The sequence below is a fragment of the Xiphophorus hellerii genome, chromosome 1 (assembly GCF_003331165.1).
Source record: "Xiphophorus hellerii strain 12219 chromosome 1, Xiphophorus_hellerii-4.1, whole genome shotgun sequence".
NCBI classification, from domain to species: Eukaryota; Metazoa; Chordata; class Actinopteri; order Cyprinodontiformes; family Poeciliidae; genus Xiphophorus; species Xiphophorus hellerii.
Window position 1 is genome coordinate 30,443,992 of NC_045672.1, and position 144,179 is coordinate 30,588,170.

Sequence of the window (144,179 nt, forward strand, 5' to 3'; positions counted from 1 at the left end):
AATCCTTAAATATCTGACATCACCACAACAACAGAGAGGATAAATATACACCTCTGTTTTTATATTTATTCACTGCATTTAGTTTTTTCTCTCACCATATTTGCTTCCTAATTATATTTGAGTTTCTCTCTGCAGTTGTCTCACTGTGTTTTGCCTCTTCACTCCCATCTATCGTTGTTTTTCTTCCATCTCTCTTCACAATCTTTCTCCTCCTGCCTGCAGACATGAAGCTCATTCATTCCTCTCACTTGTCTCCAAGTCTCCTTTATGAACAACAATCCATCAAACATGTCTTCCCTCTTAGGGCCTCTCCTTTCCCCCGTCTTAGTTATTGTCTTCTTGTTATCATCCTCAGCATTTTCTTTGTAATATTGGGTATTTTCATCTGCTAATCTTTTCCTCTCCTTCCTGAGAAATTTGCATCTAAATTAAAGATTCAAATGGGGTCTAGCAGATGAGATAGGATGTCAATTATGGTCTTTTTAATTAATGGGGAAAGAGAATCGCCAAACATGAGGAGCTTGGAGGAAATTCACACTGTTCTGATTACAAGCTGCAGTTGTAAAACGAGCAAAGTAGAGCACATCACCCCAAACTGACTATGACCGACAGTCAGTGGTTTTCTTTTGTTTTGTTTTTGATCATTTTTTTCCAATTACCTTTGGTTGAAGAGTCTCACACATGCAGAGACTGCTCGACCAATTAATGGCACTTCAGTGAGGATTATATCAAGTAAAAAGTATTTTTTAAGTCCAACATATGAACTGTAAATTGTCTTTTACAGAACAGTGTTTTATTTTTTATCCACAAAAAACTGTTTGCATGCAAGTGTAAAAATGATCTCCTGTAACCTTGAAAGTGCCATTCACAAAATTGATTTATTTAACTTTTTAATCAATCAAGTCAAGTTTATTTGTAGCACATTTCACTAACATGATAGTTCAACCAAAATACATCAGCTAGCATAGCCTGCTCTGCATGCTAAGGTTAGTTAGCATGGCAACTGGATGATGGATAAACTGTTTTCCTGCAACGGTACATTGTTTCTCTGCCTTTTTGCAGCAAGTCCATGAGGATGATTAACAGCGCTAAGACCCGCCTCCTGGCTCTGATTGGCTGAATTCTTTCAGACAGCTGTAGGAGCTAGATTATCTGTCTCATATCACTTTGTCACAACAGGTGATACTTTAAACAAATATGTAAAAATCATTTTTTCTAACATGTCACAAGTCGACTAAAGTTAACTAAATCTTGTTGTTCTGACAGTAAAATGAACAGATAATGACTTTGAGCTACCACAGAAAAACATGTATTTATACTTTAATGGTACAAGATTAATTTGTTGTCAGTAAACAAATTTAAAATGTATTTATAACATTTTAAGCAAATGTTATAAATACATTTTGCTTAAAACCTCCACTGGGGAATTAAACCTTCCACAGGGAGTTTTTCCCACCTGAAGCCAAACTGGGAAATGACAGTGACACCAGTTTGTTTGTTTCAGGTACGTCTTTCCACAAGCCGGGCTGTAAATGGAGAACAAGTGGAATTATTTTCCTCCTGTTCTGGTGGAGCTGAAGAGCAGCAGGCTGGTAATGATGCTGCGGAAAGCTTTAAATGCTCCGTCTATATTCCTGAGGCAAAACGAGGGGAAGAGGCAAGTCTGTCCTCATTCATCTCCCTGCAGACGGCACGACTCCTGTATCGCTGGCATGGACTCACTAATGAGTTGATTAATGATCCTGGAGTGAGATCCAAAGTCTTCCCCTCCCTTCCTGGTTGATGTAAAGGGATGATGTAAAGGAATATTACCTGACTAAAGACTGCAATTCGCCTCAGTGTGGACGGGAATCAGTTCTTTCCTTTGCCCAACAGTATGTGGCAGAAAACACCAATATCCTTTTCTTGGAGGAAACTAGTAACTGCCATCAGCAGATTGTCGTTTCCCTCCCTCCCTCTCTCTACACGTCAGGCAGCGACTGAAGCCTGCCTCACAAACACAGTTAGATACCCAAACTGCTGCACCTGATCGGTTCATTCAGAGGAAAACCTGCGATTGAATCTAAAAGATATCCAAGACAAACATCTCCAGCCCTTAATTATAATGTTTCTTACAAATATCAATTGAGATTATGTCACAAAAAGGAAAAAAGTCAATATGAGAACAGGTAATGAGCTCTTTGGTTTGATCTTGTGTTTTCATTACAAATGAGCACAAAACTTTGTCTATTCTTTACTAATGTCAATAAAACATAGTTTCGCCTCTACAATGTTTCCATTAGATAAGAAACAGAATTCAAATTTCACGTGATTAAGTTTGTTCACTAGTTAAGTCATTGAAAAAAACACGCTGCACCATCATCCGCCAACTACTTCCTGTCGTCTTCTTCTTGTTTTGCGCCACTGGCAGCATCTGGTTGTAGATCATCTGGTTGTAGATCATCTGGTTGTAGATCATCTGGTTGTAGATCATCTGGTTGTAGATCATGTGGTTGTAGATCATCTGGTTGTAGATCATCTGGTTGTAGATCATGTGGTTGTAGATCATCTGGTTGTAGATCATCTGGTTGTAGATCATGTGAATCGTGTGACGCATAGAAGGTTTCTGTTGCAGTTTTGCAAAATAAACTGATTAATATGGCCAAAAACCAAAACTTAACAAAAAACAAGCAGATTTTTGTTGCCATGTTTCCACTAAGAAAATGTATTTTCAAAATGTCAAATTGTGAAGTCATATGGTCAGTGGAAATGCAGCTTTTGCCTCTTTCTCATTGTCTTTGCTTGACTTCACCCTCAACCGGACATTCTGCTCCTCTTCGCAGCTGTTAATCATTTGCCTCTTCCTGCTCCTTTCTCCAGCTGCGACCTCTCACCTGTAATTAGCTCTTCTGCCTCATTTATGTCATTTCCTTTTCTCTCAGCATTTTAGCTGTTCTCTCTTCATAAACACATCTGACTGACTGCTTTGAGTGCAGAAGGAAGCATAGTTGGGTCTAACAGAAGAGCATGCATACAGTCAATACATTAAAATATTGATAATCTTTAAAAAAGTTATTAAAATGCTTCTCATTGAACCCATATTTCTGTATTAAAATGTTATTTTACTTGGTTTTATGTAATATTCTAATGTTAAATGAAATACTTTTAACAGAGATAAAACTATAAAACATCAATGTACCTGCAGTAATCTATATAATATATAAACAATCTGAGTTACGGGAATGAAGGAACTTCTAACTAACATTTTTAATTTATTACATAGGTCTGCATACCTCCCTGTAAACCTGGGGTTTCATATAAACTCAAAATTTCTTCATGCAGATCGGTTCTGCTTGCTGTGCATTGTGTAATGCTGGAGTCATCAAGAACAAGATCAGAAGCAGAAGAAAGATTCCTCCTCAGGGACGACCGTAATGAAGCTCCTGGGAAGGAAAGGAGGAAGATAAAGATGGAAAATGCAGATATTCACAGGTAGAAGCAGCTCCTGTAGCCTGTGGTCACATTTTATCTGAACCAGACTCCTCAGGAAACCAGCCCAGTGTGACGCAAAAACCTGCCATGAATATTCCAGAGCCTCACAGGGAAACTTCTGGGATATTTAACTACATCTTAAGTTTGCTCCATCTTCTTGGATTTTTTTTTAGCTCTAATGCTTCCATGCTTCTTGCCATCTGTCTGTCTTACTGAAAGAATTTTTTTTTCTCAAACGTAACATGATGTCCCCAAGGAGGAGCTGAATCTGAGCTGAATCCATTTAAACTGAACAAGGTTCATCTGTCTCACTTGTGTCAAGAGAAAAACTTCTTCCAATGTAGAAGAGAAATGAATGTGGAACATTTCTCTCCAGCCCAGTCAGAGGTCTGACCTGAGGTGTTTCATAAAACTGACTCTGATATTTCTGCACCCTCAACAGATTGGCAACATTAAGTAGCTAGCTAGCTAACACTAGCCACTTTATTATTTAGATCTGTTGTTGCTTGTTTATGCAAATAGTGAATCAGCCAATCACATGTCAGCACATCAAAGCATTTGGGTGCTTAGACTCTTTGAAGACGAGTTTCTGAAGTTCAGTCATAACATCAGAATCGGTTACTTTAAATATGATTTTTTTTGGTATCTCAGGAACTTTAATTTTCACACACAATCATCTCACAGCTTTACAGGAAAGAGTCTCAGAAAAAGGAATCTATCCGTCCGTCTGTCTATGTTTAGATAGATTGTGCAGTAATTTGCCCTTATTGTACTTATTGTCTCTTTCTTTACTTCCTGCTTTTCTATTTTTACCTTTCTGTAAAATCTATACTTCCTGTCACTTTGCTGCTGGTACACCTGAATTGCCCCCCCAAGGGGCAATAAAAGCCTTTCCTATTCCGTTCCTCTATTCACTCCAAATATTAATCCAACAGAGCATCTTATTTGGGAAAACAAGATTAGATGCAGAGCAAACAAATCTGCAGCAACCGTGTGAGGAAGTACATGGCTGAAGAAAAAGAAATGACTCCAGTGTGGTGTACCTATTAAAGTGGCCAGCGAGTGAGTTTTGCAGTGCCAAGTGGTCCATATTGAGAGTGAGAACTAAAAAAGCAGCTCCTCTTCAGAGCTCTTTGATGGAAGCGGCTGAACTGCCAGCGGCTCTCAGGCCGACAGTGGAGGGCAGTGTGTGTTCCCAGGCCGGACACACACTCCTCTCAAATGAAACGAGTGTGTGTCCTTCAGGAACACGCCGTTGGAGGAGCAAGGTCGCAAACAAAATGAAAGCTACACTTAGCGTCCCGGCCACGGATTGATTTTCGGTTTTCTCTGTGGCCATTTGTCGATCTGACAGCACTTTCTGAGAAAACCTGACTGATTCAAATGTTTGACCTCAGAATCGGAGGCTTGACTTTATTGAATCGTGAAGTTTGAGGTGAAAAATAAGAGCCACAGACGAGGCGGCTCCATACGTAACACACGGTGGTCAAATGAAAGGTTTTCTGAGGACGTTTCAGCAAACACTCTCATGAATTAAAAATACAGAAAGCAGCGAGCCAGAGGGGAGAAAACTTCAAACGGGCTTTTCAAATCACTGCAAGAAAGTTTGGATATTAATAGATGAACTTACTTTATACTTGCTTCACAGCAGGGTGGTTGCAAGATGAATCCTGCATAGTTGTATTTTCTAAATGATAAAAAATAATAAAGGAAGTGACTTAGAATGATGTAAAATTAGAAAAGAGTCACAATTTCAGTCAATTTTTGATTCTAAAAATATTTTATTTGAAGATTGATCTTTGTAAATGTTAGAAAATGCAAACTTCTTCAAACTGAATATTTAACCAGGATAATTTCCCAGCTCAGTTCTTCTGCATTGTATTCTCTGTTAAAAAAAAAAAAATCAGGTTTCCTGAATTTGAAAAAGATAATAAGGTTTATTCTTTGATGCTGGAATGACATTTAACTTAATTGGGAAACATGAGCAGCAGAGATCAAGAAATAAAGTGCAATAGGTGGAAGGTCGTACGTACAATTTAATTAAATTAAAATTACCACAGTGGACTAAATGTCATTTGAACAGAAACTGTGGAAGTTGAGCTATTTAGTTCATCTGAAAGGGAAAATCAGCCCAGGCTGGCTGTGGGTCGAACCGGACAATCAGATGAATAATGTATCAGGAACAGCCTGGGTCTCATGATTAGGTGCTGAAGGGAAGGAACGGCTCAAAGGGAGAAGCAAAAAGAAACAGGAATGTTTTTTTCTGCTGCAGCTGAGCTGAAAAAAAAGGAGCTTTTGGAAGCAAATCCACCTTCAGCTGCTGTCAGTGAGAAACTGAAACTGTTGACCTCAAGAGGTGATTTAGGTTGCATTTTGTATGGTGAAAAAAAAAGATGTTTGTTTTGTTTTTGTTTATGTTTCCATGTGGGCTGTACATCACTAGTGTACCAGGATTGTCTTCTGGGTCATTTCTGACATCCTTCAACATTGAAATGTTGTTCTATGAGAGAAGTATTTTCATAATTGACGTCTTAAACAGTATAAAAGCATAAACTGTTGAAAAAAAAGTTACCGATTGTTGACTTTTTTCCCTTTCAGTATAGTTAATTCAGAAGAAATTACTTCACATTTATATAATTACAATGATAAACCTTTACTGTGTAAATGAAAACTTACGACAGTTGGTTTGTCATAAAAAGAAAAGTGCAATACTGTCGATCGTCTTTTTGTGTTGCATAACAAAAAAACACATGATAAAAATGAATTAAATGGAGCTGAGTTGATAAATAACAGATTGTTTCATCATGCAAAATATATTTTGGATTTCAAATTCAAGTAAGCTGCTTTATTTTGGGGCTTTTGTTAGGGCGGCTCATTTTTGACCCGTTGACAAGGGGAGTAAACAAAATGTTAAGAGGGTTAAAATAACTCCTCTGAGTAAACGCTGCCTTTCTGCACAGAAATGAAACTGCTCACATGTTAATAAATTGTTATGCATGCATTTAGTGGAAACTTCACCCACATATGTGTTTATGTTTATGCAGTTTACAGCCTGAGCAAATAAAACGTTGCATTCTCCAAGATCAGAGCAGTTTGCATCACTTTGACTGGGTGAGAAAAAAATCTCCTGCTTAAAGCTGGGGGTTAAATGATGGATCAGGAGCAGCTCAGCTTTTTCCATCTGATCCAGTCTGTTTCTGCTTTGAGTTCCACGTTCTGCAAACTTCCTGTGGAGGCAATGGAGAAACGTTTCCACCGCACAGACTGCAGGTGTCCGAAAGTCCAAATCCTCTTCCTGGATCAGGACGCTCTGAAGGAAACAACATATTATCATGATTATTACAGATGATATTCAAATCACAATCACTTCAAACTTTTACGTTTTGAGTTAGTGAAATTACATGCGAACAACAGTGAAGCATAACATTTTCTCTGTTGTGTAATATAATCATATCATATTAGAACTGATATTATTTATTCAAATGTTAAACATTTAAAAACACAAATTAAATACATCAAGATTCTTTGGGAGACAAAATACTAACTTTCTAACTAACTACTAACAAAATTTCAAAAGTGAAAAACTACACAATAGATATATCATAAGTAATAAATACACAATAAAAATGAATATTTCCCCAATTAATGAAAAAATAAAACCATGTATTCTGCATTGTTTGTTGTTCTGTTGATGTTTCCATAAACAAGTCAATCCAAACGAAAGATGGAAGGAAAATAAACATGAAAGCCTTGGATAATACAAATAGAAATTAAGATATGGATAAAAAAAGGCACAACAGAAGCATTTAAATTGTTCATTATTTTGTTTACAGATCAAAAGTTTCTGTAAACAAAATGTTTTCAGGAAATATAGTTTCTGCACATCTCAGGTTTCAGGTGAGGAGCACAGAAACATTTTTCTTGTTATGTATTTTTCACCTAACCAGTACAAAACTGCAAAAGAAAACTTTTAAAAAACAAAACAAAGCAAAAAAAAACCCAACGTGTTTGAGGGTCGGCCATCATCTCATCCTTCCTGTTTAAGCATGCGAAGCAAGTAAGAGCGATTTGTGGCCGAGTGTTTAATTAGTCAAAACCAAAAGATCTCTCTGCGGCTGAGTGCTGAGCTTAATGGAGCGAGAATCAACGACTGAAACCGAACATGTTAGATTACCGCTGGCTGCTAAAAATAATTTCCTCTGCTGACGAGACGATGATGAAAATGGAGGCTAAATGATTCATTAGGAGATTCCAACTATTTAAAGGACCTTTGTGTAGGATGATGATGATGATGATGATGATGATGACAGGGATATGAATACCATTGAGTCGGTGTTATTTAAAATCCAGCATCAGAACTGATGGGATTGTTTGGTCTGGGTCCAGGAAGGACAGATGTATGGACAGACAGCTGGACGTTTGCTGCAGGTTTGTAAAGCTCAGAATTAAGATGGATGAACTGATAAAACTCCAGCAAAAGCAGAGCAGCAGAGCTGATGGTATTTGTGTAAATGCCTTTTCTGTATTCCAGTAAATCAGCCCTGCAGCAGAATCCTGAGCTCGTTGGGCCTTTTGTTTGTTTGGTTTCTGCTGCTAAAGTGCCACAGAAACGACCCATTAAAAGAAAATGTCAAAAATTAGAGCGACCTCTTTGCTCTTGTGAAGTGAAGTGATCATTTCATCAGAGCCAACAAGAGGAATAATTATGGGACAAACAGAAGCCAGCAAATTACTGCAATCAATTATCTAGAAATCAATCCGCAAACATGAGAAACTGAGATCACCTGAACGTCAGAGATACATGGAGCAGGAACTGTTCTTTAATAACTTAATTAGTGAATGTTTATTTATATAGAGAGATCTCAGAGACACAAAGTGCTTCAGAAGAACGGTAAAACTTAAGAAAATATATGCAACAATGTACAATTTAGAAATGCATAGCAAAAAAGCTCAGCAGAAACATGCAAAGCAGTTAGTCCGTATGAATCTCTGAAGGTCAAGATTCAAACTTTAAACTTTGACCTGATTGTGTATCCACTTTTCAAAGTGTGTTTTATGAGTTCCTCTGTTTCAGAGAGGCTTGCAGCAGAGTTTCAGACAACCTATTAATTTAGAACATTTTAGCAAAAAGAAGGTTCAATGTGCTTTACTCCTTCAAAACATAATACAGCAACCAATTAAAAAACAAGCACTGCAGATTATATTTTGTCAAAAGCCATTATCAAAATCATCAAATATATTGATCAATGTTCCAGTTATTCTTAATCAAAGGCAGCTCTGAACATGTGGGTTTTAACCTTGATTTAACTCAGTGTTTCGACTGTTTTGCAGTTTTCTGGATGCTTTTTCCAGATTTGTGGTGCATAGAAGCTTAATGCTGCCTCTCCATGTTTGGTTCTGACCCATATATCTGGAAGGCTGATATGAGAACAGCAGCAGTTCAGCTAAACCAATCAGTGATTTATAAACCAACAGAAGTATTTTAAAGTCTGCTCTCTGATTTGGCTGATGGAGTTTATTCACAGACTCTGACGTTGCTCCTTTTTCTTCAGGAGTTTTAGATTGAAGAGGCCTGTATACAAACCTGAACCGCACTCTTAGGCTTTTTCTGTGAATAAAATTAATCCGTTTACTTCCATTTCCACACCAGCTAGTGTTGATCTATCCCAAAAACTCTCAACAAAATGCAGCAGTGTTTGTGGTTCTGTTACGATGAAATGTGAAAACGTTGAACGTCTTCATGAATCCTCCTGGAAGCGGCTGTTCCTGGTGCTCCGCCTGCCCCTCTGGGACTCCTCAAACAGCTTGGCATCACACAGCATGTTGTCGCTTTCTCAGCCATCTGTCACATCCATGTCGCTTCATTTGGATCCCAGAGGATGCAGGAGCAACAGAAGAAAGTTCTGTTACTATTCACCCTGCTCCTGTTCCTTCTCAGACACGGTTAAAGCAGCTCTGACATGCCTGGTGGTGCCGGGATGCTGCTGCGGCATGAAACATTCGCTGCTGTTCGCTCTAGGAGATTCTTTTCCCCCCACTTGCAGAGGTTTGTGTCAGTCATAATAGCTGGTGCTGTACGGAGGATTTCAAAATGAGCCAGCGGAAGGAGTGCGTCAAGCACGGCACTACATCCAGCCACATTCATTTTAAGGAAATTTTTAAGAAATATAAATTATTCAAAGAGCAAAATCTTCAGCTGTGGGAACAGCTGACTAATGCATTTTTGATTACAAAAGGCATATCTCTCCAATACATTCACCCTTATTAATGAGGCCAACTAGGATGAAGTGCAAATGTTCTCTGCTGCTCATAAACAGCATGAAGACTGAATGTTTGTCAGCAGCAGGAGGAACGGTCCAACGGATCTTTGTGTTTAATTTTGTAGGAATTGTGAGACTGTGTTGCCTTTGTAGAAAAAGACGTGAATAAAATACGATGAATAACTATTAATTTAAAAAAAATTAATTTCATTGCAAGATGATTACATCAGAATTCAAAAACCACTGGAACTCACACACAGTAAAGTTTTCAGGAAGTTTTTAATTTGTCTTATGAATCTTCAACAGAAGGAGACACACATTGATTTTAAAGCAGATTTATGTTTTTTTTTTCTATTAATTTAACTTAAATTGTAAATAACCAAAAATAAGCTACTTAGAGCTACAGTACGTAACTTTTACAAAAATATGTTTTGTGCATATTTGTTAAAACTGTCTCTTTGTCATGAGGTGTAAAAAAAAGACAGAATATCTGTGAATATATTGAACTCCTTCTCCTCCCTGAGCTGCTGCTGCCGTCTGAAGAGATGAACTGCTCCCGACCAAAAACTGCCAGTCAGAGGCAGGAGGTGGGTCTTAGCGCTGACAATCATCCTCATGTAATTACTGCCATGGGGAAGATGGATGGAGCTTAATGCAGGGTGATCCTAGAGGAAAACCTGATGGACTGGAGTGGAGGTTTATCTTCCAACAACCAAATCTGAATGGAAAATATAATATTTTTGCAAACCTGAATGAGCAAAAAGTTCTAGCTCTTTCCCACCCAAGCCACACGTATTCTTCAACATCAAAGCTCACCTTCGTTCTCCTTTCTGCCTCTAAAAAAAGATCAGATTCGCCACCATGTTCGTTATAAATATCTGAAAGAAACAGAGCAGTGTTGTCTCTCCAAAAACGTCCAGATTACCTGCAACTGTAGATTTATTTCATCATCACACATATAGAAATCATATTGTTTCTGATGAATGTCTGTACGTAGATCTCGTTACACCACAATAAAGCTTTTGTTCGAGCTAATTATTCAGAACAGGGCTAAACTGGTTTTTGCTTTCAGCAGCTGTAACTGCCTCACTCAGATTTAAGAAAGGAAAGCCTGTCCTCACCCGCCAACACAGAACATGTAAAATTTCTGACCTTTCCACCAAGTAGTGCTGTCAACACCATTGCCCAAGGTGGGACTTGTTACCCTGGTAACACAGACAGTGTAGAAGACGAGTGTTTTATAAAGTACTAACTTCAAAATAATTCAAGCATTGAAATTTGAACACATCATGGATCAGCTGTCAGTGTTGTGCCAGACTGGGACATATTTTGCAGTGAAAGTGGACAATATTGTCTTAAAAGTGAACCTGTTTCTCAAACTGTATCTGGTCCAAAAGGAGTCTGACAGGTTCCGCGAACACAAGTTCACATAGAAACACAGCAGCTGAGCAGAAAGCACCAATGTAACAACAGCCTGATGTTTAAGTAGATTTAAATTGACTAAAACCTACTAGAATTCAAATTGCTTTAAATTTTAAGTAGCTAAAGTCAGCTGAAATAGACGACACACTGCACATCTGACAAACTGTTTGCCATCCACCAGTTTGAGGACTTATTCATTCTTACATTCAGGTTTATACGGCATCTTTCTAAAACAGGTATAAGGTTAAAAAACGTCAAAATAAAACCCTTTATTGCAGCAAAGGTGATGTTTGTGTCCACTAATTTTGCTTAATGCATATTCCAGAAGCAGGTTACTGATGTCTACCAATCTGAGTCATGAATAATAATACTTTATCTTAATAATTTGAATCATTATTGCATATATTAATGGTGTTATATTCAAATGTAACACCTTTGCTTTAATTAGCATCTGTATAACAGCAAATACAATTTTTTTAATCAGCTGTAAATACAATCTGTGTATAAGGGATTAAAGTATACATAATATGCTGTACATTACAGACACATAGTGCATAAATATTGTTTCCATCAACAGCTAGTCTCTAGCTTCCAGTTTGTGGTAAAATTGGAAGGCCTCCAGGAAGTGTCTAATTCAGATGACCAGACACTTCCTGTTCCTGTCTGGTTTGATTAGTGACAAGCATTTGGTTACAGATCAGACTGAGAGTAAAAGCAATTCCAAGATGGCTGCAAGCCTTCTGCAGGTAAACAGAACAAGTGGACTGGACAGTCAAAATGACTGCTGTCACTTGAAATTAATATTTGAATCCTTATAATCAGTTTAACAATGCTAAACTGGTACAAAGCATATTTGGTAGTAATTGATTGCTGGGCTTTTGCACGACATATTTGGAATTAAATTCTCTGGTCATGCGTTTTGTCATTCTGACTGAAATGAGGCATTTTTGTATGTAGCTAATGCAGCTAGCTTTTACACATACATACACACATCTGGACACACACAGTAGCACGGAAATCATTTTTCAGTTTGCCTTTTGCAGTATCTGACAGCTTGCATCATGCAGTAGGAGTCTTGTTTGTCTCAGCGGGAAGCTGAGTTACTCATTGTTCACTCATTTTGCTGGAGGCCTGCTGACGCACAGACCTGTGTAATACTGCAGCAACAAGTGCTTGCAGTAGGACTGGTGGGATTGCACTTGATGAATTAACTGTTTTAACTTGTGTTGAATTCTCGCCACCAAACCCTGAAGTGTGGAATGAGAGTTATGCTTGGTTCCTCAATTGCAGAGTGGAATATTTAAGCTGGTGAAAAGCAAAGAGTTCCAGTTTTCTATCAAGTTTGGTTTCTATGATGGTAGTGAGGGAAGCGTGGTGCAGCTGCTGCATGTGTGTTCAGAAAGAGAAAGATAAAATCTGACTGCAAATAAATCTACTGCTAGCTAAAAAATTAGTTGTGCTAACATTAATCAGAAATAATATCTCCGCTAACACTGAAGCACCACACCAATAAGATACCAACCTAACACTAAAACGCTATCAGCAGTTGAAATTGTTTCTTTACTTTAAAAACTACAACCCAAAATTTTGACATTCATATGTTCTATAATGCCCTTAATTTCATTGACCATATTGTCATTGAGAAAATGGGGAGGAAATGGAAGTGGTGCGTAAACAGTCTTCATCCGCAAGACTTCATCACAAATGTCAAACTTTATCCAACTGAAAGTTTACCAAGTAAATTAGTGCTTTATAGTTTAATTATTAAAAAAAAAACTTAGGAAAAGCTAATTGTGCTAAGCATGTTTAAAATTAGCAAAATCGCTAAAGTGCTTATTGTCAGGATTTGTGTTTTTCTGTGTATTTATTTTGAGTTTTCTGTGTCTGAGTCTCCGTGTTGTCTTGACTCCTTTTGATTGTTCCCAGGTGTGTCTCGTTCCCTGATTACCTCTTGTGTATTTAGTGTCACCTGCGTCTCTGTCGGGTCATTGTCGTATGTAGTCTGTCGGTGCTGTCCATTCGTGTACCAGTGCTACCAGTGTTGAGCCTTAGCCTTCTGCTCAGCTGTGCTGCCTGGCTTTTTTGGACTCATCATTCCACTTCAACCTTGGGTCTGCTGCGTTTCCCTCACCGCCTACCTCACCACTTCATGACACTTAAAGTATTATGTCTGTGATTAGTGCGTCAACAAAAGCTTGCTAATCACTTCATTTCCTTCATATAGACTTTTTGAGTTTATTGTTAGCTATTTCGCTTGATTTTAAATGCGGGGTTGAAGGTTGTTTTTTTGTTTTGAAAGAAGTTTGAATGAATAAAATCTTCGAACTCTGTGATAGGATTCCAGGTTTGTTTTGTTTCCATAGAAATGAGTGATCAAGATTGTGTCAGAAAAAAAAAAAAAACTAACAAAAATTATGAAATTTCATTGCAATCTAAATTGAACACATTTGTTAGAAAAAAATAGAAAATACAGAATATTTTGAAGGGAAAGTATTTTTCAAAGTCAGCCTTGTATCAGAGTTAAATCATATGTTTTGATTCAAATATGTTTGTTGGCAGCCCAAAATTTGAATTGGTGATTCATTCTGTAACTCAACTGGAAAGTCTGCTGAGTTATTTTCAAAAAAACAAAGTTTTGATGCTATTTTCGATGATTTTGAGATGTTTGGTTGTCGTCCTTATGTACTCGGTGGTATGGAGCTTTGAGGCTCCTGAGGAGAAAAAGGATGTTTTTTCCAGCACAGCCTGTCCTGCTTTCCTGACCTTCACAAATGCTGCTTACATAGCCGGGGTGACCGTGGAGCTGCCATGTCACTGCAAACCAGAGGAGGTAACCCAAACACACCCTATGTCACATTTACTGGTCCAGCGAGAAGTTTACATTAAGTTATCAAGGATTTTATTCATAACAATAAATATAATTTTTATCTGGTGTTCAGTTTGTTAGGTCATACAACAGAGAAATATCTTTTTATTAAAAATATTTGTTTTCACCATCATATGTTAGCTTTGACTGCAGGTTGAGTTAAGACTGTTTTGTGTATTAAAATCTATCCGATGTTCAAAATTATGTAATGACAACAAGTAGGCAATAAGTAATTTGCAGTTTTTGTGGCGTCCTTTAATGGATGAACATGGTTGCTTGGTTACTAACTAAAAGGGTTTTTGTAATAATTCAATTTTCCATTTATTCTTTCTGGAAACAGAATAAAACCTTAATCAACTTGCATGGAAATGGTTTTGGAGGCTGAACCAATGTGAGAGTAAAAGGTTCAGGTTCAGTAGGTTTAGCAGAACCACATCTTTTATCAAGAGGTATAGTCTCTCATTATTCTTCTCATTGTTTTTGTTTCAGGTCCAATCAGTTGTCTGGTTCTTCAGAAAACACTGGAGCAGCTTTGATGAAACCAGAGCCCTGACCGATAACCATGGCAACAAGCTGCTGGACACAAGTCAGGTCCCTCACAGCAGTGACCTGCGGAGTCGATTCTCCATCCGGATGTTTAGTTTGCTGATATTCAAAGCGGGACCCGAAGACTCTGGCCTCTACATCTGCGGCTCCGCGCATAAAGACTTCTTCTATGGTTACGACCTGGACATTCAGGAAGCTCCAATGCTCAGTTTCCCCCCCAGGTTAGGAGACAGGCTTAAAAACTTTGTTATGACGTTGTAATAATCAATGACAACTCTCTGATTTAATGCCTTCAGGGTCTCTGCAGAAAGTAGAAAGAAGAGACATAGAAGCAGTTTCGTTGTCTATTCCCACCCGATGTACAAAGTTTTCATTAGCTTCCGGTCCTGGTCAGTGTGCGACCGCTGTGGCGCTCCAGGTGAGCAGGTCCGTATCGGACTCTGCTACGTTCACTCCCGTTTCCTGCATGTGCGCTACAGACTGGCCAATCAGACAGTGGCGTCCTGTGGCTCAGAAGGAGTCCCCATGTCATTCAGCCGCATAAATCAGGGGCCGAAGGTAGAAATCAGAAGCTGCCAAGTTACATGCCCACCTGAACCTCCCCCACCCTCAAAGGTGACCGCTTTGATGGCGTTTCTTGGGTACAGGTAAGGATGTGATTCTGAAAATCAGAAATAGATTTAGGCTAACTAAGCTGCCTGAGGAATAATTCAAATAAACAAACAATGTTGGGTTTAGTTATTGGTACAGTATATAAAGAAAGTGGATGATATATTTTTGTGCAGCATTAAACATTGTAGTTTCACATTGAGACCTAAAAAAGTGAAAAATTTATTTTTTGGCATTTGGTAAATTCTGTTGGTGGATGGTGTTCCTCCACCTGCACAACCAAGCCTGAAGGACGATGCAGACTTTGATTTTTATCACAATATTCTACGGCATTTATTTCAATAACAATTAAAGTCATGATTAAACATCCCATTATAGGCTACTCTGATATGCCAGCGACTCAATTTTACTACTAAACAGTACACTATAGTATCTTTTAATCATATTTATATATGTTGATTTTAATTGAGGCCATTGCAGAACTAACAGAGGAAAACTATAAATGCAAACCCAACTGCATTGTTATTTTTGTTTTTTTCAAGCACCGTCAATTATAATCAATCTTCATCACAATAACTGCAATTATTTTTCCCCATTATGACAATGAATGCATTGATATAAATTTTATATTTATATTCTGTTTCTGTCTCAAAGTTCTGCGTCTGTCCCGGTACCAGTACCCTTGTTCTACCTGAGCCACCCAGCAGACGGTGTTGTTACCCTGCGCTGCCCTGGAGCCCGTCCCAACATGGTGGTGGGCTGGGATCAAGGGTCTACACCAATCTACAGATCTGAGAATACATCGTCGGGGAACTTTTATCCAAGGATAACAATAGATACTGGCCATCATTTGGTATTCAATCCAGCAAAAAGCAAGGACTCAGGTACTCCTGTTAATACCCAGGTCTCTCCTGGTGCAACCTCAGCTAGTCATATAGGAAATCTTTTCATTTTATAATTAAAATGAAACCGATAGTCTGGTAGACAAATTTCGGTTCAGGAACAAAATTGGAACATTTGTTACATTTTCAGCTGCCAAGGTTCTCTTTCACACTGCACTGTGTCAAACAACCCAAACCCTTTGGGCTACCTGTTCCCCCCTCGCCTTTGGGGGGCGCCGCAGCAAGAAACACTGAAGAAAACAAGAGGAAACCCCCAAAAAAGACACTGATATGTAAAATCTAAAATGTAAACAACAATGGAGTGGCATCAGACTAGCAGTGTGATTCTCTTTTGTCTCTGGTAAAATACCATCACCCATTTCTCCTGCTAGCGCTAGACTTGCTCATTGTTTGATTTATTTATCCGGAATGCCCTGCGCTATAGTCCACTTCCTGCTTTTGGAGCGGTCTCCGGTCCGCTTGATGTTCACATATTAATTCGAACCGCACCAGAGTTAATTTTAACCAAACCGAAATCAAGATTTGTACAAGAGTTTGGTTTTTGTTCCTGATCAGAGTTCGATTACACATAAAACTGAACTTTCTAGGCAAACAAACTAGCGTTTAATTAAAGTGAACTAAGCAGGACTGATGTGAATGCAACCTTAAAGAGCTGCAGAGTAGGTTAACTTTAAATCAGCTGAGTAGAGAGGTCTATTTATTTTGCTTTCTTATAGTTGGATGGTTGAGTCCAGTATGTGCATAGAGCATTTAAAGAGAACGAGGAACAGATTAAACTATGTTATTTATAGCAGAAGAAAATAAGGAAGAATTTCTCTTTGTGGTCATAACTAGTACACTGGTAATTTGACTTGATTTCAAAGTTGAAATCATTTTTAAATTCTAATCATTTTAATACTCAAAAATATTAAGCATTTCTGCCACATATGAGTGTCATAATTTATAACTTTTCATTTAGACTTTTTGTAGATTGAGATTATATTATAAAGCATTCATTGTTGAACTGTTTCCCTCCTTCAGGAGTCTACTACTGCTGGCTTCAGGGCCGTCGGGCAGCTCACATCCGTCTGCTGGTCTATGTGCATCTGGGAAAAGACCTGACAGTTTGGGCCGATCCGAACTTCTCAGCATCCATGAAAACTTTGTTCACATATTATGCTGTGATGACGGCTGTGTTTTGTCTGATGCTGATTGGCAGAATTGGGTATGAGCTCATCAGAGACAGGTTTGAAACACATAATGATTAAACGTAGTCAATTCTGAACTTTCAAAATATTTTCAACAACCCACTTTTGTCAGACCAGAAACAAAATGGTTTAAAATGATCCACCAATCATTTAATAACTACAACTATCATGAGCTGCAGAATTAAAAGGGGTGTACTTTCAAACAAACTCATTGTGGGATGATGTATGTTTGTCTTTCTATTTCTTTAGTCAGCTAGGTGTGTGATAACAGACTCTTATTTTCTATTTAAGTCCGGTAGACTTGATCCAGTTCAGGACCAAAATTTCAACATTTGTTGCATTTTCAGCTGGTGCTGTTTGCTCTCACACTGTCAAATAAGCCAAACCCTTTGACAAAGCTGTTTACCCAGTCGCCTGTGGTGGCGCTGCACAAAGAACCAATGAAGGAAATGACACAAAAACCTCCAAAGAAGACATGAAAACAAATCCCTTCTTCACTAAATATAAACAAAAATGGAGTAGAGTCAGAGTTTAGTGGTTGTATGATTTCTCTTTAGTCTTTGGTAAAACCATGAGTCATTTCTCCCGCTGACACTAGACTTAGACCTCTTACCCAGAATGCCCTGTGTTTTAGTCCACTTCCTGCTTTGAAGCATTAACATATCCATCTACTGCAGCAGAGCTCACTTGAACTGAAATACAACCTAGCTTTGTATGCGGACCAGTGTTCGGTTTTTGATCTGCATCCGAGTTCCCAAAACGAACAAGAGTTCAATTAAATCAGACTAAATAAGGCTAACTTTAGTTGGTCTATAAAACTTAGGTCTCAGTTTAGTTGAGGTGAATGCCGGTTTGAATGCATAAGTGGATGCAAGTGAACTATAGAACATTATGGGCAAATACAATGTAAACATGGGAGTCTAGTGTGAGTCTAATGCTAGTGGGAGAAATGGCTCGTAACTTTTATAATAATCAAAAAACAAAAGAGAGATCCAACAACCGCTAAAATCTGATGCCACTCCATTTTTATTTACTGAGGTTTTCATGTTGTTTCCTTCAGTGGTTCTTGGTGCAGCGCCCCCGCAGGCGAGGAGGTGAACAGGTGACACAGTGCAGTGGGAAAGCGAACCGCAGCAGCTGAAAATGGAACAGATGTTGCAATTTTGGTCCTCAATTGAACCGAGTCTCCCGCACTATCAGGTGTGAATATATCGTTAATGTAATAAAGGAAGTAGTTTTTGGGCTGTGTGTTGTACAAGGCAGTCAGATTTTTTGTTGGACCTGCTGAACAAATGCATATTAAAGTATATTTGGTTCTTTAACTCTTGAAATAGTAACATAAGCATTTTTAGACGGTATTCCAGGTTTCAACTATCTTTATTTATAACTGGAGAATATATCTATCTATATATATACATATATATAGATATATACATGAAGACAAGAACATGAACATATACCGGTATATATAAAGCCAATATAAAAAAAACAGTTTCTAGCTCTTTCTAAAGAATGCTGGATGAATTGTTACACACAACGATTTGACACATGGGTTATTACTGCACCTTAAGGTTTTAAAGTCTCATTTAAAAATATCTTGTTGGTAGCCCTGGGAGAGCTGTAAGCTAGATACAGTTACTGTCTGGACAGTAGCTGACAGACAGAAGCGAGGGTATGTGGGGGGCTCAGATCCTAATTAAGGCATTTCTTCACCCTGAGAGGAGGCTGGGTGAGCAGACCCACAGCTACAGCTGTGGTCTCCTCTTCTGTCCCTCTCATTACTCTTCTTATCTCTGTTTACTGCTCAGCCAGTGCTCAGTTATCAGCACTCTGTTATCACAAATGAGGTTTGTTGCTGGGATCTCACTGTACCCTGACAATCAATAAGAAGTCGATGTGTAATGTGGGTGTATAAGAGCCCCGGTTTAATTGATCAAAGGAAAGAAGCCAAACAATCTGAACCTCAAGGGAAATATCTAAACTGAACCAACTAAATGAATAAATGTCTCTGCCATGGCTACTGATCCAGGCTGTAGAACTGAATACAAAATAAAATCCACTTTTTAGTTTTGGCTTCACATTCACATCATAAATTTGCTATTCAAACATAAATTAAATATATTATGCATCCAGCAGTAGAAAGCATGTATAAATGTTTCATATGAAAAAAATGAAACCTTTCATTTTGTTTGACCAATTCTAATTCTGTGGCTCAAATCAAATGTCTTTTTTCTCTTCCTTCTGTATTTTGTCTCACAAAGTGCTCACAGCTTAAATGGGAATGGGTGTTTAATAAATGTATGAGCAAGCTGAGTACTGTGGACATGTCTGGATTATGAAAACGATATTTTTTAACATATTTTATTCATTTTCCATGTCAGTTTTCAGCACTCTGGAGATAAAAACATGGATTTAGTTGGAAAAACCATCCAACAATCATGACGTTTCTAAATGAATCAATCCAAACGTCTGCTCCTTAAATATTATCTTCACCTTGTCTGTTAAATTTCCTTACACCTAATCTCAGCAGACATTCTGCGTATCGATGTTCTGAGTCTTCTGTGAGACATTGTGTGTGTTCGTCTTACTTTTCTACATCAATCATTTGGGGTGTAAATAAACAGACGTTTATGATTAAACCATAAAGCTGTGAGGTTCCCAAGGACACAAAGGAGTGGGAGAGTCACTCTGGTCTTCAGCCCAGTTAAACAACGCTGAGTGGTTCGCTTTAATAAGCAACACTGACAGCCAGACAGCCAGAAACACATGGCGTTTATCGCATCACATTCATGCCTCTACTGCTGATAACAATAGTTACCTCAACGTGATCTTTGAAACATATTTCTTTATTTCTTTGTTGATGTTTATGTGGTATGCCAATTTTCAAAAGCTTTTATTAGCAAATAAAATCACATTTATAAGGCCAATGTGATTGCTAATTGGTCTTCTTATCTCAGACAAGACTCATTAGAAAAAAGTCAGCCTCCTATCAGCAGAATATGAGTCTGTTCTTCAGGTTTTTCTCCATCAGAAGTGACTTTTTAATAAAAAACATATAAAGAAATCAATGTGGAAATGTGGGCATAAGTATATTTTTTGTTGCATTGGCCACTAAGGCGACCAAAACTGCAAAACTGTTTTTTAAGAAAATAATTTAACACAATGGACAATTAGCAGTCATAATAGTAGTAGAAGAGTACAAACCTTTTAAATGGGGATGAAAAGTTCAACATTTAATTTATTGATTTATGTGGCGTGGACCAGTGGACCCCAACCCCCGGGCCGGTACCGGGCCGCGCAAGAAATAATTAAATATTTCTTGCTCCAGGAAATAAAAGATCCTGGAGGATCTTTTATTTTGAAAATCCTTTAACCGGTTTCTGTCGGTCACAAACAGCAGCATTGCCCCCGCCCCCTCCCCAGTCCTCCCGGCCACACTGCTCTTCCTGAATCCGAGGTTCGACTATCCGACGGACCCTCCTCTCCAGGACCCCTGAATAGACCTTGCCAGGGAGGCTTAAGAGTGTGACCCCTCTATAATTGGAGCACACCCTCCGGTCCCCCTTTTTGAACAGGGGGACCACCATCCCAGCCTGCCAATCCAGGGGAACTGCCCCCGATGTCCATGCAATATTGCAGAGTCGCGTCAGCCTACACAACCCTACAACATCCAGAGCCTTAAGGAACTCCGGGCGGATCTCATCCACCCCCGGGGCCCTGCCACCGAGGAGCTTTTTAACCACCTCGGCGACTTCGTCCCCAGAGATCAGAGCCCAAACCAGAGTCCCCAGGCTCAGCTTCTTCAATGGAAGGCATGTTGGTGGGATTGAGGAGGTCTTCGAAGTATTCTGCCCACCGGCCCACAATGTCCCGGTACCAAATATTTTAAATATATTTTTAATTTTTTGCTTGAAAGAGTTCTGCTGTTTTTGTGATTTTATAGTTTGTGTCACATATCAATAATGCGGATAACAATTTTTTGGTTTCATGACTCAGGCAGGTTTTTCAAATGAAAGGTTTCTCGCTTTCATAGAAGAAGAACAGGAGTGTATTTGTAGAGATTTGGGGGATTCCTCAGAGATCTACTCTGGGACTACAGCTGTTAATTTTGCTTTTAGGCAGTTTTACATTGTGATTTGATTCAAAGGATCAGAACAGGGTCCATTTCTACAAAAAGTCCATCTGAAAATTATTCGCAGTGCTTTTTCAACATTTTATGTTACAATTTTATTCCAAGTTCTATTAAATGAATGTCTTTCTTCAGAATGACAGTGAAAAAATTTGGGGGGGTTTGTTGTACATTGAAATCCAAACTAAACTGTCTCACCAAGACTACAGAAAAACATCTACAGTGATGCAACAGCGTAAAGATGCAAGCAGAAGTGAAACACGACGTATTTGGAATGTGGAGCATTTTTCCAGCATCATCAGTGCTGGTGAAGATGGTTTGACTTGTTGCAAAATTGTTGTGAATTTGTCCGATAAGAAGCAGCACTCACAAACACGACTTCCGCAAAGGTCAGTGAACACGCCATGGGTTGTAGCGGCAGAAAGAGCAGGAAGTGCAGCCAGAGAGGTCAGGAGTGAAATGTTTTCTCAACGACTTGTTATCTGAGCTCAGTCTGCATCCACAGGGAGCAGATTCGTGTCAGAAACAAAGTGATGACAATGATCACACAATGTGTTGTATATTCTCAATGTATGGACTGTTTAACATTTTATCATTTTATAACAAGAACTTCAGTATATTTTATATTTAATATGTGATAAAACAAAACAAATTGGAACTTTTTTTTTTTTTTTTCAAGATTTTATTGGCTCTAGTGACCTATATTTGACAGGAAAGAGGGTAATGAGAGAAGGGGGAAGACATGCGGCAAAGGTCGCCAGGCCGGGAATCGAACCTGCGACAGCCACATGGAGGACTAAGGCCTCTATATGTGGGTTGTGCTTAACCCCTGCGCCACCACAGCACACCCAAATTGGAACTTTTGAAAATGGTGACACATGGTGGTTCTCTGAAGAACTGATTGCAGCTTGGATTTCTGCAAAACTTGTAAGATTTTTATTTTCAATCTTTAAAACAGCATTTTATCTTGAAATGTGCTATTGAAGGCCACTGAAGTCTGAAAATACAAAATATTGAAAAAGCCTCATAACTTCAGCTGGTGTTTGTATTAAAGAAAATCTCATGCTGTGACTCTTTCAGGGCTATTACTGACAGTGAAAACAACCTTTGTCTAAATCCATACTCCATACACACACTGGCACACAAAACACAATACATAATCACCAGGAAACAGAAATGTCATCTTGAAAAAGGTCAGCAGGCATTCTCCTTCACCACAGCTCTCACCGAGGAGACAAAATAATCTGCTCTCTCTTCCAGTCCCGATAATCTGTAGAACTATTCAGCAAATCTTTACATTTTAACTGCTTCAAGATGTTCAACACATGCACTTATTTCCCTCAGTGGAGAGCAGGACATGTTTAAGCTTTGATTGCTCAGATTTCAGGTTTTATACCAAAAGACTCTAAAATCACACATTTGTAATTTGGTTTCTACACATTAAAAAGTGACTGAAGTTGACGAAGTTAACAAACTTGACGTCAAACACGTGACAAGTTTGCCACACACTGATTGGAGTGGGAGTCTTGAGTTGACAAACTGCAATTCAGAGAAAAAAAGTTGAGATGTGGAGGCTGACAGAATTTTTTTTTTTTTGAATTTTTCTTCCCAAGCCAACCACAATCATTATAATTGACATGAGGAGAATTAATAATATCTATATGGTTATGCTCACTGTACATGAACCTGGTTTGGTTCTGTTGTCTCTTTGCTTCCAGTGATTTTGTATGAAAGGGTTGATTATTTGCGCTGATGAAAACGTTTGCTGCTGCATGTGCAGGGCTGGATGAGGAACCGGGCTGCGGCTCTTACACCAGGCTGTATTGAAGGGATCTACAGTGATCGTGTTGTTGTAATGGGTTCAGCTTGGTTCTCCGTTATTGTTCTCAAACAGAGGCAGGGTTGTGTTTCATGCACTGCCTCTGTCTGTTTCTCTGTACACCAGCGGGCACAAAATAGTGGAGGCTTCTTTTCACAAAATCAAATCAAAACTCTTTATGTTTAAATTAACAATAACTTCAATCCAGTATTTGTAATTATTAACCATTTTACAATATTTTTATGACGCAGGTCACCTTTAAGTTTGAGAAATATTTTTGTTGTGGTTGCCTACAAACCCTGATATACAGTTGAAACCAGAAGTTTACACAAACCAAATGTAAAGACACATCCATCGTTTTCTGTCTCTCTATCTGAAGTTAAATCAAATTAAACTTATCTTGTCTTAGTTGGGGCAAATTACCAGAATTTCAAATTCAGACATTTAGATGAAAAATGTTTACTCTCTTTAAACAACGTAGGAAAGCCAAGATGATGATGTCATCATATTGGATGATGATGGCTTTGGAAACTTCTGACAGGTTAGCTGTCACATTGATTTTATTACAAATGTTTGCAAACTTTTGTCTATATTCTGCTAATGATGAAAAAACAGAGTTCTGAATTTGCAGTGTTTCTTTTAAGTATTTAACTCAATTAAAATCACACATGGATGAGTCTGTTCATGTGATAAAAAAAACAAGCTACGCCATCATCGTCCTGCTACTTGCTGTCGTCTTCTTTGTGCTTCGTGCATCATACGAGCTCATGTGGCTCGTATGATGCAAAGCAATGTTTCTATTACTGTTCTGCAGAATTCAATTATTTCTATACGGCTGAAAAATCACCTCATTATACCTCAAAAACATTTTTAATCAAAAAACATGTGCTTTTTTTGTTTGTTTTTTTAATTGGTGTGCTTGTATTAAGCAAATTTATTTTCCTTATTTCAATTTGCTCAATTTTATGGTCAATGGAAATGCAGCTAGAGAGGAAAATAGATTATGTGCCTTTTTTTCAGTGTATGTAAACTTCTGGTTTCAACTGTACATGACAGATTAAAGTGATTAATCAGAAGCTAAAACTGAATGAGAGACAGAAGGAACATATTTTATTTCAGTGCAATAACTCAGAATATAGTATTTCTTTAGTAAGAGGAGTGTTTTGTGGGGGAACTTATAATTATGTAAATATGTATAAAATGTCACATGTGATTGTTATAGAATGACATTCACCTTGCTTTAATCTTCCTAACAATGCAGTGCTGCCATACGGTTGTTACAAAAAGGTTTTCTGCCAGTAGAGTCCATTTCCTGCTATGGTAATAGAGTTATAAAGTAAACTATGATCTAATAAAGCTCAGTGAAGAGAATAGTGCTGCTGAAACTGCAACCAAAAAACCTGGGAAGTGTTAAAACATTTGACATATTGGCCTTTAAAACTGATTTTCCATATTAAAGCTGAACAAAGTGCAGTTTGTGTTGCACTTGAAAAAATTCTCCACTGCAAGGCAGAAATAGCTGATGTGATTACGTTTGACCTTTGTGTCTTTTTGAAACAAGAAGAGACCTCACACAATGGAGCGAGTGTAATCGTGCTGGTAATGACCTTGAGTTGAGGTTAATAAGTAGGATGACCTCTGACTCTGAGGTGAGGAACGCACTGTGCCGGCCTCCACTGCCTCGACGCAGATTAAAGGTTTATAGGGTCAAACTCTGCAGAGGCAATCCTTAGAGGAGTTAACATGTTTTTAAAGATAACCCCAATCAGCTCTCCAACTTCCTTTCCTGATGAAAATGATTTCAAATGAGTAGTTTGTGTAACTGAACGTATTTTTGGTAGACTGTAACAGTATTTTTTAAATAAAGTGCTTCAAGTCGATGCATTCAGTTTAATCCATCCATTCATGTGACGCTTCACACTTGTGTGTGTATTTATGGGGCGGTTTGTAAAATTGCACTGTAAAATCAGTTTACCACTTCCTGTTTACTTATTTGTAAGAGAAAAATATTTATATAAAAATAAATTGTTACTGTAAAAACTTTGATAGCTGGTCCAAAGCAATTTAAGAGTGAATCAAACACGAACCAGAAGTGTCCTGACTTGACCGCAATGCAGAAACTGTTGCTATAGAAACACAAGTAAACGTTTGTATAGCTGTTTAAATAGCATGTTCTATGTTTTCAGGTAAAACTTTGGACATGTAGAGAGGAAAAGAATCGATTAAAAAAACATAATTTGAGAGACGATAGAAGTGATTCAGTCTCAGCAGCAGAAGGAGTTTAAATAAAGATCCGCAAAATCAAACTTTTATTTCGGTAGTTCACTTCTGCTTACTTCAAGTTAAATTAGTCAAATTCAACTTGATGGTTTGATCAACTCAACAAAGTCGTCAGGAGGGAGAAAGTATGGGTCGGTTTCTAAAGTAGCTATTTTCAAATTTTGTCTATGAGCCTCAACTAGGTTTGCTACTTCAGCAGACAAATGATCTGGACTTTAACTTGTAAAAAACAACTTGGGAAATTAATGGCAGTTTCTTTGTTTAGTTCTCCTGTCCCTCAGTTCTGACGTCTGTCATGGCGCCTCAAAGTGATCAGGAGAAGGTTAATACCCTCCCCTGTCACAATGTCCTGCGTCCTTCAGTCATTTGTCTTTCTCTTTCCATGTGACGTTCTTCTACATTTATTCAGCAGTTTATTGTTGGTCGAGGCAATCGTCCTGATGTACAAAGGATCTTTGAATTTTTTGTGGGAAAATAAAACTCCCGTTCATAGTCAATTCAAACACGTCACAGTATTTATAAAGTGTACGTTTAAAAGCAGGAGCTTGAGATAAAAGTCCTCTTGTGCAGGTAAAGGTAGATGGAAGGAAACCTAGAAAGAACCAAGAGTTCATACCCAGTTACCCACGTGGTAACTGGGTAAAAGAGCACGAGATGGAGGGCACATATAGGTGGGAAGAGTGGTGGGTCATAACAGAAATAGAATAAAATTGACATTGAAAGTTTAGTGAAAAAGTTCAGATGCAATGTGCAGAGGAGGGAGGTGAGGACAGAGCACATGTTTTATTAAATCTGAGGGAATAAAAGAAGACCGAATAAGACTAGAGCCAGGAAAATAAAAGAACAGAAGCTGATGAATAGATCCAAGGACTTTCTGCTTGTAAATGGAAAAGGGCTTAAATCATGTCCTAACAGGACACAACTGTGTTTGCTGCTATTTATTAACCAAGGATAGAAACAGAGAAAAGGCTCCAAATAGAGAATAAAGGTAAAAGAGAGGAAGGATAAACCAAGTTAAAGTGTGATTTCTAACAAATGGCTCATAATTCGAAAGAGACGCAATCAGTCGGCACGTCACCTTCATAGATGTGATAAATTTTAATCACAGAAATATTCAGACCTTCATGACCAATGCAGCAACTTACAGCAGTGATGTTTTATCAGAAATGTTCTATAGTCAACATTTTTCAAATGATAAGATCATCTATCAAGAAAGCAACTTTTGTTTAACAAATACAAATGTGATTTTCTGAAATGTTTCAGACACTGAGAGTCATGGTCCTGGTTGCTCCTTCAGTTTATGCGTTCTAAACACCAACGTTGCAATCCAAATGTAGATTTACCCCCGTTTCTTTCACTGACAATAATAACCTTTATTTTCTCCCTTCAGTTGATGCACTCCAGTTAAATGGGTTGTCAAATGTTTACTTCTAATTTGCAGCAGAAAGTCATCAACACAATTTAATTTGTCCAACACACTCCTCGCGAATTGGAAATACAATCTGCACATGGGTCCAGGTTTAAAAATACCAACATGGCTGCTTGTGAAATCAAGGGCTCTGTAAAAATGTAACTGTAATAAATACTGAGTTTAAATGCAACACAGTGCAGCTTATCTAACTGACATCTTCATGTAAATTATATTCATAAATTTACCTCTGACTTCTAAAGTGGTCGTTACCATGTTTGTGTATGCTGCTCTATAAATATCAATCAAATAGATTGATATTTCTTCTTAGAATAAATTTAAACCTTCACTTGTAAGTCACATACCAGTGTTGTTCAATCTCAGCCTTATTAATGATACAAAGGCATCTGCTGTGTGTTTAGTTTTTGATCTTTGAAGACCAGATTCTTCTCTATCATAAACTCCTCCATGTTTTTAGTGTGTTGTTTTCATTTATTTTTCTCAAACAGAAATGTTCAAGTTCAACATTAAGAAAAAAAACCTTTTATGTTGTAAACTAAACACTAAAGTGAAAACCAGTTCATTACCCACCAAATGTTTTTCTTGTTTTACTGGAAAACTTTAAAATCAGAATAAGACATTCTTCAAAGAGAGATGGTCACTTGGATTCAGGACCGAGCTTTGACTAGGACATTTGCATACACCATTAGAGTCAGTTTTAGAGCTGTTGTAAATCGTTATTTTAGTAATTGAATTGAGTGATCTATCGATTATTCTGACAATTAGTCAATAATAGAATAAACAAAATTGTCTTGTTCTCAAGATAAAGTGCTACTAAAAACTGTTAATTTAAACATCACTTTTTGTCTCAAGTTTTTTTTTCAAAGAATAAAAACAGATAAAAATTAAACATTTCACTTTAACTTTCAAAAGCTAAAAAGCTAAATTAAATTTATGCATAAGTAAACACTGGAAAGACTTTTTAATGAAATCTATATTTGTAGTAATATTATTTTCTGTCTCTGCAGTGTTTCATTCTGTTTCTCGCCATCTCCCTGAATAGCTGCTAATAGCATGTTTTGTGAAAAGCTCATTGGCAGAAGTGAGAGCATTGGGCAACACAAATAATCATCTGGCTGGAACGCAGTGAAATAAACAGAAAAACATGACTTAACTTGAGCAATTTTTAAAAATCAAGCTACTCAAATCATTGGCTGTTTGTCTGATTAATGCTCTTCTTTCCCAGACTTTCATTTGACGGATGATGATGGTTCATCACAGATTTTTCTTCTTCCACTTCCTAATTATACAGTACAGTGGGTTCCTAGTAAAATACTATGTTGGAATTTGTGATCATAATGTGTTCAATGTGAACATCTTCAGGAGGTAATATTTTGCTGGTCACTGCAGGATAGAGATGATAAGCATTTAGTGGTTCAACACCATAAACGTCACATTAGTTATCAGCTGGGAGGGACAGACTTTGTCTACGCTCAGGAAAAATGGAGCAAAACAGTTTATTCAGCAAAAACTGCTGGCAGAGCAGCTTTCCTACTGATCCAATACATTTTCGGCATTTGACACTTTTAAGTGCGTAGGCCGCAAAAAGCTCTTCTAATCTAATGGTTATGATATAATTTATGGTTAGAGCCGTTTCTTTTATGTTAGACCGGCCCATGTGTAATGAGCTTTTAATTAATTTAACAAAGCAATGACTCTTTGAGGCAGGGAGGAATGCATTTTTTTTTATTTCCTCCTCCCGTCAGCGTCCCATCGAGCAAGAAAAGCCTCTGTCTGCTTTGGTCAAACTGCCCTCTCTCTCTGCAAACTCAAGTCGACCTGCAGGAGGTTCTGCAATACGAGGAACCTTGATTCTCAGAATTCAGTGATATGAACTGACATTCCATACATTGCTGCTCGGCTCTTCCTTTTACGTAAGTAAACCCAGTGAACCATCTGGCTCCCTGTCAGGTATTATACGCATTCAAGATTTTTTTCATTTATCCAACATTTGCTGTTTGAGGTCAATTGTGCTTTGCCTAAGTGCCCTCCTTTTCTTCCACTGTCGTCTAACTAATCCTGCAGCATGTATGCAGCACATTGTTTCCACTGTAAATACAGTAGTTTAATGCTGTGATCAGATGACTACTCTCCTTTGATTCAATAAAAAGCGTGTTTGATTTGATTCCTTAATGAAATGACAACCGGATCAAAATAACAAGCTCTGTGGCCTAGTGTTGATGTTCTAACACTATCCAATGCGACGTTTTATCCACATCTGTATGGTTTCTACATCTCATTCACAAATCAGGATAACAGTAATGATATGCTGGTGCAGATAGGTTCAGTTAATGCAATCCACAGCCAGCCCCCTGCCAGGTCACATATATTCACACTTCCCAATCTGAAATAATTGCAAAGCACAAACAGAGCAGCTAATATAATGAGAAAAGGAGCAAAAGGCTTTTTTGTTTTATTGTTGAGAAGCATGAAGAACTGGAGAACTCTAATTAACAAAGTGTGGAATTGGTAAGCGTTTGGATGCTTTTTTTCATCCTCAGGTTGTAAAAGTTGGAACATTGTTATAAATTTGCCGATATTTGCTTCCAGATTCTGCTTTCTTGTCAATGAAGAAAGAGGCAAGCCACGAGAAAACCAGGAAGAATTCCTCAGAGCACAAAAAAGATGAAAAAGGATTAAAAAAAACACCAATTTCTGAGAAAACTGATTTTTCTTGCAGACCTAGTTGAAGTCATGTAGGAACAGCAGTTTTGTAGGTTTTAAAATGTTAAACTTTATGTTTAAATTCTGATTGCTTACAGAGTAAATATGAGATGTTTTGTGGTGTGGGAGAAACTTGGCGCTGATTAACATACCGGGCTTTATTGGCTATTCATTTTGTTATTGGTTTTGGCTATAAGATTAACGTTTAAAAGAAACACCTGGCTACTAAACATTGCCACCATGATGCAGTACTATAGGACTTGAGAACCATCTCTGTAATTCAGTCATAATTATCCCAATCAAAACCCTTTTTGGAAGGAAAGAAACACAAGCGGTCCACTGGTGAGTCAAGCATTTAGTGTCTGAACCCACTGGGGTTTTCAGGGTCTCCAGTCATGATCCCTCTGCAGATGAAGGTGTTTTTTTGTTATTGTTGTCATGGTCACTGTTTTTTTTTTTTTTAACATCTTCTGATTATGTGCTTGTGTTTTTATTTTCTTTTTCTTGCTTCTTCAGTTTGTTCCTTGTACTTAAAGCTCCTAGTTTGTTCATTCTTGTATTTTATTTGCACATTTCCTTTAAATTATGTTAGCTGTTGATTTCCTGTAAATAGTTTGTTATGGCTTTTCTATGAACAAATATGCATATATTGTCCCTTTTTTTCAAACAGTCCTATAATTTTTAATGATTGCACTGCATTATTTCTCCTGTTTAAATTTGCCCTTCCTGTAGTTATTTTTCTTATTCTGTCTGTTCACCTGTAACTTCCTGCTGGTACACTTGAAATTCCCAAAGGTGGGACAATAAAGAATATTTCTATTCTAATTTATTCGTACCTTCTTGCAGCTCTGCACTCATGCTTTGAACCATCAAAGAAACTTTTCTCTTGATGCCACACATCAAATCAGCAAAGTGTTGTATGAATATAAGCAAGATACTGAGACTGTTGGTCATATCAGGCCACAACAGAGAGTCATCACAAAGATCTCTTACCTTTATACTTAGAGCTGGGAAATCCAGAAGTCTTCAGATGAAAACTGTCTGTCCTTCCCTTTTTGTTCTTATCAATCCACCAATTCACCCCTTTTAAGGACTTCATGTACTACCTTCACTTATCTGTAATTTTATTCTTTCAGCAGCTGGAGATGAATTAGACAGTGAACTTAAACTCCTTATCGTCAGAGAAAGGAGATGCACCTTTGAAGAGAAGCAGCAATTTGTTATTAGAACGTCGTTTCTGAGTAAGAATCCTCAGTGAGAACAGGAGGAGCATGGCCTCCTGAGGTTCTGTTTGTAACAGTCTTACTGACATCCATAGTCAGAGTCATAAATCTTAATTGCCACTAATGGAGGAACCAGAAGAGCAGAAGTCAGTATTTCTTTAGGACAAACTGCTGAGGAATCATGAATCCTTCAGATTTAACGAGGTACCGTCTGAACTCCAGTCTGGATGTGTCCCCTTCACTCATTTACTTTTTTATCATGTGGGTGCCAACTTTAGGTACATTGAAGGAGGGACTGTTAGATATTTATTATAGTAACTATATTATCTTCAGTTGGGATTTCTCATACATGCATGAATGAATCAAAGCAACACTCTGGGTATGTTTTTGATGAGGGAATGACGTCATGACTTTATGTAAATCTCAAAAAAAGTTGATTTTGCATAATACTCAGCCCTTAACGACCCGTCATCACTGCAGAAACCTCCAGACCTCTCAGGTCTTCCGGTTCTAGTCTACTCTGCGTTCCCAGAATCAGAACCAAAGATGGAAAAGCAAAATTCACTTTTTTTTTGCTTCTTTCCTTTAAATCAAGGTGAAAAACTCATTTGATGAAACTTGCATTTGACTAACTGGACTAAGACTGTTTATTGGTTCTCTTTATTTTGTCACCGTCATGTTCATTGTGTTATGATTTATGTTTATGTTTGAACATAAAAAGCTACTGTAACCACTACTTAATTTAATTAGCAATAAATTCAGTAGGAAAGTTACTTTTGTTCTAGGGTCACACAGGAGGATGATAAGCATACAAGTTTTAACAACTCAAGTTTATTTTTCTTTCCCCACAAAAAAATAATAATCCAGGTGACACTAATTACCTTAATAAAATTAAGGTAAACAACTTAAATTGTCCACCCTTATATAAAAATATCAGATTAATATATAGAAAATTGAGAATAGTTTTTTTTAAACGGTAGCTTCAAAGCTTATTTCAACAGAAGAAATTACATATTCCAGTTAGTCCTTCCATATAACAGTTCAGTCAATGTGCACATAAGTTGTCCGTTATGAAAATGTTCATGAACAAATAGTTTGTGGAATAAAAAACAGATTTGGGGCCCCCCCTTTTTGTTCAATAAGCTTATCTGTTGTCCACGCAAAACATCCAGCAGCTCCAGCAGCACCAGGCCATCCGTCTTTCCAGGCTTCAGTCCGAGTCACAAAGATGGCGGCGGGACCCTCCTGGTTCTGGAACCACTGGCTCGTTCAGGTATCGGTCGTCCCAAAAAAAACCAACCTGCATGCAGAGCTTTAACCGATCAGGCAGGTTTACGGAAATCATAGAAATCTTTCAATTACTTCTCAGTGAAAATCAAATTAGCGTTTAAAATAAACCAAAAACGCTCAGTAATAAAGAAATTACTTAATAAACATCCCGTCATCATAAACAGTCTCATTTCACAGAGCTATGCTGCTTACAGAGCGACACTTTATACTCCGGTTGGGGTTTTTTCCAGTTAAAAATAACTGAGCAACGTTAGCTCCAGCTAGCTAGCCATTCTGCGTAAGTAAGCAGCTGAAAATAAAACAACAGACTCACCGGAGAACTCTCAGAACAGAATGTACATCATCCAGTTCAAAATAAACAGATTTCTTTCATATCACAGCAGCACTTATGCGTAGTAACTTCTCTACTTCTGCTGAAATGTGCTTAGTCTGCCATTTCTTTTTTCTTCTTCCCTCTTCTTTACTCTTTTTCTCGTACCGACACAGGAGAAATGTGGGTCTAGTGCCCTCTACAGGACATTCTAAGAACTAACAAACAAACACATTAAAGATACAGACAGATCAGCATAGTTTATGGGGGTTACACTACTATTGTAGTTTTTAGATGAAAACTACAATCTGAATGTGCTTTACAAATAAACTTGACTTCTGTTCTTCAAAGGCTTGAGTCCATTCAGTTGGTCTTCTGTCCTGCTTCCTTCTGTTTTAACTCTACTGCTCTTTCACTTTTGCTCCAGAGTTGATGTCAGAAATTGCTCACTTCATAGCAAGACATCACATTCAAATATTTAGAACTTCCTGTTAAGCAGAGGCGTCATTTTACTGTCAGAATTACCATCCATCCACCCCAGAAGACAATGAAAATTGTCTTTTGTTTTTGCTTCACAGGCATCAAGATGATGTGTTTCATTGGACAGAGTGACATAATGTCTAATCTGCACTTACATGTCAGAAAATGCTAGCTTCTTTTTTTTATAACCAAGCCATTAATGGCTTTGAATTATATAATTTTCTTTGCTATTTTCTAGCTTTTCGTGTTGGTTCTTCAGGGAAACCAGGTCTGTAAGGTTTTCTGAATTTTTCATGCAAATTTTCAGAAGTTTTTAAAAATCTTTTTCAGCCATCAAGGAGAATAATAATGAAAAGAAAGCATGAAATCCAATAGTTGGAATGCAAATAAGTCAGAACTTCATGTTTGGCTTCTACAATTGGTTTATCGCAGTTGATAAATAAAACTGCTGAAATAGACAGGTTTTCTTCCCATTTGAAGAGAAAGTTAAAATGACTTTGCTTATATAAACAGATTTTACATCAACTGATTCGAGGCCTAGGCTTATAAATCAAAATAAGGAATTAAAATGGTGTCAGCAGAGTAAAGTAAATGCTCTGCTAACTTGTGCCTTTGCAGACCCACTGATCCTGTCCTGACGTCTAAAACCTGCATGTGTGGAAATGTTAAGGCTGATTACTGCTGTTGTAAATGCATCCCAGAAAATGGCAAACCACCAACTTATTGTCTTTGTTTACTTATTTATTCATTTCATAAGCGAAGAAAAATATACAATTTAAATTCAAGCTTCAGCAAAAAACTCTTACTGCGTGTTTAACAAGCCAGCTAGCACAGTTGTTCATTCTGCTGTATGCAGAAAACAGCAACAAGTAAATTTATGTAGCTCAGTGCCGGAGTCATGAGATTCAGAAAAAATAGAAGCTGTGACCGATTTATTCTGCACATATTCAGATGCAACAAATAACAGAACGTTAACATTCAGTCTTGATTACAAAAGTTTTAATCTGCAATTTTGTCCTTGATTTTTATTTGTCCAAACATTAGAAATTAATTCCTTCAACTTCACAATTAAATCCAGACATTTGTGACTGTAACGTAACAAAATCCGTAAAATTTCAGGCAGTGTGAATACTTTTGAGAGGCATTCTCTCCAATCTTTGGGAATTCACGACTCAGGCACTGAGCAGAATGCAGTCCACAAGAAACGCACTGATAGATACCAGACACTTTCTGAGCATAAGAAAGAACACAACAGAAACACTTAGGAAATACTCTTTTTTGGTACTCAATATTATAATAACACCAACATTTGTTTAGAAATAGATTTTAAACAAGATTTCTTTTGACATTCATGTGGTCTGTAGGATGTAAACAAACGAAAGCGAGTTCCCTGCTTTCTGACGCAAAGAGCTAACAATGTAGAATCATTACAGATGCTGACAGTTTTACATCGAAAACAACAAGCGAAATACCATGTATATTATACGGATGATGAGGTCATGGTTCTTTTACATTGAGAATGTTCTTTTCAAATGTCTATACAGAGTCAAGAGGCAGAAAGGTGATGCTTACTTCCCCAGGAAACGAGGATTTCCGCCGACTCAGACTGACCTGCTACAAAGAAGTCACACCAAACAATTTTAGAAAATATTGTTGCTTCTTTAGTTTTAACAGTTACAGTTAAGCACAAAGAGCCTCACAGCGGCGATGCGACACGTCTTCATAAAGAGGGACTCTTGATACTCCGACTAGTTTTCCTAAAAAATTGTCTAGGTTGTAAAAAAAGATGACCGGTATTCATAAAACTCTCATAATAGACAAACTTTATCATCATGGACGCTCCAGCTTTGGTAAATTTGAGTCAAATGTAAGCAGACATTAACAATTTTATAGGCAGGAAAGCAATCTACAATAGTAGAAGCTCTTTTAACACTTCTAAACACATTTTAGTGATTTTCTACCAGTTATTCAATTAGCCAGTAGCTATAAAACAATAAATTTTTACTGAAAAGTTTAGGTGTCCATATACCCATCATTAAAAAATATAAATGCAAATATGGAAGAAGCTGATCAGAAATTGTTGCTCTATTGCCAATAAATATTTCACACTTTGAGAAGATTAAAAATGATTTTGATATACAATTTTTATTTAAATAAAAAAAATAGTTTATTATCAAAGAACTTTTTTGTACAGTATTTTTTGTAATCTAAACATTTTGTAGATTAAGTTAATCCTAATTTTCATCTTGACTGCACGCTGACTAACGGTTAGCAAGAAAACTCATATTCACATTTTCTTGTTATGCATTTTTCAGTATGTATTTTGTTTCTCTTTTGTTGTATTTTAATGTTTTACAGCAAATGGTCCTTTTTATTAATACATTTTACTTACAGCTAACTTAACAGGGCGATCTACTGTGGGTAGGATGTTGCCTGCTTCCTCACCTCTTTGTAGAACCCCAATTCAGAGGGAAAGGCTGAAGTGTTTCTTCAGGCCTGATTATTTAAAAGCAAATATGATTTACAAAACAAAAACTTTCTGAATTTAAAATATTCACTGTAAACAATCAATGTTAAGTAGAATAAAACTGGAGGCAGAACAAGAAAATGTTTAACAAATGTAAATGTCAGGAGCCATAGAGCGTGTCTAATGTTCTTACGTAAAAATCAATTTTTATTGATCTTCACATTAATAACTTAAATGATCATTCAACAGAAAGGCTGATTTTACTGTCTGTGACCCACAAAGGGCAATGACACGGCGACTCTGCAGTTTTCCTGTATGAGGATAAAGTTTTTAGTTAATAAAATTGGGACGTGCTTTAGATTCGATTTTAGCAAAGCCGAAGTCTTTCTTTTTGGGCCAGTCTCCTGCTATTCTCTGAGGGTTTATGAATACGGGTCAGGACCGCTATAAAGTAGCCGCAAAGCACCATTAAATACTAGAACAAATTGTATCCAGCCAAAGAGCAAGCTTCAATAACAGACCTCACTTGATATTTAAGGCAATGTACGTTTATGGAATCAAATAAAAGGTAATCGTCTGCAGCAAAGAGCAGAATTTTTTTTTTTTAACAAACAGCCGAATTACTCGCAAACCATAATCTCACTGTGTGCAACAGGAAAATAGCTCAGCTTGCAGTCCTCTGATTCTAATGACAACAGGCCAGTCAAGGATAATGAAAGAAAAAAAGACATCTTGCAGAAATTCACTCTTACAGAAATTACATGAAGTGACAAAGATTTTAAAGGGGATACCAGCCCTAAGACGTACAAAGCACATGTAGCATGTTAAAGCTCGGACAGTCCACAGCTACCATTAACTACTTCAGTAAAACTGCAGTAAAAGAAAGGATGAAAATTAGGAAACAGTCTTCATCCATCTGCTTGGGTAAATCCTCAAACACAGAGCAACAAAGGGGTACAAATTTGTTAGCAATATCAAAAAAAAAAAGTCAACAAAACTACAAATACAGATCCAGCAATAACCCACAGGCAGTTTCTCACAAATTAAGAGTGTATCTCTTAAAACTCTGTAGGAAAGTTAAGCTAAATTTATTTTAAAAGAGGAAAGGCAACACAGGAACAAAAGCAATGTTCACATTAAGCTTGTTATTCAGACAGCATGGTGGCTCCGGCCTTTAGCAAGCGAGTTGCTAGTTCCAGTCTCAGAATGGCCTTTTCTGTGCAGAGTCTGCATGTTCTCTGTGTGGCTTTTCCATGCAAACAGCAGATCATTCCCAAATGAAGATGCATGTAAGCATTCAACTCTTACTTATGGTCTGGTGTGCATGGTTGTTTTGTCTTTGTGTTTCCCTGCAATAGTAGCTGCGTTTCCATTACAGATGAGCGCAAATCTTTGTCTATTATGTTAAAAAAACACAAATTCACAATTGCTGTGTTTCTATTAAATAAGAAATGAGATTAAGATCAAATGTGAATAAGCTTGTTCACACGAAATGTCATGGCAGTGACAGATGTAAACAGTAAATATTTTCAGAATTCAGTCATGATGCTAACGCTCATCATCATCATCAGCCAATCAGAGGAGATGTCTGCATCTTATTCAGGAAATGGAGCGACAAATTACTTCCTGGTGGCTACATATGCAGTGTTTTGGGAAAATTGCAATCGATTTTACAGATCTATGGATTCAACATGTTCGAATGACACACAACTTTGATCACGTGGCTCATGTGATGTTTTGCAAAATAAATCTGTTTTCATCCTAGCGCCAAAGGTTTTTATCGAAAAAAATTAGTTTTTGCTAAATTGGTGTGTTTCCATGTAAGAAGCAAATTTATTTTTATAACTTCAATTTGTGCAATTTCATGATTAATGGAAATGCAGCTTCTGATCTCTCCCGGGTCTGCTGTGACTCTTCCCTGTTGTCATAGATGAGTGATGTCACACGTTCCCAAAAATATAAGTTAAGAAAGTAGCATCCAGTCACAACATTCTGCAACTATCAAAAATTATGAGAATATCTTCTAAAATCAATGTTTCAGGGCTGATTTCCACTTTATTACACCAAGAAGATAGAGATAGATAAAGAGAGAGAGCCCCTTTGTCCCTTGATATGGGGTCAGAACCCTGCGACCCCTTCATGATGCCTGGGGTCAATGCTACTCCAGCATTGGGGTTCACATTAAACACTCCGAGAACCCGACCCCAGACCTGAGCAGCTTTACACTTCAAAAAATTAAAAATAAATAAAATAAAGCAACTCAGATCATCAGAACTGATTAGTTTCAACAAATCTGTGATTGCATTTTCTGTGTCATGTGTGGGCCTGGTGTGTCTAAAACGCCTCGGCCTCACGTCAGCCGCAGAGCGAATCTGGACGAGATCTAAACCTGCTAGTGGTGTTGAAACAGGATTTCCTGAGCCTTTGTATTCCCACACATTCCTTTATCCAAGCTTTTCCAGCATCCTCTTTGTGTAACTTTTATTTTGATATTTTGTCTTATCTAGTCATAAAGTTTTAGATGAACATAATAAAAAAAATCCTTATGCTGTAAATTTCTGGATTTTCTTAAAAAACTAATATAAACAATTTTCTTACAGGTTTTGGCTTGTAGATTCTGACCATTCCTATTTTATGCCGATTCCAAATAAGTAGCTATGTTTCTGAATCCAATGTTACATCTAATTTACAAAACAGGTTAGTCAAATAAAATCCCCCACAAAAATAGCATGTTTTTAATCCAGGTAACAGAATACAATATCATTTGTTTGTTGCACAATTGCAGCTCTAATTTGCAAAGCACATGCCTGTGACACTGTAATAATCTGAGTCCATTCAGATTTGACCCAGCAAAATCATCTCAGTCAAATATTCTGATTCATAGAGGATAATAACATAAATATATAAAACTATTTATAACCTTGCTCCAACCCCAAATCATGTAGTTCAGTCTCAGTCTTTGCTTTTAGTTGATTATTTTCTGCCTCAGGGTGACCAGGGCCACATCAGTCTCCATGGACTGAAGTACAGCAGGTAATGTTTGCAATGTTAGATATCAAAATTTATGTCTTTAAGATTGAAAACACAAAATAATACACTGTGAAATTTTTTCCAAATTGCAGCCGTAGGGTCTATCTCATATTTAGCTTCATCTTTCTGGCTGAAATGTTTTCAGGGTCATTTGGGGATCAACTGGTTGGACGTTTTTGGGATTGTTAGCAAATCAAATTTTTCAGATTGTTGGCTGTTTCTCTAAATTTTGTCCACTTCAATGGATCAGTTCCAAATCAATTGCTATATAGCACAAGGTAAACCTTAGAACTTAAGTTTTCTAAAAGCTATGCAAGGTCCACAGTAAGATCAACACCTGGTCCACCCAACCTTCACCCAAAGCACTTTATATTCTCTGCTGTGTCATAAAAAGAAAGAAACTCTCAAACTTGGTAAACAACAACATTCCTAAGGCTTTTGTTTTTCTAAATACCTTGAAAGATTTGGTTTATAAGACTAATGGCAATCATGTGACCTAACAGTTCAATAATAAGTAGCCTCACTTTGTTCTAATATTAACCCAATTCATTGGAAAACACATTTATAATCCAACCTCTAGTCTACTCCATTGTCATAAATCTGTGTGATAAAAGCTCAGGACGCCCCAACAAAACATAAACATCTCTTAATAAGACCTTAACAGCAACGGCCTTCTGCTGACGACAGCAGAGCACTGCAGGCCTTTCATCCAACACTAACGATGGAAAGTACTTCAGACCAAACATGAACTTGGAAGGCTGTAGCACACAGTAGTGATGAATACTCCGTTTCACATTTTGACCAGAGTTTTCTTTAGCAGCCTTCAGTTTGTGGTTCTCACTGCTAGAGAGCCGATCTGCACGTCAACCGCTGCTGTTTTACTTTCCTCTATAACCAAAGCAGTGCTTGGATAGTTTCACAGATTTGGTGTCCGTAGCTGCTACCAATGCTGCTGTTCAAATGCTTTCTCAAAATGTGAGTTTATAACCAGAAGGTTTGGCAGTTATGTGGAGGAGCAGCAGACTCCTTTAGTGTGTGCCCATGAAGGTTTGAGCTAAAAACCAAAACCTTAAGATACTGACACTGGTTTTGTGATCAAAGTTGACTCCTTAAGCAGAACGTCTTAAGGTTTGTTTAAAATGCACCACCAGGTGTAACTTTGCTCAGTTAGGGCAACAGCTGAGCTCCGTCCATGTCAAGCACCTCAAACCAACAACAGCCAGCAGTTGTCCCATCGAAGTAGTTGGTATTTTTAGGCTCTCTGAGCCTGTAGATGTTGTGTTCGTAACATCTTTCCTAAATTCTTTTCCTTTCAAACTCATCTTCCTCGTCCCCCTCCCCCCCGCCCCATGCCAGTCTGCGAGTTGGGGGGCGGGAGGGCTCGTGCCGCTAGAGAGCCGTGATCTGAGTTAGCTCTGTGTTGGAGTTCCCTGTCCCATGAGTCTCTCCCCTCTGCGTGGGGACGACCCCCACCAAAGGAAGCTCCACGCCTAGTCATGCTGGATTCGCCGTTCCCGCACCAGGCCTCCCGCCGTCCCCGCCCTTGTAGCTGTAGGCCGCTGCCACCTCCCTGGCGATGCTCCTCATTCTGCCTGACTGCTGGGTGTCAAGGCGGAACGGAGACGGCTGACAGAACTCACGGAAGCAGCGCTTGAAGTTTTCGTCCAAAAAAGCGTAGAGAACGGGATTCAGACCACTGTTGATGTAGCCCAGAGCGATGCAGAAATGAAACATGACCACGGCGTACATGCTCCTCAGAATGAAGCCCAGGGACTGAGCCAGGACCAAGATGTGGATGGGCGTCCAGCAGACGACAAACGCCGCCACCACCACCAGGACCATCCTGGTGATGCGCCGCAGGTTGCGATCCTTTTCCTTGGAGCCGGACAGGATGCGAACATTTCGAAGGCGTTTTACCATCAGACTGTAGCAGATGCTGATGATGGCCATGGGGATGAGGAAGGAGAAGAGGAAGACGCAGGTGCCAAAAATAGGTTCCCACTGATCCTTTGGTTCATTGAAAACCAAAATGCACTCAGTACCTGCAAGCAAACATAAACATGAAGGAAGAGAAACACGGTTACATATGACTTGCGAAATTGCAAAAAGTTTCAGCATTTCTGATTTTTTTATTTCACTAAAATTAAGATGTTAAGCATAAATTTAGAGGACGATTCCCATAACAGAAAATCCGTCCAGGGTGTCAAATGTCTGACTGAAAGAACAGCTCTGCTTGGGTATTGCAGGTGTAATTCCTCCAGTTCGGACTGTGCTGCCTTTCTACAGCAGAACATCAACTCACAATGTATTTTATAGAAGTGTCTTGAATTTTCTGAATCATAATGTGTCCATTATTGCCAGAATTCTGTTAACAGGAAAGAATCACCAGCTAAAGGACATAATGATTGAGATAATGTGGAGAAAAGTTATGGAAGAACGAACACAGACAGGAGTCAATATTCACTGGAGTCGGTTTAATCAGCTTAATCAAAAACACTTTGCTGTAAAGAATGAAGAGTAAATGCCTGAGGAAGGAAGACAAGGAAAGAAATTTGTCTGAATCATTGAAGAATTAAGATTAAACACAAAAAGAACATTATGGATGAGGAGAAAGAAAGACAAATTTTAAATGTGGCTATGGGAATTTTGCTAACAGAATCCTCTGATTAAAGAAAGTAATGATAGAGCAAGAAAAAAGCTGAAATTGTGTAAAATAAGACACTAGCAATAATTCTGTATGTTTTATGCCTTTATAAAATGATCCATCGTATTTTCTTTGCTCTGCTGCCTCTTTGAGTTATGCAAAAGTTCGACACAGATTCAAGAACTATAACTTTTGGTACCACTTGTGTACTTTTTATTATTATTTCAGGTGGATTCTTCAGATTCAGGTATGTTTTCATAAGAATCTGCTGAAACATACATATGAAAATATATATATTGTCGGGAAAGTTATAATTTAGGACCAAAGTTAAACACTTGTAAGGGCCCTAAAGAGGTCAAACGTTTTTTCAGCATCCAATGAAAGTATGACCGCATCACAGCTGTGACCAGGTGTTGTGTTGCACATCAAACAGCTGCATAATGTTAAAGAAAGGTTGGCGACTCTCAATAAGTCCTGTCCACTCAGGTGAGACAATGCGGGGCTAACTCGTTCAAATCGCCAGTGTCAAAACATTTGTAAGGCCTCATATCTTGTGTACATTGGTACATAATCAAACTTTTTCTAATATCTGACTTTGTAGGAGATTCATTATGACATTTTCCGGGTGGGGAGGGCATAAACTCAGAGACAACCAAAAATACATCATATCGTCATTTGCTGACTTTGTTTAGTGAGTTTTGTACTCTGGCAGCATACTAAAACAACTTTCATACTTACATTTTACCTTGCTGACTCAATATGTCAACTAAAAGACACTCTACAATATTTAGCAGTCTAAGGAATGCGACTAGTCAAAGTGGAAAGTACAACATGAGGATGACATTTAGTTTTGAGCTTCAGCTCTCCACCCAGGACTCTGCGCTAATGCTAGCTCCTATGCTAACACGGAGTTTATTTTTAACTTTGGTCATTATTGCTGCCCTTTAGCAGTAAGTTTAACAACATTTCTGTTTGCTACTTCTTTTTTGACAATATTGTTGCTGCTGTTCAGTGTTAAAGTTTCTCCTCTGTTACATTCCTCAGGCACCAAAAAACAGGTAGCTATTTGCTTCCTGCAATTACTGCAGACGTGTTTCTAATGTGTTGAAATATGGAACATCATCATGCTACTTTATGGAATTATTTAGGATATTTAAAATGTTTTTTATGGTTATAAAAGGCGTCCAGGTCTCAGCTTTTCTCTGTTTTCCAAAGAAGGGAGTATACAGTAACCTGCTGCTGAAACTTTCCTCTCATAACCACTGATTGCTGGAGAAACCATCACTTGTTGCCATGAAGGAGCAAATCTTAACTAAACATGTTATACATAACTATTGACACATAAACATGAATCATAGTTTGAGTTCTGCCTGTACTACATCCAGTATTTAAGATCCCACCCAAAAACATATCCAGACCTTTTCTCCACCAGCAGGTGGTTCCAAACTCATTTAATGCAATGAAGCACTGCATACTCCAGAGTGCTCCTCGTTTGTAAGTCACTTTGCATAAAAGTGCCGAGGTAAATCAATTTAATCTCACAAACACACAGCCACAGAAGCTGCGTTTGTCAAGGCAGAGTCACACACACACTGTGATGATGAACACCGCTCAGGTCAAGTGGGGATGTCGGCGTTGGAAAGCAGAGCAGGGAGGAGCGACGGAAAGCAAAACAGATTGTGATGAAACTGACTGCTGTAAAGGAAGTGATGAAATGTTCCAGCATTCTACAAATTCTACCTTCAATGAAAATATTTCAACCTTGACGGATTTATTTTTGGAAATATGCTATGATTGAGCATGTTTTTCTTTATCTGTCACTTTGTGGACAAGTTTCTACTTTGACATTAAGAATTTTGTAAATACTTTGGTGGAAAAAGCAAAATTTTGTTGATCATGATGGATTTGTAAATCAATAAAATGTGTAAAACATCCATGGGAGTGAATACTTTCTGTAGCCACTGTGAAAATAAATTCCTGACAGATTGTGACTTCTTAAAAAGGGAGGACGAACACTCAAACGTCCTGCCAGCTGTTCCTATTTTACTGTTACGACTTCCTCATTTAAGGGAGAATATATTTTGGTTTTAATCAGATATAAAACTCACTATAACAATTTTTATATCTCTGTAAACAAAAAAAAAAACAATCTCATTACATGAGATTTAAATCCTACTTCTGGTAGTTAACGCCTACATGTTGACTCTTAAACATGCTGAACACATAAAAACCAAGTTTTTGTCTTTTACATGTAAATAAACATCTGGAGAGTAACATTTTTGCTTACCATAAAAAACTGTAAAAGTTACATTTGATAAAAAACACACAGTGCTCCACACAGGCAAAGTTAAAGTTAAAGCTGCCTAGAGCAAAAGTTTATAATTTTCTTGCATCGGCAGCTTAAGATAAATGAGGAGGAGGGAAAACCTCCCACACATACTCATCTTCAGACAATCAATGAGAAGATTTGCTTTAAGTTCTGCTTTAGCCTGCATTTCATGTCTTAACCATAAGCCTTAAGAAAAGCAAGAGAGACATTATTTTTGGTCGTAGAGCTCATTAGCAGACAGATTTTTAACATCTCTGATCCTCTTAATAGAATATTCATCCTGTAATAAGTGTTTCCCCAAATCCTTTAGGAAATCAAGCATGAATGAATATTGTATGTTAAAGTAGGCTGTATTTCTCCAAATAAAGTTATAAGCTTTTGCATGTATGTTGCACATATCAGTTTTGAAGCATTATTTTTATTGTGAAATAAATCATTTGGCCGTATTTGCAGTAATGGCCGATAAGGCAGCCCAGACGCCCACAAAACGCAGCGGAATAAACTGCAAAGCAGTCGAGATAAAATCAAATCAATCGGAAATAGGAACTGGTAGAAAAAAAAGAAACCATGATCCATTATTCCATTTGCTGGATGTTTTTATGTGTTGCATTTCACCGGGCCACAAGTGCTCAGGATTTATAGTGTGTGGGTGTTCCTGTTAAAAATGGAAGCCCAGGCTCCATTATTGCCACGTTCCAACCATTGATCAAAAGCACAGTTAAAGTCTGTGTGAAAGGACGGGTGATAACCACCTCCATGGAGCTGTGGCGTCCGTTTTATTAAAAAAAGGGGGAAAAAAATAGCTATAGATGCTATCACCACGTCCTCCGAGGAGCACAATGCAGGCTTTAAAAATTAAACTTTACCAGCACCGGCAGATACAATGGCAGTATTGATGCATGTGGGCTAATAATCCATATTTATAAAGGTCAAGTCAGATATGAGAGCAAGCATTGCTGCAGTTTCCCAATGCAGAGGCGTAATCTGCAGAAATGAAGTAAATCTGGAACGACGCCAGTGAAATGTATGATGTTGAGTGGAGATGTCAGTTTTAATTTCTGTCTTGGTTTCATCTTTTCAATCTCACTTGTCTGTGAATGGCTTCCTCTCAAACGCTGCTGACGTTTTTCAAAATTCTGCCTTCAGAAGGAGCTCGGTTAATGGTCAGCAATTTGGTCCTGGTTTTCCTCAGATTCTCGCTGACAGCTTGTCAGCATATCAATACTTCAGACAGGAAACTGTCCTCACATTCGCTTCAGCTGCATAAAAACTCTTAATAAGGAAAGGTGAACTTGACGAGCTGCAGATGTCTTTCTTTGAAACATTTTTCCATGTTTTATGTTACAACCACAAAACATAGCATGCTATAAATATGTCTCTACTTTGACTGGGTCATTCACACGAGAACAAATTTTGATAAAAAGTTCTCCAGAGAAGTTTCAGCAAAGATTTGACAAATTAAGCAGCAAGGAGGAGAACTATGCAGAGCTCCAGCAGGTTTACCAGATGCTGCAGAGGAAATGGATGCACCATTGACAACACAGAGTTCCCACATTGTACGAGGATTATAGAGACATTTCTGGACTTCCATACGTTGATATGTGTATCTTTGAGGCTTCATGTTGTGAGTCCAGTTCCTCTAGTTTGTCTTGTTGGAGGAACAGAGACGGTTGAACCAATGACATGGTAAAAAAATGTGCAGGCTGAATTATTAATGCCTTCGCTCTCTGTCGCAGCAACAGGCACATTGTTCACTTATAAAAACATCTGATATTAAGTGAAAGAAATTTCTCTCTGCTACTGATCATTGCAGGCCAAGGTTGTTTCTACAAAACCGGTTCTACGGTTTTATTACCAAACCAGAGTTTGTCCAATCATTTATTAGGCATATAGTTGGCTGAAAGTATGTTAAAGGTAGAGATGTAGAGGTCATGATGCTTTGCTGTTTGGGTTTTGGTCTTCCAATCATTTCTTTCGTGTTTATTTTTCTTCATGTTGCTGTTAATTAAGTTACTTTGGTTTAGTTTTGTCTTTTATTCTCTTAGTTTATAATCTCAGATCTGTACTGGTGCTCCATTCAATGTTTTTTGTTCAGATTTTGAAAGTGTCAAATTGGAAAAAGTAAAATCCAATATAACTTCTTCAATTCCCCCCCCAAAAAAAATTCATGCACATTTAAAGTGGTTTTTGGCTTTTCCAAAGAAAAGAACAATAATAATAATGCTGCTAAAGGAGAGACGGTTCTGATGTAATGGACCATCCACTGGAGGGTCTGTGCCTTACCAGAGGCACAATGTCCAGACCTCCAGGTCAGAGGGTCAGACTCCATATTTCCTTCTAGTTTCTGACCTTTACATCTCGTTTATTACAGCATCAACAACTGACGAAATTATACTAGATTGATTCACTAAAATTCAGTAAATAGAAACTATTTTTAAATTTTTTTTGCAATATTATTAAAAGTTCTTTCAAAAGTGATGAGAGAATTGAAAGGAAACATAGAGTTTATAGTTCAGCTCCCTCTGGGTTTATTCTGGGACTTATCTTTATTAAACCTTCCCCAGGCTCATCCCAAGTTCTCGTCTGCATCTCGGCCCGGCCCTCAAGGCCCAAACATCACAATGATCACTTTATTGCACCGACAACAACAACAAAACGGCACTGCTCCCACATTTCACCTGCAGCAAAAACAATTTCTGCTGCTGCCACCGACGCAGGGATATATTTGATCTGCTGTCAGTGAGTAAACACTTTGCGTTTGAAGGCAGAAGGCAACATTCATCATGGGCTCTTTAAACTGATATTTGCTGGTATAGATACATCTCAGACCAGCCTAGAAAGTTGTCAGCAAAGATGTGTAAATCTGAAATCATGCAGATGGTGCTACACAGAGTCAAGAGTCTTTCAGCAGCAAAACATAATGGATTTATGTAAGTAGTTACACACGCTGCCTTGTGCAAGAAATCAGAGATTTTCCAGCATCACTCAATATATATATATATATATATATATATATATAGATATATAGAAATATCTATATATCTATATATATATATATATATATATATATAGAAATATCTATATATATATATATATAGATATATATATATATATATCTATATATATATAGATATATAGATATTTCTATATATCTATATATAGAAATATCTATATATATCTATATAATTATGATTCATAATAACCTTGAACCTTGAATAACCTTATAGTTTCTGGTTTCCATTTCACAGCAGGCGATTCTCAACTTCTCGTCACTTCTTTCTTTCTTTCCTTTTTTCTTTTCCATTTATTGTATTTTTCCGTTTTTTGATTTTCCACCGGCCAGGATTATTTCTTTCCCTCTGATTTTTTGCTGCTCTCCACTTCATTTTCTTTTCACTTGGTTGATTGTGCTCCCTCCTACTCTACTCACCCGTGGATCAGACCTATCAGTTTCTTTTTCTGTCCCTCACACTTACACCTCTGTCCTGCTGCCTCTTTCACCCCTTCAGGTTAATGTGATTTTTAGCATTTGTGGTGACATTGTCTGTGTCTTATCACCCTCCTATTTTTTCCTTTTTTCACTTCCTGGTAGTCTTTCCTGAACATTCTTCCTTCACTATTCTTCTTTCTTTTCATTTTAGTTTTTTCTTTTTGCTTTTTTTTTCTTTATAGTTTGAGCGATTTGTAGCTTCAACACATTTTGTTGATATCTTTCTGAACTCTTCTTCATATTAAGACATTTTTCTATCTTTGACATGGAAGTTTCCTTTCTCACTCCTTTCTTTCACATTTAATCAGAGCACAGCAACATTCTGTTCAGCCTATTTACTCTTGCTTTCACGTCCACTTACCTTTTTACTTCTCATTTCCACCTTTTAGCCTTTCTCCCTCCCGTGTCGGCCTAAACATTTTCTCCAGGCAACACTCTGTCCACCTGAACACCTGAGAATATGTTACTTCTGTACTTCTGAATGTGACAAATCAGGATTTGTCATTTAAAAAGTTTAAAAAATGAAGTGTTTTCAAAATCACAAGAGATAATGTTCACTGAAATACATAGGGATTTGTTTCAGCAGCTGTTTTGTTGCCATGTGTTTAGTGCAGTTAGTTTTCAATAACTTGTTGGGCTTCTTATGGTTGATAGTAATATTGAAGTTGTACTAATAAAGTATTCAGGGCTACTTAGTCATGTGCTTCCTTTAGAAAAGTAAAAAAGAATTAAAAATGTACTTAATCAGTAATCAATACATAATCAAATCAAATAAAAATCGGGGTTGCCCATTGTAGATCAAAACTATTTTGTGCAACCAAGACTAAAAGATTTCAATTTGATTTGAAATGATTTTTTATGTTTAACTTATTATGGCTCACCTTTCATTGCCAAAGTAAAAAAAAATCAGTAACAAGGACGAATGAAAATATGAAACAAGCATGGCAGCTTCCAAAAAGCTCAGACAGCCTCAGAATCACAATCAAAACCTGATAAAAACAGCAAAATAAGAAAAATATTGAAAATACCCCATCTGCTTTGACTAGACGGGGTGAAAATGAGTTTTGTTACTAAGAACCAGTTTTGTTTTTGGGACTTTTGGTGAAGCTGAAGGACAATGTGCTGCTGGGAAACAAAGTAAAAACAGAAGATGACAGAAATGATCCATTAGTTCTGGTGGAAGTGTTGTATGTGTCCTACCGCAATAATTCACTGTAAACAAGATTCTGAAAATGACTCACCCTGACTCTCTGGAACCTGCTAAACACTTAGAAAGCTGCACAAAGTGCCTGTTTGCATTGCATCACACACATAAAGGTGTGCATTATCTTTAGATTGAAAAAGAAAATCCATTATTATTAAACCTATCACAGTATCAAGGTTATTATGAATCATAATTTTTTAATATCTCAGATATTTCCACTTGCTGTCATTGCTACACAGCTCTGCAGCATGTTACATTTTCCAAACCTTTTTAATTCATTAAACAGACAAAAAAAGAGAAGATTGGAAAGGAAATGAAAGAAAAGAAAGGAAAAGAGGAGAAGAGAAGAAAGGAAGAGAAACATTGTGACACAGTAATAATGTCATTCAGAGAAAAGTTAATTATAATTATTAATTGCTATGAAGGTTTTCACAGGCTGGATGGTCATTTGGGATTTTTGCCTGAAATAGAACCTAGTTTCTATTCTGGCCTTGTAATCATCAACAGAGGATCTGGCCACACTGACAACCATTTCAGTCAGTTTTATATCACACCTGTCAGGTTTTGGGTTTAAAAATAGGTTTTCCCACCAACCCAACCGAGGTCCAGTATCTCTTACGCTTTAAGACAGGTTAACAAGAAATCTAAAACAACTACCTGTCAACCATAGACAAGACATAATTAACTGCTCAGAATCTGATAGGCTGACTGAAATGCTCTGGACATTCCTTAGTGTGTGATTCCTATAACAGGGTCCATCATGACTAAAGAAAATACCCGTGGCTAAACTAGATGTTCGGTTATGAGGAAGGATTTTGCAAAGTCACAGATTTTGATGGATCAGGGCTTCTTACAAATGGTGGTATAAACCTAATTTAACTGTCTTGTATTGAAATTGGATTGAAATTAAATGTATATATTTATGTAACAGCAAACAGCTAAAATCTGCAAATGCTTAAGACCCCCCTAAAACACTTAGACCTATTTTAGTAATTCAAACACCAAAATATATCTTAATATGCATTAATAGACACAGGAGAAACGGTCTTATCACTACCATAGAAGCTAGCATCTACAGTCTACCTTATCAATGCTCTTGGGTGTTCAGCCAATTGGCGCCAAAGAAGTGAAGGGCGCACCAGGATTGGCTGATTTGCAAACACTAGTCAGTGGTGCGTCAAGATATTTCAGCTTTCCAAGCTGCAGTTTCATGTGAATGTTTTAGAAAAACAGCCACAAATTTTCCATGAATAATTTGGAGTTATGTCCCACAGATCTTAACTTCGGTATCCACGAGCTCCTGCTTATACGCCACTGCACTCCAACACACCTGAATCCAGTAAAAAGCAGATCACCAGCCCTCTGCAGAACCTGATGACATTCAGAGGTAATTCAGACATTCATTTCAGGTGAACTGAGCAGCAATTCTTCTAAATGTTGCAGGACTAGAGCTTCCTACTTTACTTGATTTGACTACATTTTTCTGCACACTTTTTTTTTCCTTCCAAAGTGTCTTGAAATGGCGTTTGTGGTCAAATGTTACTATATGAACTAACCGAACTGTCTTCAACATGCTTTGATGGTGACAACTGCCAAGCATTAGATGACTGTTTGGTTCTCTGGATGTTTCCAGTGACATCAGCGATCGCTACTTCACAACCCCAACATTAAAGCCGACAAACCCATTTCCTTGTCGACTATTATGGCACTTTCTCTGCCTCATTTGGCAACAAGGAGGCAATCTCCCTTTAGCGAATCAGTCGTTTCAAAAATGGCTTCAAACAATTTCCAAAAAGGTGGGCTGTGATTCTGAAACTGTGGGAGAATCCTGCTGCAGGCTCACGGTAATCATGCAGACAAAAATGAAAAAGAACAAAAGAATTCAAAGGATGGCCAAGAGAAGGTAACAGTGATTACCTGCCAGGATCCAAAGCACAGAATACAAGAACTGACACCTTGCTTTTGGAATTATAGTAAATTTGGAAGGAGATTAGCAGAGACTAGCTTGTCTTCAAATTACAGCCAGAATGGCAGTAAAACAAAAAAGACAACAAACCACATCAGGAAGCTACTAAAGTGTTTAAAAGAAAAGTGGATGATTCCCACAAGCAGAAAATGACTTAATTGTTCAATGATTTTACTTTTTTTTTTTTCAACGCTTAGCCGTCAGAGCAGAAACAAAAGTAGAGATTTATCAAACACCTGCAGCTGCCAAACACCTTTACACCCAGCAGGAGGTAAAGTTATGTTTGACCACAACAAGGACGCTTCGTTATGACCGGCACAATCACCGGCTGACACACAAGGTGCTTCACAGATTGCACATAACCAAAAACACTTTGTCTGACACTCCAGAGAAAATGTTTTCAGAGAAATGACGCCCAGCAAAGTGAGAGAAAAACATTTTCCAAAGCAGGATTAAAAAGGTGACATTTGTAAAGGCGGTGTAATCTTCCTTTTCTACATTTCTTAGAATTATACTCAGATAAAAAGCAGAAACCTGGAAGGACAATTTAGTTTTAAACGCAATTTCCAGTGGCTGTGTTTTAGAATGTAAATGTCAAATGCCTAAAAGCTTCAAAGTTTTGCTGATGGCATGGTGCTTAAATGAAATTAACATTTTGTTTTTTTATTATGATTGTTGAGAAAACCAGTAACTTCTCATAACTAAGATATTACTGGTGAAGGTGTTTCCTTTGCTCAGTAGAGTTTCCATGCTTGGGCCTTGATTCCATGGTGAAACTGGAAGAACGAACGCATGCTGGGGCTCCAGCACTAAAGCCAGAGGTCACACATTTGGCTCAGTAAGTCCTAACACTGCGGCCCACTTCAACAGGCCGTCTTCAGAGCGCAGCTTTGCAGAAATATCCCATTAGCAGCATGTCAGGGATGTTTCTGCTGCTATCATGGCCGCTGACCGAAACTGCTTCAGATTCCTGCATGAACATGAAGCTTCTCCCATTCAAACCTTCATCACTCTTCCTCTGGAGAGTTTCCAACGTTTTTTCAACATTTGTTCTTTTCTTCTATGATATATTACTGTGTGATGTAAAAGTATTCAAATGCTTTGGCCTTTTTCCTGTTTGTCACCTTAGGAACCATGAAGAAATGTGTGGTTCTCCAGAAGATCTTCAAATAAAATCTGAAAGTGTGATTCAGGTCCCTCAGTAAAAGCAACATTTTCTGCAATCACAGCTGCAATCAGTTACAAGCTTTGCACATCCAGAGACTTCTGCAAAAAATGCTCCAGCTCTGTCAGATTGGATGAAGATTATCTGGGAATATCAATTTTCGAGTTTTGCCACAGATTCTCAGGAGGATTTATTGCAACACACAACATTCTTCTATTTATTTACCTATTTTTTTCAGCTCTAGTGGTTTTTATTTGACAGTGAATTGAACGGAAAGCAGGTTGTGAGAGAGGAGGAAGACAAGTCGACGGGCCGGGACTCGAACCCATAACGGCTGCATTGAGGTCTGAGGACCACAGAAGAAACGACTGGTTGAAACTTCACATAGTTCCAGTTAGTTTTAGGTTTTCCCCATTAATTGTCCTTTTTCAGTTTTTTGTTATTTCGTTTATTTTAGTTCACTATAGTAACCTTGCTAAGAACCTTTGTTTCACATGGAAGTTGCTTCCCTGAAGGTTACAAACAGAATCGCTGACAAAGGGGAAAACTTTGGCGGAGTCCAACTCTCACCTGAAAGAAGTCGGACTTTCTGCAGGCAACGCAGAACAAACTGAGGTGTCAGTCGTAACGGCCGATACGAAGGGGTCTGGCACTGCTTACTGTCAGAGTATCACACACAGGACTCTCATAGTGACACATTTGAATGTCTTTTCCAAGTCAACATAACTTGAAAAAGTTCTGCATGGGACTTCACTGGTTTGGTGAACACCCATGCACCTGCAGGCCCCTGCTCTCCAGACAGGATGATTTGGAGTGATATTCCCCTGCAGCTAGATCACACCGATATGACATACAGATCAAAATGTTTAAAATACAATTGAGAATGGTTTACTTTATTGAAGATCAGTCTTTCAGCATCTTTCCAGACAGCAGGACTGACTCAGATGTGCTACTCAGCAAACCCCACACTTCCACTCATGTTCTGCAAATTTCCTGGCTGGATTAGTCAGATCATCTTCTAGTGACAGCAGGGTGGCTGTTGATTACAGCCTCTTTACTGTCACAGCGTCCTTGGGCAAAGCTTTTGACCCCAATTACACAGAGCGTCCTGCAGTGCCTTTCCCTCCGGCTGTTTGGACCGCCTCTTTGTTTGTTTACCAACGAAGGGAGGAGGAGGAGAATGAGGCGGCATTATGCTTTAAGATCGACCTGCTGTATCAGACACAGTAGCAGCCAGAGAACCAATCCATACAAATTTTATAAAAATTAAATGGCAAAAATATGAAAAACAGCATCGAGGAAGAAATTAAAATAAGGCTATGTTTAAATGGAAGCCAAAGGCAAAATTTGATTCAAATGTCTGATTATTTAGCAGGAATTCAAATTAGTCATAGAGAAATCTAAAAAAAAAAAAAGCATTACACTTAAGAATGAAATGGACAAAATGAGACATTCGACAATAAGCACATTATAAGGAAGTAATAAAAAGATGAGATTAAGTCTGTGAGAGGGGATGTAGAAATGACAGCAAGAAGATAAAGCTGAATATAAAGAAAGAAAAAGCAGAATGAAGGGGAAGGGAGCAGACAGCTGAGCAGAAAACAGAACAAGATGAGAAGACGGAGCAAATGAGATAAAGAAAGCCGATGCTGGAGGGGAAACTGAGTTCTTATTGCAGATCCAGCTCCGCTGTAGAGTAGACTAATAAAAGTGATGATGGGATTATGCTGCAGCTCCGGGCTGAAGCTGGATCAATATCTAACTACTGGACCTCTCCTTTCCCAGCCAGCGCCAACATCTTTCTTAATTTAACCGCAAAAATAGTCCGAGCTTTGTTTTCCCATGACTTTCCAAACGTTACAAGTATTGACTTTATCTCACGTAAAAAACAATGAAAACATTTCCACATTCAAAGAAAGAGAAGGATAACTGAGAATTAATTAAAAAAATTATCCAGGCTGGAGATAAACGGGCTTTTAGACCTGGATGAGGAAAGAGGTAATTGAGAGATGTGGGAACCAGAGGAGGAGATGAGAGCGGCTCTCAGGACATAATCAGTGTGTGTGAGGGCCCCTTAGCACTGCTGGAGCTACACACAGCCTGCAGCAACACTTTCACTTAATGATGCCTTCTGAAAAAATTATCAGTTCCATAAAAAGTTGACAATAAAAAAAAGATAAAGCAGGACGATGTTAAGCTAAAGGCAGCTAGCATGCTCTGCTAGCTGCCTTGACTCTGCTAGCATGCTCTGCTAGCTGCAGTTAGCATGCTCTGCTAGCTGCCTTTGGGAACTTTGAGTTTGGAGGTAAAAACACAGAGTCAGTTTCAAAGTTTTCTGTGCTAAGGATAAGAGAGTAAAGTTTACAACAGCTTTTTTACCCAATTCTGGCCGACAAAAAGAAGCAGCAAGTCGTCTGAGTAAAAAGCATTAGAGTCAACATTTCTCAGTACAACTGCAGTTCAGACATAGACCAGCAGGAGTCCATATTTGGGTCATTAATGAGAAAATGTAAAACAATGGCCATGGAGGAGGAAATCTTACTGTTTTTCAGTCAGGAGAAAAGTTCAGGTATGTTTGCTTGTGCTTGAGAGGAGCTGCATTGCAACAGATTGAAAAAAGAAACATCCCAAAGCGCGCCCGCATCTTTCAAGCTGAGATTTGATCTTCACATGAACACAGGATCCAACACGACAGTTCCTCTACTGACCACTGGACTTGCAGGATCGAGAAAATGTACCGGAAATCCCGCCAGCATGAACTCAAAGCTGCTCCAACAAGATCCCCGTTTAATTATCTCCTGTATTTATGGACGTTATTTTCCCTCGTATTTTTCAGCTGCATTGTCTCCTCGTTGCTCACAGGTGTGAACAAACATTAACGTAAACGTGCCTAACTAAAGCACTGAAAACGTGAATAATGGAACGCCGTCACTTTAAGAGTTGTCAAGCTGTGAACACATGTCGCGTGTCCATGAAAGTTTGTAAGATGGCGTAAGAAGAACAATGAAATTGGATTATTTGTTCTGTGCCAGCTAGTCGATTTATGCCGCCGTATTTCAGGCGCAGCAGCAGCTTTGTTTAAAGCTCTACAGCTGATTAACGGCCCTGTTTACACGTCTACTGTTGACATATCTCAGTCCTCATCTTTGTCTTTGGATTAATCTCACATATTGCCCATTTAAGGTCATTTGAAAGGCTTCGGCGGCCCGTTGCCATGGAAACTGAGCAGAATTCTTTGAACGCTCGGGCCTCTTTAGGAGGAACGTCGCCATCTGCGAGCTGAAAGAGCAAGTTTGTGATGATTCCTAAGCCTGCCAGCACAATCAGATCACAAACGCATAAATACTCATCACTGCACTCACACAGCCCTATAAGGCAAACACACAGCTCTCAAACACACACACTCCCTGCTTATTAAGTGTGAAGACGAATCGGTTCCACTGCTAGACTTTGCCATTAATATTTATGACCTCTACCAAAATATTTCAGTGCTTGAGTGGGGCGATGCATTGCAACAGACAGAGCAGGAGGTGGAGAGAACGACCCAGGTGCGTCTACGCATTGGAAGTTGTTCAGAGCAGCTGAAAGAAGAGAAGTGAAAAGAGTCCAAATGGGAGCAAAGGTTCAGATTTCAATGGAGGCTGAAATGAACCGACGCAGACACAGAGAAAGGTCATGGCAACGGATCAAACATGGCCGCCGTTTGATACTTCAGCATTCCTGTTTTAGTTTCTGATTTCTGATCGTAAAAGTTGACACTTCTTTTGTATATTAACGTCTCTTGAATGTTTGAGCACAGCTGCCGGTAACAAAGGCGTAATTCTGGGGTTTTATTTAGACGTGAAAAGACGTTCAGAGAAGCCGGAGTGGCTGCAGAGAGCAGTCAGCTGAGAGGTAATCAAATGAACGCTTAATGTGCTGGATTCTCTCACACACCACATCACTGATGGCCTTTCAGGCTCATTTTACTGTTTAAGCCTTAAGTAATGGCCCAGAGTAAATGAAAGTCACATTCGCCTTGTCTCTGCGCTGTTGATCCCTCACTGGATCTCCTGATTCATTTCAGTCTGCGTGAAGCCTTCGGGCGTTAAGCGGGGACTTTATTCCATTCCTCGTCCCTCACACGGCTTGATTGGTGTTAATGAAAGATGGAGGAACGTTCAGGGAGAGCTGTTCGATTAATGTCGAGGAATTACTTCCCTGCCTGTCATCTAGCAGAAAAGTCGCGAGTTTTCAACTCATCCCCGATGATGAATTGCTTCATTTGCCAAAATTTGGTTTAGGCACAGCTCGCAGAAGTTCATTATACTTAAAATGATTTTCTTTGAGAAAAAACAAGACTAACAATAAAAAATTTTTTTAAAAGAAACACTAGTTGCTTCAGCTCTTTCTCCATTGGTGACCCATAGTGGATTTTTTTCAACTGACAGGAGAGCCAGAAACTAAAAAAGCAACTTTTGCTTTTAACCAAATAGTGAAAAGTAAATAGTTTGTGCTGGTAGCATTAACCTTTGGTTAATCATCATGCTTTCATCATCATTTTTAATGCACATTTTAAAGTATTGCATTAGAAAAGGTTGATGGAAACTGCTCATTTAAAGTAACTTCCTCAGTTTTTACGTTTGGTGGTTTTTGGCTCGTCCACAAATAACATTCCAAGTTTTATGTTTTTCTTTATTTTAAAAGCTAAAGTGGAAATGAAGTGCTGGTCCTTTAGAAATTAAACAAAATTTTTATAATGGATATATATTGAAATATATATGTTTAATGACTCTGTCCCATATTTCCACATTTACATAAGACTTTTCAGGGAATGTTCTTCAACATCACATCTCTGAAAGAAAAAAACGCCTCATTCAGACTTTATTAAAACTCCAGACCCATGAAAAACACTATTAGCTTCTTGACATAATAAAATCCAACCATCAGTGATTAGAGCATAAATTAGGTCACTGCTTTTCCATCTGAGATGAAACAAGCTGAAAGATGCAAATTAAAGCCTCTGATCATTCACAGCGTGGTAATAGAGAGGCACAGAAGAGCTTCACACGCACAATGCTTCTGATCAGCAGGCTAACGTCTTTAGAAAAGATTCGGCATGAATTCAAACCAAATTCAATCTGAACACTGAACTTCTGGTGATGTGTTTAAAAATCGGCTGCTGGCTGGATCTTTAGCTTGCGCTGGATGACGGGAGCTGAAATTACCCTGAGAGAGAAACTTTATTTCATATTTAAACATTTGCTTGTATATGTGGAAAGGCATGAAATGTCTGAATTAAAATTTGGATTCCCACCCAAACAGACGAGCTCAGCATCGTCTGACTGCCTGCAGCCTGAAGGAAGTTACAGCAGCCTGCCGGTTTGACACAGATGTGGGTCTTCTCTATCGCTTTCCAAAGACTTTCATTCAGCAAAACAAACCAGCGCCAGCAAACAATCAAAAACAAAATAAGGACTTGCTTCGTATTCAGAGTTCTGATCAGTTGGGCTCATCTGCCTGAGTGTTTTGAACCAAAAACTTAGTGGAAACGATTATGGTTAAAAAATTGATTGATTGTCTTTACCAAATTTTTGCATCATGTAGTTTTTTTTATTTTGATGAGAAACACTAACTACACATTTGTGTTAAATTTAGCTTTTCATACCTCCTTCATCCATCATCCATTTTCTTCCGCTTTATCCGGGGTCGGGTTACGGGGGTAGCAGCTTCAGAAGGGAGGGCCAGACTTCCCTCTCCTCAGCCACTTGCTCCTCCGGGGGAATCCCGAGTCGTTCCCAGCCGAGAGACATAGTCCCTCCAGCGTGTCCTGGGTCTTTCCCCGGGCCTCCTCCCGGTGGGACATGGAGACCTCACCAGGGAGGCGTCCAGGAGGCATCCTGACCAGATGCCCGAGCCACCTCAACTGGCTCCTCTCAATGTGAAGGAGCAGCGGCTCTACTCTGAGTCCCTCCCAGATGACTGAGCTTCTCACCCTATCTCTAAGGGAGAGCCCAGTCCACCCTACGGAGAAATCCCATTTCGGCCGCTTGTATCCGTGATCTCGTTCTTTTGGTCATGACCCAAAGCTCATGACCATAGATGAGGGTGGGAACGTAGATCAATCGAGAGCTTCGCTTTTTTGGCTCAGCTCTCTCTTCACCACGACGGACCGGTACAGCGCCCGCTTGACGGCAGACGCTGCGCCAATCCGCCTGTCGATCTCCCGCTCCCTTCTTCCCCCATTCGTGAACAAGATCCCGAGATACTTGAACTCCTCCACTTGGGGCAGGACACCCCCCCTGACCTGGAGAAGGCACTCTACCCTTTTCCAGCTCAAGACCATGGCCTCGGATTTGGAGGCACTGATCGCCATCCCAGCTGCTTCACACTCGGCTGCGAACCGCTCCAGCGAGAGCTGCAGATCACGACCTGATGAAGCCAAAAGGACCACATCGTCTGCAAAAATCAGAGATGAGATCCTAAGGCCACCAAATCGGATCCCCTCAACACCTTGGCTGCGCCTAGAAATTCTGTCCATGAAAGTGATGAACAGAATCGGTGACAAAGGGCAGCCCTGGCGGAGTCCAACTCTCACCGGAAACGAGCCCGACTTACTGCCGGCGATGCGGACCAGACTCTGACACCGGTCATACAGGGACCTGACAGCCCGTATCAGCTGCTGCAGTATGCGTCAGCATCTGGATAAAAGTGTGAAGGGTTGCAGCAGCAAGCAAAACACAGCTGAAAAAAATACAATAAAAGCAAAAAGTTTGAGTTGCTGCTTTACAAAATATGGAGAGCAGCAAAATGAATAAAAGAAGCATCCAGAAGTGGCCTGTATTTTCTGAACCAAACGCTAAGACGGTTTTAATGGTGAACTTATGGTGAACCTGCTCAGAGCTACAAAAGTGACAACACAAGATCACTCAGCTGACACATCCTGAAGCACTCTGCGAAATGAACTTGTTCCACAACCACCTTCTCCAGCAGCACATACATAAAACATTGGACAGATCTGTGCAACGCTTTGCATCTTGATCAGGCATAATAAATTCAAACCAGCTCACTCAGAAGAGCAGCGCATGTGAAACGGAGCAGTATGGAGTGAAACCTGACGAAGGCAGACGGATTCTGAAGGAACGTTGGGACATGCAGTCTGACAGCTGGTCACTACGACCCGACACACCCGACCAAGACCTCACCAAAACAAAACGGGCAAATCAGCCGGACCCAGATGGTCTCATGGAGAGGCAAAGAATCTGCCTCCAAACCAAACCAAGACAAGCTTTGTGACATTTCTGGTGTCCATGTTGCTAATGTCTGTTAATGCAGACTCAACATATCAAGTTTCACACTGAAAGCTCTTTGCAGTGATGTAGTGGTTGGAGTTAAGATGCCTAATTTAGCCGGTTTGTATTCTAAATACACAAATTCAAATCTGTTTTAGGTACAATTTTGAAATGATGAATATCTTCTGAATTTAGAATCAGTTTGGCAGCAAAACATGAATGTTTATTTTAATTCTAAATATATTCAGGCAGTAAGGTGTAACACAACAGTCACAGCTCAGCTTGTAAAAAAAACTGCAGGTTTGTGTGACTGTATGAAAGTTTTATGAAGATCTAAAAACAGAATTTAGGGATTTTGTGAGTGATTGCTTCTGACTGCACATTGAGAAATTCACAAAGAAAAGTCCTTTCCTGAATGCTGCTGATTGAGATCCTGTTGTTGTGTTCTCCTCCTCTGCTGGACTGAAGCTGATGGTGGAGGAGCAGAAACCATCACAGTGGTGATTACTAACTGCAGCAACATAACAATAAAATTTCCCAAATTTGATACAATCCACCAACGTTTGGATGGCTGTGAAGACAGTGAAATAGTTTTAATTTGGCTCAAAAGAGTTGTTGGTGTAATGATCTGCCATTTTGTTTCCATCTCACCGTTCATTCACGCTCTCCAAGTAAATCAAGCTTATCCAGTCTACCTGCCAATCACCGCCACTTCCTGCTTTTAAAACTCTTTCCAGCTACTGACGTCCACAGTGCGAGTCCACACATCCAGCATTCCTTACAATGCTACTGTTTGTTTTTACCTTTTAGATTTTCTCCCCTTCTAGATTCCATGTGTGCATCGACTTGCAGGCTTGGGAGTCTGCATGGACCCGTCCTTTTTGGACTGATTTCAGACAGCAACGCTCACCTGACCCTGGACCAACCTCTGTCAACCTGTGGTAGACTTGTCGCTTTATGGGACCTTTGGGAGTTGAGTGTAATTCAACTGTTTTGCTTAAAGATGGAGGACTCTCCATCACACACTGGATTAGAGTTTCCCTGAGTTAGTGATCCCACCTCATCCTCTGTTGGCATCTTCACTTACGCTAAGCTCTCCCTTGCAATGCAGAAGAACAACCGAATAAAATCTTTACATTTATCCCCTGTCTGGTAGTCACCTCAGGTCCTCTTGTTCAGTCATTACAGTTATTCTGATCACACTAACATGAAACCTCTGTTTTGCTGCATTACAGCAGTAACCAAAGTTCTTTCGATATAAGAAAGTAATTTATGTAATTTCTTAAAGTGTGAAATATAAAAATGGGGAAAATTGCATGGATGTTCTCAGATTCATTCCATTGCAAAGGAAACTATGACGAGTATGAAATAAGAATGAGAAAACAAGAAACAAGACTCTTCTGTTTTATGCATGTTCAGGAAATGCTGGTGAACCAACCTTGCACAATTTCCCATCCTAAAGTTTGATTGATCTTAGCTTTATCCATTTGTTAAACCTTCAGTGTTGGCACACAGTGCATCCTCAGTTAGAAGAAGAGCAACATTTACACCATGCATCTCTTTATTTTGATCAGATTTTAAACCTTGATCAACCAACCGACCGGAGGCTTAAAAAACTTTATGCAACAAACCTCTGATGACCAGGAAGCCTGATTATGGATTCTGGTGTTTATCGTGTACTTACTGTTGTCCTCCCCCACCACCTCCACATTTCCCATCACCATTACTGGGACACCAACGGCAGAGGCCAACACCCACACGCAGACATTCACCACCTAGAGACAGAAACACAGTGAATTCTGGGTTCAGAGTTTCTTCAAAGTTAAAGATAACATCTGAAACGCATGAAATGTTTTTAATAGGAGTTCTGAGTGCATTAGATTTCCTGGGTTCATTCACATCCTGACATTTTGTTCAGTAGGATTTCAGCAAGCCAAGTCAGTTTCTTTATAAGCACATCCTCATTCATCGAACTCAGTCAACTCTTAACATCTGACCTGATGTATGTTGTCTCTTCACAGACGTGGAACGAGGTGTGAAGTGTTTGAAAGGGTAAACATCTCGCTCTGGGGTCCATCGGTCTTACCTTGGCCTTGTGGGGCGTCCTCATGTCCAGCGCCTTGACGGGGTGGCAGACGGCCACATACCTGTCCATACTCATCACCGTCAGAGTGAAGGTGCTGATGAACATGTTGTAGTAGTCGAAAGACACCACCGTCTTACAGAGAGCGTTTCCAAAAGGCCAAAAGCCCAGGAAAACATCGGTGCCCTGGAGACAAATAACATAGCACATAAAATTCAGTTTTTGAATTTAAAAAGCACCAAGAAAGATAAATTAATCTTTTAAATTTTATTTGAAATTTGTAATGAATCACAGATCGTCACTGCTTTGCACACTTTTGGTAAAATTAGAAGAAGTTTGACAAATCGTTCAGAAGTTAGTTAGAAAAAGTGGACAACTCTGAGGCGCTTTATGAACATTATATGTGGAAAATGTAAAAATAAGTTAGCAGTGCTGTCAAAACTTTTTGCCATTAGGCCCAAAATTATCAAGTTAAATTTTTTAAAATTAAAACTGAAAAGATTTATTTCTCAAGATGTTTGTTGTTGTTTTATCTCTTAGACAATATTTTAATATAGCAGAGTAATCAAATTCTTGTAGAAAAAAAATCAGTAAATTATTGTGATCCAAAATATAAACAGGGTATTAATGTGTTAAATGTTTTTGGGTTTATTCTTATCTTTTTTGGCAACAAAGCTTTGATGATGGTTGCTGGGTTAATCAATAAAATCAGAAACATTGCTAGTAAATACAAAAATTGTCTTGTACCTAAATGAATAAATGTATAAGAAGACTGTATTTGTCTGTGAAAATCTCAAATGAATCTATTCTTGAAACGTGAACCTCTGTAAACTGAATCATGCGGAGGGACGCAAATGGCGCCCAGGCCACACTTTGGACATCCCTGTTGTGGAGTAATTCAAAAATATATTTGCAAATGCATCATATTTAAAAATAAAGTGAACTCAAAGAAAGCAGACTTATTAAAATCTGGATGGTTTTGAAGTTTGACTATAAAAGCAACAGTGTGGTATGGAAGTTCAAAACGATGCCAAACCACAAGCTGCACATTTAACAGCAGCATGCTTTAAAGCCAAACAGCCTGAATGGACAGACTGGTTAAATACCAGTAAGGCAACAGGAGTTCTAAATATTTTTCTAAGTTAGTCAACAGAAACATTTATTTCAGTTGGTGCTCAGATAAAATGAAGTATTTTATCAGAGGAACGCTGACCTCATGGTGCATGAAGTGGCTGAAATTTAATGGGCCGTTATTCAGTCAGACTGAATAAACCTTTCTGACAGCTGAAGCAGCAAATTATGTAAATGGGACGAGTTTTATTTAGAATTCAGCCAAATTAACATGGAGTTTATGTCAACAGAGAAGCGGAGAGAATCAAACAGATGTAGATAAGGTGGGAAAGGCCAGGATGCTAACGCTACATGCTGAGATAAGCATTATGCTAAATCATGGTTTTGATTTTATTCATGACCAAAAAATCTCACATTTTCAAAATATACTTTGCAATTTAGAATATTACAGGAAGTTTCCAATTAAGATGAATTAATTCAGTTTTGAACTTTTTAAGCTGAACTGAGAACTGGTTCTTGTTAGGGATGAACTTGCTAAACAAGTTCATTCCTTGGGTGGTTTTAAACATTGAAATATTACTGAATTTTAAAGTTTTCAAATTCACATGTATATGCAAAGTTTACAATAAACTTTGGTTCAGGGATGATAAATAATCTTATTTATCATTTGATGTACCTGAAACGGCAAAGTGGCCAGGGCCAGGGAGTCGGCCAGGGCCAGGTTAAAGATGTAGATGTTAGTGGCTGTTTTCATCTTTGTGTATCTGAGGAAAGACGACACACACAAACACACAAGAAACTCACATAAAAAACCAACAGACTGTCAGGTTGGATCAACATATGTCTCACTCATCTGGAAAACCTAATGTCATGTTCCGACGTCACAAACGTGAATGTGTGGAGTTGGTTCAACATAACCGGGACTTTTAATGGAGCCATGTGTGTTTGTCAGATTATCCTGACTTTGAGCCTTTTCTTTTGGATCAACATGACCTGCATTTATGTTTCCACAAAGATTAAAAAAAACCCCACTAAAGCTCAGTTGCATCTTAGTCACCATAACAACCACTAGCAGCCATCCACAAGCCAACCACCTGCTTGTGATTCACACCAGGTTGAAATCGCTCATTTTTAATGTCACCAATGTAAATGTGAGGAATTGGCTTTTACAGGACAGTCTGCTGTAAAACAAAGGATAAATGTGTGACTCGCTGTTGGCTGTGATGGATAAACTGTCATGCTGTTGGTCTGTTGCTCTTCCAACATTTCTGTGACCTTGTTTGGTAGTTTCATGAATACTTTAGTCTAAAATCGGAAAATAAATCCTCACTGGGTCTTTCAGCAGGAAAACAATCAACTTTCCTCCATCACCATTTCAGTCCCCATGTGGGCGGAGCTTAAGAGAGGAGAGCAAAGAAGAAGAAAGCAGGACTTTGGACAAACTAGACAGATAGTGCAAAGGTGAATATTATCTAATATTATCTAAAGCTCCCTCTTTCTCATAACCGTATCAGAAGTTGAAGGAATAGGACAGTCCAGTTTTGTCACTCTTCTGTACGATTTGTCTAATGTGTGTCAATGTACCAAGTGATGAGGCGCACTGCGGTGCTGCCAATGTGCGTTCCTCTGAGAGAGTCCTGCTGGGAAAAGGAGGTGAAAGAAAAAAGTTTCCTGCAACTAAACACTAGATTTTCCAGAAAACGTTCATTCATCTTCAGTAACTGAAGAATATTTGTAAATGTGGCTGAACACCTGCTTGTGTGGGTCATCATGGTCCCCAAAAGCTTCCTTCACGTTTTGGAGCCACGACGCAGCACAACAAAAACTGTATTTAATGTCAGCACCTCCCAGTCAGGAAACATCCCAGCGGTTAAATGGGCTCTACTAACGCCTCCCAAAGTCTCGGAAATTACCTTTGTGGTTACAATTTTCCACCAATAACGTGTCTCTCGGAGACGGTGCCTGAATGACTCACCAGCACAAAGATATTGACGTGAAGAAACATTAAATCTATTATGCAATAACTGCCTTCAGCAGAAATCTGCTGAGATCCAACATCTGCTCTAAAAAAGCCTGACACAAAAAAAACACATCAACCGTCTTCAGTTCTGTTCAGTTTGGCCTCCAGCTGTTCTTCACACCCGTTTCCCTCTTTTTTCAGGCTTTTCTCTTACTATACCTCTCACACTGACTTTGGCTCAGGATCTATTCTTGGTTTTCTATGTCTACCCAAAGACAGACTTTCCTTATTACTTTTGAATTTCTTCTCTTTGTGACACAGATAGAGATCTGTTAAAGCAAAGTGTTCTCCTCATCAACTTTTTCTATTTCTTTATATTCACCTTTGACTCTGTTTGTCCTTTTTAATATTTTTTCTGTCTTACATCATCCCTCCTTCATTTCCTCATTCCTCCTTTTTGAAATCCAGTTTTTTAAGGTTTGAATTCCTCACTTTCCTTCTTCTTGAATTCATTTCTCCTCTTTTTGTATTATTAATATTCATTAATCCATGTAAGCTCATACCCTTCTTTTCATTTTCTCCACTCTTTTCTTATAATCCCTTTTCAGCGTTTTTTCATCCCTCTCCATGCTTCCAGCTCTTTTTCTTGTTTTCTCTGCAGCTGCACATTTCTCCCTGCTTCTTTCTGCGGGTTGAGGACTTGCAGGCGTACTCTCTGTCTTCTTAAGAGAATTTCTCAGCCACCTTCCCTTTTTTAAACATAAGGGACCGAATTTACTCAACCAAAACTTCCATATCTGTTCTTTCTCCCCATCATCCTGAATTCCTTGTCTACTTATAGTTCTTCTTGTTTGTTGGTTCAGAAATCGTTTATGTTTTTCTCTCTTCAGGTACTGGGCCCATATTTTCTGTATTCTTTATGTATTGTTTGCTTAAATTTTTGTTTTTGAATTGAAAAGCGACTCGAGACCAGTTTTGGTTTCTTATAACTAGAGCAGACACTTCAGAAGCAGTGAGGTGAAGGTTTAAGCATGTCATTCTCTGACATCATTCTGCTTTAAACATTTTCCTTACATGTTTATATTTCCAGATAATAAATTATTAATTTAATCTCCAGTGAAATCCAGAGAGAAAAATCCTTAAATCAATGTCTCTGATACTCCTTAGTGAACTGATTACTGCATCTAAAAGTGATGAAATGTTTATATAATAGTCAGTTTGAATGAGTTATGCAGTTTGTTATAACTCGACTGAGCTTATTTAATTTAAATCTGAATATCAGCTGACATATCAGCTCACTGCATGTTTCTATCTGCTCAAATCCTTTCACACACATTACAGATTACTTACACTCCTGATAAACGGCGGCAGTGTGCCGCTCCTCCCCACTCAGACCTGACAGCATTTTCTGCCTGTTTGCAGTTGAGGAATTTCCAAAAGAAGCATGAAATATTTATCGAGCCATTAAGGCTTTTCTTCTTTAAGCCTCTCGCTCTCCGTGTTCTCCCTCTTTCCAGCTGCATCAGTTCATCCACACTAATATCAATACAGCTTCAGAGAATGTAAGCAGAAAAAATGATATGTTTGTCTATTTTTACTAAGTTGCTTTGCCTAATGTTTTGACTCATTTGTTGTTAGCATACTGAACAGACATTAAACCATTTATAAGTTTTGGCTAATCAAATCATAAATACATGTAAAATTTTGATTTCTTTTGTTGCATGACCCACTAGGAACTGCCTTCCTAAAGTCTGGTTCACACTTCTTCAAGTCTTATAAAGATTTTTTTCGTTGATGCTCATAATGCTAAAAGTGTTTTGAAACTGATTTGTAGAATCTAGTCCAGACAGGCAGCCAGTTCTTGACTGGTGTGGGATATTCTTGTCTCAGCTGGTGATCTTTTTTACTTTTCCAGCTCCACTGCCATCCACAGCTCACTGGCTGTTTAACCGCCCTTCATCACACTTCCATCTCTCCCCGCTTTTTCTCTTTCCAAATGTAACCCTGCCAGCCTTCTCCTTCTTTTTCTCAGGTTGCTTCTTCTCTGCGTTAGCATAGGGAGGGAGTAGGAAAGATGAAAAGGGTCTATCTGATGCCTCTTTAATCCACCGAGCCGTTCAGATTCAAATATTAATATCGTTTTGAATAATTCACACGTTACCGGTCTTCACTGTATCAACTTAAATGAGCCGTCACATGCCAGCACAAATGTGTGTGTGTGTGCTGTGTGTATATGTTTGTGTGTATAACACCCACTCAAATTGAAAACAGACTTGTCAATAAAAGCACATTTCTAATTTTAATTTTACGAATATTCGTGCTTTGTGACTTTATCCCTTTAATTCAGCGCCACACTTTCTCTTTATTGAGGGTGATTAGAAATTTCAGCTAATGATTCAGCTGCAGTTGGAACTGTGAACTTTGCTTAGTACTGAGAAAGCTTAATGCCAAAAAGAAATGAGAAATGAAATGAAGTTGATTTTATTTATGGATTTAAAAAGCTGGAGCACGTGTAGGTGTTAGTATTTTTCATCACCGTATGTTTTTGATTCTTTGCACTTCTGTCACTTTAATTATTGAAATCCATGTAAATATTATAGAAAAGTGAATGCTGTTCAAAAAGACAGGATATTGATTGGTAAACAAATATTAGGAAAACTTAATTCGCTTCTTAAAGGTGACCTACTTGATAGCTCTATTGTCTATACAAAATAAGTCCATTACATTTTTTTGCACAAATAATGAGATTGTTGTCTGCTCAGTTCTACCTATTTTGACTCCTTTCAGTAGGAGCAGTTTTAGGGCCTCTGTCACTTTAAATCCAAATAAGCTGCTGCTGGCCACGCCCCCAACTCAACATTTACACTCACATGTCAAAAATGACTGCAAACAGATGTGCAATCATTCAATCTTACACTTTTGAAAAACAGAAGTGGAACCTCCTGCACAAAAGATAATAAACAACAAGTGGTTTCTGGATTGTAAATCAACAACAAAGCACTTGCCTTTTCCAGCAGCCATTGTACGGTGCATATAGAGGCAAAAACAGCAGAGCTCAGTTTGGTTTGCAAGGTAAAGCCTTCACATCTGGATTTAACTCTATCCACAGGACATCAAACTACTCTGGACACGTAAGTATCAGGGATTCAGTCGCCTTACATATGCACTTTTGTGAATTAACTTGAGGTGAAAATAATTATACTTTAAAACATTTCAGGGTCAAAATATTCTCTCTAACCCATCAAATATTCAAACTTTCCTAGGCAATTTCTCAAGGAAGTTCAGCTGTGTAAAAACTAGAAGGAAGGAGTCTTGGGAAGGCAGTGATCTCCACAGGTAGTTTTCAGTTCTGACAAATCCTTTAGAAACAGAAGTTTTAAAAATAAATCCTATTCTGTCTGCTTTGTCTATCATCCACCAGCTTTCTATGGTTTAATCACTCAATCTCATAAAGTCCTTTTCATCTGTCTCCTGCTACACTGCAAGTCCTTTTATATTCCTGTATATCTCTGTGGGGAAGAGCTCTTGAATGTAAGCCTTTTTTTGATGGCAATCACATAAACCGACTCATAGTGGCCGGGTATTGAAAAGGTAGCGCGATAGAGTATTATCTCAGCTCTCCCTGGATGACATTCCGGACCCTTTAATGAAGGTCTTCAGTTGTCTGTGAACGCAGTCTGCAGGATTAAATCCGCCTCACTGGGAGGGCGCCGCTGTGAAGTCAGCACTAATAAAACTTACAGCGCTATGCTAACGTCAAACAGCAGAGCCAGGATTTTTATACAGAGCTGCTTTTTTAATTTTTATAATGGTTCATTTTACTTAAGCAAAGCTTTTTGTATAGAGCTGACTGGAGATGGGAAATTAAATAAACCTTTAAGCACTAATAATTCAACCTTTAACCTCAGCGTAACATAAGCTGTACTAAAAACTGGCCGATTGATTTCAGAAGGATATGTTTATGACTTGATATAATACCTTTTTATCTACAACAGCAGAAATGAAACAATTCCCAGATTTTGCATTTTGGGTTATGGAAGGTGTGTCTCTCCCAAACTTTTCATTTTACATTTAATCACAGAAAGTTTTGTTACCAAATACAATTAATTTGTTCTTTATGATAAAACTGAGGATTTGTTAGAGGAAGAAAAAAAAACAATTACAGAGTTGAATTAAGTTTCTGTTGAGAAAACACTTTACTTTCATTATATAACCAATGGAAGGAAGGAAGAAAGGAAGGAAGGAAACATCCATCCATCCATCCATCCATCCATCCATCCATCCATCCATCCATCCATCCATCCATCCATCCATCCATCCATCCATCCATCCATCCATCCATCCATCCTATTCCACAGCAACATTCTCTGATTTGTTACAGCTTGTTCTGAATTTGCAACCCTTCATGAGCCATGAACCGGCCTTCTTCTTTCTGAATCCAACGAGTTACATATTTTGTCAAAGCTGGAAAATGTTTTTTTTATCCAGCAAGAAACATCAAACTGTAACTCTGAACAAGGAAGACCAGGAAATTACATTGATTTATTCACTTTTTCCAGATATTTCACAAAAAATGCAACTAGTAATCTTTAAAGATTTGAAAACATTTTTATTTTTGCTTTTTTTCATCCTCACTAATAGCTCTCCTTCAAAACCTTTTAATTTCTGACAAATCTAACAGAAAAACAATTCAGTTTTTTTTAATTATTATTTTAGTTTCAGTTGCTCATAAGCTATGTTATGGTAAAATAACGTAAGTCCAATAACACTTGCAAATCCCTCTAAAACACTTAAAACTGCTGATTTTTAATAGTTCAGATACATCATAATATGCAATAATATGAACAATGGAAAGCATCTTAGCACATCTTTCCACAGATAATTTGGCATTATGTTCCATAGAAAAGGTAAATACAAATACAGAACCGTGAATAGGAGGGGCTCCACTTTACTCTGGCTCATTAAACGTAAAGGTTCCTCAGTTCCCTCACACTGATCTAAATCACCCCCCCCCCCCCCACACACACACACATCCAAACACAGTTCAGGAACATGATCCTCACTCACACTGTCACAATCCAGAACATGAAACTCTCTTCATTAAGTCAATCACAACTCAATTGAGGCCATAAGAGAGTGGAGTGGCAATAATTAGTACAAGTGAATCACACAAACCTGTTAGCGTTGGTACACCAACTCTAACAGCATGAAATACTCAATTAGAAGTTATTATCAGCTACTGACACACACTGAACTCAATGAATTTGTTCTCTGCAGCAGAATCAGCTGTAAATGTCCAGGAATGAAGAGTTAACAGCAAGCAAAGTAACTGCAAGAGGAGAAACTGGTGAGTTAAAAAGATTCAGCTGAAACAAACCACCTCAGTCCTCTAGGAACCGGCCTTCACTTCTCAAAGCTGAAGGCAAACCAAACCTTCACCAAGTTGTGAAAAAGAGTGTCACCTCCTGGTGTTTCGTTCCTGATTGTTGTGGATGGCCCTTCATCTTTAGATCCTTCTAACTTCCCTGGCTCGCCATTTTTTTGTTACTGCTGCTCTATGATCCCTTCCCCACAGGAAGCACCGGTCGTTTCTCTGCAAGAAGTGACTTTTCTCATCAGTGTTGTGCCATGACTTAAAAAAAAAAAAGCTGTGCTTTAGCAGAGGATTTCATTTTGAAGGTTTTAGAAGCTAAACACACAGAAGGGGAGCAGAGAGACAATACTGGAGTGTTTTCCTGCCCTAAAGATGTAGAACTGAGATTATTTACATAAAAGAGTCAAAGATGACACATATCCTACAAGTCAGTTAGGAAATATGGAAAAACATTGAAACAGTCAGTGGACTGCTGCAGCACAAATTCATTGCCACAGCAACAGCGCTTGACTCTGGATTTACATCCGTCCATTTTATTATCCTTCTCATTCTGCTTTCAGACCCTTTTATGTCATTTCTCTATCCGACTAAATACACAAATTAAGAGAAACTAGTGGCAAAAATGTATCTTTGGAAGCTGATTCAATTAATTTTATCAAACAAACCGCAAAAATAAAACACTGGATTTTAGATCATAGAAAACCCAAAATTATCTAGTAATTGAGCAAACTGGAATACCAGATAATTTTCTCCATATTGTTTTTGATACTAACCCCCAATTTAACAGACTTTGGACCAGCAAGAAATGAACGAGCACAACATCCATGTTTTCTAAAATAGCAACATTAAATATAACACAATGCCAACAAAATGTGAATTTTATTTTGAAATTTAGTTCTTGATATCTGCTGTATGGACAGTTGCCCGGGGCAACATTAGAAAGGAGCGGGGCACCCAAGAACTTGAAAAAAATATTTATATTTTATCCGTATGTTTTCCTTGAACAAGTTTGCAGTGAAGTAAGTTTCCAATATTTGCTAGTGAGTACTGGGAGACCAGGTCGCCTGTTTTCTGCTGACAAAAAAAAGGCAGATAATTATTTCCATTTTAAAAGTCCTTGGGAGCCGAGCACTCTCAAGGACTTTCCTTGATAACATCTTGTTTGACTTCTGCTGGGAGGCTGAGTAATGTGGTTTCATGGCCCTGTGATGTCACCGCCTTCACTCATGTCTTTGTTTTGTCTGAATGTTGCCATTTGCCCTAATGTGTCCTTTCCTCTATTTATTTTATTTTGTTAGAAACTGTGGAGTACTCACTTTTAACCCAGAAAAGGAATTAGAACAAACTTGGAATCCAGAGACTCTAGTTTATTAGTCACTCTTCAGCTTATTTTTTAGAAACTGTAGAGTACTCACTATTTAGATGCAGAGACTCCTATTATTTCAACCCAGAAAAGGAATTAGAATGAAGTTAGAATCCAGAATAAATTCTTCCAGAACAGAAACTTTTAGTCTTTATTATTATTTAGAAACTGTGGAGTCCTCATTACTTTTACAACATTTAGAGAACACTTAGAAAGTCCAGAGAATACTTATACTTATCCAGCATCCCAGAAGTCCAGAGGATACTTACTTACTTACACTGATTTAGCAACTCAGAGCAGCGATTAGAACTTGGAATCCAGAAAATCTAACTTAGCAATTACTTTTTAGACTCCTTCCAACCCAGAAAAAGAATTAGACCAGAGGATACTTACTTCTACTTTCTTAGTAACCCTGAATAGGAGTATCTAGCTTATTGACTTTGGATCAACATTATTAGCTTTTTCTTCTTTTGCTCTTTCCTTTGGTTTGTTATTTTGTTTGTATTTTCTTCTAAATCCTGTAAAGCACTTTGTATTGCCTTGTTGCTGAAAATGTGCTACAGAAATAAAATGACCTTTGGGGGGAGGCAGAAGGAGGGGCTTGCCCAGGGCACCATTTTGGCGAGGACCACCTATCAAGTCTTGTCCCCTTGCTCAAGTCGTAGTAAGAGTCAAGGCAGAAAAGTGAGAGAGGGATGGATGTAGAAAGATAACATTTTGGGAGTTGAGTATTTTAAATGACATCACTCATCCTTTTTATCACTGGCTCTATCACGCGATCTCGCATTTCCCACGCGTTCTTCTCAGAGTATAAACCCGGCGTCAGACGCACTCATACAATTCCACTTTGCATGATCAAAGGCAATAAACTGTCAGTGGGTGGCATTTGTTTTCATTTGGTGTGTTCATTCTTCACAAAGATTGGTTGAAAGTAATTTCCCCCGATGCTAATACAAGATGATATGAAAAAGATGGGGATATGGAGAGTTGGGGGACTAATTTTGTCTGAGAAAATCTATTTTTTTGCAACAGAAAAACAACTGAAACAATTTCACAAATGCAAACAAACCTGGTAATAGCTTCTCTTTCACTCCTCATGACTAATGTAATCACATTTTAAGTGCAATCTGATCCTGAATAAAATGAGGTGAAGTGGATTCTTTATAAATCATTTCACAATCATTGCATGCTGGTAAACCTGCTGAAGAAAATATGCAACTATTAGATTAACACATGTATGTTATACTGTATCTTTTTTTTCAATCTTGTCTAAAGATAATAAAAACACAAATGGTTCCTGCATTGTACCTGCAAAACAACTCTAGGAAGTTATTATTGCTAACATGGCATTGAAGAGAGTTGGATGTTAGTCTAAGGTTTTCAAACCTTTGATACATCAAACTGTCATGAAAACAAATTCAATAAATTTTGTACAGCTCCAAATAAATGCTACAGCCTCTTGCTACTTTCAGAATACAAGCCCCATCTGCTTCAAACCCGGACTATCCGTATAATCAGTGTTTCAAATCAAAGTCGCTTTTTTCCCCCCAAGTGCGTCTTTTTCAGAGTTATGTTCAGAGGAAGCCACAGCTGCGCATAGTTTTTGATCTAATCAGCGTAATTCACCAAGGACGCTGGTTAAGTGAGGAACTGTCCTTCATTCCAACTCACTGAGATACGGAGGATTAGTTCTTCTGCCTTCGCTGGCGTTTTCCACTTCGGTACGGAGACACGACGCATGTTAGTCATATATGCAGGATATGATAAAAATTGGAAGTATCATGACTCGATACAGAGAAATAGGTTTTGAATTTCATTCAACCTAGAAATGTTTATAAAAGCAGGAATAATAGACAGCTCTCAAAAGCTGAAAAAATAAGATTTCTTTTGATTTTAGTCACATTTTATTTTTTAAACATGGCATGTAAAAAATGATCCATATGTTTCAATAATATATGCTAATACATCACAATGGTTTCACCAACAATAACCATACCAGCTGTCAAACAAGGGGGTAGCATCATGCTAAGTGACCATTTCCAAAATATATATACATTTTTATTTTTATTTTCTTACTTGCCTTCAAATCAACAGCCAGACTGATAAACACATCCAACCTCAAAGCTCCAATCTCCTGAAAATGTGAGGATTATGCTTAAAGATCAGATTAACGGCAGGAATCAAACAAAAATTTTATAAATACTTCATTTTCTGGGTAGAAACGGTTGTCAAAATTCTACCCAAATTATGCCACAAGTAAGCAGGATGGTTGCAAAAACCATATGGAAATTTGTACAAGGCATTTAACCAAATATTAGTGGGGGTGTAACTGACCTTTTATGAAAAACCTGAACAAAATCAAAAATAAGCTCAAAGTTGTGGACATAATTCTGTTTGTCAAATAATCATTCCACCCTGCAAAAATTATGGTTAAATAAGTCATTAAAAGTTAGAAATTATATTTAAAAAATCATATCCATAACAGCTGGAATGAACCTTTTTTATTCATCTGGAACTCTAATCTGCTTTAACCTCACATTAATATACACATTAGTGTTAATCAAACCACTTATAAAAAAGAACAATCTGGACAAATCACTAATGCAGAATTACAGGCCGACCTCTGACCTCCAACCTCCCATTCATCAGCAAAGTTATTGAAAAAGCTGTGTGTAAACAATTAACTAGCTTCCTAACTATAACCAATCGCTTTGACTCCTTCCAGTCTGGTTTCCATGGTTACCACAGCACAGAGACCGCCCTCGTAAAAGTGTTCAATGACATCCGTATAAATACGGACTGTGGCAGAACCACAGTGCTGGTTCTGTTGGACCTCAGTGCAGCTTTTGACACTGTTGACCACAACATATTACTGAATCGACTGGAGAGTTGGGTCGGACTCTCCGGTCCAGTGCTTAACTGGTTTAAATCCTACATAAAGAACAGGGATTTCTTTGTTTCAATTGGAAACTTCTCATCAAAGAGGTCAAAGGTCACATGTGGGGTACCCCAAGGTTCAATCCTAGGGCCCCTTTTATTCAATATTTATATGCTCCCACTAGCTCAGGTTATAACAAGAAATAATATTAGTTACCATAACTATGCAGATGACACACAGCTCTACATTACGATGTCACCAGGTGACCTTTGACCCCATCCAATCACTGAACAGATGCTTAGAACAGATAAATGTGTGGATGTGCCAAAACTTTCTCCAGCTGAACAGAAACAAAACTGAAGTTATTATTTTTGGACCTAAAGAGGAACGATCTAGAGTTATAGATCTAGAGTTATAGATCTAGAGTCAATTCACAGCTTCAGTTATTACAACTGAAAACCAGCGATCAGCCCGAAACCTGGGAGTAGTGATGGACTCTGACCTGAACCTCCAGAGCCACATAAAGACAGTTACAAAGTCGGCCTTCTATCACCTGAAGAACATTTCCAGGATTAAAGGACTAATGTCTCAGCCAGATCTAGAGAAACTCATCCATGCCTTCATCTTCAGTCGTATTGATTATTGCAACAGCGTCTTCACAGGTCTGTCCAACAAATCAATCAAACAGCTGCAGCTGATCCAGAATGCTGCTGCTCGCGTTCTCACTAAAACCAGGAAGATAGAGCACATAACACCAGTTTTAAAGTCCCTCCACTGGCTCCCTGTAGCTCAAAGAATAGACTTTAAAATACTGTTGTTAGTTTATAAATCACTGAACGGCTTAGCACCACAATACATTAAAGATCTGCTGTTGTTGTATCAACCTTCCAGACCTCTCAGGTTCTGGTTCTGGTTCTGCTCTGCATCCCCAGAACCAGAACCAAACGAGGAGAAACAGCTTTCAGCATCTATGCACCACAAATTTGGAACAAACTTCCAGAAAACTGTAAAACAGCTGAAACACTGACTTCCTTTAAATCTCAACTAAAAACCCACCTGTTTAGGATTGTATTTGAAACGTAATCAATTACAAATTTATTGATGGAACTTGATTAATGTTGTGTTTTGATTGTTGATTCTATGTTGCTTTGTGTTTCTGTGTTTGTAATGATGTAAAGCACTTTGAAATGTCTTGCTGCTGAAATGTGCTATACAAATAACATTTGATTGATTGATTGATTGATTGATTGATTGATTGATTGATTGATGATTGTTTCCTCGATAATTGATCTGTTCGGTACAGGATGGGATTGTTCAGTAAACTACAAGAAGATATGTAGTTCATCTCTGAAATTAAACATTTTATTAGTGCCAAATACACACTAAATAAAAATGTAATAATTGTAAACTACTGTATATTTACAATGTAATTTACAATTATATATTCATTGATCTCTTGCAAGAAATGTCAAATTTAGATATTTAAGATTATAGCTAAATCTAGTTATATCGTCTTATTGTTGAGACATTTGGGTAAAGTCTAATAGCTACCAGAATACTGGTTGCTGGAAACTCAAATCCTCCCAATGTTTAAGTGTAGCAACTTGCTTCTGGCTCTATACTTTTTCTTTACACCTACTTACTGCTACAGGCTAAAGCTCTTCAGAGCAGAAGTAATTTGTGCCACGACCAATTGAAGCTCCTTTAATGGTTTTCAATGAGATGTGGTGCAGGATTCATTTCAGACTTGTTCAGAATCTCTTTTATAGGCCATTTTTTGCCAAAGGGCCTTTCACAAGCACATTTATCTGGAGGATGACTTTGTAATCTTCTGATTTTAACACGATTTTGACACCTCAAGCAGCAGCAGAAAAAAGCCTTTTCAGAACACAATAGAGCTTTCCCATGTAATGTTTGCGGTTTTCTTTACCACTGCTTTTCATTATGATGATACTAAATCCTGCTTTTCCTAGTATTGTGCTTTACTAACCACCACATGTTCAAAAGACGCTTCGGGTTGTTAAACCAAGACCATAAAGTGCAACTTCTATTACTTAACCTAACAATGTGATGTGATCCCCAAAGCCTCAGTAAATGATCATCTTAATCTCATCTTTGAGTTCAGTTCATAAAAAGTTAAATATTACCATTGTTTATTATTGCTATTGTATATTCAGCCCCAAATCACACAATGTTATATTATTTTCTGACAGTGCAGCCAGCCACACATTAACTTACAGCAGACACACATCATCTGGTTTCCCAAGTACACGGTAATTATCCAAAACTTAATTATATAACAATGCACCAAACTATTAAAAACATACTTTTTAATAGTATGTTAAAAAGTACCAACACAGTCTGAATTCTGCAGACTACATCATATCTTTTTTAACAACTTTGACGCCTCCACTGTGGCGGATCTTAAGGTAAACCTGCTCATTAGTTTTCATCTTTCTTCTCCCATCAACCATAAGTCAGGCTGAACTCTGATTGTTTTAGGCTTCAACAAAAAGCATTTCCATATCAAAGGTTGTAGCCTGGCTGCAAAAGAGCTTCAACAAAAGACTCTGGAGTTGATGAGAATTTCATATGAGGCAGATAATCTGTGAAAAAAATCAAGTTCCTTGTGCCAATGCTAACCAGAAACAACCGGTCAGGAGGAGGGTCTTAGCTCTGTCCATCACCCTCCATGGGGGCGATGCTCATCTGCCCGTTTCCTCCCTCTCTTGCTCTCTGCTGCCCTGCAGCCAGCATAGCCTGTCATGAATGCTAAGTTGGCATGGAAACTGATGATGGCAGATAAACGGTTTTCCTCTAACAGTAAGTTGTTCCTCTGCAGCAGTATATGAGGATGATTGACAACACTAAGCCCCTCCTCTTGGCTCTGATTGGCTGTTTTTACTGGGACCAGTGCTTTTCTTCAGAGGAGCTGGACATGTTACAACAATGGTGACAATTTATCTAAAAAGAATATTTCTAATAGGGGCTGCTTATTGTAGTTTTATGTGGATTGTGCAAATTTTAGAAATGTATCTCAATAGTTACTTATACTACTTTTAATTTTTTATTTCGGCTTAAATTGAAACCCAGTATTATACTCAAGAATAGATGTTTAACTGGAAACAGTATCATAATAATTATCAAAAAATATTGTGATAATTTTTCTGTACATAAGTACGTAGAACCAGGACTGCTGTTTATGTATTCCAGGTCAGGATGGATTTTTCTGAATAAATATTATTTCAATTATCTTAAATACATGAAGCTAATTCTTTCTTTACATTTTTATATTTAACAATAAATCATAATTGAACATCTGTTTCAAATTAGCCTTGATAACTATTGCTATTGCTATGCATTTGTTACAGCACAAACAGTAAACATGACAAATCAGACTCAGTGTAAGCGCTGCTACCTCTAAAATAATCACACTTCTCCTTCCTGCTTCTAAAGTTTCTGCATGTTGTTGAAGACTCTGTCGCTTGCTAAGCCTTTTTTTAATCTGTCTGCAGATGTATTTGCTCCCAGGCATCATTTGAATGATCCACAGAATGATCCAGACCAGTTAGCTGCTAAACTCTTATGTCCTTCCACTACAGGGAACAATGGTCTGCTTGTAAGTGAAACTCCTACTAGAGCTACAGTGGATATCTTTTACAGCACAACAAAAAGGAAACTATGTTTCGCCTTATTACCATTAAATCGGTACTCCAGAGAAAAAAGCTAAAACTCTTTGAAGGGAAGAATTGAATAAACTGGGGTAGAAGTCACAGCATTGCTGAGAATAAGAAATTTAATTAACCCAAAATGAAATCTTGTTGACCTCATCTCAGAAAATATTGCAAGCAGCAAGCATAAACAACTTTTAAATAATCTATTTACTCCCAATATGAATTAAATCTTCTGCTTTCGTTCAGCTCTCCAGTTCTCACTGAAAAAAAAAATCTAATTTAAAGCAACAAACTGCCCCTGAAAATTAAATAAATTATAATTAATGTTGGTGATGGTAGTTTTCTGTCAGCAGCCTTGATTTATTAAAAGCTTAGACCAGAGCTCACTATTTTCCTGATGGCTCCTCTGCTCATTTATGAATCCACACAATGACATCTCTTAAAATTAGGGATGCATTTGGATTCACACAATTTAAAACGAGAAAGTCTAATCAATACTTTCTGTGCTCTGCTGTTTGCTTTTTGAAATTTGTTCTCTGAACTGGTGAGCAACATTTGAGAGGACATTAAACACAAACAAACCAATGTATCCTGCAGGGTGTGTGTGTGTGTTTGATAGTTTTATGTAAATTAAATGTAATAGTCATGTAAATGAAAGCATTACAAAAGTAGGTAGCAGATTTGGCGATACATGTTACTCCAAAGAATTACGAGGAATTAGAAATAAAGTGGACTCCAACTGCAATTTAGGGACAAAAATCAACCACAAACAGCCTAAATTCTTGATTTATTGAGACTTCCTCTGAAAATGCTTAAGACAGCTTTTTTTCAAGAATTCCAACATAAAATTTCCCTTAATCTGCATTGACACACACAGCTGACAATGTCCTGAAAATATCATGAAAGCCAACATCCACAGTCTTCCTTATCTCAGCGCTTCAGGGTCCAGCCAATCAGAGGCAAAGAATATCAGTAGTGCTCCTGGATTGGCTGCTTAGCAAACACCAGCCAATAGATGTCAAGTAGCATGATATGTAGTTGTTTTAGCTTCCTAAGCTGCACATTTTTTCCCTGAATATTTTAAATAGCCTGGACTTATTGTCCTACCCATTAAAAGTGCTTTTCAGAAAAATAAAATTTTCTGCAAATAGAATTTCATTCCACAGAAAAATCCAATAATAGGTGAGTTTGGGAAATCTGAACTGTGGATAGGCAGGGATCCGCTGCAGTGAGAAAGAAAAAAGCCTCCATATTAACTGTTAGATGACAAAAATGTTCTGCACAGTTACACTGATGCAACATTACAAGGATAACACTCGGCCCCTCTCCGTTACTGCAGACACAACTACAGAAAGTTGAAAAATACAAGTCTATAAATAAAACTGCTGAAGTAACTGGACTTATTTTCCTACATATTTAGTTTTAAAGAGTTTTCCTTTTTCACCATGTCACATTTTTAACCAAATAATTGTATTGAACACAGTTTGGCAACTAACCATCAAGCTCCTCCATCATGGCATTTTTTGATTCTTGCAAAAGTAGAAAAGAAGAAAAACCAAACTACTCTCCTGTCTCCCCTTACTCTTCCACCACTGCTTCAATAAACTGGTGAAAAATTTAAATAAAAATAGGGCAGGAGATGAAAAGGCTTTTTGGGGCTCTAGTGACCTTCATTTTCCAGTGGACTGAAAGGAAAGTGGGTTGTGAGAGAGGGAGAAGACATGCAGCAAGGGTCGACTGGCCAGGATTGAACCTGTGATGCCATGATGGCTCCACCCCCTGCACCACCGCTGTGACACATGGAGATGAAACAGTTTCATTTCTAGTTGCAACCAAGCCCATGTTGATCAGGAAAACTCATTTGCTGTGTTTAAAGCTTCTTAGAACTACTTAACAAAACTACTTTAAAAAACTCAATAAAAGGAAAAGAGTCTCTTCTTGTCTGATACATGAGAGGTTCTAGGAATATTGGATTTTTACATGTTTCAGATTGTAAAAGGGGGGTTTTGGCCAATAACACTAAAGATGCACCACTGTCTCCTTTTCATATAACAACCATTTGCACCTTCAATCGATATCCCAAAAAGACACGTTAGAGTCATGCAGTGGGTCAGAGCCACACAACAGAACATGATGATTTGTAAGGTGAGAATGATTAATGGAGACACTCGAATTCAAGTTCCAGGCAACAAAGCACAACAAGTCTAACATCCTGCTTTCTGTTAAAGCACCAACATTAATAACCATGGCGTTCATTTATCCAAATACAGAGGAAGATTTTTCAAGCTAAGGCGAAATTAGAGTACTGAATTTTCTTCATAAACCAATTGCTTGGTTTCTCTGCTAAAATCCATCCACTGTCTTTCTCTTGTCTGAGGTTCAGTCTCAGACAAGAGATCTCTAATACCTCTACTTCCTTCTGAAGGGTCTGTAATTTGCCCAGAAAAACTCCAACAGGTTGAACCCAGTAGACATCCTGAACTGACCCCTTCACTGTGGAGGCCCATACTTCAAGGCAGAGTTAGTCCTGAATACAAAGCTCTTCATCACATCCAGAACAGAAAGTTCATTTCAGTCATTTCTATCCAGAATCTTGTTCTTGTCAGGGCAAAGGTAAACAGACACATTTTGAACTTTGCTTTTTGCCTCCACTCTTTCTTTACTACAACAGTTACCATATTTTATCATTTAACTCTTTCTTCTACTTGTGAACAAGACTCCTAGATACATGAATACTTATGTTTGAGGCGGACTCACCGGGATTTGAAGGTTGAGAATTGCAGTGTCAGATACAGTGGATCTAAATCTACTTCTGTCAGTCCAGTTCATGCAAAGGATCATGGTTTGAAGACACCAACAGACCCACATCATTAACTAAACGCAAGAATAAAATTAGGAGGGTGCTTGATGTGAGACGCTACTACTAATGTCCTTGAGATCTTGGACATTACCAGCACAAACATGATCACTAACAAAGGGGGTTTCCTTCTGGAATCAAACCCACACTGGAAACAACCTTGACAGAAATGCAGAGAGAGCTTTGATTTATTTGTACAAGGTATGATTAGCCCTTAAAGGCAACTCTTCTGCAAGCCATACCACAACAGGCTTTGGGGGATACATTCTCTAGATCCTGGGCTCCCAAACTGTGGGAGAATAATGACTTTAATAATGATCTTTGACAGGCACACAAGTCCTTAATCCAGTGGTTCCCAAAGTGTGGGGCGCGCCCCCTAGGGTGTCGCGGTAAGTGGTATGGATGAATGAAAAAAGAAAAGGAGTCACACAAAATTGTTTCACTGTAAAGATGGTTTGTAGTGTGTTTTGTTGCAACCTGAAGTGTGAAATAAACTTCAGCGGAGTTTAAAAACAAAATATGTGTATAGGTTTGTGTCTGGTTGAACGATGTGTGTGCCCAGTTGATTTTTGTTTCTTTTTTGGGGGGGATTTTATTGTAATCCATTGGGAGGCACAGAAAATCTTTGGGAACCACTGGCTTAATCTGAGGCAGGAACGTCCTTTCCAACAGTCTAGAGTAAACTCTTCAGTCTCAGAGATGTTAACCACTACAACAGTCCACAGGGGTTCCAGTCCTTTATTTAATCCAAGAGTCAAATCAACAGAAGTGAATCAGCAAAGTTGATGTCTTTAGTTAAAAACATCGACCCTGTTCTCTCAGTTCTAAAAGGTATTTATGTTCCTAATACTGAGCTTAAGCTATTTGAGACCAGAAGCTAGACCAGTCCAGGAAGAACCACAACTAATTCACTGAACCTTGAATTTACCTTGCAGTGACTCTGCAAGTGTGGAATATATGGACAGATGAAACATTTCATTCTTTACTTGTTTACTCGCAGAGAGGAAGTTCACTTTTTTAGAATAAGTGAATCCTCTTAGCTCCACTTAATTGATTTGTTTTCCCTCAATTTCTAGGTTTCGATAAATTTTGATTTGCTTTCAAGGAAGGACAACGTACCAACAAAAGGCAACATAAAAATTCACATTCACCAGATATTGCCATTCACAGCTTAATAAATTCAGTTCCTAAAATCCAACATCAACAGATGAGATAAGGTAAAGTCAGCCTAACCTCTCATTGGCATCACACAATGGCTGACTCAGAAAGATCTGAGATCAACCAAAAGTTTATGTGAAGCAAACACTACCGACTTTACCAAAGACGTCTGAACTTCTAATGTCCAGTGTCACTATACTTAGTCTAACTGCTCACTGAATTGATTTGTCATTTAATGGAAAGTGTGTGGGACTGCAGGCCCAGCAGTGCTGTGGCGCTTTTAAAGCAGAGTTTCTAAAAGAGGGAATTGCTGGGAAAAAGAGGAGTTACATGTTCACGTTGTTTCTGCTAATGGCAGAAATGAGAGGAAAGCTCTGTGTGATTTCCAGAGAGGCGAATGAGATCAATGAGGCCTTGCAGGCCACGAGAGACTCCTCTCTCCCTCTGCAGAGGCACAGAGGCTGTGGGGAGGGTCACTACGCTTTTCAGGGTCTGCATCACTGATGTTGTGTTGTTGACTCTACACACACCAGAGCACCAAAGCTCAGCAGGTGATGCACTCAGGAGACGAAATTGCAAGAGATGCCATGTTACGTTCTCAGACCACAGACTGATGTTGAGTAAGTCGCCTCTGTTTGATCAAATCACCACTTCCAGAAGATGTCTTTTATGTCTTCATAATACACAACCAATCTGTGAAAACAGATTTCAGTGATTGCAGTCTGAACACAGTAACCAGGACCATTCCTTGTCCTTGTAACTCTTTTTCATTAAATGAAAACAGTAGTAAATTTTATGTGATATCCTCTTTTAATCTTCACAACTTGTTGAACTCTAATCGCTCTGTCCCTTTTATTTCACTGAGTAGACGTTATTGGATTGCACCGCTCCTCCTACAGATGTGCTGGCCTAGCAGGCTGTAAGACAGAAAAGTAGACAAGTAATTCTTTTAGAAGCCAACAGGAAATCAATATCCACATCAGCTGCATTTGGAAGCCATCCAAAACCAAGGGGGAAATGCTTTAGCACCTTTTTAGTCTGATTTATGCAGACTTTCTTCGTTTCAGCTCTGTGCAATATCATTATGGTATGTTTTATTAAATATTTTTCTACACATTGTCTTAATGGGAATCTCAAATTGCAAATCGTCTGATTCTTGAAGTAGCTGCAGGTTGCAACAATACAATCAGTTGCCAGTGATTGTTTTACTGCTGGTACCAGAGTAGCTGGAACCAGAGCCAGAACCGAACAGAGTTCTGGAGATGCAGTTAGAAGGAACACTGAGTCCAACTTTGGCTTGATCCATGTAACAGTTTTAACTGTTAATAAATGATTTGATGATTTTACACGGTTTAGAAATTAAAAGTAGATCTGAATGATCAGGATTGTGAGGTTGGTGGTTCAGTTGAAATCAGAAGTTTATATACAATGTATAAGAAGACACTTGATGTGTGACACCAGTCTAAATACTTAGAAAAATTACCGAATTTTGGAATAACAAAATTACTTTAATCACAAAATCATTTATTAAAGAATTGTTTTATTACTTTCCTCAAAGTTGCCCAAGTTTCTCATGTAATTTGTAATTGTAATTCAATTTCTGTACTTCACAGTTGGGAAGGTTTTAACAAATATTGTGAACTAACACATGAATCCTACAAAGTCAAGGTATCATAATAAGAAGAAATGTGGAAATAATAAAATTCAGTTCAGTTTACATGTTTATCGCCATTTAATGACACTTCATCTCAAGGTACTTTGCTAAAAAAACAAAGTAATTTCAATTCAGTCATACTCAAATTCCAATTGATCCTGGTTATCAAACAGTGCATTAACTAAGTTCAGACCATTATTCAAATTAATTTGACGAAGTTTTGCACTGAGTCATTGATTGCAGCATTAACTTCTCTCTTTCAAGCAGGTAGCGACAGTAAACAATTGGTAGCGCTGTTCATGATAAATAGTAAGCGGCTTGTACCTGTGTAGCTGTTTTTCAAGTCCAGAGGAGCCCAGAACGCCTCAAACTACATTTATTCAGCAACCCACCGATTACAGGGTGAACTCCTACCACCGTTTCCACCATCGCCCCAAAAACATCACCAAGTCCAACACTGGACCAGTATGGAGCCAGAATTACGCCAGGAATTTGTTCAGAACTCCAAAACGTTTGATTTCTCAGCAACTGATGCAAACGATGGAGAAGAGAAATTCTGGTGACGAATTCAAACTTGTGCACCAAAGACTTGTGTTTAAAAATGACAAAAAAAATTAGTTCAGCAACATTTTGTACTGATAATTTTGATGATGGTATTTGACAAAATGTAATGTCACTGGTTTCTCAACTGTCCACTGTATGTTGTTTTAATGACTTTTTGTTTTTGTGTTTTTATGATGTAAAGCACTTCATAAATTGTTGCTGAAATATGTCATACAAATAAACCTGATTGACTGAAAACACTAAAAACTGCATTCATTCTAATAATGGTTATGTATTTAAATTTTCCAATATTAGTTGCATTTTCTTTCAGAATCAAAATGTCTTTTTGTCATTTTGTCAGCACAACAAAAAATACAAGCCAGCGCCTTTCTGGGCATGCAGTAATTATCTGTATATAATTAGATTATAATAATATTTATGGTTTGTGTTTTGAAATCAAAAAAACATGACATGGTAATATTTTTTCCCAAGGTTATTGTACCGTCTCTCATAATGGCCCACACCTAATAAGTGGTAAAGTCTAAACCGCTGTAGACTCCTCACCTTCAAAACACATTGACACACACAGACCTGCAGCAAAAGGAGCAATAATGACTTTAACTGCTCGATTACAAATCTGGTGTTGCTGCGTAGACCTCTGCATGAAGGCTTCCTGTCCCCTCTGGTTCACATATGCACTCTCTGTCATGAGGAGTGGGTGTGGAATACGACCCTCATTACCCGGAAAAGAGCGCCTTGAAGTGAGATCTGAGGACATTATAGAGACGGAGACCGCGCCGTGGGAATGAGGTGTTCATTAGAGCCTCACCTGCCATTCTGTCACAGTTCCTGCCTCTGCAGCTGAGCACACACACTCTACACACACTCTACTTGCACAGCTACACTTCTCTTCCACACGTTGGTGCAGTAATGCGTACAACAACATCCCTCAGCTGCCCGTAAATAATGAATGATTTTTCTATAAATCTAGACAAGAGCGTGCGAAGGCAGCAAGTGTGCTTGGTTTGCTTGCATCTCCTTATTTGATGGCGTTTTCATGCCCTGACTAGCTTCACTTAAAGCTACTGCAGAGATATTAGCGCTCTGGCCTTGTGATTGCTGACTTACGTCTGCTGGCAAATATTGTGCATTAATACAAAACCTTTCAACTTGTGCTTGCAGCCAGGATGTTTGTGAGCCAGGGGCAAGCAGAAGGTCCTGGCTTTCCATCAAGGCTGTTGATATAGACACAGTGTACTCTGACTGCTTAAGTCCTTGCCCCCTCAGGGAATACTGTTGCAACATTTTGAGATCATTCTTCATGGCTCATGACTGAGATGTTTATGTCCTCTAAAAAAAGAACACAATAATGATAATAAAATGTTCCTGGAACGTGAAACAATTAATAATTGTTACTATTTTATACAGTCTAGTAGTTCAAATCAAGGTGAATGTGATAAGTTAGGTTTCATATCTGTATTGCCTTATCTCAGATACAAATATTGAATATTTACCTTCATGTTATCAATTTTCCTTCTCAGGAATGTGAAAACGTTTGTTTGCTGATGCGTTGTGTTGCTGCTGCATGCAGGTTTTTAGTTTATTCAATGAATTTTTAAACTGAATAGAAAACTCCAACAACAGCTTTCTGTTTGTTACAGCGGTCAATTATTGACGCCCTGGTACAGATGTTTATGGAGTCTTAAATTCACTTGTTGTTATGGAAACCATCCTGCTGTATTGTAGATATGAGCAAATTCAGGTAGCTTGACATCATTCAGTGACTTATGAAGAGCAACACTCAATCCCCCCCAAAAATTGGAAAGTGGAAATTAAATATTAATGCACTAAAAATAATAAATAGATGATAAATCAAAGAAATTCTGTTCAGTTTCAGGCAACCAGTAATATTTCCATTTGTTTTTTACCACTTTCTTCAAATTCAGAAATTTACACACAGTTAGATTGATGCCCCTTACAACAATTTTAGAAAGCCCAGCTGATTCTGATGTTGCTTTGCAATTTTGAATGGCATTGAGGTGTTTATCAATGTTTTTGTAAGGTAACACCTTCAAACACACCGCTTCTGTGTGTAATGTTTAATAAAATAAAATCAGATTAGATTTTGGGAAGAGCCTTGTGGACCTCAACAAGTTTGTTGGTATTCAGTCACAATTTCCAGATTCCTAAAACAGTAAAAAGTGAAAAAGTTTAATATCAGAACTGAGACAAAAGTTGTGTGTCTGTTTAGTTTGCTTAGTTAAAGTGGCAACTGCAATCTTTTTTTTTTACTTGTCCTTGAGGATTATTTTGTATTGAAGTTTCACAAACCAAATTCAAGAACAAACATACTTCCTTCATAAATATAGAATTTTTAAAACATGAATGATGTTTGAAAACTGTGACTTGATCACACATTCATAGCAATATCGTGCAAACCCTAAATATTTACATGTGAAGCAAGTTATTGATTTTGCCTTAATAAATTTCAATAATATGTCTATTATTATATTACATATTCGACATGTGATTTATTTTTTTTCTTCATTTGCCGTTTCACCCTTGCGTTGCATCTAAAGCACAGCGTCACCATCTACCTCCTGGCTCAGTTCACAACCCCTGCAAGTCATCATATACCTATCATCAAACCATTGTTCTCAGGGCATGGGTGTAATCATGCATGAAATTAGTTTTGATAGGGTTTTGATGGTGCTCCGTGTCTCGATGGGTAAATTCAAAGCCCATCTAATTACAATCCGGTGCAGGACAGGAACGGATCAGCGACCTGTGGCTCTGCCGCTAATCAGGATCATCTGAGAGCTAAAAACTGTCAACAGTTTCAGGTCCATTTTGTGATAAACTGCAAACCATTTCAGGGTTTAATGGTTAGCAATGGAAATTATGTGAAATGTTACGGCAACATTTCTAATTTACCCAACTGAGAGTCAAATGTTAGCTTTAAAAATACAGCAATGCTAATCCAGTCCTTTATCTGGTGAGGACAGGATGTGCTAAAGAAAACCTGCTTGTTGGTCTTTCAGATTTTCAACCACGTCATATTTCTGCTCCTCCAACTAAATCCTGTTGCAGTTTCCCTGTGAGGCTGTGAATCATCACTTCACCCTCCTGAGGGTTTCCACGTAGATCGAGAGGTCATGCTCTGATCTGTTTATCGCCCCTCTATCCTCACATTTTTATCTTCTTGGCTCAGTTCGCCCCTCCCCTCTTTCTGCCTGATGTTTCCCCTCCCCTGCCTCCTGTCTTCTCCAATTTAATCTCTCTTTGCTGCTCAATCTGCCGTTCTGGTTCAACTTCTTGTTTACTTCTTCACCCCGTTAACCTTTTCCATAAACTTTGCCACTGTTCTTATAGTATTACCTCTGTGTCTATGCAAACATAGAAAGCGTAAACATAAAAAACTGGGACGTTCTTTTTACATATAGTTTTTTTTTTTGTCATTTTCTTCCTCCTTGTTTGGATTGTGTCTTAAAGGAGCAGTAATATGTATTTTTCAGCCACATAGTGCCATTTAATAGCACAATCAAGTAATTATGTTGTGTTCAGTTGTTATAAAACTGCCGTAAATATCAAATATGACTTAAAAACAATTGACATTGATAGTATTGCCTTGAAATTGGGCCTATGTGTCTCTAAAAGCTCCTCTCTTTCAGTAAAACTCTGCCTTCAGGGAGTCATCACAACATGGCTCCTCTATTAACCTTTTAATAAAGTTTTTACCAGCGTTTCACTGAGAAGCAGCTGCATATTGAGCTCACCAGGTGTGCAGTTCCACCAGGTGTTTGCTAAAATTAATGAATTAATTTTACTGCTGGCTAGTCTGAAGGAGCTGAGTTGGGAGAGAGCTCCTGTGTGAGGCAAAAGCTTGGAAGCTTGGAGGAGGAGCCGCGACTCAAAGGTGGAGCTAGGTCCACTGGGACATTTTGCAAAGATGAATGGTTGCCATGGAGATTACAGGATTTCTCAAACATGCATGAAAGAATCAAAGAAAAACTTCAGGTGTGTTTCTTATGAGGAAATAACAAAACATGATGTAAAGCTCAAAAAGTTGATTTTATATAATATCATTGTTCAACAGTTTTTAGCTTTATTTCTGTGCAATGGTTAATCCAACTGACATTAAGAGAGTATTATACTCATTTTGGACTGGGGGTTAGAGATGCCAGTAAAATAATTCATCTATATAAAGCATAAAAACCCAACACCAAACAGAGGAGATGACATCTGATTTCATTTTTCTAACACCTGCTCTGCAGCCTCGATCCATCTCCTCAGGTGGGTTTTCAGCACTTTGGAGCATGAGACCAAACCAACTGTCCCACCATCGTTATGGCTGTTTGTATCCTCAACAATAACAGAAATCAGCTCACATGTCCAAGTGTTTTGGTGTGATTGTTCTGACTGCAGTTCATTAGCCTGTTAAAGGACAAATGTCTTCAAAAAACAAGAGTTACAGCCCAGCTGTCTTCTGCTAAAGCACTCAGGACTAACTGACTCAGTTACTGACTCACTTATTACCTCAAAGCAATACATTTTCAAATGAATAAAACAATGAAATATTTGTAGAATAGACGTTAATTCACTGGTTTGTCTGCTTATATATTCCTCCATATTAAAGAATTTGCACCATATTGAATAATCCTTGCAGAACAACACCTTAAATACAAAAACAGTGCACATGTTATGTTGAATGACAATAAATATGCTGCATTCTTCAGATGACTCCAACTGTACTTTAATTGCTGGTTGACAGTCCTAATATTCTTAAGCAAATTCAAATTCTGTTGCAGTGAAGTGTGTCCTCATCAGGCTTCATGTTGTATAAATCTATAGAGGTTTATGTTTAATTCAGAATGATTTGCATGCTTGCTACATAGAGCGATTCAGTATCATTGTTACAGATGAGCTTTGCAGAAACAAACATATCTATTTGCCAGATAATTGATGTCACAATATTTTAATTTGCCATCAAACATGGGCTCAGCTTTCACTTCATTCTGTTCCCCACAGAGTCGCTAGTTAAATATGCAGCATTTATCAAATAGTGGGAGGCACAACAGCAGGAGGACTTTACAAATGTTTTATCCATGTTTAACTGGATGTTTAAGTCAGAAATTATAAGAACAAAGTTATATTATCAGAATTGTATTACTATTAGCAGAATAAATACACAATACTACTGGGAGAAAGTCAGTATTATGAGAATTATTTTTTTAATATTAAGTCAGCAAATTTATGGTTGTTTTAACAGTCAGTTAAAGTCCTACAGCATTGTTTCAGGACTTAAAACACTAAAATGAGCTGCAACAACAAATTTAAGTTGTTGTTGCAGCTCATTTTATTAGTCTGCTGCCAGTGAGTGGTGCAGATAAATTATTAAATATCAAATTCTCAATAGCATTTCAATTCACAGGGGCAGGGAGGTACAAAAAAAAAAAAAAAAATATATATATATATATATATATATACCCCCAGGGAGGACATTACGGAAAATAATTAAGAAACGCTCCTTTAAAGAGAATCTTTGATTTAATTATTCTGGGTTACTATGGTTATACAGCCATGGGAAATGGCTAACAGCTAGCTTGGAAAAAATATCTTCACTACATTTCTCTCTTGCTCTGTCCTTCTCTGTTGATTTGCCATCAGTCTCTCTCTGAATCAGAAGATAACAGATTTCTGAAGCAGAAGCTGTTGCAGAGTTTAACCCGTCTCCCGCCTGCTAACACCAACAAGTACCCAATTATGTGAGTAGTTCAAAATCCACTTATCTTCCTCAATCTCCTCCCCCCTCTCAGATCTGCTATTGGCTCCAGTTCTTCAAACACTTCTGTCTTATTAAATCTGATGGTGTCTTTCTGCTCTTCTCCAGTTTCGATTTGTTTCACCTCACACTTGTCATTGAAGTCCTCTCTTTGTGTCTCTCAAGATCCAGCTGAAACAAGCCTGACTGCGTTTTCACCGCGACTATTTTCAAGCTGCTTGTTAATGAAATGCACCGACACAGCTACCACCGTTGGGTTATCATCTGGGTTTTTTTTGACATTATTAAAAATTATTCATATTATGGTGTCGCTGACCATGTAAAATTAGAAACTACAGTCCAACCAGAAAGTATTCACAGCACTTCACGTTTGTAGCATGTTATTCTATCGATTCTTTAGATGATTAATCAATTATTCTGATAAAATAACTCATATTCTTCAGATTTTTTTATTTATTTAATCAATTTTTTTTACACAATATTAGAAATACATTAAAAAATTAAACTAAAAAAAACAAGCAAATAAGCACTCATTTTTAAGTGCAACACTAGCATTTTTTAATGGACGCTTGATCATTTGTAGCAAAGGATACATCTGCAGCTAAAATACTGTAATAAATATACATACTGTATATATACAGTATATACATATATATATATATATATATATATATATACACTGTACTAATCTGTTAAATATGTGATTTTTCTAGTAAAAGATGCTTAATAGAATTGTTTTTACAGAATTTGAACCAGATGAAGCTAAAAATGTGACTCAAGGAGTTCTAGGTATAAATATTTACAGAGAAAAAAGGTTTTTCACGCAAATTGTATATGTTTTTTTCACAGGTTTGGCTTAATTACTGCTCAGACTGTGTTATTCTTTCAGAAAATGGCTTTTATTTAGTTTACAGTATACTCCAGTCAAGAGTTACTAGATTACTAAAATAGAGTCATCACAATTAATCTGGAAAATCGTTTCAGCCACAGTATGTATATAGATAGAGAAAATGAATGCATGACACCAATGTAATTAACATGTATTCAATCTTTGCTTTTTTAATGCTGCATTTGAATATTGTGATAAATTATTGTTTTACCTTGTATTTCATTCGCTTGGCGTTCCACAGTCATATGCTTTTCACATTTAATGAAAGTCAACACAAATTTGTGTGCAGATCAGAAGATCCAGAGAACTCATTAACTTATTTACAAAGAGTGAGACTGGATGGAGCAAAACAAAGAGGAAGCGCCGACATGCCGAGAAAAAATGACAGCAAAGATCAAAGCTGCAGCAGATAATGAGGGACAAAAAAAGAAATTAGCTTGTCCTGCTCATTTTCCTCCCCTCCATCTGATCTCTCCTTCCTTTTCTTCTGCTTTCTGTTAGCTGGTTGGCATTGACGCAGGTTCACTACACTGGTGCAGTTGTAATCAGAATAATTCAGTCTCCTTCAATGTTGGACAAAAGGAGAGAATCCATACAGAATAGAAAAAGGATATGCAGCAGAGACAATGCAGAGTCCTCAATATTCACCCATCAGCCTCATCAGACCACTGGGAAACACAGACGGGTAACCAGTTAGGAACTGGTCACTGAGTTCACAGTCCACATTTCTGAAAGATTTGTTCAGAAAAACACTGAAGCACTTGAAAGCTGAACGGATAAAATAGCATCAATCAGTGATAGGAGTCCCATCACTAGCTTATTTAAAAAGATTACTTCTATAAACTTTAGAGTAAAACTAAAACTGTAAGACTAAAAACTGTAAGAGCCTCAGCCTGTCGGGAGAATGACTCACGATGATGGATGATGCAGGATGAAACCAAATGTTAGCAAATTCCAGAGGAGAAAGCCAGTAGCTCAGGAAGTCTCACATCTCTTCAGCTTTATAAAAACAATTTTTAAAAAGGGTTGCATGCTTTTAGTTACCCCAGCTTTACACTTAGCAGAAACATCACTTACTGAAATTACAACTTGGAGTCTTTTTTAGGAAGAATGACTCACAGACTTACAGACAGAGACTTTAATTGTTGCCCTTTCAACTTTGTAAAACAGGTGAGAGAAACTTTTAAATCTGTGTCGTAGATTGCTGCTCAGATTTTTTCTCCACGTTTCTTTTTGGCCTGTCTGTCTCACCATTAAGATCCATCCATCCATCCATCCATCCATCCATCCATCCATCCATCCATCCATCCATCCATCCATCCATCCATCCATCCATCCATCCATCCATCCATCCATCCATTTTCTTTACACCCTTGTCCCTAGTGGGGTCAGGAGGGGTGCTGATGCCCATCTCCAGCAAAACATTTGGGGTAGGAAGCGGGGTCACCCTGGACAGGTCGCCAGTCTGTCGCAGGGCAACACAGAGACAGACAAGACAAACAACCATCCACACACACACTCACACCTAGGGAGAGAATTTAGAGAGACCAATTAACCTGACAGTCATGTTTTTGGACTGTGGGAGGAAGCAAGAGTAACCAGAGAGAGCCCACTATGCACAGGGAGAACATGCAAACTCCATGCAGAAAGACCAAGGCAACAATGCTACCTGCTGTACCACTGTGCAGTCCACCATTAAGAACCATATTTGTAAAAATCTTTAAAGATTATAAATATATCAACCTGTAAATGACACACACTGACAGAAGGGATCAAAGAACAACTAAAGCTGTGTCAGTTTCATCGCCGCGCTCCTGAAAAATCCCCCATCTACTTCCTGCTTGTCCCTTGAGGGTAACAGTTTTGACTCACGCAGCTTCATGACCCTTAAAGAAAAGAAAAACTGCAATCATGAAAGAGAAAGACCATCAATCAATCACTATCAAGCTGAAACTGCAGGGCGGCTGAGGGACTGGTGCTCTGCTGTGGAGGGAAAACCGATTCTGTGGCTTTAAATGTCCGCAGGGACTCTCTCCAAGAATCTACAGAAATTACAGCAGATGACCTAAAGGAGCAAAACAAGTAAAGGGCTCCAGCCATGTCAATGAAGCCATGAAAGCTTCTTATTCCCCTCTTGTATCACCTTTTATAAAATTTGGACTTTTGCAGCACACTCTTTAGTAATTCACTTTAAAGAGACGATTCTATGGCCTCTACGTTTGCGACTGAATAATTTCAGGGAAGATCTGGAGCGGTAGAAGGTGATCACAACAAAATTATTTAAGTTATGGCTGGAAATTTTCATGTAATAAATCTGGTAGAGTATATTAGGCTTACAGTTGGATTTTTATGCTTTCTGTCAGATTGGTGTTTCCTTCAGCTAAACTAATGACGCTCTGCATGTTGTCAAGTGTGTGTAGTGTTAGTAACTCAGAAGTGGCCTCCTCCATTATGATCCTTTAGTTTTTCCAAAGCACATTTTTCACATAGTAATACTATGTCAGTTTCAAGTCCTATGCAGTCGACAGAAAAATAATACTACAAGGCAACTTTTTCAGTTTGTCTTTTAATGGCGACTGGCTAATAAATGTGGAATGCTCCTTTAGTTGAGTCCAACTGGACTGCGGTACAATTACACCATTGTGGCTGTGGTTCTGCTAATACTTGATCATCTCCTTAAAATGCTAATAACGTCCTACTTTAATAGTTCAAACATCAAATATACCTTAACGGGGAGTTATTATTTTACAGCACAATCAAGTAACTATGTTAACTTCAGTTGTCATATCAAATAGGACTTGAAAGAAATTTGACTTTGTAATTTAACGCCATGAAATTGCGCCTCTGTCGCTTTAAAAACTTCTGCTCTTTCTGAAACTCCGCCTTCAGGAAGTCGTCACATCGCTCCTCTGTTAACCCTTTAACAACGTTTATACCAGCGCTATGCTGAGAAGCAGCTCATTTAATGATGTGCAGTTCTACCAGGCGTTTGCTAATTGCTGCTGGCTAGTCTGAAGGAGCTGAGTGGGGTAGGGCTGCTCTCAACGCCAGCTCCACATGAGTTTAACAGGGGGGCATAGACTTATTTTGGGGGGCAAAATGAATCTACGTAGCTGAACGTAGACAACAACATCAATAGTCTACAGGCTACTTGTTAACAAGCTTAAGGTGCTGTATTGTTATTAGCTAGTCATCTTTTAGGTAACATTACCTGCATCCAACCGCATCACTCGACTCAGTCGGTTAGTTTGGGGGGAAAACTGTGCCAAGTTCTTTGCATTTTGCTGGTTTGCTGCCATGATTCTAACACACCTGAGCAGCTCTGCCCAGCAGCAGCAGGTCTCCGTCGTAGAGCTCATGTTGCGTTTAAAGGCGGCTCGGAAAAATAGGTTACGACATGTTAACAACGGATTAAACAGTTTTAACTGCTAAAAACAGTGACAGAGGACACAGATATGGGAAGTGCCAAAGCCCCTACTGTATCAAATTGATATAGGAATAACAGAAAGTTGGTAATTCTAAGGTAAAAACAACAAACAGCTTCCAGTCCAGGAACGGCTGACTCTGTGGCCGGGCAATGCCCCCCAATGCCCCCCAACGCCGCCGGGCCTGGTTGCTCTGAGGTCCACCTTTATTCGGGAAGGCGGAGCTATGCCCACCCATGTGTTTTACACAGCTGAATGGTTGCCATGGAGATTAAAGGATTTCTCAAACATCTATGAAGGAATCAAGGCAACACTCCAGGTATGTTTCTGATGAGGGAATTACATTATAACATGATGCAAAGCTAAAAAATAACAAAATAAAAAAAACATCCATTTTACATCACACCGCCCCTTTGAGGAGCATTAATCCACACAGTGCAAACTGCCTTAGAACTACTGCAAAGACGAACACGGTTCTGGACTTACAGCCAATCAGCAACAAGGAAAATGAACTGGTGCTCCTGGATTGGACTAAGCTGCATTTTCTGTGGAAGCCATTAGCTTCACAAAAACAAAAGTAGAAATGTTAATCTAACTCCGCTCTATCCCTGGAAGCAGAAGTGTGTTGAACTCTGTTTAACATAATTAGGCCTCAGAAAAGAAAAACAAAACAAAAACAAATCCACATGCTGTGTTTGGTCTCCGGCAAAACTCCCGACTCTCGGTCTTTAGGGACTCTACTGCAAATTCTAACATATGCACACGGTTGTGATGACAACGACACAGCTGGACCAGCCAATCAGCAACCTGTAAGCACAGAGCAGCAAACCCCTGCAGCTGAACAGCGAAACATAAAGGCCACAGGCGATGTCTGAAAACAATGCCTTCCAGCAGAACTTATTCACCATTACTGCTAGCGTCTTGTACCGACTTCACAGAAACATTTTTATTTTTAATGCCTGGAATGAAACCAGCCTGGTTTAACATGCCTGGCCATGGTGCTTGTGTGTAACATTCCAGTTGTAGGAGCTGAAGAGTGAACACTAAGGCCTCCTGTGGAGGTTCACAGATGGTGCGTTTGCTGCTGCTGTTCTGGAGCGTTACTTTCGCTTTGGACACATATTAGCTGTTTAGTCATGTTGAAAGTTCTGCATCCAAAGCATCTGTCAGGTGAGTAAGGCAGCCATCAGTTAGTCTCTTCTGTCAACAGACGCATCATAACAGGTTGTTTCTCTGTTTCTGTGTTTGACTGCTGGGAACCCAAAATATTTCCATTCTTCCAAAATGGCGGAGGAATCCTTCTGTGCCAATTTAACCAAACAAAGTCATGTTGTTCATCCAAGGAGGATGGACTTTCTAAGGATTAAAAAGTATACATTTTAAGATTTTGTATAGCCCTTCCTTTGACACAAACATTTTACTCAGTTGTGTTCAAACATTTTTGATATTTTTATTTTTGACTGTTAATATTAGGACTGATTCCAGACTATTTTTTAGAAAAGTCAGACTCAGAGCAGAGAGCTGCAGGGATGAAGAGTATGCATCCCCTTAATGTATGCAAATTAGTCTATGTGTCTGTTTTATAGAAATAGGGAAGTCATGTGACAACCAGCTATAATTGTTGTCCCCACACAAACAAACACACACACACGCACCCCCACACACACACACACACACACACACACCCCCCACACGCACACACACAGTCTGATTCTCTGCTCTCAGTAGGGAAGGATTCATTTGCAGTTCATAGCAAATGGCCCCATAATTCACCGTGGTCATTAGCAAGGAGGAAGACGCAGTCATTACCCTGTAGCATGTATGTGCACACACACCACACACGCACACACACGCACATGCATGATGTGGCTAGCTTATGAGCAGGTGCAGATAGAATCGTCTGCAGAAACATGCATCCTCTACAGTTTTAATGGTCACAAATGAGATGAAACGATTTGCTTTTCAGTTTAGATTTTCACATAATCATAATAGTCATGGAACAAATGCAGTAATCAGTGTTTGTTATACTTATCAGATTACTAATAAAACAAGAAGGGGGACACAAAATCACACACAACATCAAACTAAATTAGACAACAAAATCAACACGAAATCACATTAACCCTTCTGTCTCTGTGACTCCTCCTGTGTGGTTTTGTCAGGACCCTCTACTGAGTCCTGGGAGTTAGAAGAAAAATCCACCATTTATTCATCATCTTAAAACAAAAATAATTTCCTTAATTTGGGATCAGCCTATACTTAAATATGATGCCAATCTTATCCGCCAATCATATCTACCTGCGCAAAGGCCTAAAGATCAACCACTGACCTCTTCTGCTCTCCCATAGGAGAAGTTTGTCTGAAGGGCAGGCCACCAGGTCATATTTGTAGTTAACAATCACCCCACTGCTGTCCACTCAGTGGCTTTCATGTTATATTTAGTGATATTTCAGAGAAAAAAAATGGAATCAGCCAAAATTGGAGTCAGCAGGTCAGGCTTTTTAAAGCTCGGTAATCGGCGATCGACCAAAAAACTGCAATTGGTGCAGCTCTACTTAAAACATATCGCACCCAATTGCTACAACAGTGTGTAAGGGCCATTGTAGTTAGAAAAATAGTAAATGTCTACCAAAAAACTCATAAATTTTTAGATTAATGTTAGAAATTTTCTGAAAAAACAAGGAAATTTCAAAGTTTCAAAGATCAAAACTTTTCAACTTTTGGAAATTTTCAGAGCTACAAACATCAAAAGTTTTGTCAGAAATTTTGATCTAATTTCTTAGATCAATCTCAAAATTTCTGAATTTTTGGCAAAAATGTACACCTTTTATTTCTTCTTTTTTTTAATCTACAATGGCCCTAATATGGTGTCAGAAGTTTCAGAAGTGTCACCTGCAGTCAATCCCCACTTTTTCCAAAACTCAGGTATAACTCAGCAGATAAAACATCTCAGTGTTCCCTTTCTTGACTAGTGCATCACTAGTCAGGCAGGATATCAGGAGTGAGATGCGGCTCGCATTAGGATTAAGCTTTGAGATGCATGAAGGAGCAACTGATGAGTAAACAGATTCCATCAAAGGAGCGATAATGACACTCCTGTGTGCCGTTAAAAAGAAAGAGCTGCAGATTCAGGACAATAAATTGTATTATAAGGATATTAAACCATCTTTTTTTTCCTAATTAAAAGGAACAACAGCTGCTAATCAACATGAATGAAGAACACATGGACCTCTGAAGAGCAGGCTAACGAAAGGTCAAAGCAGACATGAACACGTTTTAAATCTTTTTTGTAACTGTTGCAGCTTTTTGTCAAACCATCTGTGCCTGATTACCTTTCCAGTTGTTTCCTCGGCTCTAAGCCAAACTAGAAATGTCTTCTTTGTATTCAGACACGAAACAACAGAAAGGACTGAGAGAGGAATAATCCCAAAAATACCGGCTGCAATGGCTGCACACGCGGCCGCACCAGGCTATAAAAGAGGCTGGCTTTAATTGCATCAGTTATTAAGAGCCTGGAAAATCATCATGCAAAATCTGGTCCTGCTGGTAGCTGAAGCTGGCCTTTCATCTCCTCTCCAACAGTAAACAACATCATACACAACACTGCTAAAGGTGGATTTCTGGGTAATTTTGATTTTAAAAAATCAATAAGTAATATTCCAGAAAAGGAAGCATTTGGTGTGTAAGCAGGAATCTGAATGTTAATTACAGAGTGCTTTTAAACATTTCCATTTGGACTTCTTCAGTGTCAAGTATGAAAAAGTTCAACACATTTGTAAGATTTTAGAGAATATCTGATTGTCACAATACAGTAGACCCCCACCTATCTTTGGATCAACATTCACAGATTTTTCTGTTTAACACAAGTCCAAATTATTTTCAGAAAATTAGCCTATTTATGGGTCTTTTTGTAAAGCATATCTAATATTTAAGGAGAATGCAGCTTGGGATGCTATTGGCTGGCGTTGCCAAAGCAGCCAATCCAGTAGCATCATTTTTTCTCCATAGAGCTGATTGGAAATAAGGAAGACTAGATGTTGGCTTCTGTGATAGTGCAAAGAAGGTTTTCATTGTGTGCACTGATGCACATTAAGGTAGATTTCTAAAGGTGAGTTTCTGCTCCGTTAGAATCCAGCTGCAGTCTGCAGGTGAACAGGAGAGACGACCAGAGGAATGAAGCTGAAAGAAATCTAAATCTTACCACATAGTTTTGGTCTAGTTTGTAGTCCATTAAAATGATGGAGTATTTTGTGGGTTGACGTGCTAAAGCAGGATCAGGATTTTTATTATTTTTAGTAGTAAATTGCAACTCAAATCTAATGGTCTAAAAGTGGCTACAATTACTAACATAGTCTTAATGGGCCAATTTTCATTTTAAAACTATGACAGTTTTCTCTGTGACAGTGAAAGTAAGAGAATATGTAAATGAGGTTGGTTTTGTTGAGAAATTGGCTGAAATAAAATAGAGTTTATGTGAGAAAAGAGGAGGGAGAATTAAACATATCAGATTAGGTCTGTGGTGTGTTTTTGAACAAAGTCAGATTTAAATTATTTTGGTAAAAACCAGAACATGTGTATACTGGAACCCTAAAGTTTACAGTTATTGTTATTTCATTTTGTCTAAACTGTAAAACGTTACTATAAAACAGTATTTAAACTGTAACTGTAAGTGCGGCAAGCTCTCACTAGTCTAGCCCCTTAAAGCTCTTTCATACGCGACACGTTTCTTCTAGAAAAAAGAGGTCTTGAATCCGACGGTCATCTTTCAGTCTTTACTTAACTTAAAAGAACATAAAAATAACAAACAGATTCAAAACAAATAGAAAGTGACGGTCAAAAGACTGTGTTACTCTCCAGGTGCCAGACTTCTACAAAGAGCTAGTACTTTCGTCTTGGATAAACTAATTAGTCACTAACCAATCAAAAGGCACCATGTCATAAGCTCAAAGACAATACAATTAAGACGCTTATCTTTTTCAAATAACAGAGTAAATACACATAAACACAAATAACATTTTGTATTAAGCTCCAAAAATGTATATATGGCTCCTACATTTTCTGGCCCCTAATTGACTATGTATTAGCATATCAATTACAAACTCAACTTAAAATGGAGCCATAAACAGTCAAATATCGTAACAAAAACCTAGTTGTTGTTTTTTTTACTTGGTTACAAAAAACAATCTTTTAATAAATTCTCTATTGTTTCATTCTCCTTGCAATAAGCACAATTTTGTAATCGGCCTTTGGATGATGCTTGTCTTCGTCTTGACTTCTGCGCTCCGAACCGTTCCTTTGGAGTCTGGCATGACGTTGACGATTCTACCCAACATCCAGGAATGTCTCTGAGAGGATGAATCAGCGACTAGTACGACATCTCCGACCTTGAAGTTTCGTTTTAGGCCGAGCCATTTTTGTCGTTCCTGCAATAGAGGCAGGTACTCCTGTGACCATCTTCGCCAGAACAAATCCGCCATATACTGGACTTGTCTCCATCGACGGCGAGAATAGACATCCTCCTTGATAAACGTACCAGGAGAAAAGGTAGGTTGTCCCTTCAGCAGAAGCAGATGGTTTGGCGTAAGAGGCTCGAGATCATTAGGATCGTCTGTGTTCATGGTTAAGGGTCTTCCATTGATGATACTCTCAACTTCACATAAAAGAGTCTGCAGTCCTTCATCATCCAGTATCTGTTGCTTAACAACGGAACTTATGACTTTTCTAACAGTACGTATCTGACATTCCCAGACTCCTCCATGATGAGACGCAGCAGGTGAATTGAAAATCCACTGCACTCCCTTTTGCATCATGGCGTCATTAATGCGAGAGTGGTCCAGCTCTTTCAATGCCTCCCTTAACTCTCTCTCTGCTCCAACAAAATTTGTTCCATTGTCAGAGCGAATGAGGGAAACTTGTCCTCTTCTGCTTTGAAAACGACGCAGAGCGTTAATACATGAATCTGTATCAAGTGACTGAGCAACTTCAATATGTACAGCTCTGACAGTTAGACATGTGAAAAGCACTCCATAACGTTTGACCTTGACACGCCCTCTTTTGACCTCAAAAGGACCAAAATAATCCACACCTGTGTTGGTAAAAGGTGGTTTATCAGGAAGCAGACGGTCGGGTGGCAGATCTGCCATTTTTTGTTGCCCTGGTTTTGCATGCAGTCTTCTGCAGAGGTTGCACTCCGAGATTACCTTTCTAACAGCTGTATTGGCTGCTGGTATCCAATATTTTTGTCGCATTCTGGCCAAAACATGATTTCTGCCACCATGTCCTGTCACTTGGTGAATATGATGCAGAATGAGGTTGGCTATTCTGTGATGTCTATGCAGAATGGCAGGATGCTTGGTCTCTTCTGGCATTTTCAATCTATTCAGACGTCCCCCTACTCTCAAAACACCATCTTGTAGGTATGGATCTAATCTGGAGGTTGAACTGGTTCTGCCCACCTGTGCACTTCCATGCTCCAAAGTTCTGATTTCAACTGCACAAGTTTGTCTTTGACTGAACTTGATCAACTCTGTTTCAGCTTTGGACAAATCTTCAACAGTGAGCATTTTCTTTTCCAACTTTCTTTTAAATGTGATCATCTGTTGTTCAACTAAAATCTCAACTTTCTCTGGATCTTTTTCAGATTGCTGCACCTTTAGTACAGTTTCTTTTCTCTTTTTACTCAGGTATCTCAGAGTCTCTTTCAGGCGCAAAATCCAGGCAACGGCCTTTTTGAGCTTATGCCAGCTGGAATAATGCTCGATAAGTCGACTCATTGTCTCATCGTTTTTCCATGGTTTTGCACACGTCGTTGCAACTGTTGTTCTTACTTCATTCTGTTCCATTAGCCTAGAATGTTTAGGTTGTTTTGGCCAATGCTCTTCATTTAACAGGAAACTTGGTCCTTGAAACCAACTTACACTTTTGATGAAGCTTTCAATTTTCAAACCTCTTGATGCCAGATCCGCTGGATTTTGTGAACTGCTCACATATTTCCACTGAGATCGGTCTGTCAGTTCCCTGATCAAAGAGATCCGGTTTGCCACAAACGTTTTGAAGCGAATGCTGTCATTTTCAATGTAGCTCAGTACTGTGGTACTGTCGGTCCAGAAGACTGATTTCTTCAGTGGTAGTTGAAGTTCTTCTGTCAGCATCCGATCCACTTTGACTGCAACCACTGCTGCTGTTAATTCCATTCTGGGAATTGTCATTTGTTTAAGAGGTGCTACCCTGGCTAATGTTTATCCTGGTAATTTAATCATATGCTCACAGCTACGACTCCAAAGAAACGGAATCCATTTCTGTTGCTGTTTGACAAGCTAAAGTCAAACAGCACCAAACGTTTTCATGCTACTGAGAGATGAATCTTTTCACTTAGCTTGTTTGCTTCTCCTTCCATTAGTTTCTTAAAAGGCTCCTCAACCCACAAGTAAATCTTCTTGTTTGTTTCCTTTGAAACATTTGGACTGCCTGACATCATCTTTCTGAGATGTTAGGCGGTGCTTTAAATTTACTGCACAAATCCTTAATGCTCTACAAATAATTTAATCTTTGCTCCATCCATAAAATGGAGACTAATTTAAATATGCTCTTCCTGGCCAAAAGAGAAGTTGCCACCTGGATTTAACTAAGCAATTAGGTAACAACCTCCAGCTGAATGATAGCCCAGTAGATTCAGTTTGATTTGGGACCAAAGGTCCAACATTTGTTACCTTTTCACGCTGCTCTGAGTCAAACCCAAGAAGTCCTTTAGAAAAGCCTATTACCCTCCTCGCCTGTGGAGGCGCTGCACCAAGAATCACTGAACAAAATTACACAAAAATCTCTGAAGAAGTCATGAAATGTAAACAAAGCTGCAAGTGTTAGATTTTACCAGTTGTAGGATTTCTCTTTTGCCACGCGCCATTTCTCCTGCTAGTGCTAGACTCCTGCTTTTGTTTTGGTTATAACTACCCAGAATGCCCTGCACTGTAGTCCACCTCCTCCTTTTGTTTTGGTTCGCATCGGAATTCGATGCTTGTTGTTGTGGAAAAAGATGTCAGTCTGTTTAAGAAAACCGAATCATTTCTTCAGCAGGTGTTCAAACTTTGCTCTACAGGAATCTAAAGCCTCCCAGCTAAATGTACCGTATGTCCTCCAAGTTACAGAAATACCTCAAATAAATCAAATCTTCACTTTCACTTGTTTTTTCTTGTTTGGTTTTTATGTTTTCCAAAGATTACAACAGCGGTAGATGAGAGAACCGATCTGCATGAAGGAAATTTACTGTAACTCCTGATGGAAATCTTCTAACTGACTCACATGTTTTCTGTTCACTTGTCACTTTTGTCTTCATGTTCATTCTTTCTTCACTCCTTTACTCACAAACATTAGTCAGAATTAGTCATAAATCAACATGTTACACAGTCTTTGTGAGCTCAGATTTTGTTTTCTGTCGATGATTTTAATTGATTTAAACTTTAAAAATGTGCCTCGCCATTTTGTTTCCTCCATTACAGTCTTAGCTGCAACGGTTGCTTATATATCTGAAGGCTAATGTTTAGCCCAACATTCATACCATGATTTACTATTGTAACAGGTTCAGAAGACAAAAAATGGACATGATTCAGCCATCATCATGAATATTAGTCAGATACATATTATTAATAAAAATAATATTAAAAAAAACTTCATATGGTATATAAGCGAGCAGGTGAAAACTGCTTATGCTTGTTTTCATCTGCAATATTTATCACATTTAAATGTTAGCTACTATAGTCAGTTATTTTAATAGCAAACTCTTACTTTGATAATGTCTTAGTTATAATATATTTTCAACCTACTCTTGCACTCATGTGTTTTTTTATGTTTTTATCGGTTACTGGATACTTGAATCCTTGGGATAAATAAAGTGATCTGTCCATCTATTATCCATGTTAAAGATTTTGTGAATAAATTACTTTTTTTAAACAAACTCTTTATATATTTGTGAATATTTTGATGCTGATTTTCCTAGTACACCATTTCACCCTGAACCCACAAATTGAGATCAATAAAGGTTCATCATTACTTTTTCTCTCCTATATGTATTGATGTTTTTTTATTAGAAATCTCCTCCAATCAGAGGGTAGCTTTGAGATTCTGAACATACTTATTTTGAAACATAATTTCCACTTGAGCCGGTTCCTTCAAGGCATGTTTCTGTGAAACCATGCGAGATTTCTTCCTTTCTTTCACTTTCTTCCTTCCTCTGTTGTTTTCCCTCTGAGGGGGAATGTTATTGTGATTCTTTGGGCTGGCTATGTTCTATACTGTAAAACCTGTCTGTTGTTATGGAAACAGAGCCCATTTTTCTCACAGGATCCCCAGCAGGCAGCCGTTTTCCCCCCTTAAGAAGAAGAAGAAAAAGCCATGTTTGGAAGACAACTTGAAGCCCCAGCTGTCCACCGTCTCCTTCCAGGCTGTTATATTTTCTGTGTTCACTTTTGTATAAGCAGCAATGAGCAGATGCTCTGGAATCCCTGCTTATGGCTCCTGATTTGACTCAAACACACATCTGCACTGCGGTATGCTCCCGCTGAAAGTTACCACTCTCTTGTTTTCCCTCTGTTTTCATTCTGACACCACTGAGCGGTGGAAACATGCAAAGTGCTGTCTGGGGAAGAGCCAATGGAAGGCTGGGGAAATCAAAACAACACACCCTCAGGGGCTTCCCAGCGGCGCTGCGTCTCTGTGACTTTTATTGATTTTTGTTTATAAAGAGGACGACATCAGATGATCTCTAGCCTTTACATGTTTTTAAAAGAGTATATACTAAGCCTGATTTTATTATCAGGCAATGAAACCGGAGTACACACAAAAGGCAGTTTTTAAGTAGAGATTTCACGATGAAAAAAGCAGTCTAAGCCAACCTGTAAAAGAAGGACTGCGTCCTAAATTCAACTGATTGTCACCAGAAATTACAATCAAGTATTTTCTATGTATGAGTATTTTGACTTTGACTGGGCCATTCTTTACTCATCCAGCCATTCTGCTGTGGATTTGGTTCAATGTTTGAGTCGACTGATTGACTCCAAAATGTCCTGCTGCTGAGGCTGCAGTCCCACCCCACAGCATCAGCCCTCCTCCCCCGTGTTTGACAGACAGTATCTAATGTTTACATGCTGTACTGTTTGCTTTTTTCCCCAGACGATGGGGAATTAAAGATCAGCATCTCCACTTTAGTTACAACTGCGAACCAAAGCTGACCAGTTATTTATTTTGCTGCAATATTCTGTCTGAAATGTTTTATCCCAGTTTGTTTTTGTTGCCCTGACGTTTACTGCTCCTGTTTTCCTTTTCCTTTGACTCTCCATCGCCTGTACCTATGACATGGAGCTCCACCTGACGTGTTTCTGGCTTTTTAGTTTTGGTAAATCTCCATCTCAGTTTGAGGTTAAGCAGCAGCATGAGCCGTTTCTCAACTACTGCTAAGACTTCCTGCCTTCGTGGCGCTCTCCTCTCCTGCGACCGTTCTGGCCTCCCACAGTCGGCGAATGTTTCACATTCGACACGTGACCGTCGCAGCTCTGTCTCTGACTTTTGTTTGCTCGTTTTTCTCTCTACCTCATGTAGGCACACCACCAGAGACAAAACTTTAAGTATATATCGGGGGAAAGAAAAATTTCAGTTGCACTTGGCATGCAAAAGAGAGTTTTTCTTCCACAGCGGTGTAACTGGCAGGTTATTTAACCAAATTCTCTCAAAAAGGAAGAGCATTGTGTCAGTAAGAACGCATTTCTGCTTTCAAAGGACATGAGATTGTAGGTTAAGTGTTGCTTCTTTCAATATGCTTAAAAAGGATGAATCCAATTTATCTTAACTGAATGTTGTTCTTTATTTGTTTGTATAGTTTCCTTTAGTCTTTTCTTTGACTTTCTTCAATGAGGACGCTTTAAAAAAAGGCTAAATTCATTAACTCAACCAGCAAGTATCAAACTCAAAATTTCACTAAGGAAGAAGCTGTTTATGAGTCACATAGTTTATAGTTTAGCCTTCAAATCAAGCTTAAATGAATGAACTGATATAATATATATTTTTTTTTGACCGTTTATCTAACATCGGTATCAGTACATTAGTCATATTTTAACATATCGGTGTCGACTCAATAAATGAAACTGAAACTGGGCCAATATTGACAACCAATATTTACTTCCATCTTGTCGCTGTTTGTTTCTGGAGGGGAAATGGAAGAGGTAGGTCATGTGACAGTGATGCAGCAAAGGATTGTGGGTAGCGTAATTGAAGCAGAGAAGCGGTGGTGAATTCAGTGATATGGTCGTTTTTTCCATGTTGATGAAAAGGTAAGAAGAAATCATAGAAAAATGAATATATATATATATATATATATATATATATATATATATATATATATATATATATATACTGTATATATACTGTATATATACAGTATACATAGTATTGGTAAATATCAGTTATCAGCCCGAACAGCAATACTAATTTTGGATTCAATATAATTCAGAAATACTGTGTGGAATCAAATTCAATTGAATATTAATCACTAATAAATGGTACCTTCAAAAAAGACAGGTAAAATTGGAAATCTTTGCGTCGGTAGAAATAAAAAATGCTTCTTGTCCTTTTTCCAAACTGTTGTCTGGACATTGTGATGTTATTGCCTGACAGAGCTGGCACCAGCGAATTAGACACAGATTTTTAATCAGATTGAGCAATTACACTGTTTATATGAAAGAAGCAACAGAAAGTGAGAGACTGAGAAGAAATCTCTTCAATCCATCCATTAGCGATGCCTATTTATCCTTTCAGAGCGTCACGAGGGAGCGGAGGCGATTCCCAGCTGACACAGCTGCATTCACCTTTAGGGCAAATGCACCAGACAACTCATCCTGCATCCTGCACATCGGGATGGGGAACAAAGAAGTAGCCTGTTGAACGAGTTTGTGAAGAAACATTGTACAAGTCGTTCGGAGAACTCAGATATTTATCAATGACTCTTTGCAGGAATTGAAAGCTAAGTGTAGGATCCTCAGATGGTGACATTGTGTGATGAGGCTTGTTGTCATGTGGAAACAGCTCAAAACCTTTCAGAGTGACACACTTTGACTGACATTTTGGTCACCACAAGCTATGGGTGGTTTTTCACAGTTTACAGAGAACATTTAGCTTTAAAATAAGCATAATTGTATCCAGCCTGAGTCCTGGTTTGAACCTGATAGAACATTTCACAAGTATAAGGCTGAATATGACAAAAACTCACATTTTTCTGAACTTTATTGCCAAGCTAAAGCATCCCGCTCTAAAGCATGGTCAGAGCTTCCTGTTGGTTTGCTTTGGCTGCGTAACATAGAAGCCTCCAGCTACCAAATATTTGCCTTTTCTAAAGTTCTGCAAACTATTGTATTGACATGAGTCTTTTTCTGAAGAATATTATAATCATAGACATACACAAACAGAAGCTGCAGAAAACCGAACTTACAACAACTCCACAATGTTTGTCTGAAATCCTGGAGGAAACACCTGACATGTTAGAGTGGGTCGATGAAGCAAGGCAGCAAAAATTATACTCCAGTGAGAAAAACATTACTTCTGTATCTTTTTTACTCAAATAAAAAGTAACAATATGTTTTTCTAAATAAAAAAATAGAAGGATAGATAGATTAAAGTCTCACTTTAACATATCAGTAGTTGTGTTTGTACTTCTGGCTAAATATGATGGTTCTTTATTTAGAGAAGTTATTAACATTTGGTAGATTATGCAGAAATTATGCTTAAGTGAAAGTAGCAATATCTTCATAATAACATTAGAAAAAGTAAAGATGACAGTCTTGTGAAATTACATTTTTCAAAAAGTTACTCAAGTAAAAGTTTCTACCTCTGGGCACCAAATAACAACAAAACACAAAAGTTTCACAAAAAAGGTGTTTTGCTTTGTTACAGTTGTTTCAGTTTCACACTACAAAATAAAAGCTAAATAAGATTTTTCAATTTAATTACAGAGTTTTTATTTATAAAATGAAATTAACCTGCTTCTGATACATACTTACCAGCATGAAATGAAATGGTAAAAAAGTGGCCTGTTTGCATTTCATGCTTGGTTTAGCTGCTAGACATGCATCACTGTAAAAAAAAAAACCCTGCTAAAATGAAGAAAGCGTTCTCGGCTCACCTGATGATGACGTACATGACCAGGAAATTCCCCACCAGGCCGAAGACACAGACAATCATGTAGACCACCACGATGGTGACCCTGAAGCCCGCTGGCAGCAGGGCGTCTGTCTCTGTCTTGTTGAAGTCATCGGTGAAATTATCGTTGAAAAAGGAGCTGTTGAAGAACCGCAGGTCCAGGAAATCCATGTCTGGATGAAATGAAGACGGCGCTCCTGGACAACAGAGACAGGAAAAACACGTCAGTGCCACAGCTAGCATGCTGCAAGCCACAAAGAAAGATTTAATTATGATGATCTGCTTTTCAATGCCAATTTTGAGAACTTCTGACAACAATGATTGAGGCCAGATGTTTACATACTCTGTGTATTTCATATTTTCCTTACCTCACTGACTGATAACTGAACAGTTTCTGTTAAATGCCAGGTAAATATTTTTAATTTTGGTTGATGTTCAAATTTCCAAGCAGCAAATTTGAGACATTTTGCACTCTGAACATTCACAACTGTCAACAACCATTTGGTTTTTGCTGTGTGAGCATGTATGAAAGCTGTGTATGAAAGCATATTAACATATATATGTTTATATGTTAATATGCTTTCATACACAGCGGATGTCATGGAAGCTAATATCTACAGTCTACCTTTTTTGGTTGGGGTACAGCCAATCAGCACCAAGAACAATATGTAGCATAGTGCCAACGTATTTCAGCTCCAAGTGGTCATTTTTTCTGATTATTTTAGATATACTCCATGAATTGGCATATTTCTCTGCAATAATCTGGAAAAATTAACAGGCAGGCTGGTGGTCCACTAGCTTAAAGGTGACAACCAACTGTTCTAGTTAATGTTACTCTAAATAACTAAGACTATTTGCAGGTTGTGTGGGATCGGTATTTATGTAGTAAACAGGAGGCAGCTGAACATATTGTTAAGGCAAATAAAGCTCTCACCGTGGAGACTTTATAAACAGTAGGAGCCACATATTCAGGTGTGTGTGAGGCTCTGTCTGATCACACACGCGCCTCCCACCGCCGACATCAGCTGCTGCCACAAGAACAATCTAATTCTATGGGAAACACTGCAACACCGCTGCATGCAGCCTGCATCAGCAATACATCAAAAGGACTCCATGAACCACCAGCCTCCATCTTCCTGCTAGTCATGAATATTCATCACATCAAAAAACAGCAAAGTAATTTCACTGTGCAGCTGAATTTCCCTGGGTTACTGCTCTGCTCCGGGTTCAGGCATTAAATACACTCCAGTATGAATCCATTCCTACACTCTTTCTTCACTTTTCCCTCCAAATCTGTCCACATCGTTTTCCACTCCTGCCTGGTCTCTTGTTGTCCAGAGTTTTTAAAAACACACGGCAGGTTTTGTTTTTGCAGGCTCTGCTGCAGCAGCAGTGTGTGTGCATTTGTGTGTTTTGGCTGCCTGAGCTTTGATGAATAAGGAGTTAAAGTTAGAGCCTTTAGTGTGTTTCCATGTAAGGCTGCAACGCCGCGCTGGGTGGGCTGCTGTATAACACTTTAGGTACGTGTGAGAGGACAAAGCAACATTAATGACTCTCATGTTTGGGTGAGCATGAGTGCAGGGTCTCAGCACATGGTGACGGATATCTGGACTTCACTTTAAATCACTTCAAATCAATGCAGTGGAAGGTTTTGAAGGGCTGCAACTAACTGTTAGATAGTCATCCTATTAATAGATTATTCAGACAATTAATCGATTGAATTAAAAAAATTAATTTACCATTTAAGTCTTTTTTATACATTATTAGAAATGCATTAAAAGACAAGTAAATCACTTAGTTCTTTTTTTAAATAGGAAAATAAAATGTTATTGCCTAAAGTTCAATGACATAGCACTTCACTAGAGTACAAAGGATACCAAAAAACTTCTAACATGTGAAAAGCCTTTTTCTAGAGTTTGTTTAATCCAGTTAACGATTAATCAATTACTAAATTAATTGACGATTACTTCAGTAAATGATTCATCGTGATTAATCCGATTAATTGTTTTAACCCTACTCTGTTGTGTTCAGCATTGTTCATGTCATGTTTTCACAACAACAAAGAAGGTCAAAAATTTACATCCACTGATCAACTGTGGTCGTCAGCACTGGGAGAAAGAAGAGAAGCTGCATTTCTTCTTCTACCACACTGTCACGACATAGTGACCGTTTCAACAAATACTGTAAAAAATATTTTTTATAAAAGTTACATACTGCAGCTTTAACCTGGCCAATCTATATGTAGCTTCAGAATAAACAGTTTAACTGAACTAAAATCAACAATTGAAACAGAGACACTGTTGCGCGTTAAAACAGCATAATTATCAAAAGCGCATCAAAGATGGCTTTGGAAAACTTTTGAAAATGTATGAACTTTATTTCAAAGCTTGGTCTGTGACAAGAAGTCACTTTAAATGAGCTCTACCAATTCTGAAGGAAGGCAGAATATTAACTAGGATTATTCCAAGTGTTGATTTCTGTGCAGTTTGTTAAAGTATGTTTAAGTCAAATATCAGTGGGGTGTGTGTATATATTTGAGCCTGTAAGATCCCTTGTGTGGATTATAAACAAAATCACAATAAAAGCAAACTTGCACACCAAACTCTGTTGCTAAAATAATCTGTTGCATCATCTTTTTACCCAGAAGAGATAAAACAGTTCAAATAAGTGATTAAAATCCATCCATCACAGTGAATACCTCCACCAGTCAATAGGAGAGGCGGGGTCATACATCAGTCGATCACATGGACACATGGACTGACAACCAATTTGGATAGACTAATTAACCTAACAGATTTGGGAATGTGAGAGGAGAACACCTGCAGAACCAGGCATGCACAGGGAGAACATGCTAACTCCATGCAGAAACACCCCAGGCTGGGATTCAAACCCAGAACCTTCTTCCTGCAAGGCAGCCAGTGCAGCTGCAGCATCATGATTGGAATCCATGAAATCAAATGATATTCCAGTTGATGAGCGTATGAATAATTTCGACTAAAACTGAAAACATCAAATTAAAGACCATTTGTTCATGCTTTGGTTTTGATGAAGCAACAACGTGACATCTTGCACTTGACAACACATTTAATGTGCCAACTCATTAATGCTCTCAACTCTTAGTACTAAGAGTTGCTTGCTCTCAACATTTGTTGTATTTTAATAAACCATTTTTCACTGTGTCATGTAAAATTTCTATCACCAACAGTGAAGAATGTAATCATGGCTGACAAGCCAGGAATTACTCCCAGCGAGTGATGTTGCGTTTTCCATTCTTTCAGGACTTATTGGTGTCAGTACATATTTTCATTACCTTTGAATTTTAGTTCAGATATCTGAAAAAAATTAAAGTGCACCCAGTACTTGAAGTGATTTTCTCTAAAATAATTAAACTTCAGATGAAGTGCAATTAGCAGCATAACAGCCAAAGTGAAACAAATAAAATGAAGAAACAAATTGACAACCTATTGCAACAAACCTTGTTTCAAATGGCTCAGAAAGTGTAATTAGTAATAGTAAATAAAGTGTAAAATAACATTTTGAGTGTGTAGACACCAACATTTTCTGTTGTCATTTTAAATAAAACAATGCATGACTTCATTTGTTTTTTTATTATTCTCGAGAAGAGTTCCTGATTTCCATGTACTAAAAATGTCAGTTTACATGCATGTATGTACAACCAGCTCGCAAGAGCCAGAAATGACTCCTATGATTTCATTGTTTTGTGCAACACTCCAATTGAGCCACTAGGGGACACTATTCTTTCTAGATATAGAACATAAAGAAATGGTTTTTGCTGCTGTGCCTGGGAGCCTTTGAAATTCATCAGATATTCAGTAAACAATGAACAATTTAAGTTTTAAAGGACGTGTGCTTGATTGTATTATTTGGAGAGAAAAAAAAGAAGCAACTACACATACCGCAGCACAGTACTAAGACCAGCAATAAAACTTTTGCGACATTTGTAAAGGAGATGTCAAGAAGCCCAAACAGTTGCATTTTAGAGAAATAACAGAAGAAAACTGGGATGAAAATTAAACACAGACAGGCAAGGAATAAATATTGCTAACTAAATATACACCAATGTTATCAGGAAAAGGAATCTGCAGGTACATGGCACCAAACATTGGATCAGCTCACTGCCTCCTCAGAGGAAACATCTAATACAAACAGTTGTTAATAAGCCCAAACAGTTCAGGTAAACCAGAGGAAGTCACAGTCTCTGCTTATTTTCAACCTGTCCATGTGTTTACAGATGTTTTAATGCCTAAGGTCAAGTAGAAACAAGAATATTGTTCCTGCTTCACGTCTCTAAAGCAGTAAATATGTTATGCAGTGTTTCTTTTTGTTGTGTCTAAGGCTGATCCTGGAGCTTTCAGAGAGGCAGCGGTTTGTTGCATCAACCCTTAGCTAGCAACAACAAAGCAGGCTGGTTCTGCAACTTCATAGGCTTATCAGACCAGGGAAACCATTCACTTCAGCTGAGTTTATTTAGAATAAAACCAATTACCATCAAGAGTCCTCCAAGACACTTTACAAAAACAAACAACCAAAAAAATCATACAGGTCAAATTCAAATCCAGTTACATCCAATCCAATTAGTCCGGTTAAATTCATTCCAGAACAATCCAGTTACAAGTGGAGCTAATGCAATCAGCTTCAGACTCAAATCCAGTTGCATACCATCAAGTTCAATACAAACACAAGCCACACAATCAAATCCATAAATCATAAAATGTCAACCAGGAGCCAGGAGAACTCAAACCTGCAGTCTCTGTTAATGAAATCAATTGAATTCCCAAACAGAACTGGAACAAGAACTGATTGGTGTAATTCAAGCCCCTTTAGAAAAGGTCTTTTAGAGTGAAATCCTTTCTTAGAATGGTGGCAGCCATTTGCGTATCAACTGCATTGGAAATGGATGAAATAGCAAAATTCAACATCAAATTGCTCAGATTTATAAAACCCTGTTGTGCATTTTAGCATTAAATGTGGTGGTAAGTGCAGCATTTATGCTGCAGCAATCAATTTAAAATAAGGTGATAAGTAATTAAAGTAAGAGGCAATTTATCAGAAGACTTAAAGATACGACTCAGGGAGGATAAGTGTCATCTTCAACACAACATAAAAAAAAAAAAAAGTGCAAAAGGTGATTTATACTGTAGTTAGAAAAATATTTACAATATATACAGGTTAAACTTCCATCAACAAATGACTGGTTAAATTTTCCATTAACCACAAATATTTCCAAAGAAGTTGATTACTGAATTCTTTCAAAAGTGTCCATGTGGTTTTTGGTCCAAAACCGATTTTGGACCAAAAACCAAAAGACTGAATGAGTCTTTAGCAGGTTTAGATGTTGAACAGAATCAGTTCAGAAACAGTGTTGGACCGGCTGGAGATCCAGCAGTTTAACCCTGTGGCAGGTTCCTTCTGCCACAGGGCTACTGGTGGCTGACCATCAAATGGACCGGGCCTGAACACACAGGACCAACAGTAAGTCCATTTCCTTAATATTAGTCAATATCAAATCATTATTAATGCCATAAACACTTCCTTCTTACAAGTAAGTGGAAATATACAAACATATACATGATTCCCTTAACTGGTTATCATAACCCAGCATCATGGCATTAATTCAAACAGATTATTCATCTTCATTAACAATAGAACTGAATGTTAAATGTTCAACCATCAGACAATATACAACTCTTTCATCAAACAGTACTGAACAAATTTGCTCAATGGTCACAATTCAACACCAAAACATAGCATCAGCTTTAGCATAGCATGCTAATGTTAGCATTAGCATAATCCTAACAACAGGACAAACACTCACCAGTTCGTTTCTTAGAGTTTCTAAGTCCAAGAAAATTCTTTCTACTGAAGATTAGAGGCATCTAGAAACTGTAGGCATATCAGTGAGAATACCATAGTCAAAAATGAAAAACAAATAATTTAAAACAATTTAAAGAGCACCTGCAGCAGCCAGCCCTTAACTTCCCTGTTAAACAACAGGCACTGCCCCACTTTTAAAAACTCAAATCCCACAAAATCTCACAGGATTTCAACCTTAGTACTAGAGTGGTTGGCAGGAGACAAACCGTCAAAGACAAAACGTCAGTTATTAAAAGTATCTGGTTGCCCCAAATAACCTGGGTTACATGAGCATTATGCTTAAAATAAAAACAGTAATGATAGATGACTTCTGAAAACTGCAATTCAACTGTTGCTGCTGCCACCCTGAATATAATTGAAGGAAAAAAGTTTAGAAAAGGTGAAATTAAAACTAAAGCTGCTCATGTCATCAGGAATTCTTAAAAACAGAAAAAGGAAGATGAGGAGACCAGCACTTGAGTTTTCTCCACATTCAAAATATTTTCCCACCTCACAGAGACTCAAAATGCTTAAAGATGCAAAATGTAATCATGCAGTGAAATAGTAGCAATTACCCAGCAAGCTTCGTCTCTTTGAAGGACCCTTACTGCAGGTTGACGAGCAGCATGAGGCAGGCACACGTTCAGATAAATTTAAGGTATGCAAAGAATCCAGGGAATTTAATTCCTGCAAAAATATATTTTTTAAAGATATTCATTATTTTCTTTTAGAGCAGAGATATGCAATATTGTATTTCTGACATATTTAACTTAATTATACACAAGGAAAAGAAAACAACGATACATGCTGCTCGTTAATATGTGAGGGATGGAGGTCAATTATGAATTTCATTTTTTTATAATAATTAAATTACATTTGGCAGAAAATAGAAAGGTTGTTCTGAAGTTAGAATTGTTATTCTTTAGCTAATTAATCCTATAAAAATGTTTCAGTTTTCACAAAGATTTCCTATTTTATTTCTCATCTCATTTCTTGTATGAAAAGCTCTCACAGTTTTGGTCACTTGAAATTAGAAATCTATTAAAAAGCTGAAGGTAAAAGTTTTGATGTTAATCTGAATTTTAACTAGCAAACTTAAGCTTTTTCCTTTGTTGTTGTTTTTTATGTAAAGTGCTGATGATTTCGCCCCATTGCTATTTCTTACCCTTGCGAGTTTTGTAATTAATTTCGTAATAACCAGTTTTTTTTATGCAAAATAGCGCTGTCTACTATGGGATCTGAATTCATAACCCAGCAGGGAGCATTTTGCACCAAGTTTAATAAAAGAGGATTCAAAATAACTTTCTATAATCTCTATATTGTCTGCTCTAAGAAATCACCATTAAAATACTTATTTGTGTCGATAATTCTTCAAAAGAGTCAATTTGCTTTCATAGAGGTCAAAATTAAAGGAAAGGGGGCTGCAATACATTTTTTAAATTTTAATATTCAGTTTAATAAATGACTCATACTTCACCTTTTTTATGACAGTTTATTTACATAGTTTGTGAAAATTGAAAACTAAACTGATGTTATGTTGCCAAATGACGAACAGCTTCGTAGGTCTGTCTCTGTTTTGATTGGCTTAGACAAGTCATGTGATTTTTTTAAATAGTCATTAAGTATGAGATCAATTATCAGTTGGTTTTGTGATTTATTTAAAGCTACATCAATAAAGTATTGTAAACTCTTAAATTTTATAGAACGTGACTGCTCATACACAGAATAATTCATAGCAGTTAAAAAAATCAATGATTCACATTTAAGTTTTAAATTAAAGTTCACTGCAAAGTATTTAATAGTAAGCAAATTGCCCCCTGATATGTCATAAAGGTTCAATCAGCATGATTCATTTACAAATGATTGCAAATTAATACCTTAAGCTTTGATTTAATTAGGAATGTCTCAGTGATGAATAAATTGTAAAAGAGTAAAAGCTGTGACAGTTTGAGAACCACTGACTTCTTGTTGTTTCTCCTTGTCTTGTTTTAAATCTATAGATTTGATTGTGCTGTACAGATCTTATCTTTTGACAGCATTTCTCTAGGTGAAGAAACAAAAAAAGGATAGAAAGTAGTTGTTCCCCTGCAGAAACATTAAGTTGTTGGATTATTCTTCCTGCTAAAATAGAGATGATCCTTTCTACTGTCACCACATGCTTGCTTGGTGTGAGGGATTGCAGAGAATCTGTCTGTATAATTAGATTTTTTAAATTGTATTCCTGTGAAGTTGTAATTCTGTTTTGAAAAGGTGTCATATAAATAAAGTGAATTCATTAGGTCTGGATCACATTTATTTAGATTAAATCTGGAACAAACTCCCTGCAGACCTTGTCTCCACCTCTGACCCTGAATTATTTAAGTTTAAGATTTAGTTCAAATAAATCAATTAGATTTGTGACTTCTTTCACAACAGCGGTGATTTGTGGGATTTTATGACGTTTTGGGAAACATAAACATCAATCTGCTCATAATTAAAACACCAATTGTGTACACGCCACAGTAACAATAGCCTTCTGTCCAATCAGAAAACAGAAGGTGCACGTCAGTCCCGACAGGTGTTCAAAGTAAATTTACTTTCCAAACTTCCAGCTTCGTCTGCCTTTCAACGGGGCTCTAAAACACAACAGCAGGACAATTAGACGAGCTCTTACACACACCGAGCTCTCTGGAAACAAACACCATTTGCTCCACGAGCACGCGGATGCAACACTTTACTGGTGTGTCACGCGCTGTGGATCTCTCTCGTGACAACCTTTCACCTGAAGCAGCACGCGACGTAAACACAACGACAGGAATACACCCGGGCAGGGGCGCGTGTTCTCCTGCAGCGCGCGCTGCGGTGGTCCGGGACACACACACCATAATATGAGAAAGAGAGAGAGAGAGAGAGAGAGAGAGCTGGGAAACAAATTGCTTTGTTGCGGCAGGCTGCGCACAATCCGCCCTTACCGGTGCCGATAGAATCTGAGTTCCGAGCGGCGGACACGATCCCGAGAAGTTGCAGCTTCCCTCTCCGTGTTCCCGTGGACTCTTCTGGGTCTGAATCGCTCCGTCTCACTCAGGGTTTGTCTGGTAACCAACTGATCACCTGAGCTGTCATCAGAGATGGCAGGTCAAAAATGCAAATAAAAATTTAAAAAAGGAGGAAAAACTGAGGTCGATCCGGGATGAATTTACCGGGATGAAAGCAAGAGAAACGCAGCTTCACCTCCAGTAAGCATCAGCAGGCAGAAAGCCACGGGAGGAGGAGGAGGAGGAGGAGGAGGAGGAGGAGGAGGAGGAAGAAGGAGTCCGGAGGGCTGAACACGCAGAGTGGAGCTGCTTGTCCTGCCTCTCTCTCCTTCTCTCTGATCGATGGAGGTTTGCTCAACCACTCCCTCCTCTCCGTTTCCCCCATCCCTGCTGTAGCATAACCTGTGTGCTCTGTTTTGTGTTCCAACTGTTGTTTACACACACACACACACACACCCACACACACCCACCCCCCCCACACACACACGCACACACACACACCCACATATATATATATATATATATATATATATATATATATATATATATATATATATATATATATATATATATATAGTACAGACCAAAAGTTTGGACACAAACTGTACTATATATATATATATATATATATATATATATATATATATATATATATATATATATATATAATTTTTGGTAAAAGGGGTCTGTAGATGAATAAATTTCAGACTTCATGAAGAACCTGTGGCTGTGGGACAAAAGGTTTGACAGGGTAGGACACAAGAAATAACTATACACAAAGTCATTGACTTTAACCAAGAAGAAGCTTAAAACCTTTTTTAGTTCACATGCTATATTATTATTCCCTCTTCAAAAACATACCTGGAGTGTTTCCTTGATTCTTTGATGCATGTTTGAGAAATCCTTTTATCTCCATGGCAACCATTCAGCTGTGTAAAACGCCTGGGTGGACCTAGCTCCGCCTTCGAGGACAAAGCTCCTTCTCTGAGCTGCAGTTTACAAGCTTCGACCTCACAGAGCAGCCCTCCCCTGTGACTCTCCCACTCAGCTCCTTCAGACTAGCCAGCAGTAATTAGCAAACACCTGTTAGAGCTTTGCATCATTATATGAGCTGCTCTCAGTGCTGCTTCTCCACATTAAGTGGAATGTTTTGCAGAAAAGATTGTTTCTGCAAAAAATCCAGAAGAAGAATTTTTCAGTCATCAGTCGGCAAGCTTCAGTTCAACCAAACTTGGGTTGTGCAGTGGTACAATGGTCCAAATAACTCCAGCAAGTCTTCCTCTCAATGGCCTTAAAAAGGACAAAATGAAGGTTTTGGAGAGGTCTAGTCAAAGTTTGGGTTCAAACGTTTTTAGGATAATGTGGTATGGATTTAGATAAGCTGTACAAGCCAAAGCCCCAACCTCAACCTCCCACTACCCAAAATCAGAATGTAAACTGATTCTTGTTCTGTTGGACATGATCAATGTCTCATAGCTGAGAGTCAGAACGTAGATGGACCAGTAAATTAACCGGAGCAGCGCCTCCATTACAGCAGCTGAAGCCCCAATCTGTCTGTCTATCTCCTGCTCCGTCTTGCCATCAGTCGTAAACAAGTCAAGACGTAATGGAATTGGAGATCTGTAAACACATGATGTCATCACCAGTCGCCCTGGCCAGCCCTCTGGGTCATGCAGCCATACTGGCAGGTGGACGTCTCACTACAGGTGTTGCACCAACCAATGTCGTTGTTAAAGCTATGTAAAATATCTGCCCTGAAACCATAAAAAATATACCAGTTAATGTACCTACCTCATTATTTTATAGCAAGTGTCAAAATGTCAAGGAGGAAAAAATATCTGAAAGGACCGTAAAGAAACAAAAGATTTCTTGCAGTTCAATTAATCACTAAGCTTTTAAAAATGGTTTCTTTAAAATGTGAAATACTTTTCATCAATCTGCAAATCTTCCATTGAAGACTTCCAGCAAGGTCATGGTTGTTTGAACAGTATCTTTGTGAACTGCTCGACTCTTCTCTCTACAAGAAACGCTTCAGTCTGCAGCACAATTTATTACTCCAAACTTTCATTTGAACAAACCAGAAATCAGTTTTTAATGTTCATTGACAGAATCTCAGAGCAAGTTGTGGGATTAAAAAAAAAATTATTTATACAAGAAGTAACCAACAAACAGACAGAAAGATCCTAAACTCAGGACATAAGACCCTCAACAACAGGCAGTGGAAGTCATGAAAGGGTTTATAACTGGTTTACTTTAACCAAAGTTTAAGTTTCTTTTTAAAATTGAGTAGTTTTCACTAAGCAATTTGATTGGTATGGATGGATGGATGGATGGATGGATGGATGGATGAATGGATGGATGGATGGATGGACGGACGGACGGATGGACGGATGGGTGAATGGATGGTCATACATTATTTAAGTATTAAAGACCCAGAGCATTTTTAAATATGATTTGCTGTCATTGCTTTTATTAGATTTTTGAAAGAAAGTTATTATCTCACTGCCTTTCTTCAGGGCACAGTAAAATGAACCACAGCTCTGTCTAAAATATTCATGCTGTTTCACAGCTAAGTTGTCCTCTGATACAAAAAACAGTCACAAGTTCTTGTAAGCAGAAATCTCATAGAAGAAACCGAAGCGTGTACTGGTGGTTTCCTGCTTTGGACGTAGGTGGCAGTAAAGGTTAGCTTTAGCCAAACGTTGGACGGGGGGAGGGAGAGGGATTTATGGGTCTTACATGAATCATTTAGAGAACAGACAGGAAAAATCATTGCTGCAACAAGAGAGGAGGAGGAAGAGAAGGTACAAGCATTGTTGTTTCTAAAAGCAGAGATACAGAGAGGTTATGTTGTTTCTGTGTTCATGTACTTGTCATTTGAGGTAATTAGGGTCTCTTGAGATATTTCTCCTTAATGGTGCTTTTCTTCCATCACTAAATGAACATGTTATATCAGTCCAGTGCAGAACTAATTTAGTGTGTTAATGGCTTTGTTAAAGCTTTCAGTCTGCGGAGCAGTCACATCAATAATAAAATATACATTCTTCCATAAACATCAGTCTGTGTTTATTAGATGGATTGTGTTAATCTTTTAATTTTTTTTTCCAAACAAAGAAGTGGAAAAAGTTCAAAACAAGTGAAACGATCCCTCACTAAAGTGCCTAATGTTCAGTTATATATCTTTTAGACTTTACTTAAAGCAAACCGAGTCGCATGCATCGAAGCCATATGCAGAACATAATTAGGCTCTTACTTCCAGGCAGAGTCAAAGTATGGATTAATCTTTATTCCTTCTGTCGCAGATGGATGTTGCGTCTCTTTACGAATGAATTAAGCACACTATAATCGCATCGGGAACTAATGACTTTCAGTGATACCTGCAGACCGAAACCCTGAGTTGGAATTTAAATTGATGTGAGAGAAAAAATGAGAAAAAGGAGCTTTAATTCTTAAACACTCAGTTTTAGGATTGGGTTTTTTTATATATATGATATTAAGAAGACATATTATTCCCCTTTCTCGTGATTTGAGCTTCTCAGAAATTGTCAGAGCTGCAGCAATGAAATACAGCATGGATATAGTAGCAAAGCACTTTGTTTTTAGTCTGCAGCTGATTTGAGGGATTTTATCTTTAAAGTTGATCTCAGTGTATATACAGTATATATATGTATATACTGTATGTATGTTGTGTAGACACAAATTACCCAGATCTTTCAAGTCAGGCTTCAGTACTCAGCTGTTCTCTTCTTTGGCAGTTTGGATATGAACCATTTTAATATTTCATGCCTTGAACTGGGCCTCTGTCTCTTTAAAAACTCCTGCTCTTTCTGAAACTCTCATCACAACATGACTCCTCTATGAACCTTTAACAATGTTTTTACCAGTGTTGCACTGAGAAGTAGCTCATATAATGAGCTCATTAGATGTGCAGTTACACCAGGTGTTTGCTAATTACTGTTGGCTAGTCTGAAGGAGCCCAGTGTGGGAGTCATGTAAAGCAGAAGTTTGTAATCTGCAGCTCAGAGGAGGAGCTTCGTCCTTGAAGGCGGAGCTAGGCCCACCCAAGCGTTTGCACAGCTGAATGGTTGTCATGGAGATTAAAGGATTTCTCAAACATGAAAGAATAAAAGCAAAACTCCAGGTATGGTTTTTAATGAGGCAATAACATTATAACATGATGTTAGGCTCAAAATGTGGATTTTACACAACACTGCCCCTTTAATGATTGAACTTGAGGATGAGAGATAAAATATGACAAATGTTGTCTTGTAATCTTCTCAAACAAATCAATAGCCTGGGTATTCTTTGTGACTCTGAGCTCACTTTTAATAAACTTGTAGTCAAAACAAGAGTTTATCATCAAAAAAATGTAACCAGAGTGACCTCTCTTCTCTCTCTGGCCAACGCTGACATTTTGATGCATGTTTTGTTTTTAATCATTTAGATTGCATTAATACAGCCCTGCTCTCTGGTCTGCCCAGCCTACAAAACTCTGCAGCTCGTGTGTTAACCAACAGGAAGTGGGCTCACTTTACACCCGTTTTAAAATCGTTGCATTGGCTCGCCACAAGTCTCAGGATTGATTTTAAAGTTCTTTTTGTGGGTTTAAAGGTCTTAATGGTCTTGCACGATCCCATCTTGCAGAGCCGCTATTAACTTCCAAACCCCTGCAGACCCTGAGGTCCTCCGGCGCCGGTCTATTAACAGTCCCAGGAGTCAGAACACACACTTACAGAGAGGCTTCTTTCCAGTCTTTCCGGTCCAGAGAAACAGTTAAGTAAGGCTTATTCACAATGTGCACCATATGTGAAATGTACGCCTGAAAAAAGGAGAAAGCACGGTTAATAGGGAGCCTTTAGGGCTGCAATTAATGACTGTTTTAGTAATCAGTTATTCTGACGACAAATCAGTTAATCGGATTTAAAAAAAAAGGGATTTTCTCCAGATTTTTCATTAAACCACTCAGACCGTTTTATAGAATATCAGAAATACATTAAAATATGCAAAATTTCAATTGCTTCTTTTAGATAATAAAATAAACATTGTATTGCCTAAAATGCAATGACATAGTATTTGTTTAATATATGTGAATCGAGTGAAGATAAACTATGCAATACAGATAAAGACATTCTTATTTCAAATGCAAAATGTATACATATTTTGTAAGGTTTTGGCTTTATTTTTGCTCTTATTTCAATAATCTAATAATTTGTCGTTTTTCTAGCAAAATCTGGATGATAAAGCTCTTCAGTTTGGTGCTTTGGTCTCAACTAGCCCCCTTTTTAAACGTTTTGCTTACATAGACTTCATAATTCATTTTATTTCTTCTTTCTGTTGTTTTGCTTATTTATTTTGGATATTTAAAATGTCTTCCAGTTTCAGTATTTAACGCTCATTAAATTTTAAAGTTTATTGATCTTTGAGAATGTGTTCTTGCATTATAATGCTAATAGATTATTTGTATATCGTCTCAAAATAATATTGTTTATCAATTTATCATCTAGCATTATGACAGGAATAATCATGATGGATATATGTTTATTTTTTTCCAATAATTATATTAAAACATTGAAAACTGCTCACATATTTTAAATTACCTGTCTAATAAAACGTATCCTTCAGAGTATTGCCTTTCTGTTTGGGATCAGTTTTATAAAGGCAGTGAAATCTGTAGCGTTGGTGCGTCAGAGTGAAAGGAATCATAGACCTCGTAGATTTGTGCTTTTCAATCCTGTTTGTGTTTCGGAACCAAGCTAACATTTAGTTGGAGCATTCTGTGTGGAAATGAAAGATAAGCTATTAGATCTAAACTTTTGCAATATCATGTTGTAATCTATATTTTGGTTTGAATCCTTCCCATTTCATGACACAGTGAGAACCCTGTGTTTGTAACCTGATAAATGTGAATCAATGCTGCTATGGGAAGGTAAAAATAGCTTCTCCAAGTGTTTGAGCCACCAGGATGCAGCAGCGTTTGCGCCTCATTCTGCCTCGTTAAGCAGGCTGAGGAGCCGTTTCTGAGTCAGCCACAGGGCTGCTCCCAGGATAAGCTCCTCATCGTTTCAGCTGTCACTCTCCTGGACTCAACAGGCTGCATGATACCTGCAACAGGTACAGAGACAGGCTGGAAGATAGGTCCCAGCTCCCAGCCGTGATTGGCCACTGTAATAAGAGTTTTCCTATGTTCTGTCTACATCACTGCTCTGCCAGAAAATTACATCACTTTTCCTAACCGGCAGCTTTCTGGGCTGCCTACAGTATACATAAAAAAACCTGACAAAAGAAGATTGTAGAAGCTTCTAAAGAAGATAGTGACATAAGTATGACTAAGCTCCTCATCATTTTACAATACAATTCATCAGCTTCACTCTAAACAGGCTAGTCGAAGGTAAAGACATTTTATTGTTTCGCTAACGAGCACAACCCAACAGTCAGTCATGGCAATCTCAGTTTGGATGGTGGTTGTTGCAGAAACTGTTTCAAATCCAGCTGTATCAACTCCTCTCGCTCATATTTGCCAATGATTACTATATCCATGGCAACCAGCCTTTCATTTCACAGCCTCCCCCATCCTCTGGTATGTATTATTAAATCACCAAACAAACTTCATATGTTAAAAGCAGAGTATCTACAGAATAAATTATTGAAAAGATAGATTTATTTCAATAATTCCTTACAAAATGTGAAAGAGGTATAGAGATATACACAAAGTATTTATAGGTTTTGATTATTATAGCTTTTAGCAAATAAAACTGATAAAAATTCTCTGATAACATTTTATTAATTCAGGAAAGCAATAAAAAGATTTTTGGTAAAGTTATGGTATGATGATTTTTATTGAGTAACCGATCATCATAGTTGACCTAACAATTTTCTGATCACAAGCTACTGTTTCCAAGCATATTCAATGAAAGTTGAGTTAAAGGAAAAAGTGCAGTAGAAAAACTTGGGCAGCTGGTAGAGCTGCAGCATTCAGAGTGAAAGTCAAAGTCTGTTTCAGATGCTTCAGATTTCCTGTTCTAAAGCCTGTCATGAAGCAGAGATAATGTTGCCTGAGTTAAGCAGAAAATAGACTAGATTGTTGCTCAGTAGTGAATTGTCTTTTCAGAAAAAAAGATAAATAAATGTCATCAAGAGCCTGGAGGAAGATTTGAGAGGCACAGACTAGTTGATAGTGAGTTTACCGGACCAGATAGTCCAATAGACTCAGTTCAACTGGGACAAAACTGGGACATTAGTTACATTTTCACATGATGCACTTTGCTTTCACACTGCACTGTGTCAAACTTGTTGAGCAACTTGTTCCCCTCCTAGCCTGTGGGGGCGCTGCACCAAGAACTACCAAAGGAAACAACATTAAAACCTCTTAAGAAGACACTGAGTTCAACTTCCTCCCTAAAGAAATGTAAACAAAAAGGGAGTAGTGTCAGATTTGAGTGATTGTAGGATTTGTTTTAGCGTAAAACCGCTAGCAACATTTTCCTGCTGGCGCTAGTCACTGAGTGATTGTTTAGGCTGTATTTACCAAACAAACTGCTTTTAGAGCGGTTTATCCAGGTCAGTGTGCAGAGGAGCGAGATAATCTTGAGTTTATAGTGGACTTACAGAGCTCTGTGTCATGAAATATTCATAATCCAGTGAAACAGAAAGCATGAAAATCAAAGGCTCATGAGCACAGTGATAAACTTTGCAAAAAAAACAACAAAAAAAAACATGGGATAACCATTAAATTAAATTAAAGGTTCGATCTTTCATGAAGATTTTTCTTCTGTAGTAAAATATAGATTTATTTTAAAGCTATTTTAAAGCACATCTTCATCAGCAGGACCAACAAATAGGAAGGATTCTGTATGTTTATTAAGAAATGAAGAATCAAAATAAAATCACCTCATCCCAAAGCTGAATGCTGTGTTGAATGGATCATGGTCTGCAAAACAACACAATCTGTCTGATCTGTTTCCACTCCATTACTCTGGCTCAGGAAATGTTTGGTTTCATCAGCCACAGGGCCGCTCAGAGGAGGGAGACCTCATCTGTCAGTCTCAGTCTGTGGGCTCAACAGGCTTTACTGGCGACAAAACAGCCAGGAAACGCTGCTTTCATTCGCTTCTCCAGTCTGCAGCGCACAAACATCTCTGTACTCTTCCTGCCTCTCCTGTGTGACATGGATACGGATCGGTTTGTGAATATTCACACTGCTGTTTGATGTCAAACAAGAAAAAAACTTATTTATAATGAAAACTACATGCCAAACAACATTCATCCTTCCCATATCCGGGAAGGATGAATGTTGTTTCATCATAAAGTGTTTCCGATACATTTATCTTTCTTCAGATTCATCAAAATGTTTACATTTGTGTTCATTTTATTTATTTTCTGATCTTATATTAGTTTCAAAGCCTTTAGAGTCAAGCTTAAAGATCTCACCTCTGACTGAGCTCATAGTAAAGCTCAGTGCTCGCTTGACGGATTTACATTCTGCACGGAAAACAGACTCGCAAAATCAGGTTGACAACCTTTGCAGCATTTATGTAACCGATATTTAGCTAACCACCAGGTGGCAGTGAAGAGCACCTATGGGAAGCCTTCAACACTACGCAACATGGATAGAAGTAAAAAACAGTAGCAACAGGGTGGTGACGTCACTAAACTGTCTGTCTTTACAAACCTCTGCCAGGAGGAGCTCCTGCTTGTCCGCCATATTTTTTCCGAAAACGCAGCGCGGACGGTGTGTGGTTGCTGAAATGACGAAATGTGATCGTGTGGCGCCACATGGACCTCAGACGAATCAGTCTGAAGAGCTTACATTTTGTTGGTTGGTGTTACAAAGTAACGGCCATTTAACAGCGTTTAACGGACATTTTTCGTTGATGTGAAACATGAAAAATGAATGATTTCTGTTTTAAATCAGTTTGGAAGAAATTTGTAGGATGCCAAGTATTTTCCAAGTCAGAATGTTCAAGTCCAAGTAAAGTCCCAAGTCTTTTTGTAATTTCATAAAATCAAGTCTTAACACATTAAGCTAATTATTGATATTGTTTTGTGTTCTGTGTTGTTTTCCTGATTTGTAATTCACAGAATTCAATAGCATTCAGTGTTTTCATTCAAAACAGCACCGCATTTATTTAGGACTCGTTGATCCCAACTTTGTTACAAATGCATGCTCCCTTCCCACTTCTAAAGATATTCATTTGTAAATCCATAAAATCAGTGTTAGATCTAACAAAAGCTGATCTAACATGAACTTTGCAAGTCGCTTTGGGAACGTTATAAATTTTCCTGGTGTCTTCTCATTAGCAGGACAACAGCCAGCTTCAACAGCAGAATAATTTATGAGTTCGTTCAGCTGATGGAGAACTGCAACAAGAAACTCACTGAAGTTAATCCATTACACTATATTATGTGTTTCTATGGGTAAAATATTAATGAGAGCAGAAAAAAATCTCAGTATTAATCAATAGTCCACTGAGAAAGTTAGGCTTAAATTATAACTAAAGTTTTCAACCAGATCATGTTTATTTACAGTAGAAATGTGTTTTTGAGTCATTATCCTCTGACTGCTGTGGTTGTCTTTTCTGTCTCCTCACTGACTGTCATCTTGACGTTCTGATTAGTTCGGCCTGATTTTCCATCCTTAGTGTGTAAAAATGTTTTCCCTCTTATTTTAGACAGAAACAGCTGGAGCTCCAATTGGTTAAGGTGGAGGAGCTGGTAAAGTGTGTTTGGTGACAAACACCTAAAAGAAAAAAACCCATAAAAATAAACATGAAGGCTAACGATGTTATATTCAGGTAGCATGTAAATGGACTGAATGAGTGCTACTTTAGTTAGGACATGCTGACTGATAAAAGCGACACTTCCTGGAGACATTTGCTTCATTTTCCTGCTCAGTATGTCCTGAATGCCTCAACATTTAAACCAATTAGACTATGGTGGATAAAGGGTAGCAGCTGGAGTTATGACTATTACTGAAATAATTAAACTTTTGCCGTGCTAGATGTTCTTCCAAAGACCGAGATTTGTCGTGATCAGGAGTGGACAGGCATGAAGCAATCTGGGTGAAGCAGATGGCAGCTGTGTCCCCAATAAAAGATGGATCCCTGAGGTCCACGTTTTTAGAGTGACAGCGTCGCATCACTGGCCAACCTGTCCAAATCCATTAGAGAAATGCAGCATTTGATGCACATGCATTAACAGCAAAACATGCAAATAATTGCAGTACATCAGACACATGTACTGCGATCATTTCTACTTCTGTGCTTATTACAAAAACTGAAAGTCTAAGAGAACCACGAAACACTATTTATAGGGCACAAGCATATAACACAAAGTAACTTGGAGTCTTGGGGAGCAGAAAAAGTGACAAAAGGCAAAACATTTTATTTAAAAAAATAACTCAAAAATCACCCTGTCCAGTTCAACATGCAATTTTAGGATAAAAATAAAACAACGGATAAAACAAAAACACTGCACACACACTTCCATATATGGATGCAGACTTCCTGTCTGTAACTTGAAGCTGTGAACAGAAAAAGGTTTTGTTGTTTTTTGACAAAAAAGCTTTTCAAAGGAACATTTCAATTGGTTGTTTGGAAATATAACAATAGACATAGATGTTGTCTATTTAGTAATGTATCTGTTTTTGACAGTTTATGGTCAAAAAATCATAACCTGTCAAGTTTCCTCACATAGCTTAACAAATTTAAATTAAGTAGATTAAAAAACCAACAAAAAATATGAAGTTCAGGGAATAGTATATATCTCTGGTAACATGTTTTATTATTTTTACATTAAAAAAATGATGTCAAAGAGAGGTAAATGCACGTTTATAATTTGTGATTGCTATAACTGCTTTCTGGAAGATGGTCTTGTAAAAATGGTAATTTCTTCATTTTTAGTGACTTTTTGATTGAAATCGTGCAACATCAGAGTCTTTAATGCTTTGTACTTTGATGCAGTGTGCATCCAGAAATAGCCAAAAGCATCACATTCATCTCACATCTTTCCTTTTATGTGCCTGGCTCCCACGGCCCTTCCTGGTGAGATCATTTCCCCAAGTACCCAGAGATGATCAGCCTGGCCATTTTCTTTTTAACACAACGTCATCTCAAGACACTTTATAAAGAACAGACCAGTGCATCTCCAGCTAATGAAATTATACCCAAATCTTCCTACTAGTCTAATAAATTCCTGCCTAAATCCATCCAATAGTCAGTTGCAGTAAATACAATAATAAAGTTACTATGAAGTTTTCTATGGAAAGAAAACAGATAACTGCAGAGGTTTCCTGATTAAACTGTTTTCATTGGAGGATCTTCATAAGCAAAAAGTGCTAAACTAAAACAATTCAATCTAATTTTAAAGCAAATATATTACTATGATTATGATTCATTTGTAGACTGATATAATCTGAATTGCAGATGTCATTTCCTCTCTGTGCCAGAGCTGAAATTGTTCAGAATTCATTAATAGCTTAAATAATTATCTCTAAGTGTATGCAGAGGCTTATTGGCTATTAAATTCAAGATCTCCACGACGTCTCCTATTTATAATGTTATTTTGAAGTTTTACTTGTCGTGCACAAAGTTTGCAGAAAGAACGTTCCTGTTTGACACACCTGTGTGGTGTATTAAATCATATTATGTATCATATTAAAAAGCAGCTCTGATTTATGAAACATATATTTCTGTCTTTGCTTTTCTCCACAGAAAGTTTCACTGGAATACAGGTAATCTGGCATCATCAGGAGGCGCTGAACCAGCTTTTCCTGGAGTATAATTGACAGTTTGGCTTAGATACTTGAAAAATCACGACCTACAATTTAGTTTGCTATGTACCGTGTTGAGAAATTATTGGAATAAAAATATATTTGGCAATCAGCTTTAGTGTTTTCCAGGAAATTGTTTTAATTTTATGAACTTTGCCTTTTCAGTCTTTTTTACCATGAAATGCTGAAGCCTACACTCAGCTTAGGAATGAAATAACTGTGTAATTGAATTTAATGTAGTTGCCTTTAAACAGTTTTTTTGACTCCACACTGTCACATTTAAGCTATCTAAAAGGTTTTTCAATTAATTGCACTTTAGTTTAGTTTGAAATAATTTGCTGGATGGTAATGAGAGAAAAACTTATTCATTTTCCGGCTCTAACCAACACACTGGAAACAGCTTCATAAATACTCCACGGCATATAAACGGCCTCTATTAGATCAGTGCACAAGCAGCAGTAATAGGGTTATTATTTAAAGCAGATAATACTTTTTTTTTATTTTGAATGCTCATAAATCTCTTTTGCTCTTTTATTTTCCAGCGCGGTAATTGAGATGCAGTGTCAGGAAAGGCTTACAGTCTCTGCATTAACAACAGTCTTTAAATCAATGAAGTGCTCTATACAGCAAGAGCAGAGAAAATGCAATATCTTAAATGGTTTTTTCCAGCAATGATTTCGCCTTTTTCTAAATGAATTCATTACAGATACATGTGGTATAAAAGATTGTTGTAAATAAACAGTTATTGCTCATTTGGTACACAGTTTACTGAGGAATACTGTTGAAGTTTCAGTAATAACATTTACATGACACCATGACCAGATAATGACTCTTGGTACCCAATTCAAAACTTCCAGTTTGACACTAAGCTAAAGGATTTTTTAATCAAACAGTACTTAGATTAGAAAAGCACAAGTTTAATCATCCCTTCTTCCACACACCTGAAATGGTTTAAGCTCCTCATTGGATCCGTTCAAGAAAAAAAAAAAAGAGCAGAAAACGAAGCACAGCAAATCAGCACAAAAACCTCATATCTTCCACTGAACACAACAGAGAGAGGAATGGTTTTGATATGTTTGGCAGCTTCAGGGCCCTGGCACATTGGAGTTATTGAGTTAAAGTTTTCTCCTTTCCAGAGCATTTCTAGTCAGTCTTCTGTCCATGAGTTAAAAGTCTGGACCAACAGGCCAAACACATTCTGCAGCAAAGTGACCAAAAATGTGTTCCAAAGGCTCAGTCAAAGTCCACGTCTGTTCAAATGGCAAATTTTCAATGAAAAGGAACCAAAGCTCTGCAAACATCAATATCTAAAATTCTCATTGAACTGAAGTAATGTTTTAAATAACGGAAAACACCAGTGAACAAGTCATGTCTGTCCAGGGTGTACAGTGTTTACTCCTTCATGTTATGAATCAAATCTAAAATGACAACAATGACAGGTTTCACCTAGAAATAATTCTGCTGTGAATGCAAACTGGAAATGATCCGCCTGGGAAAAGATACTCTGTGTACCTATGAGAGAGACGTGATTTATGTTACACAGTTACTTTTCTGTTTAGGAATCCTTCAGTGGACTTCTGTGTTAGATTGTTTGTGTTGCAGGGAACTTTTTAAATCTGCAGTTAAAAGTAGCATGTAGCACAGAGGGAAAGTGCTGCTGCTGTGTTGATGGTTTCAGTGGGGGGGGAGGGTAGCGTGACTCCCCTGAGACAAACCACCAGGAAAAGATAAGTGCAATTAAATACACAAACCTACCAACACACCAACACACACAGGAAATATATTTAGTTTGCATAGAAACAGTCACATATGCCCAAATATAGAACAGACACACACTCATACTTGTTCTGGTTTGTGAAGTTAGTTTTAATTGCTGTTTTTTCTGCCAATGTGAGGATTAAGGAGGAATACAGGAATACAGTCAATTAAAGAATAAAGAGGAAAGAAATTAAGAGGTTATGAAAGAAAATGATGGTGGGAAATTGAATGTTAATGGAGATAAAACTTCTCTGAGTGTCAACTTTCACTTCTAACAGATCACGTCCTTCTACTTACTCCTGCTCTACTGTAAATCACCAGGAAGTAAAACGTTTCACACCTCAATAGAAGTAACCAGGTAAATTACAGTTCTTGCATTGCTTGGTGTGTTGTGCTTTAGCTACCATTTTTACATAATATATTTTAATAATGGCACTTATAACACAGGTGTTTACTTCCTGTGAGCGTTTTTGTTGTTTTTTTAAAATAGATTCAGCATATGTGCTACAATCTCAGCAGTATATAGAAAAGTAGAAAATCAATTAGTATCCTCCTTATACTGGAAGCATAAAAATAAAAACAAAATAAAAACCCTGACATACATTAGCATAATAAGAAAATCATTAAAGCATTAAAAGTCCAACTTTTGCCATCTAAATTATTGGTAATCATTGTTGATTGAGCTGTTGTAATTTTCCTTTTATTGTTGTTGAGAGAATGAAAAGAAAATGGCAAAAATTCAACAGATAGAGACCTGTGTGAATTTGTCCTGCCTAATAATTTCTGACAAACAAGCTAAAAACATGACATGTTCGCCTGCACACCTGCTGGGCGGATCACTGAAAATGCTCCTGGCTTTTATACCTAAAAGCAAGTCCAGTTGAAAATAATTAGGAAAAAACAAAGGGGAGAAAGCACAGAAGCATAAAACGTGGCTACTGAAAATCAAGACATGAGAGAATTTCATGTTTTGTGAGCTAGAGATAAAAAAAGATGAAAGTAAAGAGTAGTTTTTGCAGGACTCAGCCTGAAACCACATTGTGTGTCATTCTGCTTCGACTTCTCTGTGACAGCTCAGACAGCCGTACAATTATAAAGCAACGCTCATGTTTGTCACTCACAAACCGAAGACTCATCTTTTCTGGAGCATCATGTCACTCAAATTATTGTTTGGGGTTTTACCAGGTAGTGCTTACACTGTCATTCTTTCTGTGATCTGGGGTTTCCAATGACAGTGATGTTGATTACTTAAAAAACAGATGGGAGTTTAATCAAGGCACTGTTTCTTTAAAGTTTATTGAAACAAAGTTCAACTTAAAGATATCTAAAGATATCATTTTCCAAATCAAACCTCTCCTAATATCCGTTCCAAGGTATTAATAACTGCAGATTCATGTCTGCAGAGTTTGTCAAACGGGGATGAAATGATATGCCAACTAATTCATTTATTTTCCCAGTTTTGTTTTGCCAAATTAAAACCAATTCTTCATGTGTTCTGGTTTCAGATTTAAATGCGAATTTCTCAATTAAGTCTTTGTATTTAAAGTGGCCATTAGGGAGCTTTGATCTGACAATCAGAATTAATAACCTCTATGATCTTTTTAAAAATATCTGAATTCAAAAGCATGGTAGTTAAAATAAAAGTCCAATTACAGGATTACCTTCCTGATAGATGCTGTTGCGTGCCTAGTGAGCTCTCTTTTGATGTTAGACAAAAAGCCGTGCCGAGTTCATCCGGGTGATCTAACAGAGGAGCATTTCAAACAGGATGAGGAAGCTCTGGTGTAAAATGGTTCAGCAGCACAATAATCCAGGTAGGTGTCTCTGTTAAAGGCATAACAACAATGAGCTGCTGCGGTTTAAGCAAACAGAAAAGCCGACTAATTGGTCTGACGTCCAGATGACAGAGCAGCTGTCAGAAGGACGAGTTGCTGCGGCAGATTAATGAGGCCCAAAGGGACGTGGATACGTCCGCCGACCTGACCAGGTCAGAGGCAGCAGCTTCACTTTGATGTGTGTGTGATTTCATTAAAACCAAATTTAGAGCAGCCAACCAAAACGCATCTGCAGGAACTCAACAAAAATGCTGAGAGTAAGCTCAGAAAATGTTCTAGAAAAAGCTCAAAAGAAAAAAAAACAAAAAACTTAAGTTAAACATTTTTCAAATTTTTAAATTCAGAAAATTTCCAAAAGTTTAAAAGTTTTGACTTATAAGTCACAAATTTGTTAGAAAAAAAATCTACTTTGAAATTGAGATTAAGCCCAGAAATATTTTACAAAAAAACTGGGACATTCTGAGTTTAAGAGGTTGAAATTTTTTGACTTTTGAAAATTTGAAACTCAAAGTTTCCAAGTTTTTTCTAGAAAATTTCTGTGATTAATCTCAAAAGCTCTGAGATTTCTTTCACCCACAGTTTTTAAAATTTCTTTGTTTTTTCTAATTTTCTCTTGCAAATATTTTATTTTTAAAATTCAGAAAATCAATAAAGAAGCCATTTATCTACGCTTTGTTGCCTTTGTGGTTGCATGTTCCCAAATTGTAAATGAAATACTGAAGACGGGTATCAAAAAGTGAAGCTGTGTGTCCAAAAGGCTGACCTGTTCCAGTCTGAACATAAACCTGTTTTCATCTTTTTCTCAGAAAGTGGACAGGAAGCTGCAGTTTTATAAAATCTGTGTGTCCTGGAGCCTCTTTAGACCTCGCTGTGTCCTCACTGAGAGTTCACTCACTCCTCACCACGGAGGGTTTGAAGTGGTGGATGACTGGTGCTTTCTTTCAGCCATCTTTGAAAATGTTTTTGATGAAACTGTTTTTGTTAAAAGACAGGTAAATTACGTCCAAGGTGCTCAACATAATGTACAACACTGCTATGTTTATCACAGCAAATTAAGACCAGATGTTTTTTTATGTTTCAGCTTTTATAAATGATCTTTTATTGGCTCATTTACTGCACATTTCCCTAATTTATCCTGCTAGTGTTTCAATGTTTACATTGCAAAACCATTTGTACCATAATATATGGCTCAGACTGATGTCTGAAATAATCATCTCGTGAAACAAGTTGACACTTAAATAGCAGCAAACAAATCCTTTCCTCTCTGTTTGCTTCTGTTTCATATTCTCGCAGCATAACTGACATTTTTCTTATGGAGACAAACTGAAAATTTGTCTCCATCTCCTTTTGTTCCATTTACAATGGCACCAATACACCACTGTAGTTTTTAATTTAGTTCCAGATTAGTTCTGTACAATAATAGCTTCCTAATAATTCTGCACATTAATGGATCACAAGAAAGCAAAAACATCCCCTTTACTTCCTGCAACATTCATGTTTGAAGTTCATTACCATTTTCGATTAACCAGGAGAACTGTAGTCTGTGATTAGTAACAATAATCCCCAAAAATAAGACATGCCTCATGATTGTGCACACAGTGTACTATTTGCTTTATTGCTCGCAGCCTGAAGAGAAGAAGAGGATGAAGAGAATAAAGAGACGGAGCCACAAACACACGAAGGAGGCAGCAGGAGGATGGAGGTACTCTGTGTATTCACCAGCTTTTCTTTGGAACTACTTGTTCCTCTTGATTCAGATAAGAGCCACATGTCTGGTTCATTGTGTTAATTTTTACTCAACTGTCATCTTTCTGTAATGACCCAATAGTTTTGAGTCTAGTTTCAATAAAACATGTAATCTTTTCACATTTCCAGCTCCTTATGAAAGGGGAAAAATGACTGTTTGATATAACGCTCTGTTTTCTCTCTGAAACAAAAGCAAATCACGAGTCAATAGTAAAATAATATTTAAACAGAATCAATGGCGTTGTGTTGGAATTTTACAGCAACTCTGGGTCTGCGGCTGCAGCATGCAGCGTTCTTTTGCACTCGCAGCATAATCAAAGCTTCACAGTGAAAGTAGTCATTACGGGGCTCGGATGCTGTCAGGAGCTCCACGAAGCTCCAAAACGGCTTTCAGGGAGTCAGAAACCTTTAATCTCCCTGAGATGACAGAACATTTGTAGGTCTGGAGAAAAAAGCATCAGATTTAATGGCCTGATGCCGTTACATGATACATAACTCTAAAACAAACATATTCTCTAAGAATGAATCTTGTAGACTGAAGTTAGCGGTATTATTTGCTTTGCTGCAGGTGAAGCTGCAGCTGGATAAATATGGTGGGTCATACATATTGATCAGAGCTGCCGGGTTGTTTACTTAGCGGTGCAGGAAGCACGACTTCACTGCTGACATGTTTGCACCAAACCACTGACTCTAATCCAACAAGATCAGAATTTATGTTTAGGTCTCCTGTTTTATTTATTTATTCTTCTTTTTGTTTGTTTGTTTTGAATCATTTATTTGAGCCTTAGTTTTGACAAAATACTCATACGGTGGCTCAGAGTCGTCAACAAAATGCAAAAGCAACAACATAAGACACCTTCTGGGCCACCGTACACTCAACATCTAAAAACCAAATTACAAACACATCTCGACTACTCTTTCTTGTTTTTTAGAGGCATGTTCAGATGATGGTTATGAAAGCAGAGTTGAGATGTTTTTCTAAGTATTCTAAATATGAAACTGGACATGCTAAAATTTTATTGGCTTTAACTAGGACACATCTGAAGTTTAATTAACTGGTTGTGGAATTAATCTAGCTTAATTTTGTTATGAATTATACGTTATTAGTTGAACTAAATTGTAGTTACTATGGCAACAACACAGCACGCCCTTCTGAGCCGCGGAGAAACGGATCTCAAGCAGCAGGTAACTGAGGGAAACGTAAGACCATTAACATATAGAAGTAACTTATCTGTTGAAACTGCCTTGATTCCTCTAAGCATGTTTGAGAAATCCTTCAATCTCCATGGCAACCATTCAGCCTGGGTGGGCCTAACTCCACCTTCAATGATGAAGCTCCTCCTCCCAGCTCTTGATTCCAAGTTTCCCCCTCCCAGAGCAGCCCTCCACTGCAGCTCCTCCACTGCAGCTCCTCCATTCAGCTCCTTCAGACTAGTCAGCAGCAATTAGCAAACACCTGGTGGAACTGAGCTCATTACAGGAGCTGCTTCCCAGTGTAACCATGGCAAACTCTTGTTAAAGGGTTATTAGAGGAGCCAGTGTTGTGATGACTTCCTGAAGGAAGAGTTTTAGAAAGAGAATTAAAAAGACAGAGCCATTAAATTACAAAGTTACATTTCTTTAAGTCATGTTTGATATAAATAGCATTTTTTAACAACTGAAGGTAACAGTTAGTTGACTGCAAAAAAAAAGGCAATTATATGCCTGGAAAACACAAAATATTGTCGCTTTAAATATTGAACTGACTGTTGGTAAATACCTATTCTTAAAAGACTGCGATCAGCATCAGGTACAAAAAATCCTGATCAGAATAATACTTGGAGATGACGACGTACTTTCTGCTGTACTGTTCTGGTTGTTGTCGTACAACCTCTGTGTTTTCATTGATACCTTTCTTATCTCCTTCACTTCCCCGGAGAGATTTGTGTTTTGTTGCATCAGCTGGATCGGAGCTTTGAGCTCATACTTGGTTCTTGAAATTCGCCTCCTGGGTTAACATCATCCTTCTTTTGAAGGGAACCCATTACAGACGACAACAGTACAGACAAAATGAAGATGGTGCGATTCTTACCAGCATCTGTCATCCACAATGAGCCTCTGCAGCAAGCGGCTGCTTTTTTTTCACTCACTGGGATGATGCAATTATCTGTAAAGAAAGAACGGCTGCTTCTCTGCTTTTATTCTTTACTCTTCCATTTTACTTTGTTTCTCTTGTAGCTCCACAGTGAGGTTCAAAGGAGCAATTCAGCTAAACATTTTTATATCACTGTCACACTAAAACCTCCAGCAGGTCTGTTGCTGCCCATGTTGGGGTTTCTGTGCCCTCTTCATTGTGATCAGTGTCGTATGTGTTCTTTTAGCAGGTAATAATGTTCCACAGGGGAAGATTGCGCGGATGAATACCGGCAGGAGGACAGAACGCTTACTTTTGATTGAAGCTCGCATAGGCAGGTTGTGTTTTTCACTGCGCTGATGAAAAGAACTCCCACGTTTTCCCCTGTCGTAATAAAACCTTTAAATCCTTCTGTTCATTTCTTACTGACAAAAATTAGACAGAACGGCTCTAAACAGAACAGCATCCACATTCTGGCTGGACTCACAGCGGGAAATGGTAAATATCTTACACCAGAGCAGGAGTGAGGTTTGTGCTTTTCTAAAATGAGTCGATATTTAGGAGAAAACTTGCTGCGCTGCAAAAGTAGGTATGATTTCAACTGAGCACCAACTTATTAAGTTTAGAAGAAATACGGATGAAAACAGAAAAAGAATGTGAATCCTGAACAGGGTTTTATCATCTTTCTGTTTGAAGGCATGTTTTAGTTTCAGTCTGAGAGAAAAACTTTCACAACATTTTCTTTCTTTCCATCCAGTTTCTTACTGAACTGGTTTGGTGCCCATTTCTTTTTGTGATAATTTTCTTTTTAACAACATAATTACAGGAATTTCATAAATTAGGCTCTGCATAGAACATTGTGTTATTAAGCAGATGCCAGTGTTAATTTATGCATATCCCAGCTGGGTATAATTGGCTTATTTTACTAAGAATAGCAAACAAAGAGGAATGAGATGAAAAATGAGTAACTTTGGACAAGAGCAGAACTGTTGAATTGTAAGAGCGGTTGATAAAGCTGCAACTGTTCTGAGGAATTATAATGGTGAATATGAAACAATTCTCAAATTCTGCAGAGAACAAATAATGCCAGAATGATGCCAGGAGTGAGCTTGAGCTAACATAATTAACTTTGCAGAAGTTAAAATCTGAAATAAAACTGATTGGCGTAAAATATACTTATTTTATTTCAATAAAATTAAATCATTTTTGTCAGTGAATTTAACCTTTGGCCTTTTTTAGTGAAAAGCACTCTGCCTTTTCTGTTGCAGTCGGATGACATTAGCAAGCAGTGGACCATCTGAATGGTGCGTCTGGTGCCATGTTCTATGAATTATTTTACATTATTAAAAATGAAAGGTTTCAATAAAACACTTCAGATTTGTTTTTGGTTGCCTGTTAGTTTTTCATTCATCAGTTTGTGTTTGACATTATTGACTGAAAATTTGACTCGCATTTTTAAGCGGTCATATTGGTTTTGTTTGATGTTTGTTTTTATAGTTTTATGATGCTTGTTTCTGGTTAATATGAAATAATTTAAACATTCAGTTTACACTCTATTAATAAGGAATTTGATCATCAAGCATTCATAAAGAGTTTTCAAATTTTAGGGTGAAAGTTTTCTAATAATTTATGTCAATTTAAAGGATTCGACTTTTTCCACCTTAAATTGTTTGATTAAATTATGTTTTCTATTTGAATGTACTTAACTTAAATTACTAAATGTAATTTATTAGTAAGTAAAAACTTACTAATTAATATATTAATTAGTAAGTAAAATCTTACTAATATATTAATTAGTAAGTAAAAACTTACTAATATATTAATTAGTAAGTAAAATCTTACTAATTAATATATTAATTAATTAAGTAAAATCTTAGAATGAATAATATTGGTTGTACTGTATTGCCTGAATTTTATTGAGTAAGTTGGAAGTATTATTTTTTGCATTGTAGATAGATATAAAGATATTTAGGAAGACAACGTGCCCCACATTTTGTTGTGGATGTAACTTTAAATTGTTTGCAGAAAGTTTGGTTATTAATAGATCACACCTAGAATTATGTTGTTTTTTTTTAAAAGCAGGTTGGGAAGCTAAAATATCAAGCAGTGATGCTTCTTCATATGCTATCAGTGGTGTCAAGAATCTGTCGTTTTGGGGTGAAATAAAATATTTAAGAACTGAAATTTAAAGAACCAGAATAAAATCACTGTCTCTCCTTCAAGCAGTGAAGTCTGAGTCATGGTGAGTCCTGTTCTGCCATCAGAATTTGGGAATGTTACAGCACAGTGTCCTCCGTGGACCTGTATATTATTCTTTAATCGCTGCTCCCACTGTGCCTTATTGTTCCTGTGCAGCATATATTAAGGTCAAACACAAAAAGCTCTCAGGATTGTGTTTGTGGGAAATCTCTAAGGAGCCAGAAGGTAAGCAAGTCATGAAAACATAATCTCATTCTTCTCACATTAAACCAGTATTACCGAGACAAGAATCATAAGCCTATAACTTTTAAGCATACTTTAAATAAAATAAAAAACTCAAGATTCACAGCCTGCTATGTTTTTCTAAGATGTTTTTTCTTTAGAAACATCTGTACACAATGACAGCTCACTAATATAAAGTAACTACAGGGAAATAACGTTTTTTTTCTCCAAACCCAAAGATAGAATAATACAATTAATTCACAGCAAAAGCACAAAGTTTTCCCAAGTAATTTTGGTCTCTAGTGCAAATAGCTTAGGTACACTTGAAATAAGACAAAACTAACTTACAAAAAACGTTCTAGCAAAAGATAAGAGCTAATGGTACTAATAATTGTGATTCATAACGTAGGGAGAATGTCTTGGTGAGATTTTGTATTTTTGCTGTGCTCAGTCAATCTCAAATCCATCCATAAATTTTGTAAACCTGTTTATCCTTAAAATGTTGCAGGTGGGAATTGCAGTTACTACTGTAGTTTTCTACAGCAACATGAAATTACAAACCCTTACAGAACTGAAAAACTGCAGACATTTAATGCCTTGTGAAATGTCATTTTTTAGGAGTAAAACAAAAAAAAAATTCTCAGAAAAACATACTTCCTGTAGTTGTGATAACATGAAAATGTGCGACTATTGAATTACACGTTCTTATTGCGAATACAGTTTTATGCTGGACACAACATTAATGCATACAGTATGCAGGTCGCCAGCTGGCCAGTATGCAGACTGGCCAGCATACTGGCCAGTCTGCCAGTATGCAGACTGGCGACCTGCATACTGTATGCTGTGTCCATACAGTATGCAGGTCTTATGCATACTGCATCTTATGTTGTGTCCATCATAAGATGCTAGTCGTGTTATGAGGTGTTGATATTAAACCTTTTCAGACATTTGATATTCAATGGCAGACTCATTCAGATATGTACATTAATTTTAAATCATTTTCACAAAATCTATGAGATTTCTTCCTCTAATTATGTTAACATATTAAGATCAAGCAGATCGTGTGCTCTGGTTACAATTCCTGTTCAAAGTTTCTGAATGTTTGCCACTAATGACATCCTATAACTTACTTAAACTGCATTTACGAGCTACAGTCTGCTCCATGTAGGGTATATCTTGGCTTTTGAGGAACCTTGATTACTTTTAATCAGCTCTAAATACTGTTGGTCAAAGATCCATCCAATCATCTGTTGCCTGTAGCATCAGATGATTGGACACGATGCTGCAGGCAGCAGCATCGTGTCCTTGGCTGCTGCCTGTCTCCACTGGCCTTTGGGTAACGGACGCAGAACATCATTAACTGGTTGCCAGGGAGATCAAGTTGATAAAGATTGTTTAAAAGTATTATACCTTCATATGCTATAAAATCATATGCTAACTTCATGCAGTGACAATACCATTCTATAAGTCCTGGCAGAACAAATCTCAGCTCTTGACTGATGTTGCAAGAGAAACCTGGTTTGAAATGATTATTCAACATCTTTACATCTTAACAAGGAAATCATCTGAGCTAAGTTTACAGGTAAATCTGGTGAGGAAATGTAAAGTGGTACTAAGCTTCAAGCTTTTCTGGAAGCCTTGAAGTGTTGCACATTAATGTCTGAACCATCTTTAATAATCACCTCCACACATGAAGACTGATTCATGGGAAGACAGCAGCCGTATGATACATATGAAGGATTATTTTAATAAGAACTCTGCTGTTGTTTTAATAAAAAAAGACAGATTCTCTGTTGTTTGCTTTGATCATCTGTACTTTTAGGTTGCTTGCATTCACTTCCCGTATCTAGTCCCCAAACTGCCATCAAGGTCAACTCAATACATTGATTGTTAGATATTTACTGCTTATTGCACACACCGCTCTCAGATTACGAATTTTGGTTGATTAAGTTTCTTCTTTGGAAACACAAAGAGAGAGGTTTTACTTGAGAAATCATAAGATCTTATTTGAATACTTGTAAATACTGATCACTCTACATAGTCTTATAGCCTTATGCAGTTCATTTTGTTTTAATCCTGATTGATCCAGTGGAGGAAAAAATATTTTGGCAGAGATATGTTGCCAAATTGGATTTGGGGCTTCACATTTGGAAGAATCCCAACATTTCTGAGGTCCAACATGAGTTTCTTCATTTCCACATTGCCAATGTTCTGAAACCTTGATGTACAACAAACTTGATGTATTTTAAATTTGGACTTCCTGAAAGAACCTCCAAATCGCTCAACATCTACTGAGTTCTAAACCCAACTATCCAAGAATGAAGTAAGCAGAACCAACTATTGAATAACAAGTCCACATCAGCAGAGTGACTGTGCAGAGACAGTGACTGGACAGTCCAACACAATGTGTCCAAGAGGACAAGGGAAAAGCAAAACCTAACGGGCAGCTTTCCATGCAAACAGCAGTATATTGGTTCCCTACCATCTAGGGACCAAAGCAAAAGACTCCCAATTACATACTGCCTTTGAACCATTTGCTTATTTAGATTATTTATACATGAAATCATCCCAGACATATATAAATCATTTCTGTTAATTATAGGTTAAGCAGGTTAATTCCCTTCGAAGCACTGAAGCATTATTTGCATCTGTTATTGTTGTTTCCTTTTGTTTTCACTGAGCTCCTCTTGATTGTAATTGGGGTCAATCAGAGAGGCCAACGGTGATTTGCACTTGTCACCAAAGCCCAATATTGAGCGGACATAAATGGACAGAGGATGAGAGCAATGAACTGGGTGCCACTGTTATTAACATCTCCTGTGACAGGAGCTCTGGCGCTTTTACAGTTCCTCTATTTATTTTGCCATTACTCTGAATTGATCTCCTGTGCTTCGACACAATGAGCGCCGGTTACATCAAGCCTTCTCCTTGGTGGTTTAATGACATTCTATCAGGTATGTCAGAGTGAAGGGGAGCCGCTCCTCCCCTTCCTCACCTAAAACCCAACAGAAGATGTTTAAACATCTAATCAAAGTGTCTTCTCCTTTCACTGTTGTTGTTGTTTTATATTTTTTGCATTTCTTCTCACTTGCCTCCTTTCTTTCTACACTGCCTGGCCAAAAAAAAAGTCGCCACCAAAAAATGGTCACACTCTCTAATATTTTGTTGGACCGCCTTTAGCTTTGATTACAGCCAGCATTCGCTGTGGCGTTGTTTCAATAAGCTTCTGCAGTGTCACAAGATTTATTTCCATCCAGTGTTGCATTAATTTTTCACCAAGATCTTGTATTGATGATGGGAGAGTCTGACCACTGCGCAAAGCCTTCTCCAGCACATCCCAAAGATTCTCAATGGGGTTAAGGTCTGGACTCTGTGGTGGCCAATCCATGTGTGAAAAAGATGTCTCATGCTCCCTGAACCACTCTTTCACAATGTGAGCCCCATGAATCCTGGCATTGTCATCTTGGAATATGCCCGTTCCATTTGGGAAGACAAAATCCATTGATGGAATAACCTGGTCATTCAGTATATTCAGGTAGTCAGCTGACCTCATTCTTTGGGCACACAATGTTGCTGAACCTAGACCTGACCAACTGCAGCAACCCCAGATCATAGCACTGCCCCCACAGGCTTGTACAGTAGGCACTAGGCATGATGGGTGCATCACTTCACCTGCCTCTCTTCTTACCCTGATGCGCCCATCACTCTGGAACAGGGTAAATCTGGACTCATCAGACCACATGACCCTCTTCCATTCCTCCAGAGTCCAATCTTTATGCTCCCTAGCAAACTGAAGCCTTTTTTTCTGGCTAGCCTTACTGATTAGAGGTTTTCTTACGGCTACACAGCTGTTCAATCCCAACCCCTTGAGTTCCCTTCGCATTGTGCGTGTGGAAATGCTTTTGCGTTCACAATTAAACATACTCCTGAGTTCTGCTGTTGTTTTTCTTCGATTTGATTTGACCAAACGTTTAAGTAATCGCCGATCACGATCATTCAGGATTTTTTTCCGACCACATTTCTTCCTGGAAGACGATGGTTCCCCACCATCCTTCCAGTTTTTAATGATGCGTTGGACAGTTCTTAACCCAATTCTAGTAGTTTCTGCAATCTCCTTAGATGTTTTCTCTGCTTGATGCATGCCAATGATTTGACCCTTCTTAAACAGACTAATGTCTTTTCCACGACCACAGGATGTGTCTTTTGCCATGATTGTTTAAGAAATGAGGAGTTACTCATTGCATCAGCTGGGGTTAAATAACTTGTTGCCAGCTGAAAGATAATCGCCTATGCAGTACTTATCCAATAGGAGGCTTGTACCTATTTGCTTAGTTAAATCCAGGTGGTGACTTTTTTTTGGCCAGGCAGTGTATAATCCCATTTTCTCCTTTCATCCTTCACTCACCTGTCCAATCACGCTTCAAAATGAATTCCGTTCTCTTGACCTTTCCGGCTGCTGGATCCAGCTGATCTCTGCTGTCAGAGCGGAGGCACTGTTGTATGAATGCTGATTAGCAGGAGGTATATAAATGGAGCGATGGATGACAGGGAGGTGTTCCCAGCAGACAATACAACTGTGACCTTGACTGGTCACCTTCCCAGGATGAGGAGACTTCTCTCAAAGTTTTGTTTTAGTGTGTATTACACCACAACATTTAGTTACTGTAAAGAAAATAATTATTGTTTGGTGCTTAATATAGCTAATCCACGACATGTGTAAAGGTATAGCCAACACTTTAATTTGGAATAGTTTCTGTTGAGCAGTTGGGAATTCAGCAGACAAAGCAGGGCCTTTTTTCCTCCCCCTTTTGACAGACACAGCAATAAAATTTACAATTCCGAGAGAGCAGAACAGACTTCTTGGCGCCTCTCGGCCAGGTCGGACGGAGATGGGCACAAAGTGGTTAGATAAAAACCAGACATCGGAGCTGTAAAGAAGGGGAGTTTCCGGGAGTTTCTAAGTTTCTAATTGGTCAAAGAACGGAACGCCTTGACTGCATATATTAAATAGGGAAACACCTCTTTCATTAAAAAGTACAGGTCAGCAAGCCAGAGAGAGAGGTTTTTTTCCATCTTTTCCTCCACATTTTGGGCGCCTTTGTCTGTCTTTTGTGTTTCGTGTTGTCTGTTCTCTTGTCTGTATAAAATGTATATCTCTGTACCTCTGCAGCTTTGTTGTCGATTGCTTTGTATGAGATTAAACTCCGTGATCTGTGACGTCAACACGTTTTGTTGTTGTTTCGTTTTAACAGCACGCGGTTGCGGGTCGCTCATGGAGAACGCCGCTCGATCCCGGGCAAAAGGAAAAGAGGAAGGATCCAAAGGTTTTGTCCAAAGCTAGCATTTAATGATCCTCATTTTTTAATATTTGGGGGCTTCGTCCGGTTCTGGAATCTTGGCGGGTGGCGGTCTCTCCCCGATCGATCCGTCCGGCTGGTGCGGTAAGACGTTTTTTAATTACTCTTTTGTTGTGCGCAGCCACGCGGAGTTTCGGAGCTGCAAGGGTGGATAGTTTTGCTCTTAAAATAGTCTGTTGTTAGTTATAATTGGAATTTAACGATAGCCTGCGGTAGGCTTTCAGTGTGTGGTACACTGTATGGAAATACGCATGTACAGCGGACCGTAGCGGGTTCAGACTGAGGATTTTGCGCTCCCTCAGTTGTAAAAGCTGGGTTTTCTTAAGTTTATGTCTTTTTCCCTGGAGACCCATGGCTGTGCTCCTTAAAGAAAGAAATTTAGGAATTGTGTATTTTGAAATAACCTGGGGTAGGTTTATTCAGTGTGTGGGACACTTTAAAAAAATGGCTTGCGGGAAGCTTTGACAATAGTCTGAGGTAGACTGTTCAGGAATCAAGTATTAGTGTTTGGCACACTTTAAAAATAGCTTGCGGGAAGCTTTGACAAATAGTCTGCGGTAGACTTTATAAACGGCCTGCGGTAGGCTTTGATATGGTGCATTTTTTATTTTTTGGTCGGCATTTTATTTTTCCCCGTCTGTCTGTTACGTTTGTCTGAAAACGTGTTTGTGTTCTCTCTGTGTGTGCTGCTTTGTGTGCCGGCTGCCGTGGAAGTGCGCTGTTTGTCCTCAGAGCTTTGTGTGTGCGTATGTGTGGCCGTGTGTGTGCGCGTGCACGACTTCGGGCTGGCTGTGTGTTTCAGCAGAGTGTTAAGTTGTTTGGATAGCGCTGTGTGTGTGAATTTGCATTGATTTTGCTGCGTTTTATTGTGAAGTTATTATGGACACTGAGTTGCTACACGTGCTGTACGCTATTTTATGGTCGGGGTTCGTTGAAGAGTCGTAACGGGGAAAGTACAACGATGGCGAAAACGTGGTCGTTTAGTTTAAAACATAAATAAATAAATAAAATAAATAGGAGTTCAGTACATAAAACTGGTACCAGAAAACAAAATTATTGGTTGTGGTTTGATTTTAACATAACTTTGAGATGTCTCTCTTTTTAAACGTGCACGGGGATTTAAAAGGTTACTGACGATTGGGGTTTAAAATTAATTAAATTGACACATGACAACATTGGACAATTTCTGAAGCTTCAGTAAATTTCATATAAATTTTAGTAAAATTGATATAAATTACAGTAAAATTTGATAGAATAATGACCACAGACTGACACTTGGGGACTGATGAAATTTTGACTGACTATAAAACCTGGCCAGATGTGTGTGTTTTGTGTTTTCTGTAATGTGTTGTGTGTTTTTGTTTGTGTTATAATTCATGTTGGTTTGACAGAGTGTGTGATTGGAGATAAAATACCATTGGGTATTTTATGTCATATAAATACTGAATTTTTCTCAGTGCTGTTTGATGGTGCAAAATTTCTAGTTTTTACAAACATCCTCTGTGTTAAATTGAACTAACTTCTTAAAATTAAACAATAACAGCAGTAACTGTGACCTGCAGTGTACAGTTTGGAAGGTGATTAAAGGATAGAATCTTGATAAAATACATTATCTGAACAAATTGAAATTACAATATGGGTTCTACGGTTAAATAAATGAATAAATAAATAACGAAAGAAAGAATAAGCCAAGAAAATTAGGTCACAGAGGATTCTAGAAATGCTGTCTTGGCAAATTAATAGTTAAATACATAAATATGCTGAATGCATAAATAGATAAATACATAACTGATTAGGTACAGCTATGAAATAAATTAAATAAAAATTTATATAGACTTGAGAACTGAATAGTGGATATAATGTTAATTATTCCTTCTAAGGCTGTGAAGGTAGTAGGAAAATGGAATAACAT

At 38.1% G+C, this 144,179-nt stretch overlaps 2 protein-coding genes across 2 annotated transcripts; one reads left to right on the forward strand and one right to left on the reverse strand.

Moving 5' to 3' along the window:
• The first annotated feature begins 13,079 nt into the window (after positions 1 to 13,079).
• LOC116720613 (Ig-like V-type domain-containing protein FAM187A) lies at positions 13,080 to 17,323 on the forward strand. The gene is made up of 5 exons (XM_032563977.1): positions 13,080 to 13,983; positions 14,509 to 14,786; positions 14,889 to 15,212; positions 15,829 to 16,058; positions 17,097 to 17,323. The coding sequence occupies exons 1-5, from the start codon at positions 13,699 to 13,701 to the stop codon at positions 17,321 to 17,323; spliced, it is 1,344 nt and encodes a 447-aa protein (XP_032419868.1). The 5' UTR covers positions 13,080 to 13,698.
• A 16,326-nt stretch (positions 17,324 to 33,649) lies between these two features.
• Positions 33,650 to 115,585, reverse strand: oprl1 (opiate receptor-like 1). The gene is made up of 7 exons (XM_032560058.1): positions 115,436 to 115,585; positions 115,208 to 115,351; positions 106,366 to 106,579; positions 62,323 to 62,410; positions 60,579 to 60,761; positions 60,177 to 60,267; positions 33,650 to 40,465 (listed from the first exon to the last, which is right to left on the reverse strand). Exons 3-7 carry the CDS (start codon positions 106,551 to 106,553, stop codon positions 39,918 to 39,920), a joined length of 1,098 nt encoding a protein of 365 aa, XP_032415949.1. The 5' UTR covers positions 106,554 to 106,579; positions 115,208 to 115,351; positions 115,436 to 115,585; the 3' UTR covers positions 33,650 to 39,917.
• Between the last annotated feature and the right edge of the window lie 28,594 nt (positions 115,586 to 144,179).

Bases quoted from the DNA above. Each gene is read 5' to 3' on its own strand.
- LOC116720613 (XM_032563977.1), top strand. From the start codon at position 13,699: ATGTTTGTTGGCAGCCCAAAATTTGAATTGGTGATTCATTCTGTAACT. The intron at 13,984-14,508 runs GTAACCCAAACA...TTTTTGTTTCAG, and splicing joins GTCACTGCAAACCAGAGGAG to GTCCAATCAGTTGTCTGGTT. The intron at 14,787-14,888 runs GTTAGGAGACAG...TAGAAAGAAGAG, and splicing joins ATGCTCAGTTTCCCCCCCAG to ACATAGAAGCAGTTTCGTTG.
- oprl1 (XM_032560058.1), bottom strand. From the start codon at position 106,553: ATGGATTTCCTGGACCTGCGGTTCTTCAACAGCTCCTTTTTCAACGAT. The intron at 60,762-62,322 runs GTACATCAAATG...ATTTGTCTCCAG, and splicing joins TGGCCACTTTGCCGTTTCAG to GGCACCGATGTTTTCCTGGG. The intron at 60,268-60,578 runs GTAAGACCGATG...TTCTGTCTCTAG, and splicing joins GGACGCCCCACAAGGCCAAG to GTGGTGAATGTCTGCGTGTG.